The sequence below is a fragment of the Epinephelus fuscoguttatus genome, linkage group LG18 (genome assembly GCF_011397635.1).
Source record: "Epinephelus fuscoguttatus linkage group LG18, E.fuscoguttatus.final_Chr_v1".
NCBI classification, from domain to species: domain Eukaryota; kingdom Metazoa; phylum Chordata; class Actinopteri; order Perciformes; family Serranidae; genus Epinephelus; species Epinephelus fuscoguttatus.
Window position 1 is genome coordinate 21,314,157 of NC_064769.1, and position 108,683 is coordinate 21,422,839.

Consider the following 108,683-nt stretch of genomic DNA (forward strand, 5'->3'; position numbering starts at 1 on the left):
CTGAGGACTCGAAAACTGCATTGAAAAGCTGAGACTCTTTGAGACACTCTCATTGGACTCGACACTTGTCTCGAGTGACTTGGGACCTGACTTGGACTTGCCTCCACGGACTGTGTGAGCATCGTGTCATTAGGTAATGCCAACGCTTCCCCTCCCTCATCACAGACGAGAGGGGCACTGACAGGCGCATGCGCAGTGTGGGTGTCAGCGGGTTGGTTGGGCTTGTGTTTACAGCTCGGCTGGATGCTGTTGGCTGCTGATGTTATTGGGAAAGTGCAATGTTGTGCCAACCGCCATTGGAATAAACACAACAGTGGGAATAAAGGTAAGCTATTTGGCACCTGCACACACTTCTACCGTCAACGTTTAACGCCGCTGTCCCTTCAGTTACGAACAAAATACCTGTTTGTTGGTTGTAACTGCCAGGGTAGCATGGCTAGCAGGCGTTAGCTAGCCTTGCTACATACAGTAATGGCCTGTTTCAAGGCTTCAGCGAGGGCCAGTTATTGGGGTAATTCACCAAATTACTGCCAACACCTTTACATAGCAGTTTGCTTTATGGCGAGGTAACAGTTTCGCCAGTTGGTCACTGTGCAGTCAAACATTTTTGTCGGACTTTGAATCGATGACTGCTGAGAAGCTATCTTTGCTAACGTAAGGCATGTTTGTAAGGGCTAACTGGGGTATAAGTTGAGCTTGCTACATTAAGCTAGCCCATCGTTATTGAGCTAAACAACATTACGTTAACCGATAATTAAGTTATATATTAAAGAGCTGTAGGCTTTGAAATGTACTGAGGCCTCATGAGGCTTAACTGGCTGCATTGACATGTAGCAGGTTTGCTTGTATCCAGATTAAGTGGTGCACCGGTGAGACCAGAAAGCCAATTAAACCAGTAACGTTACAGTACATCTCGTGATTAAATGGGGGACAACCATACTGTGAGACTACTGTAAATTCTCAAGCAACATGCATTGATTTCCATTATATATTTGCCACTGTTAAGCTGGGTGTGCATTATTTTTGTTCCTACATAAAGAAGGCTTGTAGTGTGGTTTATGGCAACTGTACTGCGATTTTCTGTGGCATATTAACTTTTTCAGTATTACATTACAATGCACTGATTATCACATCACCCAGTCTGTTTCAGGAGCTTACTACATACAGTCAAGTTCATTTTGTAAGAACACTGATAGCTGAATAGCTTAGTTCAAGCTACTTAAACTCACTTAGTATAATGAGTTTTTGTTGATTGTTATAACAACACAGGATAGAACCATTCATTGTGTAGCCTATATGTAGTTTTTGACAAGTGAATCTTTGTTTGGGAATTTATCTTTTGACTTAAATCTTTCTCGAGTCACACACCCTGGCACCGTGTTGATTGTGACATTGATTGCGTAACATTTAGTAAACGCTATGTTTTTGTTAGCTGAAGTTCTGTTATTGTCACATGATGAGGGAGGGACCAGCAGGGATTGTTTTGAGAAGTCTGTGGTGGCGTGCGTGGGTGTCTAACATGTCTGATATGTCTACCGTGAAGCATTGCCTGAATGAACTTGAATTTGTATGCTGAATGACCCCATTGACACTTTTTACCAGTGGCACTAGCTGGGCACGAAAACCCTCATTACAGTAGCAAAATCAATGCTTTGTTACATTTACAAACTAGCTGTATAAAATACTTTTTTAAATTAACTTCTCTGACCCTGGTTTCAACATTTCAAATGGGTGTACCATACAGCATCCTTCCTAAAAAAGCTAACTCAGATCTTTGCTTTAACATTGCACAGCTGTCTATCAGTTAATGTGTACTGCAAGATGTGTTGACACAAACTGAGTTATTGTCCATATTTCTCTTGTTTTGCACTGTTAGTATCAGGAACAGCAAACTAGCTGTTGTTAGCCTAATGTTTACTGTTCACAAAGAATAGGATTGTTGACACCAGTAGCTCCTGTTTCTGTGCGAGTATAAATACTTCCTTGCAGTAGATATGCACAGTTAACAGTGTGCAATACGTGCCAACTGTCACTTCACTTGACTCCGCTCGTGTTCCTGTTCTGTTTCCTGAAACTCAGGTATTACAGTAATACAGGTGACACACACAGAAAGGACCCATAACCCAGCTTTGTGTGTACATGCAAATATTTACTGCACAACAACAATCGTAGTGTGCACTGTTTGAGGGAAGGAGGTTAGTGCTTTATGGGATGCAGTTTCATTTTGTTAAGCTAATATAAGTATGATATATTCTTCTACACATTTGGGCAAATGCCAGTACTATACAGACACATGCATTTTTAATATTGATCTTTGTACAACAGTGCTTTTTTTTCTGGCATGCCTGTTTGTAAGCAATTAAAAGTAGACCACACTGATCCTAATCCTAAGGGCCAAAGAGTGTAGCTTGTCATTTACGTTCAGCATCCACATGTCAGCTTCTTCTTTAAAGTCAGCCATCATAAAATGCGTAACTTATGAATGTGATAAACATAATTATATACAATAACCCAGCCTCCTCAGAAGCAAATATGTCACATCTAATGCCTGATGCACTTTCTTGAGATTCCACACATCCCTCCTCTCAGTGCATCCCCTTGTATCCCTCCTATTATAGCTCTATCTGTAATTGAGTTTGCACTGAGCCCTGAATGCTCCGAAGTCCCAACAACGCCCCTCAGATGCACCTGTCATATGGGGCGCTGGTGGAGACTGAATGGCTGGTAGGGGGGCTGCAGTGGATTCGTGTTTCCTTGCAGTTGCTGTGGATGAAAGGAGACCATGTGGGGTTGAAAGCATGAACATGTATTTCACGGCTAGGGGAGGAAGAAGTGTAAAGAATTTGTTTAGAAAATGTCTTCCTCGCTTGTTGTTGACTCAGCAATAGTCACAGTTTTAAGACAACAATTAGCCTGACGTAAATATTTTTGGTGACATCAGGCAATGTCTGCATTAGTAGCTGTGTGGAGTCTTGCCATGTTCAACTTGAAAATTAAATGTCCTGATTCAGCTTGTGATTGCAACTGCTGGATGTTTCAAGCTAGAGGGTTATCTTTCAATTAAATGTAGCAGTAGATAAAACTATTTGGGGAGTTCTCCGTCCACAGCTGTCTGCTGAGCGTTATGGATATGTTTTGGGCTTGACGCAGTAAAGCATCAGTAATATAAAGTTCACCCAGTGACCTACCTGCTCTCACCACACACCCTGCATCTAAAATCAATGCTTGTTTCCTTTGTAGGTGCTCTCTTTCTCAGTGTGTAGTCCTGTTGATAGTCTTTTAAAAACAAACCGCTAATAATTCAGATCAGAAAAGTCAATGTTTGCTTTAATGATATTTAACGACTTACCCTGAGACACAGTTAATTTAGCCTGTGTTTAAAATTAATGAATTCCCTTCAAATTATTCAGACTTGCAGTCATCACCCCAGGAAGGCTAGAACTTTAATCAGTGTTATGAATCACTGATTGCTTATTAATTATTTTACCATTTGAATTTATGATTCGTAGGAAGGGAAGATTATCTTTGGGCTGGTTTTTAGACTTTATGAGGTGACAGATCAGTGATGTTTTTAGTGCTTGATTTAGATACTTCCTGACCAACTGTGGTGACAAGCAGTTTATTTGTGAATATAACTGTGTGCAGATGAACAACACAAGACTGTGCAACACCCACAAATGTGTTCTCAGTGTTTTCAGTTCCTTTCACAATCACATTGCAACCATGCTACACCTTGAACACACAAGCAGTCCTTTGGATTGTAATGTAGTATGAAGTGAAAACACAAAGTTCATGGTCAAGAAATAAAACAAACTCAGAACGCACTGTTGTTGGCTAAATTTTGTTAATTTAAAACAAGATAGACCTTTATATGTGTAATAAAATCACATTGTATTTTGAATTTTGTATTTATTTTGCAGATTGCACACAAAAAAACCTGCATAATACACCAACTCTTTCCTTAAAACCACATATTAACCTAGTATCAGTGACACTTGCAGTTCAGTTCCCATTTCCAAAGACTCTTAACAACTGTTTGTTGTAGGAGCGCATACCGACTTAAACATATAGGTGTCACATTTCCTTTATACGCCATAGTTATGTTCTTTATGAACCAGCAGAGATACACCACTGCTAAATAAATCTCCATGAATAGCCACACAGTGTGCAGCTCAGTATCTCACAGTGGAGGGGTTTGTTGCAGCCAGCGCTCCATTTCAGAAGTTAAAGGCAGGCCTGCACTGAGTGATTCTCATGTCATGTGAGATTGTTTTGTTGTCGAGGGTGAGACACGCAGAGGTTTCATCCCGGAACTGGGAGTCAGTGCTCTGCTGTGGATGTGGATTGAGATGAGTATTAGATGCTCACACAGAACAAATAAGATGTAGATTAGGGTTTCCTTGATTTGTACAATTAATGACTTGCTCCATTCCTGTTTTTTCTCTTGCCTTTTGCACCGTACCTTGTGACTCACCTTGTGTTAGTTCTGCCCTTCTTTCTCCTCTTCCTCTCTGCCTCTCTCTTTCTCCCTGCTATCTCTGCCTGGCTGAAATCACTGCTGTGAGGCGAGTCGAAAGGGACTGTGTTGCAAGCCTGAATGCTCTCTGGCTGTGTCTGGCTGTGTCTTCCTCTCCCTTGTGAGGTGCACGCAGGGCCCAGCTGGCAGCCCAGAACAGCCTGTTCAGCTGGAGAGTGGTAGGGAGGAATCAAAAAAAAAGAAAAAGAAAAGACAGGCATAGGTTTCCAGCGTTCACATTTTTACACACGGATTGACGTAAGATATACTTGTTACAGATTCAGATACTTAACACCTGTTTTCATCTGTGACAAACCCCTGAGAGAGGTCACTCTTGTCAGTCATTTGGTCCCAAAATTAAAGTGTACTCTGCAGGACACACCTAGACTACATCAGCCTAAGTGCTGTTATGACTCTGTGTGTCAAAAGGGACTGTCAGCTAAATTGGTGACGTTCAGCCCTAACACACCAGACAACTTGCAGTCCTGAAAAGTACAGTTTGGTGCCTGATTGCATCTTGTCACTAAATATGTGCTTGCTTAAACAATCTGTGATAGATGCTATTTATTTTAAAACCTGGCATGGTCAAAAAATATCACGTACTAAGTTCTACAGTGTAAAGCAGCTAATGCAATTCAATGTGCATATGATGAACCTATGAAACAAAGCTACATATAATAAATTAAATGTTTTTGGCATCATTCAGGCAAAAATTGCCAAACTTTCTCTGGAGCTGCTTCTCAGATGTGAAGATTTGCAGGTTTTCTTTGCTATGAATGCTAGTAAATTGAGCAACTTTTGGTTTTACAAAAAATAAGCAACTTGAGTACATCATAGGGACATTAGGACATTTTATAAAGTAGGGCTGCAACTAACAATTAGGCTTATTTTCATTGTTGATTAATCTGCTGATTATTTTTTCGTTTATTCGTTAAGTTGTTTGGTTTATAAAATGTCAGAAAATGGTGTAAAATGTTGCCCAGTGTTTCCCAAAAGCCCAAAATGATGTCGTCAAAAGTCTTGTTTTGTCCACAACCCAAAGATATTCAATTTACTTTTATAGAGAAGTAAAGAAACCAGAAAATATTCACATGTAAAAAGCTGGCATCATAAACTTTTGTCTTTTTTTTTCCTTTAAAAAAGTTACTACACCGATAAATCAATTATTGCCAATTAGTTGGCGATTAATTTAATAGTAGACAACTTATCAATTGATTATTGCAGCTATATATAGTACATTATGGTAAGTTTAAATATTTTAATTGAAATTTTTTACATTTTACTTCCTTTAACTGAACATAGAAACTGAAAGAGCATTTGATAATATAAAACTATTAAGTAAAAAAAAAAGGTAACTAGATAATAATGACAAGAATCCTTAGTTACAGCTCTACCATGAAATTTCAAAATTGACTAACATTTAAAGTGTAGCCTATGTCTTCTACTAACTCTTAGCCACCTCTTAGGCGCCTTATGCGTGTCTAAAAACTGTCTCTTGGGGGAAGTGCATATTGATATAGAGTGATAGTATTTTATTGAGGAAGTAATACACTGAAAACGACCATCTGAGAACCAGAATTAACTCTCAGAAGCCTATGCTGAAGTGCCTTAAACCTGTTTATCACCAGCTATACTACCTCAGTTAACATTTTCCTAATGATTTTATGGTCTCTAAATTGCTAGTTCCATTTTTTTCAGATACAGCATGATGATTGTTTTGTAAATTATGGTCAAATTAAGAATAAAATAGACAGTAAAGCAGGGTATGCTTTAGGGCATGGCTACCTCATTAATGACAAGGCACTATATACAGGTGTACTAGGTTCTCAGGTGGATCCACCCCTCACTACTCCAGAGCTCCATCCTCTTGTCCAAATATGGTCACTTGTGGCACCAAAAAAACAAGATGCCAAATTCTATATTTCAGAAAGGTCACCCGCAAATCAATGGGTGCACCACAGTGGCTACATCCCCTTCTTTTACACAGTTTATGGTATCAACACCTTTGCTAAAGGTAGTTTGCACCCAATCAACCACTGGAGATGGCGAAGATCTTGTTGTCATGGTGATACACACAACAGTGTTCCATTAGAGGAAACTTGCTTCCTGCTTCTTTTCTATTCTCATCTCTTCTTATCTGCTTTCTAACATGGGGAATTATCAGAGGACAGTCAAAGAAAAGGGGAAAAGATTTACAAAGAATTTGCCAAAATTTACAACACTGAATAAATGAAACAGAATCTAGTGGGGGGAAAGAAAGGGTGTGGCTGGAGAGAAAAAGGTGAGATGGAATGAAGAAAGGGTCTGCAGCTCTGGTTTTCTGCACTCCAAAACAAGCTGGTGTCGTCGAGCACAGTGCAGCGAATGTGATGTGCAAAAAATTGAAAAGTATGACTTTGTTGAAGCTCAAGAAAGTTCTCTCACAAGTGAGAAATGTCCGCCAATTTAAGACATTTAGGAACCTTTTAAGCCTTAGGTAGGACATTCTGCAGCTAATTCTGTAACATCAGTAGCGTGATAGGCAATGGATTGTGTGTCTCGCTGGAAACGTACCAAGGCACTGAAAAGGTTGATAACGAACAGTGTAGCTTGGCAGGAGCAGGCAGAGGGCTGTTGCTGAGGCTCCGGAGGAAAGAAGGGTGACAAGGCGACCATTATAAGCCTGTCTGAGCCGCCAGCTAGTCAAAGACACAGAGTATGAGGTCTGCATGTGCATGCACATGTGTGCCTGTGGGTGAAGGCCTATTTGTGTTCATAATACAGCTGCTTGTGCGTATGTCCGTGAAACAGTACTTTCTTTTCTGTCGATGCATGCATATGTGCGTCTCTGCACGACTGCATAGGCTGATAGAGTTTTCAGTGTTTGCTGCTAGGAACATGAATGAAATAGTGAGGCTGATTGTCATCTCTCTTAGATAACACCACATGTTGTAAAGTCTCAGCATTTACATTGCTCTCTAGGGAAATGGTTGACTCAAGGGTTACAAAGTAGTGATCTACTTTAAGTACGGTTTATCGTGGCCAGAAAAGGGATTGGCCTCTGTCTCATTTTTTTTCTAAACACAGTATTTTACTGAGATATTCATGTTTCTCTTGGGGTGGGTAAGTTAATAACTCATAATTTAAGCATGTGGACTATCTAAGCATGTAGAAAGGCGCTAGAAACTCAAAGTTCATCAACACTGAATCTGAGGAAGAAGAACTACACTAATAACTCAGAGGACAAGTGTGCTAAAAATGGAAAGCAGCTGCCTTTGAGCCAAAAGTAGAGTAAACATCTGCATGTCTCCTCAAGATTAAAAGCCTGAGAAGATCAGAAGGAGGATGAGGAGTGATGCAAATTTCTCTCTTGGATTTGATTACTTACTCAGATGCTTTTTCTTTTGGACTGGTGGGTTTACTATTGTCTATCGGCTTTACACTGAAATTTGTATTTCATACGTATGAAGAAATTTGTGACAGTTGCTAGACTGAACATTCGAGCAGGTAATAGGGTGGGCCCAACATGAAACGGGCTGTCAGTCAGTCCCAGTCTGTACACAACTAACAGTCCTGAAAAGAGGTTTCATCAGGAGCTTCAAGATGAGTTGTCAATGCTCACTGAAAGCATTGTTTTAAAAGGGCAAATGTTGAATCACTGCAGTGCTCGGCCTATATATAAAAGCTTAAGTAACCATGCTATCCAAGTGATATAACCAAATGTTCTGTTCTGCATTAAAGGCCATGCTGAAAGTCATTATGACAAACAAAGCAATCGCCTGTTCCTTTTCAGATGTTTATATTTATGCAACGGCATTTGGTAACCACGGTAACGCCGATGAACATGAGTGCCGGTATTTTCTGATGATGTAAGGAAGTGACGAGGTAAACAGTGGTGTGTCAGCTTGTGTGTTATGTGTGTTTAAGCAGCTCCATGTTAAACAGGGTTCCCACGGGTGCCTGATATCCTTCAAAGTGTGTCGATTGGAGGAAGAAGAAAAAATCAAGGTCTTGAAAGTTTTTAAACACATACATGAATAGACATGGGTCATTGAAAGTGCTTGAATATATTTGGGTAAGAATAGAAACTGATGTTCTCTTAAAACAGTGATGTCAGTAAAAATGATCTTTTTAATGGTTGTCTGTGAGCTTCTGTAAAGTCTGCTAGTTCTCTATAAAAAGTCTCAGTGTTGTAATAGTAATAAACCTTGATCCATTTATGACATGTTGGGCCCTTGTGTTTGAGGAAATTGGGCCTGGAAAGTCCTTTAAAAGTCATTGAATTTGATGTTGAACAAGGTGTGGAAACCCTGATTGAAAAGTGAGTAGTGAGTTTCTGTCAACTGTAGACAGGACGCTCATAATCAGTTATTTCCTTATGGGCTCCTTGTGATACTAGAGAAGTACAGTCAGGTTCTGTCCCTTACTGGTCTTTTATTTCCCCCCAGGGGTCTATGTAGAGCCAATGATGCAGGGTGACAGTCACCAAAACATGAATGAATCCAAGTGCTGGGTGATATGGACAAAAATTCATATCTCGGTATTTACAGGCTGAATGGCAATACACGATATCTTGGTATTTTCTATGAAATGGGCAACATGTTTTCAGTTGCAAGTCAAAGCCACATTTGAGATGTCACAAGCAGTTTTATAAAATCAGACTGTGATCAAAATAAAATGCAAAGACAGGGATTTTATTCCCATGTTTGAAAATATGCAGCTGCACAACAGTTATACCTCCAAAACACTAGTCGGTGACGGAAGTGTTGTAAAGTTTAGTTGATTCAAAACACACATATAACATGCTAACTTTAATAGCACAAGCCTGTAGCAATATATCGTACATAGTCGTTATATGGCCCAGCCCTTGCTGAATTCTGTCAGTCCATATGACTTCTTGATTACTCCTCTTGGGTCATTTGTAATAACTCAGTATGAACACAAAGTAGACGACGACTGAAAGGCAACTTCTTGTTTTTTAGGTCTTGAACCAAACCCCTTAAGTTATAGGACTCCACTGAGTTGTGTAGTTTTAGGGTGCTTTTACACCTGTAGTTCAGGATATGGGGGAAAAAGGTGTATATATACAATGTTGTGTTCCTGTTCACACTGACATCTTACAAATGGACCAAGAGGAATAAACATGACATCTTACAGACTGATAGGAACACGTTTATTGGACAGTTCTGGCAATTGTCATTCTGTATCATCAGGACCCACTTTGGGAAATCAAATTCTAGTGACTTTCATGCTTCTGATGTGTATGTTTATGTTCTTTGGTTTCATAAAGAGCTCACGAAAAACTAACCGACTACAAGCATTATTATCACTAGACTGCAAATTAACTGCATGTAATGGATAATGACAAACAGGTCGAGACAGGACGTAAAGGAGATGTCTTATACAGTAATGTTTCGGGGCTTATTAGTGTGGGATCACTATCAAAGACTTTTTAATGGAATTAATGAACTGACAAAGTACTTAAAGTCAGATACATGCACAGTTGTTTTAACAGCTTTTGACATTATTAATCAGGGAATATACTCACGTTGATGTTGCGTTACTATGGTTACCAATCCTTATCAGTTACAAGATTGCTTCCTGAACAGTTTTTATGATTGGTTAGGTGTAAAGCATGCTTAGAGTCTATATTGGCATTGTTAAACACGAGCGTTAGGGGGTCAAAGGGTGACTGTTTTCTGCTTGACCTAACACTATAGCATGTTTCACAGTAAAAGAGGCTATGACAAATCGTTGTGTGCTATGACCCTGTTTCTGAACTTCAGTTTTGCAATACAAGTGAAAAACAACACCCAGGACTGTTTGAGGAATAATACCAGTCGCTCATTTCCTGAGTTTGCTTTGAAAAGATAAAGAGAACAAGCCTAAGCTGTCAGTTTATGTAACTCCATTTGTGTTTGGTAGCCTCATAATAACATTCATATCAGCACAAGATGTTGTAAAACCTTGTAGTCACACGGAGATAGCTACTTACATTGGGGTATACTGGGTCAGTATAACAATGTTATCATAAGTAATGCACATTATTAACTGCTTTGACCTTTCTGCTGTAGACCTTTTTTTCCTATTACTTTTCCATTGTTGGGCCTGCTTTGAATAGGAAGGGCGTGCGTTTGACAGGAGAGCAAAGTGGAAGAAACAGCAACAGAAACCTTTAGAAGACTGTAGGAGTGCAAGGGCAGCCCTTATTTGAGAGCAATGAGGGCTGAGGAAATAGAAGATTGCAGGGGGATAGATAAGGAGGGTATGAAGAAGAAAAGAGTGGAGAGAGAGATGGGAGAGAATGAAAAGGGAGTGGAGAGGGGGAACGGCCAGAAATAGCTTGTTATGGTCTCTTGTTGAACCTCTGCCAGATCCTTCTGTTGCGCCTTTCTTCCTGTGTTACACACAATGCCACCTCCCTTTTACCTCATTACCTAACTGTAGAACTTTACCTTATTTTGTTTGAAAAACTAGTTCTTACCTTAATTTTTCCCCCTAATGTCAAACCTAAACTCACTCAATATGCTACTTTTGATGCTGAGGTGATTTTTGACTTTGCTCCTAGAGGTAAAAGTGAAAATATTTTCTTTTATCTTTCTTTTTCTTGCTTTCCTTGCTCACTTGCTCCTTGAACCTTACTTCCTCTTACTAAGTCTTCTCTCCCAGCCCAGTCACCAGAGGAAAATGTTGGAATTGTATGTTTCTGCAAACTATAATTATGTTATATTTGCATGTTTCATATGTACCATATCAGTGTTTCTTAAGTGACGTTGTAATGAGCTGACTTTGTCATCAGGTGATGTAGGGCACCTGCCAAGCTGCAGACCACTGTTCTAGACCAACAAACAAAAAAACGGTCTCTGTCTTTTACAGAGACAGTGATGCATTTCCTGCTGGGATAGTGCCATGAGAAGTGGTTGTTTCCTCTTTTTTTTTTTTTTTTTACCGTGGGGATTGTGCCATCAAAAACGGGGATTTAAAGCCAAAACATGATCTTTCCTAACCATAACCAAGTGGTTTTTGTATCTAAATCTAACCACATGTTAATCACAGTGTTGTTAAAACATAAGCCCCATTTCCACCAAACACTTTCGGTATGGTACCTTTGGAACCAAAAGTAACCCTTCAGACATGGGACCTAGACCCAAGTGTTTCCACAGCAAATAATGCTCTTAAATGTGGGCGGGGTTGTTGTCACTCACTGCTCCATCCAGCACTCACAGTATTTCCTCATTACTGGTGACACAGAGGGAAGTCTGCACCTCGGCGCCATTGATACCATCCACAACTTTTCACAGTGGAAATGGAGTGCAGTACGGTTCCGAACCATACTGTACTCCTTGGTGGAAATGGGGCTATTAGGAACAAAAAACTTTATTAAACGGGGCATCGGTGGCTTAGTAGATAGAGCAGGCGCCTGGGTTGGAGTCCAGCCTGTGGCCCTTTGCTGCGTGTCATCCCCTCTCTCTCTCCCCTTTCACACTTGGCTGTCCTGTCCATTAAAGGCAAAATGCCCAAAGAATATCTTAGAAAAAAAAATTCTGGGTTGTTTCTCCTGTCATTACCTGTCCTCACAAATAAAGGTATAATTTTTTTAGAATTTATACTTAGGTCAGTTTTGCTAACTTTCTTTGATTAGTCACACAATGTCATATTTAATAGCTCATTGTAAGCTTTTATCTTCTGCCAAAGTGTGATGTTATGCTGAAATTTCGTTGATGGATTGATGGAGGGAGCTGGAATGAAATGCAGAGTGAAGGATGAGCTGGCAATGTAGTGTTTCCCACAGGATCCAGGTTATTTGTGGTTGTGGTAACCATGCACTGAGAGGTGCATACAATGCAATTAGCACATTCAGTGCATCACTTTTGTGTGTTTAGGTGATATATTTCCAGTGTATGTGGTGGTGGGGGGACCACAATTTAATCTTTATCAGGAGAAATACTGACATGAAGTAGATGGATGTTTGTGGCAAGCTGGCTCGTTCCTAATTCCTCACTTCCATGTGCATGTTTCTTTTTCAAAATGACACTTGCATCACCATGGCTTTGCATTGATCAGACTATTTTGCAAATACCTCTCCTTTATTCTGCTGAGATAGACAGATTTGCAACACATGACCCACAGATCCTCTTTTGCTCTTTTCTGTGTCTGTACTTCTGTAGTTCACTCTCTTGTTTATCACTTTCACTTGAACTAAGCCTTTTTGCTTAACCTTTCCTTCCACTCTCGATTTTCTCGTAACCCTCCCTCCCCCAGCTTCCTCAAAGTTTCCTAAAGGTGTTAAGAAATCCTCCAAAGCAATAATTGTGACTGGTTTCATTTTGTGAGAGGGTTAGTTTCTAAGTAGCCAAGTTTCCAGTTGCCTTTTAAAAGATGCCTTTCATGGATTTCATCACATCATGACTGTTTTCTGCTTCTTTTCTTTATTTATTTTTTTCTTTTTCTAGGTGATTTTGCTCATCATCTCCCACCACTCTCTCCTCCCGTCTTCCATTCATGAGCAGCGTGGCTGAGTTTAACAGCGGCAGCCATGGATGACAAGGGCTCGGTGGGGAAGATTAGCGTGTCCTCGGACTCAGTGTCCACTCTCAACAGTGAGGACTTTGTCCTTGTGTCCCGGCTGGGGGACGAGACACCCTCCTCCACTAATAATGGTAGTGATGACGAAAAGACAGGACTGAAGGTAAGGATGGTTGGGTGTAGGTATGGACGGAGGTGCGAAGGAGAGAAGGGAGACTTCAGAGCTGTACTGCTCAGAGTCAAAATGACGAGTATAGAGGTCTGTTGACATTTACTGTGGTAACACCCTCAAGGGCATAAATAATTTCCTAAAATGCTGCTGACTGTGAATTTCATGACTATGCTCAAAACTTATAATGGTTACAATCTGGTCCTGATTACATAAGAAAAATTACAGCCTCTGTAAAGCAATAGTTATTTTCAAAGTTCTAGTAGGAGGCCAGAGTGCACTGCCAACTAAATGTCGTCATATGAGCACTCTTTTTTTGTAATATCTCAGGACCCTCAGCGTGCTTTACCAAAACATCTTGATATCTATTTAATCTTCACCAATTTGTCATCAGTGTAACTTATTAAAATTGCAGGTCAGGGGTCACAGTCCATACATATCCCATCGTTAACAGGTTGTGTTCATGACAGCTCTCGTCCATCTTTTTAAACATGCACTCTCACACTCTAACCACAAGGCTAACCATTTCTTGTTTTGCTTTTCCCCCACATTTCCACTCTACCTTCTTCTCATAGTCAGTCTTAGATGTGTGTGTTTCAAGTGTGATTGTCCGTCTCCATTTTGCTTCTGATTATAAGGAAGCCCTTAATCGTTGCACATCACCAGAAATCGAGAGCACGTTATCACAGGCTTTGGTTGTAGTGAAGAATTTGTTGTCTTCCACTGAAAGGTGTCATCTTTGCAAGTCTGGAGAAAACACTTTTTTTGTGTGTGAGCTGAAAGTGTAAGACAAGTCAGCTGATATTTTACCAGTTTGTCATTCAGTGTCTGAAAAGCTGACTACTTAACTTCGGGAGAACATCTGCAGTCGATCAGCTGCTTCTGTTAGTATACAGCTTGTGCTATTGTACCACGGTATGTTTGACATACAGTATGCCCTCTGCGCTTCAGTTAGCACTCACTCAGCAGATATTAGTTTACAAACAGTTTGTCGATGCAGCTGCGAGTGCTTTGAACTCATTGTCTGGGAAAATAATGGCGTTTCGTGACCGGGGCGTGTCCTAAGACTTTCTGAGGAAATGTAGCTACCAGCCACCATCCTGTGTGTGTCCCTAATGGTTTCAGGTTTCTCTCCTCTCCTCTCCTCTCCTCTCCTCTCCTCTCATATTTCACTTTCACTTTACTAGTTATAACACCTCCTTTTATTGAATTTACCTAAGTAGCTGGCTTGCATGTTCATACTGTGTCCATTATGTTGTTACTGTACTCTACCTGTTTCTTTGTAATGTGATTGACTTGATGTTGCAATGATACCACAAGATGGCGCCAGCAGAGCACGGATATTGCAAAGTCGGTTGATAGGAAGACGTCACACATTTTTCCTGTTATGTGCTGTGCTTGAAGATGAGAGAATTTGGTTTTGTATACAGCTTGAGTACAGATTGCACTTATTTTAATGGCAAACTGAGATGAGGTGTCCGTTTTAGCGGCAGCTGTCTGTCCGCTGTCTGAGGGAGCAGAAGCAGTACCCCACGCACATCCACTGTTCTCAATATGTAGTGGTAAAATCACTCCATTCACTGACACTTTGTCATCCAGACATCATGTATTGGTTCTCGCCGACACACTCTTGTGCACATTTCCCTCCCAGTCAGCCCATCCAGTCAGAGAGGGGTCAGTGTGTCTAAACTTGTTGTTTGTTATGCAGGTGATTTCTGAGGAAGGGGTCAGCTTTAAGGTCAGTCTCTTCTCTCGCTATCTTTCCCCTTTTTCTCTCTTCGTTTCTCTCTCTTGCTTGTATCTATCTATTTTCCGCTCTTTCTGTGATGTGATTCCGTGGTGATTCTGTCTGTGATTATTTGTGCTCTCTGTATTTTTGCCAGCTGTTGAGTGATGGCCCTAGCCAGTGTTTTTTATCACTCAGGTTTTGATGATGGTAGTGATAGATATTCTCATGTGTAGGGCTGTGGTTGTATCTGACAGTTTCCCAGGCTTTTAGTACTACCTGTAAATCACAAGGCCCACCACAGTTGCATAGTGATGCAGTTATGTCAGACGTGTGCACCTAAATATAGTCAGTCTTCAAATGATACTCTTTTTCCCCCCCCTTAGATGGCACTAGAACTCTTAACATAGACACTGTAGCTGTAGTATCCATTCTGCATTAGATAATTCCTTAAGTCTAACAGCATTGAACAAATAACCATATAGCCCTGAGTCACTGATATTATGTATGGCTGTCTATACATGGAAAGCCTACTTGGAAAATTAAACCTGAATATTTAACCATGCAGTAATAACACATATCACGAAGGCTGAGAAATATCTATTTGTAAAGCTTCAACTCCCCAAATGGTCATTTGTATAACAATTACTCACCCTGTGTTACAATGAATTTGTGAAGAAAACTTTGTTGCTCTTGCATGCCTCCCTGGTGAATAAAGAATCCAAAATAGGAGAAATTTCATGATGAATTGAAGTCGTAGGGGTCCACGTTTAGCAACAGCAAAACTATATGAAGTATTCTGTTTAAAAAGTCTTACACAACTCATGCAGTATAATTCAAGTCTCATTTATGCAGGTGCATGCTCAGTACTTCCCAAGCACATGCTTTTTTGCTAAAACCTTAGTATTTAAAACTGAACTAAAAGTGAAACTTGTCTAAGCTTCTTCAAAGCCAGTTTTAATTTTACCTCACTCAATACGGGAGCTGCTGGTCTACCACTTGCATCTTAGCTTGTTTGTTTTACTGTGTGACTTTGGTGTTTTAAGGGTAAGTTTGGATTCACCAAGGTCACACAATAACACAAACAAACTAACTGATTGAGGCAGCGATAGACCAGCAGCTCCCAAGTTCAGCACGGTAAAATTGCTGTTTTTGTTAATGGAGTTTGGCTTTGAAGAGAGCACAGATAAGCTTCACTTTCAGTTTAGTTTTAAATGCTAAGGTAGTGAAAATGCATGTGTTTGGAAAGTACTGGGTGTACAACTGGATAAACAAGACTTTGATAATACTGCACAAACAATGTAAGAGGCGGTACACATGCTGCGTCTTTAACCGCTTGGAAAAGGTGAGGTCACGCACTGGGCATTGTGCCTTTTTTGAGCCAGCTTTCAGGAGTGCGGCGGTAGGTTGCGTCTGAGGTTGTTAAGCAACCTTAACAAGTAGTGTATCATAGCTTATTTACCTGAAATCCTGAGTGCAGAGCTGATCTTCTTCTAGGCGCTGTTTAAAAGTGTGTGAGCATATCGCCCATGGCACACCAAAATGACCAACTTTTCCATATTTACGAAAGAAGAGAAAGATATATGTCGACTGTTATTGGTTGTTCCTCTTCACATGACATTCGGTGTGTGCTGCTGCGTTCCAAAAGTTGAACTTGGTTTATCTCAAAGCGCAGCCGTTGCGCCCTGAAAAACAGGCACTCGGGAGTGCGTGAGTGCTGTGATGCGTTGTTCTGGTGTTTGAGCACGGCTGCCGTGCATCTTCATTGAAAATGTTGTTCAGTGTGGACACTGTGGAGGCATGCGAGAAAAACAAATTCAGTGTAACACTGGGTAAGGAATTTAAATACAAATGGTAATTTGGGGTGGGTGAAGTATTTCTTTAATTCTCCGTTCCTTTTTAATATTGTTCAGCACAGCAGTGTCCTCTGCAGCTTAGATCTGCTCTCCATTTCTTACCTAACATCCGGCCGCTGCCAGCAGGTAGAGAAAATGGGGCCTTGCCTCCTTTTGTGGCACCTCATGATTTGTCTGGCCTTAAGTTTGGTCTTTGATCACTATCTCTTACCTTAAAATAAGCTCCACAGTTAGTGTTGGCATGGCTCATCTAATGTCTTGATACAGGTGTTTCACAACTCAAACTCACATGTCTACTAATCACTAATATTGAATGAAATGTAATGAAGATGTTCAGGACCTCTCTCCCCTTTAAACAGTCACATCAAGTGAATTACAAATCACTATAAAGGGTACAGCCACTACTGGAAGAGAAAATTGTAATGTAGTTGAAGATTCGTTTAAATTCAGTGTGTTAGGGTGATAACTACAATGATTTTTTTTCAGCATCTGTTCTTGTGTGTTATTGGTTTCTTATACTCAATGTTTTTATTTTCATGCCTCTTTTTTTCCCTGCTCCTTGGTGTGATTGGGTTCATGTCTGTTTCTGTGTGCGTGTGTTTCTCCTCCTCCCTGTGTGCGTATCAGATTGTGGGGAATGGAAGCGAGCAGCAGCTCCAGAGGGAGTTAGAGGATGTCCTCATGGACCCATCAGTAGCTGACGCCGGGCTCAGATCAGAAGCAGCAATGGACAGCCTCGGTGGGGGAGACCATGGCCCACTTCCCACTACAGCGTCACCTGTACCGCCAGGCGCTGACCCTCTGAGCGCAGTGCCACCACCCAAGTTGGAGATGGTGCTTCCTGTTCAGACGGCTCAGGAGAGTGAGCTGAATGAGAGGTCGTACAGAGGTGAGCCGTGGTGCCACTTTTCTTATCCTCTTTTCTTGCGACTGCCTAATCTCACACAATGGCTCTTATCATCTGCTTATAGATGTGTTTCTAAGTCATTCAGAGTAAAATCACAGAAACACCCAGGTCTCTTAATCATACAGCACACTCAAAGTCTTTCCGCTTCCCTCGATGCCTCTTTATCTTCGTAGTAGATGACTTGCCATTTTCTTTTCATTTACTTGTCACCCTTATTCAGTTGTGGCATTAATTTTACAGACTGATATGGCTGTTGAGCTTCTCACTATCTCCTCTCCTACTAGACATAAAATCATAGCAGGAGTTTTAAAATAATCAAATCGTTTCTTCTGCTCTCTTTGCACCCCTCTCCCAATCTGTTACCCCTCTGCAGCAGACGAATCATCATCAGATGGCAGTCCTAGCAGTCCCATCCCAGATGAGGACAGTGTTGTGTTCAGCCAGCTGACATATCTGGGGTGTGCCTCTGTCAACGCCCCCCGCAGTGAGGTAGAGGCCCTCCGTATGATGAGTATCCTCAGAGGGCAGTGCCAAGTCCCCCTGGATGTCACACTGTCCGTGCCAGGCGTGTCCGAGGGCACTGTCAGGTAGGGGGAACATATGGATTATTGGTTACAATTCGACAGTGTACTGTAACATACATGAGTGTACATAAAACATGCATACTTGGAGAACACAAACACACATGACAGATCTCATCCTGCAGCAGCAACTTTGAAGATATCTTACGGCCACATTTTTATTGATATTGTAACAGGTTGCTGGACCCCAACGCCAGTACAGAGATCGCCAACTACCCTATCTACAAGATTCTGTTCTGTGTGCGAGGCCATGATGGCACACCAGAGAGCGACTGTTTTGCTTTCACTGAGAGCCACTTCAATGCTGAGATCTTCAGGATCCATGTGTTCCGCTGCCAAATCCAAGAAGCGGTGAGGAGTCAGTCATTAACTGATTGTTGGTTGTTTAATTTATGTGCAACTGCAGTATGTTTACTGAAGATTCATTTAGTGGATAGGTTCAAATTTTTCATGCCTCTGCGCTGGCGACAGTCTTGGCCAGAGGCATTACGTTTTTGGTGGTCAAAGGTCAAGACCCCATTTGAAGCATTGTCTACTGTCATGGCTACCACTCAGTCTCCTATCCTGTGTCTCTGGTAGTCCACCACAAACCGTTTCATTTTGCTGATATTAAGCTGCAGGTGATATTTGTTGTACCATGTGATAAGCTCACTCTCAGTCCTCTGTACTCTTCTGTAAAAATAGCCTCCAAGTAAAGACAGCATGTTTCTCACTGGAAAATATTCCCTGGAATCACCCATGTCAATATAGTTAACTTATATTTCAGCAAAAAAAATACACTAGATACCTTTTATTAAATTCCCCAGAGATCTTCACTACATGTATTATGTAAATCTGGACCTGTACATAACTGTATATAACACCAGATGACATCTTGATCACCCCCTGGTGGCTGGCTGCAGCACAGGTCATAAAGTCTGCCCTTTCCATGTAAGTGGATGGAACATGGGCCAGCCTGAAAACTCAAATTACCCATCAAATACATTTTTCTCCAAGAAGGTTTCTGTCATACAAAGTAGTTTTTATCAGGCTGCTATATGTTCAAGAATTTGTTTTTCTGATAAGTTTGGTTTTAATTAGTTATTTAATGTCATATTACAGAGATTTTACAACATGATTGACAACTGTGAGCCAGTTGGTGGGTTTACATTCAGTGGTGCTGCTCGTTATTGATCAGATGGGTATAAGGGTGGGAAACTCGATACTGCAAAGATTGCTAATATGTAGGCTGTGGCTCCGAATGACTTCACCAGAGCAAGATGGCAGCAGCTGTATCTAGGATATTTTAGCTTAACTTCTGTACAGTGAGGGGATGTGGAGACGTATCGTCCATCTTTATATACAGTGTATGGTCCAGACAGACATGGATGTAAACTGCATGTAAACTGATCGGTGGAGGCACACAACCACAAGGCAGTACTACTAGTTTAAGTATTAAGTAGAAAGTTTGTCTCTCATCACATCCATTGGGAGCACATCAGTAAGGAGTATTTAAAGGCCATTTACTCCGAGCACTTTCCTTTTATTTACTTCAAGCAAAACCTGTATCAATGTTAAATGTTCAAATAGGACTTCTGGAAGTGTCTATACAGGTGTGGCAGCACGCCCATCAGATCTGACACCAGGAAGTATTCTTCCATGGCTTTCCTGACATGTGTTTTAAGTCAGACGTGAATAATTGCAAACCTATCATTTAACCCAAACTCACATGATCATTACCATCATCAACCCTTGTGTTTTCACAGGGAAAATTGACTGAGGATTAAAGTATTATGGCACTGCACTGAATATCCATTCATACGGGCATAAGAATATATGATACATGACCACAGCTAGGGATGCACGACGATAGCGGCATGTCATCGGTATATTGGTATATATCGGTATATATCGGTATATTACCGATATTGGCTTTAAAATGAATTATCATAATCGGCCAACATGCTTTTTCTTATTTTGCACAATAAATTAATATTACATGCAAAAGTATCGTATTTCATGACTCCATCTGCGGGTGGGCTGTCACGCTAAGAGTATGAACATATAATATGATATTAATTCCAATACAAAAGAGACTTGATGATCACTAAAATTAGGTGGGGAAAAAAGTGGATATATAAACATTGGTATCGGTTATCGGCAAAATAAGTTGTTATAAATTGGCATATTGGATACTGGCAAAAAAATCCAGTATCGTGCATCCCTAAAAACAACCACAATGAAGAGATGAAAAAGTCAAATAATAAATAACTAGCAAAGGTGTGGGACAAGAATGATAAACAACAATAAAAACAGTAAAATGACAAAAAGTAAACATAAATAAACAAGTCTCCTAGGGAGGAAGGATGCACAACAACAACAAAAACAACAACAGCAATAACACAATAAAATGTAAAAATGTTGAATAAAAACAAAAAATAACAACCATGTCTGTGAATTAACCAAAGCAGGAACACTGAACAGTAACCATAGCATACAGTTAAAATGATCTACTGACACACAGCTGTCTAATTTCAATACATCTTGTAATTTGTTCCATTTATTTGATGAGATTAAACTAAAAGCTAAAAGGTTTTGAACGATGGATGAGTTTTAAAAAAGAAGTGAGGTAGAAGCGTAGATTGCCTACCAATGCCCTTTAAACAAAAAGCAGACAGTTTCTTTCCATTTTTTTCACGAGAGAAGACCATCCTACACTCTGGTGTAGTTCACACATACAGAAAGAAAAACAGCAAGCAGTGTTCATGCTATTCAGATGGTGAACCAAGGGGGGAGCAAAAGCTCCTCTTATAAATGCTCTGCTCTGCATTTCACATGACACTCTCTTCTCTGTTTTTTCTGTCTCTTCCACCCATGTACATATACATGTATACACACTAGTGTCAGCAGTATTCTGGTTGACCTTGTCTTAAAATGTCGATCTCCCTGTAGCCTGTTCCTCCGGGTTTAGCAACAGCGTGGGAGCTTCGTCAGTGGTCCCAAAGGGATTATGTCATGCACTGCAGGCTGCGCCGCTATGCACATATACATCATACACAAACACAATGTACACACAATCCCCCGAGCTAACTTATATGGTAGAGGAAGTGTCATTGCTCATATAGAGTGGGTTCAGCAGAAATATAAAGGAAGAGAATAGGGAATCCACTCACGAAACTGGGTTAAAGTGCTGCTTCAGTGTTCAGTGACCTGATTCCACTCTCATGGAAGCACTCTCCTTCAATGTCACTTAGAGCCCCCAGACAGATGCTACTTTATCAGACCCACATCATCCTACTTTCCAGTTTCCCAGGCACCCACCCGAAACACACATGCTCCCACTAAAACACTAATGCATTCACACATACACACACACAAATCCACACATAGATAATCCCCAGAAGTACTTCACTTTCTTTTTTGCTTAGCAACCAGACATCACTGTCTTCGGCTCTCTCTTACCTCTCTTCTTCTCCACACTCTTCCTCTTGCACCCGCCTTTCTCTTCCTTCCAAACCCCCAGCAACAAACCAATCTAAAATGCCTCCATCCTTTTTTTTGGCCTCTTATTTGCACTGTTAGACTGAAGTGAGTCAGCCCATCGGTTCCTACTTCTTCAGGAAAAAGCTGCTCCAGTCATATGTCTCACATCAGCCTCAAACCCAGTGTTAAGAACTCCCAAGTTATCTGAAAGCACTGTACTTTGTCATTAATTTGATCTTGTTAGAGGTAATGTTTTGATTGCATACCCGCTAGGCTTGGGCATTAGGACGAGATTATCATTCAACACGATGTTGGTTGGTCACAATAATGGTCCTTACGTGTCCACAGTGTCAGAAAGATGTTCAGTTATGCAATGACTGTTATGAATTTTGTGCTATATTCAGTCTCTTTCTCTCTCTTTCTTGCTTTCTTTACACTTCACAGTGTTGTTGTGGCTTGACGTATCATAAAAAAAGTAACAACACGCTAGCATACAACTAATGCAAAGTGTCATTACCCATGTAGCTCTAACTCCAGCAGGAAATATGTTCACTCACGTTACCAGAAAGAATGCAAATGTACCTGTTTCGTGGTTCTTTGGTTTTAAACTAAACAATAAAGGGAAGCCAGAGAACAAAGTGATTGTAAGCTACACAATAAAGAAGTTGGGACTTAACATGGAAACACTACAAATCTCTCTTCCCATCTTAAAACTCACCATCCAAAGAAATATGCAAGTCTTCCGCCGACCCCGTCCACAAAAAGCAGCCGAACCAAAACTCCTACCAAAGCCTTCAATCACTGGGGCTTCTGCAAAGGCAACAAAATATAAACACAACAGTCAATGGTGGTGAGACCGTACAAGAGCAGTTAAGAATTTTATTGAATAGAAATAACCTCACCAGGTCAATCTAATTTGTTGACCTTATCATGCCCTTGTGTTATACAGCACTTACTGCCTATACATGGTGGCTATTTATGGGTATTGCAACATATGCATCACCAGGCCATAGATATTTAAATCTATGTGTGGCTCTCTTTTCAGCATTTTTTGGACAATAACTTTATATATTTTGTGTTTCTTTAAGCAATACTGTCAGTAGGGGAATTACAATATCTCTTAACCCAAATGCCCACACAAACTTTCTGATCTGAGAAAACCTCGTGGCGGGCCATCACAGCTGGCCTAAAACTATCTTCTTCCTTATTTGACTCAGCTGTCTTATTTGCTTTAGGCAACTGACCCAATTATTTAATCAAATTGTTAAGAGCATCTGAAGCATTCTTTACTTATAATTTCAGAAATCTGATCATTTGGAAAGAGAAATAAGAAACTTGAGGCAAATTCATTTCTGTCTTTTATGGAAGTTATCACTGTAAGTACTTTCAAGTTTTATAATCATGCTTTTTTTTTTGGAGATTCTGTGTAATTTCATTTTCTAAACAGTTTTGTGGATTTTGGAGCTGAACTGTGCATACATAAAGCAAACCACCTCCTCAGTCCTACTCCACCTCCTGTGTGCCAGACCTCCTAGTCAGGCCCCAAGGGTAGTAGCTAACAATTCCCAGTTTTCTGGTGTTGATGATGCTGCAGAGCTCAGCTGACTCTCATACCCACACTCCCTTTGCGTGCCCTTAAACTTGCTGCTCCTGTCCAGAGATGTATATCTAGTGCTTATCAACTCAGTATGGCTTTAAGAGATTTGTTTCACTCAACAGATTTGGGTTCCTAACACAAATTAAATCACATAGTCATAGAGACTAACATTGGTCACTGACAAACGGATACAGACTGTTGGTCTGACATCAGTTAAAAATGTCCCAAAGCTTCATATTTGTGTCAAATGACACATATCCACTTGGACTCAAGAATGAAGTGATTAGAATTTGGTTGTCCAAGTTCAAAGGTCAAAGTCACTGTGACCTCACAAAACATGTTGTTATGCCCAGTTCATTGGAGAGCTTAACAAAAAAGGGAGGTTACAGGGAGGTTTACATTTTTGGCCATATGCTAATTATGAGAAAATTTTACACAAATGTCTATCAGAGTAAAATGATGAAGTGATGATATTACATATCCAAAAGGTCAAAGGTCAACTTCACCATGACAATATAATGTTCTGCAAGAACATTTTTCTGGCCATTACTCAAGTGTCATAACCTGGTGGTGGTGACACTAGTTTTGGGTGCCCACCTTGAAACTGTGCTGATTTTATAGATCTTCTGTGCTACATGATTGAAGATGTGTGTGAAGCGTTACTGTTTTCACAGACGTAGATGTAAACTGTAACCGCAACTTGAATGGTTCACAGAGGCACACAACCGCGAGGCAGTAATTCTAGTTCAATTCAATTCAGTTCAATTCAATTCAATTCAATTCAATTTTATTTATAAAGCCCAATATCACAAATTACAATTTGCCTCACAGGGCTTTACAGCATTACTTATGTTGGGTATTTTACAATTTGCCTAAAAAATACTACATTTCAAAGACAGAGTGGCAGAATGTTTCCCTTTTTACAAGAGAAGCACCCAATATCTGCCTAAAATACATGTCAGGATTAGGGCTGCACGGTATATGCGGTAGACGGTAGAAATGATATAAATTTGGTCCACGGTAGAGGTTTGCGCTCTACCGTCCTATCGTCGATGACGTCATCACACCTGCCTCAGTGTGAAAATGGCTGCGAGCACAGAGACAGCGGAGCAAGAGGAGCTGGTTCACGTCCGTGATTTAGCGTAGCACGTGCAACATGTGTTGCTGGAGAACTTGTGAGTCAGTGAGTTAATGTTTTATGAACAGCCCCGGACTTCTCAGACTCTTTTAGCGACTTACCGCTCAGAGGGAACTCATTCAGTGTCTCCTCTGGCGGCAGCACAGCGTCTCTCCTTCTCTCTCGCCATGCGCACACGGGAGTTGGTTTTCAGCAAGAGAGTCTGTCATAAACCTTTAGTAATGTAAACCTATGTGATGCTAGGGGCTCCACAAAAAACTCCATATGTGAATGTGTGATAGTTGTGGTATCATAACAGCCTGTCACAGGTTACAGCGTGATGATTAGAGGAGAAATGGCAGAGCATAAAGGTCCAGGTGGAAAAAACACAACTCAGTCATTTAGGATTTTGCTAAAAGAAGGAAATTACCTTTTGATATAGATCCCAGGGGACATTTTGCACCATAGAGTACTGGGTTTTAATTTTGAGCTTTGAGATCTGCATTCTTCACAATAAATGCTCTAAAAAATACATTATATCTTTGCTTTTGTTGTTGTTGTTGTTTTTTTAATCAATTTAGCTTTGCTAAGGGACTACAAAACCCATTCAGAAACACTTCTATTATAACTTTTACACCTAAATTTATACCGCGATATATACCGTTACCGTGAAGGGATTCGATTTATACCGTGATATGAATTTTAGGTCATACCGCCCAGCCCTAGTCAGGATTAATATTTTTGCAGTACAACTGTCCACGTCCTGATAAAGGTTCTTCACAGTGTACACAAAGAATAAAAAGGCCATTTGCATACAGTTGATAACGGTCAGTTTTGACTCTAGCATTGATTGGAACAGTACAAAACAGCAATTCTCTTGTGCCATTTGTCATAATTTCATCCATACAGGGGGTCACCCCCATCTAACTCCACTTATTTTCCATCTCTTACATCCAGTCCCCCCAGCGTTTCTCAATAAACAAACCCCCTGCGATGCCCTATCATCCTTTTACTGCACTGAGAACATAACAAAGGCTTTTTGTAGGAGAGGTTAGGAGCTGCTTTATACTCTGGCCTCGAAAAAAACCAAAAGAGTGTTGTTATTTATTGATAACAGCAGTTTCCCCACACCAACGCTCAGTCACTAACCCCCAAGCTCTGCTGTTTACCAGAATTAGAGATCATCCAAAACCACTGTGCTGTGGGCCCCTAGTTGGGGGAACGCTCTGTTTGTTATCACACACACATGTCTGTGTAGTTACGATCAGAAATAAAATCAAATACCACGTCCTAAATGCAAAGCTCACAAATCTAAACTCTTGTGAGTGGAAAAGTACATTTAGTGAATATAAATAAATCATTACCACCCAGTTTCCCACACTTGGCAGTCTTCAGCTGACCTCCCCGAGCTCTGCTCCTCTTTGGAGTTGGAGATTTAGCAGAATTGTGCAGTCTCTGGTAGGGCTGAGTTGTCTCTGCTTAATGCTAATAGGAACAATACCTCCACTCCACACAGGCAAAAGTGAATCAGTATGTTGATTAAAACTCAAAATGGTTAATAGGTTGGAGGATCTGCAGTCAGTAGAGTAGTGGGTCATTAGGTAAGCTTTTTAGTGCCCCATATTACAAAATGGCATAACAGATCTGCAGAGGTTTGGTACAGTTTTTAATCGATACTAATGACTTAGTGATTACTTCGCCGAGTGTGGATAAATTTGGCTTCCAGAACTCCATTTTATGGTCTGCACGACATCTTAGCTACAGAAGCTGCCAAGGCCAAAGAAGCACACTACAGTATTTTGCCTTGTCATATTGTTTATCTCCTCTGTGAATGTTTTCTATTAGATTTCAGTTTTAATGGGCTAACTAACTTGTCTGTTGCTCGTGTTTTTAGGAGGGGGTGGGGTGGTGATTGGTATAGAAGAGTTGTGTTCATTTTACCAACACTGTTACAGTTTCTACTGTCTATAAATGATGTTAGTAACTGTCATAAATGCCTCTTGAAACAGAAAACATTTAACTGTAGGTCTATATTTTTTGGCCCTTCCCATTATAGTTGATTGTAAAGTGTTTTGTGTGTTTCTACCTTTCTCCTGCAGGTGAGTAGGATACTGTACAGCTTCGCCACAGCGTTTCGGCGGTCAGCTAAGAAGGCAATACTGTCATCTCAGCAGCCTGCTCCGCTCACCCCTGACAGTGACTTGTTTACCTTCACCGTCAGCCTGGAAATCAAGGAGGATGATGGCAAGGGTACTTTCAGGTGAGACATACATTGTACTCATTATGTATTTCAGTGTTGAGAGCATGAAGTCAACATTTATGATGCTTACAAATTGGTGTGAATTGTGAAAATGTGTTGAAACCTTAAATCTAGTGTTGTACCCAACTCGATATTTGACTACTCGCTCCTTCTTTTTCCCTCTTCAGCTTGAGAGAACAGGATTTGGCAGGACTTTAAGACTGACAGTGACGTTCATGTAATACACTAAACAAGCCAAGCTAGCCCTCTGAGCTAATGCATGCTAACTACACATTTTTTGCCGACACTAGATATCAAACAAAAGCCAGAGACCATGTTGTATGAAGTTGCTGTGAGCTGCAATTTCTCCGCTTCTAAGCAGAAGGCAGAAAATATTGTGATCTCGGAGCCTGAGTGGGCAAAGCCTCTCTTCCTCTAGGCAGCTGCCTCTGTCTCACTCAGGGTGTTTTCACATATGGTCCTCTTTAAACAAACTGATCTCAGTCCTTTTAAAGTGCACCAAAAAGTGGACCAACAGAAAAGAGTACCCAGAGAAAACCCACACTGACACGTGGAGAACATGCAAACTCCGCACAGAAGGGCTCCCTCCGGGGATCGAACCAGGAACCCTCTTGCTGTGATGCGACAGTGCTAACCAGCTCTATCTAAATCATCATCATCATTACAAATGCGACTTTTGGTGGCAACACCATTTTAATGAAATACATAGAGCTTTGGATGAGATCAGCCACCAGATTACCCCCCCTTCTCACCAAAAGAAAACACACTTATAAACACAAGGTCACACAGCCGTGCTTTTGGGGATTAAGTGTTCAAAGTTGGCACACCTTCACAGGGTAGATGGCATGTGGGGTATGAACTACCCATCAGGGAAGCATCATTGTATTGGTTTATGTACAAAAATAACATGTCAGTAAATTAAGCATGAAAATCACGAAAAGAACTGTAAAATGATAATGGGACTGAGGAGTCCCCTCTGTGTTACAGTAGATGAATATTTTGACAACTTCTGTTGATCACACTCTTTTTCACACATCGATAAAAGAACACAACAGAAAGTTCCTGTCTGCGCCATCCGTCCCATCGTCCCTGACCTTTTTTTATTTAGTTTCCACATACTACTGAGTCAGTTCCGTGTGTTCACAAACAGCCCTGGATACTCATCTTATTTGGAAAACAAAACAAAAAAATATGCCTGTGGTTATTTTTAGCCGGCACATATTTCCTCCTCATTAGCTCTATGTTGATTATTTTTAGTATGCTCACTTCCAAGCAAACAACTCTCACATGCAAGCACACTTGGACTGTTTTGTGTGGAAGCGTTTCTTCCATGTGGAAATAAGATACGAGAGAGTGGGCTCTATAGCAACTGTGTATAATATAATATCTGTAAAATAAAATAAAAGTATATTTAAAACATTTTAATCTTTAATACGGTTTAAACAGGTCTGTTTATCTGAAATCAGAGGACATATGTACAGTGTAAAATCATGACTCAGTCTGATAGTATAGTTGACTAAGCAGTATCTGGTACATTAAGTCCTTACTCACAAAAGCCCAGTTTCCACCAACCACTTTTGGTATGGTACCTTTGGAATCAAAAATAACCCCTCAGACATGGTACCAAGACTCTAGGTCAGTTTAGCGTTTCCACCACAAACATTACTCTTAAATGTGGGCGGGGTTGTTGTCACTCACTGCTCCGTCCAGCACTCACTGTATCTCCTCATAGATGGAACGTCTGCACCTCGTTTATTGTCCGCAGAATGGGTTTGCACGCGACATTTTCAGGACAAAATAGAACAGAATGGAGTCTCCGTCGATGGGATATTTAAAAATAGCGGGTTTGTGCATGTCGACCTTCTCAGGCAAGCACATCCGGCCGGAGCCCACAGGAACGACACTCCACAATGCTTTTTTCTCTCCAAGTGAGGATTGGAATATATGCAGTTTACATAATCCGGTCGAAATTAATATATATATATATATATATATATATATATATATTTTTTTTTTTTTAAACATTGGAAGATCCACTCATTACTTTAAGTCCGTGTCATCCAGTAGAGACAAAAAAATAGTAATGGTCAAAGTTGTCACATTGAAATTTAAGGTGTGCTGATTGATTCATGTCGTCAGCTCATGCATTGAGTAACATTACAAGTAAATGTTCCACCTTAAAAGTTGCTGGCAGTCGGCCCAGTGATTTGAGTTTTTTTCTCAGACTATAGCTGCTGCGAGAGGCAGCAAAACATCCTTTATTTTATAGTTATAGTTTGCTAATGTAAAACTTGCCACAGTATGAACAGTGGTTACAAAACCAGCCACAGCTCAGCCCTGAGCAGAGTGACCGTCTGCTATTGACCAATCATCGGGCTGCAGTGTTCACAGCTCCACCTTTTAGTACTGGATCTGTGTGCTAGGTACTCCAACAGAGGGGGGACCAAAAATGGGGACAGTACGACACAGTTCCATTGGTACCATCCACAACTTTTGGCAGTGAAAACAGAAAGAATGTGTACTGAACTGAACTGAACTTTACTGCACTGCTCGGTAGAAATGGGACTGTAGAGACAAGTTTCTGTGATCTGAGCTCTGCTTGAAGTCATTTCAGGCTCCAACTGTTTACAGTAGATTTCATTTTGATTAATGGATTTTTCTTACTCAAGAATCTTTGCACTTTCTTCAGTGTTTCCTCAGGAATTTGTTTCTGCGAAGGTTCGGAAAATGTTGATTACTGTTCCTGTCTCAAACTTTCTTCTCTTTCCTGCTCTCAGAGCAGAGCAGGAAAAGAACCAGGGCCAAAGTATGTTTGAAAGTGGCTCTTATGCTTGATTTTATTACGAAAAATTGGTCTACTCTGAACATGATGCATGGGCTTTGATTTTTTTCAGTCTGACTGGCTGATTTACTGATTAGTGATAAACTTCATTAGTCTAGTTGTCTAGCAGAAAAAACACTGGTTGCTTTAATTTTATGTTTAAGTTTGTATCAAAGGTAGAAACAGAGGGATTATTATTTTCCTTTCCAGTCCAGACATAATTAAACAACCTGTCTAGTCAGTCTGTGGACAAATGTGATCTAAAATGCCCCTAATGTCTTTGGATTATTTTCTAATACAAAAGTTCAAATGAGTAAATCTTCATTACTGTGTCACTGACAAACATTTCACTGTGTCGGCTACAAAATGTAACTGTGCTTTTGTCACATTCATCTCTGTTTTTTTGTTGAAGTCTTGCTGCTGTTAAACGTGTGGGTTTTGTTTTTTCTTTTCACATACTCAGTGCTGTGGCAAAAGACAAGGACAAGCAGAGCTTCAAGCTTCGCGCAGGAATGGACAAGAAAATTGTCATCTATGTCCAGCAGACCTCCAATAAGGAGCTGGCTATCGAGAGGTAAAATGGAGCACACACACAAGACGTCTTCAGAATAGCTTCATCCTCAAAGGCAACAGTTAAATACACAGCACCACTGAATGTTGATTTGTTATTTTGTGCTTCATGTGTTATTCATTTAAGTTGTAACAACCAGTCAGTGATGAGACTACATTTAGACAGATGGGAAACATATGGGGAAATATTGGGAAAATATTTATCGCTCTGCTCATGCTACATTTTTATGTGAATGCTGTAATCAATAGCCTTACAGCAATAGCTTGTTACAGGCTGCAATGTGGTATAGCTGGACTTAATGATCATCTGTTGCTACCAGAGGCAGTGGCCTGCATACAAGATGTTGTAGTCTGCATATGAGATGTTTAGGGGACTTCTGTAAATTGTAGCGACAGACAATAACCTGGGTTAAGGCCTTTGCACACTGGGTTCGTTTTTTATCCATCTTCCGAAAAATAATCATTACGCACAGAAACCTTGCACACTGATTCCCGACATGTTTAATTGTTCAATTCATTGTGAAAATTGGCAATACGTGACGAAATGAAAAGACACATTTTCTCCTTTGCCTCTCTCCACTGGAGTTACATATCTGGCTGTCAACTATTCCTTCCTGTCTTACATTTGACACTGGAGCTGTCCTCCCTCTCTGTCCTTCATGTTCTGTGCGCGGTCTTCCTCCTCCTCCTCATCATCATTCACCTGAGTACTACTATCTGACCTGTTGAAAGTGAGCTGTCTGAGTTATGAAATGACTCTGTACACCCTGTTCCTCTGTCTTGTCGCGGACATGTCCTGCCGCCACATTTTCGTCACAGATTCTTGGTCAGTCGTCTTAAAAGGCTCTGGCAAATGGGAAAGATGCAGAAAATTGAACCTGTTCTGAAAATTGTAATAACAAATGAAGGTTTTGGATTCAGTGTGCAAACGTGATTGACACAACGTAAAGACATATTTATTTTTAGACGTGCAACAATTTTGGACTCAGTGTGCAAAGGCCTTAACTACTAAATTGTATTAACAGGCGAAATGACTTCTTCTCCTTTTGTATTTTTCATATTGAATAAATTTAATTTTCTTTATAAGGTTGGAAAACACTTCCTCCTCTTTCATATTGCTAGCAGATTAAATGCTGCACAGCTCTTCAAGTGCAAAAATGTATATTTTGATAAAATGCTTTAGCGCATATAAACCCACATCTTATCAGATCACTCTATTTAGTGTCCGTGTAAACAGTTAAATTGGAAGATCTATTCAGAGTGATTTCAGTCTGGTTAAGGAATTATTGTCCATGCAACTCAGTGTTCAGTGCTCTTTTTAGGTTTCTTCTCATATACCAGGAGAACCTTCTGGTATGCAGACAGCACTACTTTCTTAAGCTTTATTTCGTAATACAACAGAGATAACATATCTCTGAAAGTGACCATGGCATGCAGAAATAATCTTGATTGATGTAAACAACCAAGGGAGTGGAGGACTTTTGTCACTCTGGAATTGTCCTCGAAGGAAACTATTTAAGGAGGGAATCTGTCGTGCATCTGTCAGACTGACTGAGGTTTCTCCATTTGTTCCAGCTGAGACATATCTGCTTAAAACATTCAGACACAAGAAAGGAATCACTCATCTATAATTGATAAACACACACCGGTGAACATCTTTACATCCGCGGGTCGGCTCGCGTCAGGTTTTAAGTGTTCCGGCGCAGTTTTAAGATGATTGATGTGAATCTGTCTGCGAGGCTCTTCGTTTTTCATGCTTTGATAAATCTGTCGAAATGTAAACATTCCATCACCTTTTCGCCGACTTCCATTTTCACAGCGCTTTGTTATTGTTTGATGAACCCAGACAAGGTGAGGATTGAAGGGCTGTGTTTAATATTCTCCATGTTCTGGTCTGTGTTAGAGGATCAGACCAGGAAGCTATTTGCGGTAACATGTGATGCTTAACAACTGTTTTTACTCTATAGGGAGATTTATTGTTCTGTGTCTGGTTCCCGCTCCTGCTCTCTTCTTTTTTTCCCCTCCCTTTATTATGTAATGCTATTCATTTCTCTTCCCTCTCTCTTGCATTGGTGTGTGTGTGTGCCTGTGTGTGCATGTTTGCGTGTGTGTTGCGTGCTTTCATGTGCATCTCCTCTGCAGGTGTTTTGGTCTCCTGCTCAGCCCGGGGAAAAATGTGAAGAACAGCGACATGCACCTGCTAGATCTGGTGGGTGACTTGTTTTATGTGTGTATGTGTGTGTGTCACTGTGTGTTTGCGTGCGTTTGCTGACTTCCCTCCAACTTGTGCCCCTTCAGGAGTCAATGGGAAAGAGCTCCGACGGGAAGTCTTACATCATCACAGGAAGTTGGAACCCCAACACGCCTCAGTTCCAGGCTGTAAATGAGGAAACGCCCAAAGGTAGCAGCCAAAAATGTGTCAAAAAATCACATTAAACAGAATGATTTTCAACAGCTATTATTTCCTTGGTTTATGCTTCTTTGGCTAGTTGGTTGTTTATTCACACATATTTTCACACTAATATTTGACACATTTCCAAGCGTGAAAATCACTTTCGGCTGGTTGCACAAATCCCTAAATCAAGCTGTGAAGGAACAAATTACTGTAAAATTACAGCCACACTAAATAGTTATAAACACTGTACTTTACTGATTGCTGTCCCTGTCAAAAATAATGTGGCATACAATGCAAAAGGTACAATATTTGGACGATCTCATATAGCTGAACAATGCATAACGGAAAAACTAAATGACCCAGGCACTTACTGTGTTCCATGCCTTGTGACACACGCATGCATCACCAGTTCACCTTGAAAAACAATAAGGCAAAGTCATTGTTTTCATGAATCACACAGTCACAGGTAGGCATGGGAAAATGTGAAGATTTCGGGGTGTCGCTGGCTTAGTGGATAGAGCAGGAGCCCTTTGCTGCATGTCATTCCCTCTCTCTTTCTCCCCCCTTAACGCTTAGCTGTCCTATCAATTAAAGGCAAAAATGCCCCAAAAAAATCTAAAAAAAGAAAAGAAAAGATTATCCTGGCCAAAATATGTGTGATGTCAGTGTTACCCTTATAATCATCAAAATATGCTTAATACTCTTTTTTAACAATCTCTTTATTAAGTTTCCAACATGATACAGAAAGAAGAGAACATATAGAATACAATATGTATGAATGTTTACTCAAGTGTTACACGTTCTTTAAAATAAATACATACATGGTGACAAGCTGTATTAAAACAATATTGGGGGTTTTGTACGACAGACACTGTCACAAGTCCTTCATTGCAAACTGTGAATTACATTTACTTTGTATACAACCAGTTTAAGTAAGTTTTATTGCAGAGGTTGTAATTATGCTTCCTCCATTATGCGCAACATACAAGATAAATCTTTACCCCTAAGATATCTTATAAATGAGCCCCAGATACATTGAAACCATTCTTGTTTATCTTTGATTGTGTTTGTAATTTTATTCTAAAAGAAAACACACAGACATTTCTTTAAGCCAGTGCCCAATGCTTGGTCTCTGGGTGCTTTTCCTTGTTAATGCTTTACATCTTTTGGCATGTAGAGGGCGCGTGTCTATAAAAACATGTTCACTGTGTTTTATTTTATGTCCCTTTGGATAAATGCCAAGAACAAAGAATTTAGGATCTCCAGTTAATTGAGTTGATAAATTCTCCCGCACCACCTGTCGAACATCTGTCCAAAATTCCATAATCTTTGGGCACCTCCATATACAATGGAAAAATGTCCCTTTCTCCTTACCACAAGGAAATTAATATTTTTATGGCGTCACAGATTGGGCATTTAAGTTTTAGTGAACAAACAATCTTAAAAGCCAGGTATCATGTCTGACAGTGTGAACTATGCCAATGATTGAGTAAGCTCTTTTGTGCTTTTTGTGGTCGTTGCGTATGCAGCCTGATTCAGCAGTCTCTAGTGTTGGTTGTCTCATTTGTTGCTGCTGGACAATATTCACAATTATCTCCCATAATGGAAATTCACCACAACCTACTTATTGATTTTTTTCTTTTATCATGATCTCAGTTACAATAGTATATCGTCCCATCCCTAGTTACAGGTTTAAGTCTAAATGTATAACAGTTATAGGTGGTGAACAGAAGGGAATCACTGTTTGGGAATGACATTTAAACTGTTGTTTTAACCGTCCTTGTTTTTCCAGATAAATTCATGTACATGACGACAGCAGTTGACTTAGTGATCACAGAGGTGGAGGAGCCGGTCCGTTTTCTGCTGGAGACGAGGGTCAGGGTCTGCTCCCCAAATGACAGGCTGTTCTGGCCCTTCAGCAAGCGTAACTACACTGAAACCTTCTACCTTAAACTACGACAGGTATGTCAAGTCATGTCACAAATCTCTATCTGAGATTAAATCAATTAAAGCGCTGGTGTCTGTGTACTGCGCCAGAATGTAATTGATGTTTTAACAGCCCGTAATTTATCTGACGTCCGCTCAATGCATCTCTCATCAGATGGAGCGTAAGGAGCGTAAGAGTCCAGCCTCTGACACACTTTATGAGGTGGTGAGTTTGGAAAGTGAGACAGAGAGGGAGAAACGAAAGACAACAGCCAGTCCCGGCATCCTGCCCACAGGGGCTGGTACGACCGTCCCCTCACCGCCTGAGGATGATGAAGAAGAAGGTGACTGGATGCTGTCTTACTTTTTTGCTTAGTCACTTCTTATGGGATTTTTATTTTATTAAAGGCACACAATACAGAGGGATGGCAAATATGTTATTAAAATCAAATTCCTGATATAGCGAAGGGTATAATTTCTTTATATAAGCCATATGAAATGATTCTTTGCAAACATGACCACATAGAACCACAGAGGAAGCCTGCTGAGCAGAACCATATGAAGATGGTTTTAACTTTTTCAACCACTTATTGTGCTTGATCGTGTCAGACACATAAATAGCCTCAAAGACGACACATAACTGGCTTGATTATATGAAATTTTGTTTACTCTGGAACACTGAACATTGGTGTTGTCCTTGGAGTTATGCTGCATACGCTCAGATATTTGATATTTACATTTATACCCTGACTCAACGACTGATAAAAAACAAAACTCTACCCTACGGGGCTGTACCAGATATAGACTTGTGGTCCACAGGAGTCAAAATCCCATGGGAGATCAGACGCTGTGTTACGGAACTGTTCGTACTTCTCACAGAGTACTTAGCCAGCAGTCATGTGTTTATGTGTGTTTTGTTTTTTTTGTGTGAGTGTGTATATGAGAGGTAGCAAAGAGACTAAAAGGCAGAGAACATAATCGAGGTATTTTGGTATCCATCTGTGTGTTAGTCTTGGTTTGCTGTCCCTTTGGTACAGTTTGATCTCACTCTTTCGACTGCATGTCCGTTGCTCCGCGCCGGTTGTTAGACACCACAGGGTACAAAATTAGCACCAGCTCACATAGATGGTGCAGTTTATCAGCTGATGACCATGAAAAGACGAAGTAAAAGACCCAATAATTTGTTTAGACCATAAAAAGCCACATCTAGGGGTGCATTTGGTGTATAAAATTAGAAAACATCTGTGAGAGAGATGTTGTCCAAGTTCTGTATTATCCTGTCTACAGCTCAAATGCAAAAGCACAAACAACATAGAGTAAAGAACATCACTAAACATCAAACCAGAGGATCACAGTCTGTGATGTAGACATTTCATTATACACCTTAAAATAAAGTAAGTGGAGGTGGTACATTTGGGCTCCATCTTCAGGGTTCGACATTAACCATGGCTTGATGGCACATGACCACAAAAAGTTACTCTGTGGCCACCAAGTATCGCCTGCATGTGGCCATTAAGTTTTATCAGGTCTCTTTTTAGAAAAAGGCTTCATGTCTCAATGAAATTACCGGTCTACATAAAGGTTAAATAAAAAAATCCCCATCCTGCAAGGTGTCAGCAATGCACTGTTACAGTTCCACAAACTTCCCAATTCATTACGTTGAACACTCTACGAAAACAGCAAACAGTACTTGTCGCCAGCTAGCTACCAGTATGCCAGGGCTGTTGAGGTTGGGTTTTAGTCTACTCAAATTACAAACATGATCTTTATAGAAGAACCAGAAACACAAATGGTGGACTGTGAAAAACCAAAATTGAATTGAAACATCATCTCTTTGAATGAGGAAACACCTCCATCTTAAGTCGTCACAATTATTTAAATCATTTCATTTCACTTGCATGATTTCTGTTGACCTAACTTCTTCTCACTCTGTGTCTTTGTACTCCTGTGTGTCCAGATAATGACGAGCCGTTACTCAGCGGGTCAGGTGATGTTTCCAAGGAGTGTGCGGAGAAGATCCTGGAGACCTGGGGGGACTTGTTATCCAAGTGGTAAGGCTTTGTTCCTTGGTTAACTTTGTCCTTACAGATCTCTGCACACACACACACACACACACACACACACACACACACACACACACACACACACACACAAATACAAATGATTCACTTCTGTGGAGGGTTTAGCGGCTGTACTGGATGTGAAAGAAAGAGCAGCAGGCAGGAGTTCTTGATAAGCAGCTTATTAAGATGACTCCCCTCTTCCATTACTGCATTTGTTTTTAATCAAAAGCTTGTGATGAACTGAATTGAAACTGCCTGGACTTTAATTAGCTGTAAGTTAAGCTCCGTAGACACACACACAGACACACACAGGCACACACACTACATGCCATATACTGTTCTCTTTCTCCCTGTCTGTTGTCATAGTTTTTTAGAGAGCAGTATATTTTTAGGATTTGTACCATACATGTGTACTGTTTATGATCTCCTTTACCTTAAATATGTTCAGCGTAATAAATCAAATTTTCCTTCTTCTGTACTGTCTATATTTGGGTGTTTGCAGTGTTTTTTGACAATGCCAAATGTTCTTGTGACCATAAAAACATCCAATATTTGGGGGGGTACTTCACTCTCTGATAAAAATAATGCCAAAACTAGAAGGGCCAGTCCTAGAGCGCACATCTCTGCCGAGGCCAAGTGCTCTGTCTTGCAATGTTGAAGGTGCAATATATGACATTAACCCTACTATTCCCCCCAGGGCACCCCATTGACTGTGAGCTAACTCCCATTAACAATGTTAGCTTCGTTAGTACTTTTGCTGCTAGCCGCCAACATTTATGCTCAGCCACCTTCATGTTTGCTTGTGAGGTCAGAGGTTAGAGGTGTGTGCAGGCAATCCAGGTGCAGTCTATGAATGTTGTGTATCTGCCACGTGATTTGGATCCGAAATTTAAGGGGTTCCTCTTGGTCCATGTGACACTCAATAGTCTTTTTTCGTGATCCTGCTGACAAACAAACAGCCAAAGCACAAAACGAGCCGAATACATGACCTCCTTGGCGTAGGTAATAAAGAAAGGAATCATAAGACTAGCCTGTCATAATACTAGGCTTTGTGTGAATGATTGGTGATTTTGTGTGTGAGCAAGAAAGTGTGTGCTGCGGCATTGTGGGATGCAGCGCTCAGGGAGCAAAGAGAGGCAAATCACAGAAAGCCCTTTACAATCTCATGCCCCTGAGGACCAGGCCTGGCTTTACTTATGTCACATGCACTCACACACACACGTACACAGTACACTTTTGTTCCTTTTCTTAGTCTCAACAGAAAATGCCACATATTGCATAACCTGACTGTCGGAACAAACAAACCAAACAGACTCAGAAAATAGAGGGGGATGAATTAAGAAAGGGGGGAAAAAGTGAGAGAATCATCATGGATTCAGGGATATTCAGTGGGCTCCAGTCAGGCGATAGTCATTAGGTAGATACAGCTGTGCCTCCAAGTTCACCTTCTTCTTCTCCCTGTATCTCTAATTCTGTCTCTGTCACTCACTAGCTGGCAGATGCCTGAGTTCATTTTACGCTGCATGCGGTGTAAATCACTCTCTGAGTCAGAGTGTTTCGCCAACAGCTTCAACATTTAAATGTGAAGATGAGGAAGGAAGGAAGACACTAAAACTTGCCTCTGTGTATTGTTGCTGTAATGTTTTATTGGCTTATTGTCTTTTATTGTTTATTGTTTTCCCATCCTGCTAAAAATAGTGCAGGGGTGAAATAAAGCAAAACTAATGTACAAATGTCAGAGAAAAAAAAGTGGAGTAATAAAGTTGAGAATGAATTTGAGTGTTTGAAAGACTGCTGTGCACATAAATCCTTGTACTTGTGGTAGAAGGTGATATAACTCCTCTTCACTGTCATGATCTTCGCCCAGCAGACCATCTGTAGAGATGATGATGGTCCTTTTTAGACACAGTACAGAGCCAATAAAAACATTGTTTTAGGTAGATATGGAAGACAGGTGTGCAACAAAACACTGCAACTCAGGACTCTAAAATTAGTGTCTCCCTCTCTCCTCTCTGCTCCTCTCCTCTCTCAGGCATTTGAACTTATCGGTGCGACCCCGGCAGCTGCCCGCTTTGGTGCGGAGTGGTATTCCCGAGGCTCTCCGCGGGGAGGTGTGGCAGCTCCTGGCAGGCTGCCATAACAATGACCACCAGGTAGAAGAGTACCGCACTCTGATTACAAAGGTAAGACCACACAAAAGTATTGTTTTTGTTAAGATGGCCAGGACATCCTAAAGTCCCATGATCCCCTAATTTTGGTGGTGTACTGTTGGTTTCCTTCAACAAGATGAATCATACACGAGCTCCCCTAATTACAGGATGCATCAGCAAGCTGTGCACTTCACCTCTGATTATTTCCAAATCTTTGTCCAACTTGTATCCCATCACTGAGACAGACTTTTTTCCTGTAACAAGTTTGTCTTGTTTGTTTTTACTAGAGATGCATGATATGGATTTTTTCAGCTGATACTGATATTTTCCTGCTTCTCATGGCCAATACCGATAAGATCATTGATAATTTCACTTTTTTTATTTTAAAAAGAAGTTCCTATTCTGTAGTTTATGCATACCTGAGGGTAAGGAAAATCAAGATGTAGTGAGCATGTAAAAAAACTGTTGTTCTTAGTTTATTTTTCTTGTAATTTTGTAAAGTACACCAAACATACTTTGGGTTTTATAGAGTATTTTCCCTAAAGATGCAAATTAAATGCTTCGACATAATCTAATTGTAATTGAGACAAAAGTAAAATACATCCTTTAATACAAAAATGAGAAAGTTTGCTGATCTGGTGTTTTTTCCAGCAGTCCGGGGTCAGACCCCTGGCGCAATTGTGTTGTCTTCCTTTTAAAATTGTAAAAACACACACACATCGACAATGTATGTTTGGCTTTCTAGTCAGCATGCTGCGCTTGTTGTGATAGTTCTTCTCTGTTTTTTATTGGCTGATCGCAAACCATCTTTAAAAGTGCATACTTCCATCTACTGTGTCGGAGTGATGTTGCACTTGTTAAGTTAATGAAAGCAGTTTTGCTTTGTGTTATCGGCTCTATTTGTTGGTTATAATTTCATTATTGCAATAACACATTATAATACAGGTTTCCCATTATTGGTTGATAACTTATCGGCCTGATAGATATCCCTAGTTTTTATACTTGGTTACATTTTGATCCCTTTAACCGAAACACATTTAATTCAAACAGACTGAATTCCTTGTTTGTTTTTTGTTTTGTGCTGGCAAGAGCACATGTTGCTGTTATTGTCCTTGGCAATGGTTCTTTGAAAGTACACCTCAGGGGCAACTGATGGCCCTGTTTCATAAGTTTCTCTCTCATGTGCTTTGAACGGAACATGTGATGGTAACCACCTGATTACTTTTGGTGTTACGCAAGTGAAAAGTTTATTCACTTTCCTACAACAACAAAGTTGTCATGTGTCAATTGTTCTGTTGCAGCTAATGATCCTTAACTTCTTATAATAACACTTATAATGTAAGTGGTCAGTGGTTAGCATAGCTGCCTCGGGGCATGAGGGTTCCTGCTTTGAACCCAGGGTGGGGATTCGAACCCCAGGGTGGGGGGGGCCCTTCTATGTGGAGTTTGCATGTTCTCTCGGTATCAACTTGGTTTTCTCCGGGTACTCCGGCTTCCTCCCACAGTCCGAAGACATGCAGGTTAATTGGTGACCCTTAATTGTCCGTAGGTGTGAATGTGAGTGTGAATGGTTGTCTGTCTCTATGTGTCAGCCCTGTGATAGTCTGGTGACCTGTCCAGGGTGTACTCCACCTCTCGCCCAATGTCAGCTGGGATAGGCTCCAGCCTCCCCATGACCCCCCACAAGAGAAGCAATTATGGAAAATGAATGAGCAAATGAAATGTTTATGAACCTCTGAAAGTAAAGAATCATATTTCTTGTGGTACTGCCTGTGTGCCTCTTCTCTTCAGATGTATGTCTGTATGTTCAGAAATGACAGCAAGCTTTTCAGTTGGTAATTTTTGTTGTGCATGTTTAGGTCTGTCTGTGTGGCCATGTGTGTAGGATCGGAGGTGACTTAGCACTGTTATAGATGGATAGCCCCCCTGCACACTAAACAGTGTGTTAGTCTCTGTAAAAAATGTTTTTTTTTCTTGGCTGCAGCTCTGTCCACTGCTCTTATATAAAGGCAACATCCCCAGGCAGCAAGCTGGGTCCCAGGTGGTGACAAGATGTTGGTCTTGCCCTTTCCTCCCCTCTGCTCCCCTCTCCCACTCTCATTTTCTTCGCCCTCCCTGACCACATTTCCCTCCTTCCTCCCTTTCTCTTTTGCTCTTTTCCTATCACTGTCTTTGCACTTTTCCTTTATTGTGCCTTACATCTCTGGCATGTGATGATGGAAACAGTTTAAAAAAAGATAAACTGAAATAGAAGTTTTACGCCAAATTCCTGCAGGGGCCACGCTGTTTTCTGTTGACATGAAAGGTATGAATGGAATCTCAAAGTTCACTCAGACAACAAAAACAACAGATCACAATGCCACTGTACTGATAACCAGAAAGTTGGAAAGGAATTTATTGCAGAAGCACTAAAGCATTCCAGGTTTGTACGTCAGCCAACAAACACACAGAGGAAAGTGCGGAGAACACGTGCAGCTGTATCTGACTCTGACAGATGATTTGGGTGTTTTATTTAGTCTCCTTAGAGCAAGACGGGAGAGGTAGCCAAGAACAGTTAAAGGACAGAGAGATGATAAATCTTGTTCTACACAACAAGGTGTGCAAGTTGTATTGATTTTCCAAATCAACCTAGAACTAGGACACGAAAGGTCTTGTTAATAGAGTAGCTCTAACATGATGAAAAGACCATTGAAATGTATTGCGTAATTGTACTCTGAATATTATAACATTAATTAGGAAAGAATTTCACTACATTGATGTTGGTATTGTCACTGCTGCTAATTAAAGCTTTTCTTTTCATGTTCTAATTCCTTCTTTCCCTTTTCAGCTCCTGTTTTAAAATTTTGTACATACCATACTCATGTGCCAGCTCCTAATTTGTTTTGTGTGCCTTCTGTGTTCAGCTTGTATCTCTTTGTGCTGACTTGCGCTGCATGCACATTATGTCCTAGCTAGTGCCCTCTTTTGTACCCTAACTCTGTCTGAACTTGGTGTTCATCCACATATCTGAATGCAGGGCATTGATGGAAGTGGAACAGGTCATAGAAATCTAACATATTCTTTCCCTCTTTAGCCCTGATAAATCACGTGATACGAGGGTCCCTGCTGTGTAATATCAGAAGTACCAGTCTAACTTTGAATGTTGACTTCACTCCCCCGGTAATCAATGAATTCATTCGGATGGAGCCATGGCCCACCTTTTGGATTATGTTCATAAGTAGTGGGCAGAAGCCAGTCACTGACAATTACTGTCTAGCAAATTAATAATTGGTTATGAAAGAAGTGACATAATGAAAGTCAACATTTGTCATTGTGCTGAGGGGCAGTAACACTGTGACCACATTACAGTATAAGTATATAACACATTTTCATTGTTATGTACTATGTAAAGTGTTGCTTAAGAATTTGACATCGTTTCTTTCATGTTACAAGTTGTAGTGTGGTGGTAATAATTTGATAAATACTGAATGGATATTATAGCGTGCAAAATCATGTTCACACATTGGTCCAAACCTTTTTTTTGCACCACAGATCATTTTTATATTGACAGTGTTTGATGTGGATGCGCCAGAGTAATAGGAATGCAGCACAAGCAGACCAAGAAGTTATGAGGGTGATGATTGACTGATTACCTTGTGTGCTGATAACCTACTTTAGTTCATAATCATGTTGTCGTAACCCAGTAGCAAATGTTAAGAGGCCTGACAGTTGGGAACCATTGTGCTGGAATATGTGGTCATGCACAGTGTAGGCACACTTATTGTCAGTTTCTATAGGAGGGATAAACTGTTGACAGTATTAATGTCACATTCACTGAAGTACCAGTGTATTAACTGTGCAGTCGTGTGACACAGTATTGGAGAGCAGTGAATTCATCTCTATCGTGAATTTTGAGGTTCTTGTTAGCTTGTGCGTTTGTGGTTTATGGTGGTTTTTAGGCCTCTCAAAATAATGATGTTATCTACCTATTGTACGATAAATGGACATGACTGTAAACATTTTGCTGACCTTGATATTGCCCTTTTCGTTTACATGTGTGCATGTTTGCATCAACATTTTAGCCACATGATGCTAGAATAAACAGCAGGGTTTTCACGACCATTACAAGACTTTAGCACAGCGATTCTCCCTTTTTCCCTTACGCCTACTTGCGTGAGTCCACAGAAAAATTAAACAATACTTCAAAGGTGACACAGCGTAGCTCACTGATGTGCACTTTTGTAGTGGAAGAGGCACAGTCCTAAAAGTTGTCAACTTGCCAACCCCTGGCAACAAGCCAAAAAGTCCATTGTTAGTGGTTTTACTCTCCAATGACTTCATCCTTCACTCTGTAAATCCACCAGCAAACTGCTCGGCTCCCAGGGATGTACGGCAGCACACTGGCCAGTTCATGGATGTTACTGCTGTGTTGCTTGAGTTTTGCTAAGTGTGTCTAATAGTATCAAGGAGCAACACTTGGTTTTGTTTTTGTCGGCCAAATGGTACAATAATTTCCTAAAGACTTTCTCGTCTTTATTCAGTTCAGTTCAATTCAATTTTATTTATAAAGCCCAATATCACAAATCACAATTTGCCTCACAGGGCTTTACAGCATCCAACATCCCTCTGTCCTTTGAACCCTTACAGCGGATGAAGAAAAACTCCCCCCCAAAAAAAACCTTTAATGGGGGGGGGGGGATGGTAGAAACCTCAGCAAATGCAACTGAGGAGGGATCCCTCTTCTAGGATGGACAGATGTGCAATAGATGTAGTAATAGCTAGAACTCCTGAGAAGAAGCCGAGTTAGTGACATGCAGTAGAGCCGAGTTAGTGAGATGCAGTAATAGGACATGAATGTTAGCAAAGGAGAGAGAGAGATGGAGAGAAGGTGCTCGATGTATTATAGGAGGTCCCCTGGCTGACTTGGCCTGTGTCAGCCTAACTAGGGGCTGGTCCAAAACAAGCCTGAGCCAGCCCTAACTACAGTATAAGCTTATTGACAGGTGTTAATTACTTTCTTTAAAAATGTTAAATATTTTTATTATATTCCTATTCCAATGTCTGTATATTCTTAAGAATTAAAAGTACATTGCTCTTCGAAAGGATGTACTTACAGTATTGTGTTGTTATAATATTTTGTTAGTGACATAACATGGTCTCTAAATGACAATAATATTGTTTGTTACAATTATCTCTGGGACAGTACATTGTCCAGCAAAAGTAGTTGTTGTGACAGCCCTAGTTGTGTGGTGTAATATTTTGTTACTACGTGATATTCAAAGGTGTTTAAGCCACCTTTCACCTACATGAGGGGGTCAGAATGTTAGAAATGTCTCCTATGGTGTATGAGCAATGAGCATACACACATGCGGATATGTGTAGTGTGGACACAATGTGATCAGATAAACACAGGCCTGGTCCCCAGACCTGCTGCGCCAGCCTCCTGTGGAGAGCAAAAAACAAGTGCTCATATCTGTCTGTCTGCCTGCCTGTCTAAGTCTGACCCACATAATGACCTGTATGCCTGTCTGTCTTTATAACCGTTTGTATTTGTGTACGCCTGACTTCTACCTAGACCTGTTTGTGCTCCTGTCAACTCGCGTGTCTTCCTGCCTCTCTCTGTCTACCTGCTCATTTGTGTTTGTCACACTGTCTGCTTGCCTCTTTTCTCGCTCCTCTCCCGCTGCCTTGGCGGCCTGGCGTGTCTGCTTCTTTCTTTTTCTCTGTGACTGGAGGCCCGCCTGTTTCCCTGTCCCATAGGTTTATGTGTGCATTGCCGTTCTGACTTCAGCTGAAATGGAAATACTTTTAGATGTTTTCGTATCCTGCTTTGAAGCTAGTTTCCCACATTATAAAACACACAGTGGATGCCTGAAGGTTCAGACAGTCAGATGAAAGAATTTGGAAATATTTTCTGCAGTTGAATGTGAACAGGCTTTTGTGTATCTTATTATAATAATGTTTTTGTCTGTGACTATGTAACAACTCTCACCGCCCTCGCCTGATGTTGGTATTACTTTTATGTACTAGCTCCAGGCTCACCGTGGAGACCACAAAGATAAACATCATTAATTCTCAGATATTAATGAGGGTGTGTTAGCTGTCCAGTTCTTTGAAATTCTTTCCATTTCTATTCCTACCAGATGTTTCCTGTTTTAGTAAAAACCTTTGATAGGGCATCAGCTGATCAGTCCTTTTTTTCTCTGTCATATCACGCTGATACAAAACTTGGCATGGTGTGACTGCTTATTTTTATATTTATATTAAAACAGAGCAGACTTATCAGGATTATGAGCCACCAGCTGAATCGTGCTGGATGGTGGTTGTTAATAATAATCAGATGGAAGTCAACCAGAAAGGCAGTTGCAAGTTAATGATTTTTTTTCTTTTAATGGTTGATTAACTCAGCTTGTCAACAGAAAATGTATTCCCTTTTTCGGAATGAATTATTTTTTGTTAGTTAAAGAAGTATCTCACTGCTGGAAAAACCATCCTTTCATAAAACTGGGCTTTCTATGTAGTAGAAAGATGCAAATACTTTTGAAATTGGTGCTACATGATGACAGAAAACAGAGGTAAAGGAGCTATGGCATACGCTTTTGCTCAAGAGATGGAAAACCTACATCTACCAGAATGCACCGCACCACACGTGATCAATAGGCACTCCTGCTGGTGGTTGACAGTGCACGCTTGTCTGTTTTGACACAGCAAACAATATGGTGGCCAGCTGATAATAAATAATCTCAAATTACATTCAGACTTTGAGACAAAATATGTTTCTGAAAGCCTTTTTAAGCAGATAAAGGCAACGCAGTCACAGAATCTTGGCTCAGGTTTAATCAGCAAAGCCTAGTTTTACTGTTTAATTTCAGTTTTCTCAGTTTTTACAATAAAGGAAAAGCGCCCACTTCCTGTTTATAATTTCTCATGGCTAAACAGTACACTAAAACATGTTTCTAAAGATCTTTTAGGTGAGAAATAAACAATCCAGTAACAGAATCTTGGCACACATTTGATCAGCGCTGCCTAGTTTTACTGTTTGATCTCAGTTTCCTCAGTTTTTACAATACAGGAAACAGTTTGGCGCCCACTTCCAGTTCACAAATTCTCATATTACAGCTAAACAGTGCAGTAAAATATGTTTCTGAAGATATTTGAGGTGAGAAATAGGCAATCCAGTAACAGAATCTTGGTTTATATTTGATCGGCACTGCCTAGTTTTACAGTTTGATCGGAGTTTGGTCTGAGTTTGAGAGAGGGGCAGGTCTCTTTCCTGATCTGCTTCTATACTCTTTGTATCTGTGGTGGTGGGCATACGAAAATGGGAAAGGGCAATGTGTAGTCTGAGCAACAGCCCTAAAGCCAGCAAAAATCTGATCTGGGTGCTGGTGAGATGCAGGGAATTCTACCACAGTTCATTTACACATACCACCCACATAGTTATGATGCTGGTTGAAAATCTGCAAAGTATTCCTTAAAGTAAAAATGAAAGACATTTGCTGGCATTTTGCAGATGAATCACCACTGATATTAAGCATTAATTAAATCCCACCCTTACAGTAGTTACAGCAATGTCAGTAAAGACCAATCACGTTATTAACCAACAATATTATTTGACATGAGAACATGAAAAGTATTTAGCACAGTATTTTTAACACATGCTTTACAGGACTTTACGGCCACTGTATTGTTGCCAGGCTTGTGGTCAAGCTGCTGGACGCCTGTCCTTCAGAGATTAACAAGCTGTGAGGAAACATTAGTTACGTAGCTGACAGGACTAAGTTGTGCTCAGCCTGGCAACCAGGTGACAGTACATCACGCTCTTCCTTCTTCCCCGTTCTCACAGCTCGCTTTTCTTCGTGCTGATTTGTTTGTGCAACATTGTATGTCTTTCTCTCCTCCACCTCTTCCTTCTCTCGTCTTTGATGAGCTCTGTGTTTTCTTTGAGTCCCTTCCTCATCCTTTCCTCCCATCCCTCCTCTTGCTCCAACCCTTTTCGTTGTACTGTCATCTATTTTTAGCTCCTCGTGTGGTGGGCAGAGGAGATGCGTGAAAGCATGGGAGTGTGTCTGGATTGCGGGGGAGAAAGGTGCAGGCTGGTGTGTGTGTGTGTGTGTGTGTGTGTGTGTGCGCGTGTGTGAGAGTGGCTGTGTGGGTATGTTTGGGTCTCCATCACGCTACACCAAATTGCCCTGCACGAGACTCACTCTGCAGTCTTCAGAAATCCATTAGGAAGAGGATGTAGACCATGCAGCACTAAACCTGACAGTGATTACTACCCACTGAAGTTTCTAATTTTAGCACAGGATCCTGAGTAATTAAATGTAATCAGCACATCATATGATCTAAAAATAACTCAGCTGGTTATTAATCTAACACAGATTAAGTAGGCGCTTTGCAGAAGGGCTGACAGGGACTTGCAAGGCTAACCTGCTTTTAAAGAAAAGTAAAACAGAGTGTTCAGCTGAGTCCTTCAGAGTCTTGCAATAAAACACCTTCTCTGTTAATGTTGCCTGGAGGCAGATTAAAAGATGTCTGGTGAGGTCGTGCTACCTGGGTATAGCTGACTGTGTCAAAGCAACTCTCGTGTTAAATGGAGGTGCAGCATCTGATGATGCATGCAAAATCAGGAGCAGGTGCATATCTGTGTAGGGCTCTCTGGCCAAGTAGACAGGAGGACATGCACACTCAGACGTACATGGACAAAGTTACTGGTCATATGCAAACACTCTGTTACATGAAACATGAATATAATCTGAAAAAGTTTGGATCTTGTTTGTACTGTGTTTTCAGGCTGCAATCTATTTATGTGTGAGTTAGTTTCTTGATTGACTGCTAAGTTTTTGGTCTATAAAACATCAGAAAATGGTGAAAAATCAGTCAGTCAGTGTTTCCTAAAGCACAAGATGACGTCCTCAAATTTCTTGTTTTGTCCACAACCCAAAGATACTGTCACATTTAAGAAGCTGGCATCAGAGAATTTTGTTCAATGTTCAATTAATCGTTGCAGCTCTACTCACTTACAACATTAAGACTACTTTCATAAGAAATTAAGTAGTTGCCACTTAATACTGACTATTTCTACATGTCCACATGTAGTTTCTGTCTCTTTCCTGCTCTTTCAGAGACACGTGCACACATAAAGTTGCAAAGTTCAACAGCAGACAAAAAGCAAACACTTATATATCTGTTCAGACCATAAAGTAGGCCGTTTGTGTAATTATATATTACACAAGTACCCTTGTAAAAGGCACAAGTACTGAGAACTATGTGAGCATGTGCTTATTTTTTAATGGGATGCTATTTCAGTGTGTTCATTTTATATAAATGGTATGTTTCATTACTGGGAACTTTGCCAGCATGACCTCTAATATGATTTTTTGTAATGCTTTATGTTGAGACATTCCCACATGACACTCCAGCAAGTTTCAGTACAAATACCTGAAGAAGAACATCGCAGTTCAACCTAGTCATAGAATTCTTTTTTAAGTGTCCAGGTTTGATTAAGGCTATTATAGCTATTGTATGTAATGTCAGCAAAGCAAGTAAAATATACAGTTTTACAGTATAGTAAACCGTCTTAGTTGAGTTTATTAGTTTATTAAACCTGAGCTAGACTAGAACTAGACACAGCTAGACCAGTGGCATGTGTTTTTTTTTTTTTTTTGTTTTGTTTTTTTTTGTTTTGTCAATAGTCTTATGCACAACTTTTTATACCGTTTTCTGCTACATTAGTCTATTTTTTTAGATATGTTTTAAACCTGTGAATTTCTCCAGTACACTTTAAGTGGCCCTAGGAAATGTTATTTTTAGCAACATTTTTATTTGAACATGCTGAACTGCCAACACTGAATTGCGGCTTTCAATGTCTCCTTCACTTGCAGTTTGCGCCTAGAAGGCAGAGGCAGTTACTAATTGCATAATTACTTGCTGCGTTAGTGAATCGGCATCTAATTACACACTGTGCTGTGAGCGCAAATTAAATTATTTGCGCTGTGCTTTCATGTATTCAAATTCGTCTCGCAGCCTCTTAAGCTTTTCTGTTGCTGTTGTTTATTATTAGTCGATTACAAATCTGAAAATGACTAGATTATTATAAATTGATTTATCGCGTTAAGTTTAATTCATTTTACAGTAGAGTACCAGAATAAAAGAAATCCCAGAGCCAGTTAAAATGCAGTCAAGGCTCCCTTCATAAATACATTTAAAAAAAATGTAACACATTGACCTTAATGGATGCTTTCAAAAGAAATGAAAGACTATCATTTATGTGGCAGCACTTTTCTCACAGTTTGTCCCTGTGCTTTTTATTCACGGAATGTGATTTTAAAACCCACACACATAAAGAGCTGATTTACCCTTTGTACGATAATAAGCACGTACTGTATAGTATACTTATATGCACAAAGCTAAATGGGGACCCGCTGTCCTGGACTGTGTGTCCTTAGTTAACAATCAGATTAGGAAAAGAAATATTTCCTGTAAACTGCACCCAGGCACATAGTTATTGTTTTCCTTTAGACAAATACAATAACTTTTCTGCAGTGAAGGAGGACAATGTCCATTCTTACAGCTCAAAATGTCCTGTCTTTTGGGAATTAGGTGAGAGGCTGTGAACACTCCAATGTCAATTTTGAACTATGTTAACACTGAATGTTTCTAATTTGACAGTGTGAAACCGAGTTTGAGTCTCCGGGTTGATTATGAGAAACACTGGCACCAAAAAAAAAAAAAAAAAAAGGCAACAAAAAAGCAAAACAAAACAGGGAGGGTTGAGAGGGTGGGGGAAGGAGGCAAGCCTCGTGCCCTTGCAGTTGATCATTGGTTGGAGCCACGGGGAAGGGGAGGGGCCTCGGTGCCACTGTTTCTGTAGAGAGAGAGGCAGAGGGAGTGAGAGAGACAGAGCAAAGAAGGATAAATGAACACGGGGGGTTCTCCCAGCATCGGTATGCCTGCCTACCTCATTTCCAGTCCAGACAGAGTTGCTGCTCCTCTAGATAGAAATAACAGCTGAGGTGTGTTTGTATGTGTGTGCGCGTGTTTTAAATATCAGTCACCCCCGCGCACCGCCTTCATCCCTTCAGCTCATGGCAGTCTGCTGTGATCTTACTGCGAAGGACCAGACAGAAACTGAGACAAGAGCAAGCGGACACGGAGGAGTGGTGAAAAGAGGGTGAAGGAGAGGCAAGGAACAAGAGGAAAAAGAAGAGGAAGAAGGAGGACAGAAGGAAAAGGAGAAATTACCCTTAATGCCACCTTTCCTCAATTTATGCACGCAGCACATTACACAATAATGTCTTTTCACTGGAAGCTGTGTCTGTGACTCTGTGGACTACAGACAGATAAGAGAGCTTCAGTCAGTGCTTTCTGCAGCTGCAGCAGATGTTGAAGACATCTTTGACTTTATAGGGAGCGGAGGCATTTCAAGCATAGATCGGACTGGAATTCCTTTAAACAAAGTCACATTTCTGTCTGTTTTTTTTCCCCTTTTTGTGCCTTCAGCTGGGTTTGCTTTATCTGGAAAAAAAAGAAGACAAGGAATACACACGTCTCTTTTTGTGTGTTAATCTGTTTCTACCCCGGTGGTTTTGTATTCTGAAAAAAACATAACTGCCCGCACCGAGGACAAACCCAGGGGGCTTCCTCACCTTTCTCTGTCCTTTCCATCCCTCCTGCATTAAAAATGGCAGATGGCAGCAGTCTCATCATGGAACCGCAGCATGGAGCTTTTCGTTTGGACTGAAACCATACGGCTACATTCAGAACCAGCCAGCTACCTGTCAAAATAGCAGGTTCTTTGGTTCATCGTACCCTTGAAGGGCCCCTCGGACACGTATTCCTGCCCAAGATGATGAATTCCTCCCTGGATCCACTGAACCAGAGCCTAGCTGACCCGTCAAACTTATCTGCTCCCTTCTGCCTGCTTGAGATAGGCTATTCCCAGATTTTCAGCACCTGCCTCCTTGAAGTCTCTATTATACTTCTCCTCACTGTTCTCATTATTTCTGGTAACTTGGTGGTGATTTTTGTGTTTCACTGTGCCCCCCTGCTCAGCCAGCACACCACCAGCACTTTCATCCAGACTATGGCGTACGCTGATCTGCTGGTGGGCGTGAGCTGCCTGTTCCCCTCCCTGTCCCTCCTCCATCACCTCCAGGGCCTCGATCCCAAACTCACCTGCCAGGTGTTCGGGTACATGGTGTCTGTTTTGAAATCAGTTTCAATGGTGTCGTTAGCATGTGTGAGTGTAGACCGCTACATCGCCATCACACGACCTCTGACTTATGCGTCCCTAGTGACACCCTGTCGAGTGCGCTGCTGCATTGTTCTGATATGGTTGTACTCTGCTTTGGTGTTTCTCCCATCTTTTCTTGGGTGGGGGAAACCTGGTTACCACGGGGATGTGGTGGAGTGGTGCGCAGTTGAGTGGAGGACTCGTCCGGCTTTCACAACTTTTATTGTTGCACTGCTCTACGCCCCTGCTGCTCTCACTGTCTGCTTCACTTACGCCAACATCTTCAAGATCTGTCGACAACACACCCGGGAGATCAGCGAGCGCCACGCGCGCTACCGACCCCAACAGCTGCAGGGTACAGGATTGACAGCGGGATCTGCGGTCAAGGACAGCAGTGCAGTAGAGCAAGGACAGTTGCCCCACTTGTCCCAACCACAGTATCAGCAGCCCACATCAACATACCCGGACAAGCGATACGCTATGGTACTGTTCCGCATTACGAGTGTGTTTTATATCCTGTGGTTGCCCTACATCCTCTATTTTCTGTTGGAGAGCGGGGGGATCTACCACCACCCTGCAGCCTCATTCCTAACCACATGGCTGGCCATCAGCAACAGCTTCTGTAACTGTCTCATCTACAGCCTCTCCAATTCTGCCTTCAGGAAGGGCCTCAAACGCCTTTGCTCCTTCTGCTTACAGCGCAGCGGCAGTGGCTTTGGGGTTAGGAACACCAAAAAGGCTTTCGTTGGCTCCGTTGAAAAAGGATGTGCAGGGCCAGGGTATGGATACGGTCACGGAGAAATAACAATTGGCACAACATGTCATGTGTAGAGCAGGCACAGCGGAAACTCTTGTGCCAAATTGGCATTTGAACTTTTTTAAAATATGCCTGGTGTGCTTGCTGTAAAATGTCTCCTCTTTAAAGCTTAAATGTGCTGTAAAGAGATGGAAGGAGGCATCAATCTGCCACTGCTGTTTCTGTCGCATTTGGAGGTTACACAGGCGTCCTCTCTGCACACGCCACAGCGGGCAAAGACAGAGAAAGGGAGTCAAGAGCAGAGCACTGAAGGAGGCCTAAATAGCCCTGCAAGGTGTTTTTAAATGCTCAAGGAAACCCAGCGTACTGTACTGTATGGACAGGGGTGATAGATGGAAGAGGGGAAGAAGGTGTCTGAAAATCTCTGGAGAAGTGAACATTTTCATCAGTTTCCTTAAATAGGAAGTGAATCTTTAACTTATTTTGCCAAAACATTACAAGAAAAGTGTTCTGAAAAGCTGTATGTGAAACAGTGCGACCTTTGTTGCCAGATCATCAGCACAGTATGAGCTGAATGCAAAGAAGAAGAAATGAATGCAAAACACAACAACAGTTGACTGCTGTGTTTTAGTAATGTGGTGCCGAGGTGAACTGCCAACAGCAAGCTCTTTAAATGTTTTCACTTGCTCTTACCCGCCCTCAGTACCTGAATACTAAAAGTGATGCAACTGTGTGTTTGTGTATTTGTTGTGTCTCTTGTTGACTGATTGAGAAGTGGAAAGAAGTGGGCACCTTTGTTGTTTGATTATGTAACTACACTTTTTCATAACTGTGTCAAAGACAAAGCAAGACCAAGAAAGGATGTATTTTTACACTTACTTTTCACTGATTGTTGGTACATCATTGGGCTGATTTAAAGGCTTTTAATCAAAGGTTAAAACGAAATGTCCTTAGATGAATGACCCTTGAACTGTGATCCTTACCGCTTGTCTTTGGGATTTGCTGAGAAGAATAGTCTAATGAGAAGTCTTGGATATGTGATTGTGGAAATTTCAAATTTACATCATTATTTTGCCCATATCTGGGGACTAGTGCATGCACACACAAACACACACACACTCTAACACAAGAGGATCACATACAGAACAGACAAATAGCTCATTCAGTCTGCCTGCAGGCTGACCTCTCACCTCTGTGCAGCACCTTGAAGACTTCCTGTTATCCTCAGTTGTGTGTGTGTATGTGCGCCAATATGTGCATGCACATGTTGCATTCCGTCCTTTTGTCCCCATGTGTAGTTTTGAGGGTTCATTTCATTCAATTTTGATTTTAAATACAAATCTATCAAGACTAATTTAAAGCCCAAATGAATCCAAGTGTGCATAATGTCTCATAAATTCAAAAATTGTGAAAAACAATCTCTTTTTTCAACAATAGAGACTCATGTCATGGTTTGTTTAGGTGCAGATAATCTAGCTTTATATATTTAATCTACCAAAGAAAGTTCAACAGATCTTCTTGGATTATGATATTGTTTTTCTAAATATCTAAAATAGGAAGATTTAGTAAAATGTAAGTGGGTTGTACACAAAGTTTGTGTAGGTCCACTGCACTGTGTTGGCTCAGTGATGCCTTGTGGGCATGAATACGACTCTTTCTCAGTATATAGTGACATATTGTTGCCTTGATGTGAAAATAAACTGTTGAGAAAGTGTTTTCCATACAGTTAGGGAGGGCTTAATTTATAGACATGTGACTGTTTTTAGAAGGAAGGCACAGACTGGAAATTGACATGAAAATGTACATTAGCTAGCCTTGATTTCACACACTTTTCACACAAACCTAAACCCCTATTGTTGTTGAGTAATTAAAGAATCTCACTGTTAATTCACAAGTCAACTCGTGTAAAACTGAAAATAACCAGGAGCAAACACAAGGCTCAGAACTGTTCATTTAATATTGTGTATTTTAATTTATTTGTTCACGTGTGTATAGGTGTGTATGAGTGTGTGTATGCAGGAATGTTAGGAGGCGACCATTGGCTGAATTGGACTGTTAACGGTGTTCTAGCAGGGGTGCTAAACCGAGTTTCATTGCTTTACTAGCTGCATATCACTCCCCTCGAGTATACTGTATCTTGTGAGTGTATGTGAGTATGATGTACAGTGGTGGTAGATAGATTCACATGTTGTCTTTAAATATTTTGGCTGTCATCTGTGAAGCATTGCCAAATATTGTAATCTTTCCTATTTGTACAGTCTTTTGTTCGGAAATGGCATGTACAGAAATGGTGTGTACAGAAATGGCGTATTGAATGTCTGATCTGATTGTCAAACCACAGAAGTTTATTTTTGTAAAATTACTTAGCTTCTGTCTATTCTCTTGTGAAGTGTTGCGGGCGCTAAGTAGATTTAGCATGCTTACCTATTGAAATGATTAAAGCGTTGTCTTCATGAAGATACATTTTATTTTACTTGGTCAATTTCTATCTTCTGTGATTGGGAAAAAAAAGATTTCACTGAATTTGAAGACAGAAGTTCAGCACTAAAAATGTGTAAATTTTGCAGCAGTTAATGGTACAGTTCCTCAGAAATGTGTAAGATTCAGGACAAAGTGTCTTGGGAAATTATTGTGCCAAAACATACTCACATTAGCACACACACACACACACACACACACACACACACACACACACACTTTTTCTTTTTCTTGTGGGAAAACGAACGACTCTCATCTTCTCAAGGAGCAACACTATAGTGGTGGCTGTCTCGAGGGGCGGTGCCATGTTAGGTAGGATTTGAGATAACAAGAAGCAATATAAACACTGTGGCTGGTTCAGGAAGCCATTTGTGGTTTAATTGCAGGCCTCAAAATAATTGTTGATGGGGCAGAGTAGCAAAATTGGAAGACCATCTTCTTGTTTTTTTAGGTATGAAAAGAATACATAAAATTGGTGCAAATAAGGACAATTACAACACTTCCTACCTTCCATAGCTGTTTCCAGAGTTCTTATATCTTTGTGTGTCTTTTTAATTTATTTTAAGCCCTTTACAAGTAATCCAGAGCCATTAGAGAGTGACTGCGGCTTCTTCACCTTCCTCTTCTGGCATCTTGTGTGGTTAGCAGACAGCTTTAGGTGCATTGCCATTTTGAAGAGTTGGGCTACCCAGATGTGTATCTGTCTTGGGAACAAGCATAGTCCTCATGTAGCATATTGTATTTGTGGATCAATGTAAATAAAATTGTAGAAACTGTGTCTTTGATTTAATCCAGACATAAAACACATGACATTGAAAGGTGCAATTGAAGCCTTTTTCAAAACACCCTATGAAATCAATCTTGAGGCACAAAAGTTTATCTGTACCATATTGTCCTGTCAGTTCAGAGAACTTTATACTTTCAGTTAATTTGGTAATTAACAACAAAAGTATTTTACACCAACTGAACGCTGGTTGGCTTTTGTGTCTTAGAGTAGACAGTACCCGAACAGGCAACAGCCTCACCCTTTAAGTGCACTTTAACACACACATTCCCACACAACGGTATTCTCTTATCCGTCTCTTAATCTGTATTGGATTTTCTTCTCTGTGTTTTCATAAGGCTCTAAATAGGCCACACTAGACCCCCATTAATGGCTGACTCATGACCCAGCTGTTCTGCTCAAGAGATTATTATCAGATCAAGACGAGGGTGACCACTGTAACAAAACCTCGGTCTGGAAATGTCCCAAAAGATGCAGGAATTTCACTCTGCATGTGCTTTTGTCCACAATGAAAGTTGGAAGTTGCTCACAGTCAACAAAGGGCCATTTGTAAATTTCAGATTGAGATAATCCAGCCATTACTGTATTAGATCCTGGCAAACCATGTGACGTTTCGTACGTCAGGGCAGTTTAATTTGTGATAAGGTTTTTGGAAGGCATATGCTTTTATAGTTGGAGAATATTTGGATAATGCAAATGATCAAACATGTTTAATTTTGCTGTTGTGAAAGTGAGTCTCTGTGACAAATAAGATATTTTTCATTCCATAATGCTTTGTAGGTGACAAGCCTATATGGCATTATAAGATGTACATGTTGTGTATCTGTACTGAGCAAATAAATGTAATGTTATCTCAATGTATTCAAACGTCCTTGTTCTCATTACTTTGCTATGGCACAATTTTCAGTTTCTCTACCCTCCCACAGGTTAAGTAGTGATCACCACTCAAGTACATAACACAGATGCTGCTTTATTGTTGACAAATATCACAAAACAGACCCTTTTGCACAGTTATAGTCAGTGAGGTGGAAAGCTTGGCTGAACACTGCTGGCTGGAAATCAAGTAGTGTAGTTGATAAGGAAAGTAATAGCATTGCATTCACACAGAATTTGCCATCATTTGCCAAATTGTGCACGCTTTAGCCTAGATCTCTACAGATTAAAATAAATTGTTGCTGTGTTAACATGCTGTAAATGGACTGTAATACAGCAGCACCATATTTGTGCAAACAGTTGGTCTGCTGAATTTGAATGCCTGCAAGGCTGCAGTGGGAAACATCAGTGCAGTCAATTGGAAAGTAATACCATAGGAGAATGCAGGCCATTGTAGTTTTGGCTGTGTATGTGGTGAGTATGTGGTGTTGTTATTGTGATTTATATTGCTTCTTCCTCTGTCTGTCATCTCTGCTCTGATCAGATATGCATTTTGCTTGCTCCCCTTGTGCTGAAGCAGCATACCAGCGCACAAATGGCACAAAAAGTAGGGCATGAGACAGACGATTAAGATTTAATGATAGATGACGCTAAGGTGAGGAAACAGCTCTATGGGTAGCTTGAGCATGTGCTCTGCCCATTACAGGTTATTGTAAAGGAAAGACTGAAGGAATCACTGGGTTTAACCAGCTATTTGTTGTATTAAAATTAAAAAGTGCAGTTGTTTGTGATGAAAGCATTTGTCAAGGCTCTACAAATTATTTACAGAGCATTAAAATGAAAACAGACACCTTCAACTTTTCCGCCTAGACCGCTTCCATGTCCTATTATTGTTGGCATCGCTGTTGCAAAGACAACCGGATCACTTTCGAGTTTTCTCAGAGCCTAGCAACGGGGCTCTTTTACTTTTGCCAGGTAGCATTTCCACAATTACTTTTGTTGTTCCACCATCTGCCATTTTCGCTACTGGGGATAGCATCTGCAAAGAACTTACATTGATACTCTTTGGTAACTGAGGGTAGCTACCGATAGCTACTGTGGGAAACAAAAGCACTGTCCTCTTCCTGTTTTGGTTGTGCAATGGTTTACACACTTCCTTTGAGCTGTAACTCAAGCCTTCATTTTCCAGGGAGATCCTACCTGGTGGCAGACAGAATTGCATAATGAAAGCAAAGCTTATACTGTAGGGAACCCATCTAAACGCAGATGATGTCATTATTCTGTAGCCATTACATTGTGCAATCAACATTTACCTCATAATGATTCGTTAAAGTAAAAAGCTTGTCTCATTACACTTTAAAGGTACTGTCACATTCTCTACGAGTTTGAATCCAGTGACATAATTTAAGTGAAGCACTCTGGCTTGTTTTGTGGGGGAGAAAGGCTTGTATTGAGCTTGATGAATATTACCTCGTGTTCTCTTGGCATCTCAGCAGGGTCCTTCAGGAGCAGAGAAAGAATAACAGAATGACATGTCAGCCATTGTGTTGAGTCAGAGAAAATCAGGGACATAAACAATAGAGGGCCAGTTACTCAGCCTTCCCACGGAAGCCCTACTCCGGTACTTTATTCCTAGCTTTAGACGCACTCACAAACACACACAGATACAGACACAGTGGCTTTGGCATTTTGGTCTTACCCCCAGTGAAGAGTTTTTATTTTACGCCTGCCAGAAGAACATGATTTGTTCCTTCACTTCCATTCAGTTTTCTTTGATTTCTGTACATTACTACTATGATAATAAACAAAGAAAATCTTGCTTGACTAAAATTCAACCAATTGATTCGTCAATAGGAAAAAAAAATCTGCATATTATCTTTGAATAAACTAAATCGGTCACAGTTCACTGAGTGCATTCTCCCTGTTAGCATTGTGTGCACCGAAGTGTTTTTTTCCTGAGGCCTGCATATGTTTTTAATTCTTCGCAATGAGAACGCTAAGTATTTACACTGTGCAACAGTCACCGGTAGTGTGACAACCGAGTGCTGCACATTTTACGTCTTTGGGTAAAATCGCTGCAGCCACTCTGTCACTTTATACCCAGCTATCAAGTCACAGTCTGAGAGGAGTGGGACAAATACCAGAATGACCAACTGTCACATCCTACATGTACAAGAGCTGGACACAGTGGAAGGAAAATTTAACACTGCTGGCCTCATAGACCGATGGCTTTGTCGTCTTTCTCTACGTATTTCAGCCTTACTTTCATCCAGAGCAAGGGCTGACTCAGCAAGTAGCCTACTCTACCTTGTTCCAACATTTTTATTTCTTAAGATATTCTGTATCATAGCAATCAGATGCAACCAAAGCAGAAAAAAATGCTATGCCCCCAAAATGCCTTCAAGCACTCCTAGCTGGGCATTTTTAGAAGAGCACTTGGTGGTTTCAGCTGGGAAAGAAAGTGCCAAGGTGGCCTTATTCAAGTAGTTGGTGAAGATTCTCAGTCATCCAGGTCACGGTAATCATAAGTGCTATATCGTATCCAGTTGCTTACGATAAAGCACTTATGCTGATTCAAGTAACACCAGCGTTTGTTCGACCAATGAGAATTTGGTCGAATAGGATCATATTGACCAACCAATCAATTGACCGACAAGAAGGTGTCTGCCCTACTGGAAACAGTGCTCCGACGCATCCACTGGATTTGTTTGGTCAGTTAAACAGAAACTGAGTGTGAGAAGTTGTAGCTGTTGCAGGTGTCTTTGATTGTCATACCTGCCACAATATTTGCTGTTGATTCTCAAGAATGGGGAAACTGTTGATTGGGGCTTAGACTGTTGGCTTCAAAGAGATCTGTGGCAAAACAAATTTGTCACCTTTGCAATAGCAACATTCTTATTACAGCTTTCAACTGACACGGTGTGTCATTAAACAAGTTTGTGCAATAGGACGATGTTGGAGAAACATCCAAAAAAATAAAACATATATAGTTTCTGGCACACAAGATAAGTAATGATTAATATACCATAGCGATTATGATGAAAGTAGGGGATACATGTTTTAGAGATATTTTTATTAAATATCTTTTTAAGGGCAAATGTCGATTATGCCGCAAAAGAGATTTCAGAGTGTGTTGTAACTAGGGCTGCCCCCGACTAAGTATTTTCCTAGTTGACCAATAGTCGTCATTTAGGGCCACTAGTTGACTAGTCACCCGCATATTTATGATATTAATTTAGCCCCCTGTTAATGACGCTGTTGACAAAGCAGTAATGATTGTGCTAAATGGCTAATGGGCATGTAGCTACTTCCATGTTTCAGATGATACGTCATGTTTGTAGTCGACCAATGAAGATGAGTTTACATATCACCTTGAGTTTGTCCTTCATCTTCTCAAAATGATCCCACACTTTGGATTTCCTGCCCGACATGTTATTAACTAGCCTGTGGAATAACCACAGGTACCAGCTCTGGAAATTAATGTGACTTCTGTCTGACTGCTGAGCGTGGCCACTTCCTGTGTCTGTCCTTTCAAATTAAATTCCCACATGATCTAGTCATATAGACTTTGATCTATTTTGACAAGGCGCAGCTCCTCATAGAGTTTCATGTTTGTTTGTTGATTTTTTTTTTGTTTGTTTGTTTTTTCTGTGACTAAGCGACCACTGAAATCTTGCTGACGAATGACCTTTCTGGTCGACTAACGTTTGGTTGACTATTAGGGGGCAGCCCTAGTTGTAACCGACTCAGTCCAAGGTGACCAGCTATAGCCTACCCTTTATAGCCACATTCAAAGCCTACATGGGTTGAGTTTTTAAGTATCTCTCAAAGCCATAATATTGAATTCATATTTAAATACATTTTGTCCTTTACTGTCTTTTTATACATACATTTCCATAGAGATACAGTATCCTTAGCATTATCTCTCTTTTCTATTTGTCTTTCTCTGAATGGCTTGAACTCGCTCGCACACTTCCGTTCACTACCATGAGACACTGGATATGTTTTCTCTCCCCTCTCACGCTACCCTCATTCCAAACCTCGCTTTAACTGAATAGACACACAGACAGAGAGGAAGCTAATTGGCCATTATGTCAGAGGTCTTTGTACATGCTCTCAGCACTTCAGATAAGTATGGCTAAGTGGTGCTTGTATAAACATGGATCCTTATCATTCACTGAGAGACTGTAGCCCAGTGTAATGGGCTCTTCACACTGGTCACACTAATGCCACCCCTGCGCTCTGAAATGCATCAATACCAATTTCTAGATCAAGCCTTCTGGAGCACCTGTGTGCACCTTATCAGAGCCTTAAGTTCACCCCGGTTGAACTTTACTGATATTCTTTGTGATGAGCCCCTAATCTTCCAATGGGTTTTTGATTAATCGATTAATCATTTGATCTATAAAATGTCAAAGAATAATGGAAAAAATGCAAATTACAACTTCCCGAAGTCCAAACCCAAAGGTTCTCAGATTACAATAATAAATGACCAAGAGAAGCAGCAAATCCTTCAATTTGAGAAGCTGGAACCAGAATAATTGCAGCAATTTTCAATGTTTTGGTTAGATTAATAGTTCTGATTATTTTTCTGTTGATTGACCAATAGATTAATGCACCATTTGTATAATACTGTGTAAACACCAACTGTATAACAACCGAGAGATGGGTCATCCTCCAACCAAAATTACTCTTAACAGTGAACATTACTCAAACTTCCTTAAGCATCCATGACTTACAGGGTGTGGTGGAAGTTTTGGAATGGACTTAAAAAAAAAATGGCCCCCTGGTGTTGGCCTCTGATCCCCATTAGCTCACTTTGTTTTAGTACTCCTTTCTTCCTGCATTTCTTCTTTTACTCGCATTATTTTTGTTTCACTGTCTTCCTCTGTGGGAGCTGGAGCAGAAACCTTGAATAAAGGAGTGGGAGGGACTTGATGGGTACAGTAACAGAGAGACCAAGAGGGTATAATTAGCTACAAAGAGAACAAGAGACTTAAAAAAATATTGGTGATTTAAATTCAAGGACTTCTGCTTTAACTTACATGCACTTTGGTTTTCTTAGTAGGGATTTTAAGCCCTCCAAGAACTGGTGGTAAGCTTTAGTCCTGCTAAAGTGCCTTTGAACAAGGCACAGGATGCTGAAAAACTAAAGGAGTGCTCTCTGACATGTAGTGGAAAATGTTACTACAGGGATCAATGGAGGATCACATTAACTCGCTCATTTAACACAAACTTTGTGAGGCATTATTATTACTAGCTGTTGATTGAATGGAAACCCTCCTTTGCTCTTGCCGACTTTCTCATTATTCACTGATAATATAAAAGCAGGGTTGCAGCACCGGTCTACAAAGATTGCCAAAACGGATTTCTGCCTGCGAAATCAAATACATGCCCCATTTTCATACTACATCACATGACATGCAGTCCAAACTTCAGAGCCACTTCACCTACAAACACTATATGAAGATGTTTTTAAATGTGTGTTTGATTTGTCATGTAATGGCCGGGGTGTCTTGGAGTAGCATTACTTATTTACAAGCTGTTTGTTCCAAATACACTGAACATCAATAATGAAATGAGGGGTGATTAATCTTTGTTAGTAGAGTAGTTACTGATCTGTGGCTGTGTGTGTGGGTGTGTGGTATTTCCACTGTGTTGTGCTTTGTCATCACAGTGGAGGGATATCCCAGAGACGTATGTTGCCCCGGGCTTGTGTATATATTGTATGCAGTTGGGAATATGGACATGCCTCTGTACTTGTATCGGTGTTTCTTTACTGTAAACAATCTCTTCTGATCTTGTGTCGACACATTATCTTTTTTTTTTTATGCCTCCGCACTGATGATAGCTGTAACCAGAGGCATTATATTTCGGGTTCTCCGAACCTGAAAACATAATATTCGATGTACATGCGTCCCATTTTTGTGAAGTCGATATCTCAAGAATGCCTTGAGGGATTTTTTTCTCATTTGGTGCATGTGGCCCCTCGGAATCAACAATGAATGGACTAGTTTTTGGTGGTCAAGGTTCAAGGTCAGTGTGACCTTTCATTCGTCTCGTTCTCGTCAAGGTCAGTGTAACACAAAAAAAACATGTTTTTGGCCATAACTCAAGAACTTTTATGGTAATTATAACAAAACTTCACACAAATGTCTCAAAAGATATAATGATGTAGTAATTACATTTTATATCCAAAAGATCAAAGGTCAACTTCACTCTGACATTATAATATTCTGCATAAATTCTGGCCATTAGTTAACGTCATACTTCAGTAACAGAAGAGATATTTAGTCAGATACTGAAATGGTGACACTAATCTTTGGTGTCCACCTTGAAACTGTGCTGGCTGTATAGATCTTCTGTGCTGCCAGTGGGAAGATGTGTGGACAAACCATGTAACTACAACTTCTAAGTCTGTCACGTGACGCCAGGACTTTCTCCAATAGACTTACATTGGGAAAGAGACATCTGTAAATCAGTCGTCACAACCCCTACAAAAAAACCAACTTGTTTCACCATTGGGATTTGATCCTTTCAGTCAGATAACATTTCAAAGGTCTAGAAGAGCCGCACGACTGAACAATTTTATCCCCGTTTAAGTCAGAGGAGGGCTAAACTGGAAAATAGCAGCAGAGTCTATAGGGCACTTACTGTATGGGCTCAACAATGCACTAGATGCGGGTAATTTTATACAGAGGAAGATGAACTTTGTTGGCTTCCTGCACCGCTGAGGAACTTTCATAGGAATAAACAGGGCCCTGTATCCAGTTCTCATTATAGATTCGTGTATCACTCAGCCCAAATAGGATCATATCAGTTTGTGCTTTTAAGAAAAAGTACACATGCACAGCAAAACAACACCCTTGATCCCTCATGTTATGTTGCTGATAGCTCTTTTCCCGTGTGATTTTTTTTTTTTTTTCCTGGTGCATACATTTTCATTCTCACCTCCAAACAACTCTGTCCTTATCATCCATCCATTACACTCTCCAGGCAAAATGTCTTGTTGATTCATTCTGTTACAGTTCAGATTGCTGTTGGTAGAAGGTGTGACGATGAAAGCCAAGCACCCTCTTATCAGCCTGCTGTTATACAATACAGTATTTCGGTCTCTGGTTATTTTTCTTCTAAACGACCTCCTTGTTGATATTCCTCTCAAGTAGAGCAATGTGTCAGCGATTTTCTTAGTACCGAGCGCAAAGAGTTATGTGCAGTATGTCATAAGTAAATTATATTTCCCAAACTGTCTCCATTTTAGGCAATGCTTGACTTTTTTAGTCCCACGACCGGTGGTGGGAGAATTGTCAGTATGTTATTTGTGTCAGTGAAAACTTTGTGATAGATAATATGAATCTCTCTTTGTGTTACATGATTTCTTTGTCGTTGTCAGTTTTCCTTTTTCACCGTTTGTCAGATCTTTTTTATTAGTAACTATTGTTAGTTCTCTTTATCTAAGCTTAAGTGACATAATAATTACCTGTCAGGTTTTAAATTCATTACCGTTAGAGCTAAAATTGACAGATTAGGACTAATAGAGATACAGGGAGAGATGCACAGCCTGTACTGTGGAAGAGAACACTCTGTGCCACCCGTAATTCATCCTGACCTGCACTGTAAATCTCAACAGCGTGTTGGCACCGCACACTGAGAAACACTGACCGCTGCTGGACCCCGGGGGATTTTTTTCCCAGCAGCTGTCTAATAAAACTTCTTGTGGATTCTTTACTGGATGAATCTCCCTCTCTGTGACACACCATCCACACTTCTTTTATTCACCTTGATCTTTTTGTCTGCCCTCCTTTGTTTCATTATTAGGAGTCCCCTCAGGACAGTGCCATCACCAGGGACATTAACAGGACATTCCCAGCTCATGACTACTTCAAAGACACTGGAGGAGATGGACAAGACTCCCTCTACAAGATCTGCAAGGTGGGACACACACACACACACACACACACACACACACACACACACACACACACACCGATGATAGAGGATGTTTAAATTTAATTTTCAAAGTCAACACAGGGCATTATGGAGCCAGTCAAACATGACAAATTAAAAGGAATCAGTGCAGTGGACAAAGCTTCACAAACAGCTACAGCTGTTTATAAGCCACAGAAAGAAGCAACTGCAGAAACAAGCATGTATTGTCTTTATCTGGGCCCAGTTGTTGAGAAGCAAACTGATCGACATTCGGGTATTAGATTAAATCGGATCTTGAAAATGGGTTGTCCAGAAGAAAAATAAGAAAGAGAAATCTGAGTAGATCACAATATTCAGTCTTGGTTGTGATCTGGATCCAACTGTTAGTATGTGTTGTTAAAAACTTTTTAGTAGGATTTGGATATCTCTGTATCCCAAAATCAGGACTATCCTGATCCCAGCAGAAGGGTGGATTCAGGATGGATTTCAGGAGCAAAAAACTTTAAAATTTAAAATTGGATCAAATGTATTTATCGGTTACATTTATGTTTTGTGCTGTGGTTAGCATTGGCACCTCACAGCAAGAGGTTTCTCTGCAGAGTTTGCATGTTCTCCTCATGTCAGCGTGGGTTTTCTCCAGGTACTCCAGCTTCCTCCCACAGTCCAAAGACATACAGGTTAATTGGTGACTCTAAATTGGCTGTAGGTGTGAATGTGAGCGTGAATGGTTGTCTGTCTCTATGACGCATTCACATTGGCGCTATTTCATCCGCTTTAAACTAACCCTTGTCTGCTTCCACGGATATTTTGGTTTGTTGGAAGTGGTGTGAATGCTCATTCGAACTCTGGTGTGGACCAAACGAGTGAACCCTGGTCTGCTTGAAAACTGGGGATCTTGGTTCACTTGCAATTGAACCCTGGTGTGGTTCGCTTACAGTAGGAATTGCAAACGGACTATCCAGCAAACTAAATTGATGAAGTGACGTAGAGCGCAGTGCACTTTTTAGTGTGGTGTTTTTGTGGTGACCAAGCCGGCTGAAGTGGATGGATTTCCGTTTTCGGTCCTGGCCGGTCGATGAGCCAGGTTTTCTTCTTCCTCTTGCTTTTTTCTGTTTCTGTTTCTGTTCTGCTGTTGTAACTGCGTGACATTGTCCAGGTGGTTAGGCACACTTTAAAACGTGCAGTGTGAAAGTGAACCGAACCAAATGAAGGTGTGAAATTTTTCAGCATACCCAGCCCAATCGAACTGAGTTCCCCGGTTATTCCTGGTGTGATATAAATGTAAATTGTCCGTAGGTGTGAATGTGAGCATGAATGGTTGTCTGTCTCCATGTGTCAGCCCTGTGATAGTCTGGAGACCTGTCCAGGGTGCACATCACCTCTCGCCCAATGACAGCTAGGATAGGCCCTTTAATTTGGAGTTGCAACAAATGCACCTGAAAATACATCTGTAAAATATTGATAAACATGGAAACAAACAACAAATAAAAACTAAACTTGGTGGAATTTCTACAACCCGTCCGCCATGGATTAGTTTATAACATTCAGCCTCTGTCACGAGTGTTTTTTGGGAGGAATTTGTTATGAATACTGCGGCCCTGACACACATTAATAATCACATCATTTCTGTGGATGATTTCGTCTTATAAAACTGTAATTGGAGACAAACAATTAGTCTTTTTGGAAGCTCTGATGTTCATCGCTAGACCCTATCAAAGCGATATGCATGTGAAATGGAATCACATGTTTCTCTCTGATACAGTGTCATCATTGTATAAATGACCTGCTTTACAGTAGGTCTGATGACAAAGTTTGTAGAGCAGTAGTGAGAGTTGTTGGCGCTAAAGGCAGCAGTTCATTAATTACCTGAACAGCCACTCTGTTTCTGGGTGGTTCAGCGAGTTCAGTGCCTGTCAAGAAAAGCAACATAAGTTTCCAATCGAACAAACTCACACACACTAGACTCTGCTATAATCAGTCCTGCTGCACAGCTGACCCTCACACAGCGGCACAGCACACACACACACACGCATGTACGCAAACCTGGCAACTTGTCACAAAATATGTATTGATCTTGAAGTGCCACATTCCTTTCTCATGAGAATGAACACGTGCACATACAGTAGAGGCACATTTCAGCCCATGTAGTTCTGTAATCCCACACGAGTGGCCTGGCTGCAGTTTGTTCGCTGTTTTCGTGTCATTCATTATGTATAACTCAGGTGAGGGCATCCATCTCTCTCCCAGACAAGCACCTCCTCAGGTGTGTTTGAATAATTCAGTGGGCCCACCCTCTCCTCTGTGTGTGGATTGATCCACACTCTGTCCATTTGACTTGTTCTCATTATTTGTGTTTGTAGCTCAGTAGGCCATGACTCTCTCTTGCTCCCTCCCCTCACATTTGCGCCATTTCCTCAATGCCAGCATCTCTCTCCGACCCTTCACGTCCCCTCTCTTTGTCTTTTCCTCTATGTTTGACTTTTATACAGTCTAATGGTCATTTTTACTTCTTTTGTGCCTCACTTCAGACACTTAACTCATCTATGTCCTCTTATAGTGCTATTTTAAACCCCGTAATGAGGCCCTTCACAAAACAGCCAAGTATGTTTGATAGAATACAGAATACAAACTTCAACAACTTTAGATTTCTAAAAAGGGAATAAAAATGACCAGATACTACTCTGAGCGACTTGTGCAATATCACTCAAGTGCTATGTAGCCAAACAAGTCTGCTCTGAGTTCATGACCTAAATATTTATACAAGTTATATTTGACTGATATGACGTGTGGTTTGCAACGTCAGTCTGTATTTGTGTGTGTGTAATTACTCTACTTCTCTGTATTCTGTTTGATTTAAAGCAGCGTAAAGCTTCCAGTGTAGCTTGAGCCATCTTTTTCACTACCTGTCAAATACAAGTTCAGTATTTACGGACACTAAACTTGCCCCGGGCCGGTTTGCCAGCTCCTGAGAGAAAAATATTTTGGTGTTTTTGTTGAAATTACCCTCAACGTTTTGACTTTGGCTCTTCTTCTCTCTTTCATATTAAATTGCATCATTTGATTCTGTGTTGAAATCATAAATGGGTCATTCTTCAACGATGGTCCATTTATGTCTGGAACATTTTAGAGAAACTAACACATCTTCAGAGAAATGTATTGATGCAATATTTTAAGTTATAAAACACTGAGATTGTAATTTCCATTACCATATGTCTTTTCCATCACAATAAACGGAGATGGGATCGACTGTTGTATGAATGATAGTTTGTCACATTTTTAAAAATCATATATTGGCCTGCTGTTGTCAGTTTTAGTGTTAGCATTAAATATACAAGAAATGCACTACGTCAGAAGTGTTTTTCTTAATAATTGTACATTCAAAGGAAATATGAGCAGTTCGGAAGTGACAGCCAATAAACACATTATTGATTTTACAAAGAATTTACCTCAATTTCTTCCTATTTCAGTTCCCTTCATGGAGCTAACTTTCCCTTAGTGATGTCCTGTCACAGGACTATTGCTGTGGTCACAAAGTATTCAAACTCTCAAAAAGAAACAACCTCCTTGACTTTTGTTTTGGCATTTTGTGGCGTGAGGTGGAAATGACAGTAACCCAGAGGGACAGGTGTGCTTTTCATGGAAAAGAGGAAGGTAATATTACATGAAAAATGTCTGAATTAAACAGGCTCTGATTCATGAAAACAGATGATGAGGAACTGGTTAAAACCCTCTCAATCATCATTTAATAAGTGGAAGATAAATGTAAACAGCATTTCAGAAATGGAAAGAATAACCTGTAGAATCAGAAATCAAGAGCAAGAATTTTTAAAATAGTGGAATAAATGGAGTACATGTGTGGATCATATGTAAACAGTGATGAAGGACTCTGCCCTAAAGGGTTTTAAAGAGTAATTTCTTTCTTTTTTTTTCTACATTTGTGTACAGGTGAAAATATGGACAGATATGTAGGTTTATCCATGCATGTGTGTTTATGCATTATCATACTAGCTTACTTTATATTTCCCCCTCTATTTATTTACTATTAATCCTTTCTCTGTTTGATTCTCAACCGTTACTTTATCACCTTTTTATCCTTTCTTTAAAAAGAGGGTTCCTTATTTGAACCTGTGGTGGGGGAGCCCTTCTATGTGGAGTTTGTTCTCCCCGTGTCAATGTGGGTTTTCTCCAGGTACTCCGGCTTCCTCCCACAGTCCAAAGATATGCAGGTTAATTGGTGATTCTAAATTGTCCGTAGGTGTGAATGTGAGCGTGAATGGTTGTCTGTCTAAAATTTCAAATCAAGTAGGGTTGAATGTCCACAATCTGGCTCAGGAACTAAAGAAATATAGCGAAAACCCACATGAACACATAAAAGGCACCTTTTTATATGATAAAAATGATGACACATTAATCACTTAATTTGTCTGTTCCTTTTGGTGTTGTCTCGTCTAAGTGTGACAAAAATAAAAACTAAGAGGTGTAGTTTGTTTTTCTTGTTTCTGTCAGGGACACAAAAATCACAGAAGTTGAAGAATCACCTGAATACTGTTGAATGTACCTGTAAAAATATTGGTTTGAATCAGCTGCAGGCTTCACTTGCAAAGGATCATATCATCATTTATTCCCCCCTCCATCAATTTCTGAATTGACTGTGAAAGTTATTTATTAACCGTGTGTCCGTTTGCCTTTGTGCTCTCCTTCAGGCTTACTCTGTTTATGACGAGGAGATTGGCTACTGCCAGGGACAATCCTTCTTGGCTGCTGTGCTGCTGCTGCACGTGAGTTCAACAACAATCCTACCCTATCCTTTTTTAATCCACTTTCAAGAGCTGAGAGGGACTGTTTTGTTTTTATGTGACATCTATCTTTTTTCTGACATTCTGCAGTGCTGAAGGACTGGCCTGGCTTACTTTGAATGTCTTGTCTTTAGTATATTCAGTGTAAGATATGATAGGCATGATGTACTGTTACTGCACAAGAACAGTCTGAGAAATATTTTGGATGTGAGGTAGGCAGTGGTGGTATGTAACTAAATGTTTTTACTTAAGCAAAAAGTCAAGGTACTTCCATTTCATGCAATTTCATATTTCTGCTCTACAGTATCTTACATGTAAATATTGTACTCTTAAATCTACTACATTTATTTTACAGCTTCAGTTACTTTTCAAAATACAGTTTCTATTTCTGTGCAGGGAAATCCATTTATCTCCAGATGTGTTGATCTGGAATGTTCTGATAAACTAAAGGATGACATGTTCATTTTTGTGCTGGGAAAATTCTCTTACTTCTGAAGCTAAATATTTAAAAACCCTCTTGGAGCAGCTGGAAAATGCTGCATGATGAAGCTGAGAATGAGGCTGTTCTTCTGACACCATGAAAAGTTAAATCTTTAGAGATACGTGGTTCTCACAGGACAGCGATGCAACAAACATATTCTTTAAATATCTGAAAGAATATGATGCATTGCTGTAGATGAATCTACGCAAGAGTATATGAGCGAGTTAAAACCAACACACAACACACGTCTACAGCTGTAAAATGCAACACACATTAATGCAGCAGTAATATCAATTCAAAACATCATAACATCATATATGATAATAAACTACTAACCATACTCAAATATTTTTTACTTAAGTAGGTTAGAGACAGTTTAGAAAGCAGGACCTTTACTTGTGGTTGAGCATCTTTAGAGTGTGGTGTTGGTGCTTTAACTTAAGTAAAAGGTCTGGATTCTTCCTCCATCAGTTGAGGTGGGACACCCACATTTTATTTTTATAAATAATACATAATGTGTCTGTCACGGTACACTGGCTTTCCATTAAGCACTCCTGCAGTTCAGGAATGTATCAACACTGCCACCTAGTGGACAAATAGTGTCAAGGGAGGGGTGTGCAAAGTGTAACAACAATATAAGGACCTATTCAATAGGTTCATGTAGTTTTATAAATGGGAAAGCTTTTAAGTAAGGGAATCTGAATCCTGTGTTATTAGGATTTTAGGTGGAGTGATACTTGTTACTAAATCTCTTGGTTGTCTTCTTCAGATGCCGGAGGAGCAAGCTTTCAGCGTGCTGGTCAAGATCATGTTTGATTACGGGCTCAGGGACCTTTTCAAGCAGAACTTTGAAGATCTGCACTGCAAATTCTTCCAACTTGAGAGACTCATGCAGGTATATGTGTGGGGAAATTTGCAGATCTTAACTACTTCTTCTGATGGTACATCACAGCAGTGGTTGACTTCACCGTGTTCATGCATAATCACACTAAAAAGATGTGTGTGTACAACTGGTCTAATAACTGAGTTGACTGGTGCTACTTCCTGTCTTTCTGTGTTTAAAGGTGTCCTATGCAGGAATTAATGGTTACTGTTTGTAAAAACAACATTTAGAGCTACTATTGTAGTAATGTTACATTTGTTGTAACTAAGCTAACCACTAGAACCTACCTGTCCATCAGACAATAGGCCCATTCCTCATTGCTCTTCATCAGCCTTCCTCTCCTTCAGAGCTCACAAGTAAAAGTAAAAAAACAACCCCAGATTCACTCTTGTTTTGGAAGGAGTCTTGTCCAGTTGGTGTTTCACCTTGCTATATTTGTGTTCTTTTTGGGCCTGTTTGTACACAGTTTTGTAGCATCCTTTTGGATGCATACTGCTCACAGTCTGGCACATGGTTGCTACCTTTTTATAAAATCCCGACATCACCTGTGCGCTGTGCCCAGGACCATCCCATACACAGCAAAATCAGAAGAAAATAAGACAATACAGGCAGAGGGTAGGATCTCTGCAGATAAATAGATGGCCACACACTTATAGTGGGTCATAAGTGATGATTGAGAGAGATATCCTGCATCATATACATTTAACTTTTTGATTCAGTACCTCTATTAATTTATCTCACCTTTTTCTTTTCCATCTACTTGTCTACCTCTCTTTGCTCCTGTCTCTGTATTAATTTTGTCCATCCATCATTTGCTTTCTCTCTGTCTCAAACAGGAATATATACCAGACCTGTACACCCATTTCCTGAATGTGGGTCTGGAGGCACACATGTACGCCTCCCAGTGGTTCCTCACCCTCTTCACAGCCAAGTTCCCTCTTTACATGGTCTTCCATATCATTGACCTGCTACTGTGTGAGGTTGGTAACAAAAGACACAATGCAACTTTACTGTCTGCAATTTACACATACTTATTAAAATATGAACAAATGCACTTTTAGTCATGTTGAATATGTAATCACAGTCTCCCATACTATTAGACATGTACTGATGGTTGCGTTTCCATCCACCTGTTTCAATGTGCATAAAAACCCTGAAGGGACACGCCAGAAACAAACAAAAAAAATCTCCAATCCTAGGGAAGGTGGAAAAGTTGTATCAATAAAAGTTAAATGCATCTAAGTGCAATGGAAACAGATTCAGTGAATGAATAGATGATGTACAGTCACCATGTACTGTCATTGCATATTCCACTGCAAGCTGTCTTTGTTGTCTGTGGATGGCTTTGAACATGATTATGCGCATACAGGGTTGTCATCACTGCTGTTCTAAGAGCACAGAGCTGTAATATTAATTGTTAAAAACACTCTATATCCATTGTCCAGTGTGTGCCCCATAATTATACATCTATTGTTGTCCTTCATTTGAGGTTTGACTGGCAATCTTTTAATTAAGTCATCTTGTTGTGAAGAATTAGTACTACTTGCTGCTTATTTTGATGAACCAACTCCCAATACTCACATAACAGTAGTGGATACACAAGCACATACATTTCTGTTTTGTTTTTCTGAAAACTCTTTTAAATGTGTGCTACATTTGGGTGGAAATACAACTAATGAAAAGTAATGAAACTGAAATACATAAGTATTCCAAGGAACCCGTTGCTGTGACACTTTAAACTGAGCTCACACATGCATCCTGTTTGTATTGATTTTCTCTGTGTTACTGACCAAGTTGTTGACTGTGGCAAATTCAAGCACTCAAGCACAGTGAAAATAATTACGTTTGAAGTGAGAAGTATGTAATAAAAACATTTGGAACAATGAACACTCTTCCAAGAGCTGGCAGTTAGGAGAAAGTCTGTGAAAAGTTTATCCACCTGACGGCCTCAGAGAGTAGTTAGTATGATGAGACGAAGATAGTTTTCTGGCCTGAACGTTGAGCTCTACATCTCGTAAAAACCATGCCCCATTCATCACCTGAGTAATGCAGGGCACAATGATGCTGTGATGATGCATCGGTGCAGTGGCAGGAACTGGGAGACTGTTCAAGATCTAGGATGTGATGGACAGACCCAAGTACAGAGAGAGAAGCCTGCTTCAAATCACATGTAACCTCAGACTGAGGGGAAGATTGACCTTTCTGCAGGGTGGTCCAGGCAAAACAACTGGAGTGTCTCTGGATGTCTTAATGTTGGCCAGCCAAATCCTGAGCCTCTCTGGAGAGATATTAAGAATGTAGTTTTTCAACTTCACATAAAGTCTGACAGTGCTTATAAATAATCTGCAAGGTAGACAAGAAGACACGGTGCTAATTCTGGAAATATATGTGTCTATTGATGGCAAATTATATTCTAAAGTAAGTCAGTTACACGGAAAAAATGTGCAGTTTGTACCGTTTGTGCACACACTGCATACTCAGTGACATGATTCCTCAATCCACCATTAAAAATGTGTCTTTATTTTCAGGGCATCAGTGTGATTTTCAACGTGGCCTTGGCACTCCTGAAGGTAAGCTGGCTCACAAAAATATAAATACACACAATCACATGCACACACAACAACAACCCAAGCATCTAAAGCTCTTAGGAGAAACAGAAAGCCTCAACAAGAGCCAATAGAAAATCAAACCATGAAAAGTTTAAACATGTGAGCAGGTGCAGACACATGCCGCAGTGTGTGACCTCGGTTTGAGTTTGGCCTCGAAAAAGTGATCCATCATTTTGGAAAATTTTTTGGAGAATCTTTCTAGACTTAAAGGGACAGTTCACCCTGAAATCAAAATTACATATTTTCCCTCATACCTGTAGTGCTATTTATTAGTCTAGATTGTTTTGGTGTGAGTGGTGGAGTGTTGGAGATATTGGCCGTAGAGATGTCTGTCTTCTCTATGAGATGGCACTCACAACTCAACAGTAATGTCTCTTTGCAGAGATCATGACCCAGTCACTCAAGATAATCCACAGACCTTGTTGTGCTTTATATAGGAACTACTTTCTTTCTGCTGAACTACACTCGTCACCCATATCATAATGCAGAAAGAAGTGCACATGTACTGCTAGCTCTCCTAGCACTACTGAGCTGGTTAACATTACAGCTTAACCGAAGAGGATGCATTCATTTTACATCTTGCGCTGTCACAAGCCTCTTATCCGTGAGTAGATGCACACTTCCTTCTGCGCAGTGACACGGTTGGCAGTTGTCATTTAGTAGAAAGAAAATAGTTCCTTCATGAAACTGCTCTCAACAAGATCTGTGGATTAACTTGAGTAACCAGGTCATGATTTCTGGAAAGAGACATTGCTGTTGAGTTTTTCAAATGTATATTTTTGGTGCTTTGAGCATCACAAGCTGAGTGCCATCTAGTTCCATTATATTGGAGAGAAGGCAGACATCTCTACGGCTGATATCTCCAACACTCTGCACCTCACACCAAAACAGTCTAGACTGATAAATAGCTCTATAGGTGAGAGGCAAAATATGTATTTTTGATTTTGGGATGACCTGTCCCTTTAAGTTAGTTTGTCACAAACTTGCAATGTATCATAAATAGTTCAGAAAATTGTTTCAGTCGCTGAGGATCGTGCTGCTTCATATTACAATAATGAAAATACATGTCCACCCAGCAGGCTCCTCCTGATTGTGTAAACGCGTTCCTCATGTTCTCCCATCCGTCTCTCTTTAGACATCAAAAGACGATCTGATCCAAACAGACTTCGAGGGTGCACTCAAGTTCTTTCGTGTCCCGGTTCCAAAGAGGTATCGCTCTGAGGAAAACGCAAAGAAACTGATGGAGCTGGCCTGCAGCATGAAGGTGAGTTTAGAGCAGGGACACTCAGCGTGCTTGGCTCAGGGGCCACTTTTGTAAAATGACAGGAAGCGGGGGCCAGTTGCAGCCGCCCCAAACAGGTCAGGTGTACACAACAGTGTTTCTAGTATTTGAGGGCAGTCGGGGATGAGCCTGGACCTCTGTTTTGAAGCTTTTTTGTGCACTTTGACATATTATTTACTTTTAGAGTCCAAAAAAATCCCAGTGCGAATAACTTTAATTTTATTGTAAATTAGAAAATGGTTGGAGGGGTACCTGGTGACCTATCACAGGCCAGATTTCGTCCTTTGGTTGTAAGTTAAAAACTGGTTCAGAGTAAAAATGAATAGAGTCTCGGCTCACTATTTACACACTGTAGCTACACCTGCTCATCCCCTATACAAACCTCTGAGACTTCAGGTTAGGCTCTGTATTTATTTAGCAACCTAATTTTCATTTTGAGTGAAAATACAATTTAAACAAGTCCCTTATATGTTAAAGCTAATGGTCTTTAAGGTATTGAGACAGTTGTAATGGATTTGGAATATTTAAAACATAAAACACAGAGTGTCTACTCATCAGTTGATCCAGATAAAATGTAATGGGTTGAATAAATCCTCTTTGTAGTCCAGCAGTGCTGCTTAATACCGGCAGGGGCCACTTTTGAACTTTAAATCAAGTTTACCAGGTGCAGTGAACACACCTCTCTCTTTCTGTCTCACACACACACACACACACACACACACACACACACACACACACACACACACACACCTGTGTCCTGACCTGTTTTGAACAGCCTAGTTTAGAGGGCCTGACTTTGATGGTAACTTTGGGCACAGATATTTATAAGCTAAGTTAAGGCGCCGGCGTGGAGAAGAATCCTGCAGAGAGAAAACCTAGTGGAACAAAAACAGAGGCGATTGGATTTGGAGTGCGGTCTTGAAGATGTTTTAGTACTCATCTTTGCGGCCTCAGTTCTGAACAACTGGGCTGATGAGGCCTCTCAGACGGGAAGCAAAGCACTATAAAAGCACATTTCTCCCCATGTAGGCTTCTTGTAATTATTTACCTTAGCTAATACTTATATGTAAGGGGCTCTTTGTACCCATTTCAACAACATACCTGCATGTAGTTACACAGATAGAAGTATACAGACCCTCCATTTACTGCAAACTGCTTTGAGAAGCTACTTCCAGGACATTATGTGGAAAGAGAAAATAATTCCAAGAACTCGTTTGACCTCGGTGAGAACGGCAGTGTTGGAGCTGGGAATTAAATCTGAATCAAGGTAGGCTAATCTGAAGCTTGGATGTCACTATAGAGGGATTACCTGGCTAGATTACTGGTGCCCTCATTGACTGCAGATACTGCCTTCTGATTGGAGCATAAATCTCTCCGTGCTGCCAGGTGCTCTAACTTTATTGTCTGTTTGAGCTCAGATTTGCCAGGTTTACAGTCAGTATCTCACAGTGCTGTATTAAACACGATTTAAAGTTTTGACTGTTACCTCTGAACGACCTCCCTCTGGATATTTCCATGTATATTTTAAAGCTAAAAAAGGCTCGAAGTGATGGATAACTATATTGGCTTTACTTAGATATCAAGAGTTAAGGCCAAACCTCCTGGTTCTTATGGAGGACAATAAATAACTTAACTATCAATTAATCAATCAATCAATCAGGGCGTTGGTGGCTTAGTGGTTAGAGCATGTATAGAGGCTGCATCCTTGTTGCAGCAGCCCAGGTTCGACTCCAGCTTGCGGCCCTTTGCTGCTTGTCAGTCCCTCTCTCTCCCCCTTAACACACTAAACTATCAAATCCATTAAAGGCAAGAGCCAGAGAAAAGTAATCTTTGATATATATATATATATTTTTTTTATCAATCAATCAATCTTTTTGAACAATCCTTTTTACTGAGTTTTTAAACATTAAACATTAATAGCAACATTTCAACAAAGAAAATAAGTATATCCACAACCCTGGTAAGAAAGAAAAGAATAAATAGAATAAAATAAAAGTAAAATAAAATAAATAATTTAAATAATAAAAATTATTATGATAAAAGTACATAAACAAAATTGTATAAATTACATAAAATTATATGAAATTAAATTAAATTAAATACAGCAGTACATAATTTGCGAAAAGCTTCACATTATTCAAAATCATGCGTTTCCAAAAAGTTCATGTAAGGGCTCATCAATCAATCAGTAAGTGTGTATTTAAACAGAGAAATGAAAAATAAATAACTTAACTAAATAAATAAATAAATAAATGTATGAATAAATAAAATAATAAATAAATACAGAAATAAATACATGCTAGTATAAATAAATAAATAAATAAATAGATTAAAAAAAAAAAGATAATTAAGCCAGACATAAATAAATATCTTAATCTGATTTCTACATTTTTGTACAATTACATTTATTGTTGTATTCCTGTGTCTGTATGTTAGTGAGGGAGGAGGTCCTAACCTCTGCATTTCTGTCTTTATTTATTTTATTTTGGTATTTATTCTTTTATTTATTTCTGCATTCATTTATACACTTATTTATGGAGGAATTAGCAAGAAGATTATGGTGATCTCAGGAGGAAAGACAAACTAAGTGTAACTAAGCATACAGTTAAAGGAATCGATAAATGGGGTACCTATATTTCAACTATAGGACAGTAATCGTAGTGCTGAGTGTTTGACTGTGAGTTCTAGTACAATGGTGCTCAAACCTTTTGAACGAGTATCACCTCAGAAAATATCATGCTTTCCAAGTACCACCGTATGACCAATGTTAAAGTACAGTAGACCACCCTTATCGGCTACTAACAGTTCATGCAGGTGGCAGGTTTATTCCTAATCAGAAGATAATTTATTGTTGACTGGTGTCTGCCACGCTGTACAAAGGTGTAGCACAAGAACTGGCACTTAAAGTCTTCCACACAACTCTCAGTCACCGCAAGGTCCAGCCCCTCCTAGCCACTGGCTAGTAGCCCCTAGAGCTTACACTTGGATTCTCGTCCACTTCAGTTTCAACAGGGCTGCTTGAAATATTCTGGTGCTGATCTGCATTTCTCTTCTTAATCCTCCCAGTTTGGAGCCACAGTTGCAGAGTTTTTAAACCCTAATTTTACCTTCACTCACTATCTTGCTGTCACAGTTTAGCTCGTAACTTATGGACGTAGGCGCACACTGCTTTCATGAACGTGACAACGTAGCAGCCTGATATGTAAACAACAGTATTACAGGAAGGACAAAACTTGATTAAAATTGCATATTAGTGATCTCGTAGATTAAGTATTTTTATTCAGGACAAAGTATTTTGATAGCTTTATATATTTGATTAATCAAAAAATATATGTCCACTAGAGGGAGCTCACGTACAACCAGTGGTACAAGCACCATAGTTTGACAACCAGTGTTTTAGGAGATGTATTAGGAGGAAAAAGTTTCAACTGTTGTGGTCAAAGGTCCTGAGAGTTTGAATAATTTTGAAGTGAATATGTGACAAATATATTTTAAATCTACAGTCAGGTCACACAATTTATTCAGCAGACAATCTCGGGGTCAAACTCGGGTCATTTTGTCTTGGGCTGTAGTTGTTACACCTACTTTATCCTATTGTCTGCCAACCTTTTGACTTCTAAAGCTAATATATGCAAATTGCCCAGGGGATTTAAATGGAAATCATGACTGCTTGAAGTTGAACTTTGTTTACCTGTCTTGTTTTTTTTCATGTCACAGCCCCCTTCCTTCTCTCTGGTACAAACTGTGTGAGCATGCATGCAGTGGTACATTTATACAGCTGCAGCTCTCCACATGACGAAAGCTTTAAATAGGTTTTTAGGTTCAGAAGAGCAGAGAATGATGAGCAAATCACCCAAGAGAGAGCAGGTGGTTTTACTACATGCCTATTCTAGTTGCTAGGGTACTTTCAGCAAACAGTACTGATGGTACTGCACAGGTAATTTCCTAATATATAATTGATCCAGGACTTGTAAGATGAGAAATATTTCATGTCTATAAATTATGGCTGTACTTGAGAGAGCCGTGGTTGCTCCGTGTTCCTAATTGCTTTTCTAAGCAGTAACTTCTGGAGACCCAGCTGTCTGTCAGGGCTGCGAGAGAAATGAGGAAAAAACACCTCGTGTACTTTTCCTTCCTTCCTTCTGTATGTCCCCCATGTACAAGTACACACACACACACACACACACACACATGCAGAGACACACTTAGAGCAGGACAACATGTGGGCCACACTGTCCCAGTTCTGCCAACATCATTAGGTGAAGAGCGCTGGGAGTACTTGGATCTTCTGTAGTGTAATATTAAACCTGAGGTTGTGACATGAACATCAATACAAAGACCAGCTGTGCACTGATGTTGCAGCCGTAACTAGCTGCATTAAGGAAATAATAAATGTAGAAATAAATTATTCAGATTTTTTGAAGTGGGGTTGTATGAGGCGCTTGTCTGTAGTCAGTGTGTCACCTGCAGTCGATGGTGGTCGGTTCGCCCCCAGTTTGGAGAAGCAGTTAGGAGTACCCACGCAAGATAGGCAATGTACTGCTGAGGACAGGGGCAGCAGCAAAACGTCTTTAAGCTGCCTTGACAAATGCCCTAAATTGAAAAAAAATCTGTATCAGTTTAAGTGTCAGCTTCTATGTCAGTACTCCTGTCTGCTTCTCCACACTGGGGGCATGCCAATCGCCATCTACTGGTTTTAGAGTACAGTCACACATGAGAGAATGCAGGGGAGTGACCACTGCCTGCTGAGGCGATATTCAAGGTAATTGTGGGCAGTGACAAACACGGAAAGCTAGCTTGCTAATAAATACCGCAACATATGATATTATTGGTACATTTTCTTACGTCCTATGTCTGTCTCCCGACTCACTGTGAGCCAGGTAGCATCTCTCATGTGGGCCAGTTTGTAGTTTTCATGGCCAGTATCATACAGTATCAGCTGGTCAAACACTTCAACAATTAATGTGTCCTCAACACGTACTGTTTTTGCCGTTGGTTGAGGCTGTGACATCACTAATTGAAATTCACCAAAGTTTGATTTCACATCATGCAAATTTGCTTTGCTAATGAGAGCAAATGTTTTACTCTCCCCTTCGCTTGCACTGAATGGAAGTGAAGGGGAGGCGAATATTTGCCAATATTAATTACGCTCATGTGTGACTGTGCCTATACACTCATTATTGATAAGTTCCTCATACAGCCCCACTTTAAAAAAAATTTGAACTATCCCATTAGTGTTCATTGTATGGAAGCTGTCTCGTTTAAAAAGCCCAATGTAAGGCAGCAGCTGGGCAGTGAAAGGCCAGTTGATGAGATGGCCTAAATGCAGTGTGTGTGTGTGTGTGTGTGTGTGTGCAAGCTGCATCTGTAGGAAATGTGACTATAAGCCTGTGTGTGTTTAAATGAGACACTGTTTGGCTGGTTGGGCCAGTATGAGGTGTACCACTGAACATGAACTGTGAACATCAGTTTTACAACGAGATGATGAACCGAGTGTGCTGAAGTTGTGTTTCACCTGCCTGTAGAAACTAGTTCACAGGCCCTTAGACTGCTCTTTTTCAGACATGAAATGCTGTAATCTTTGATTTCTGTGTATTTTAGAAGCTTTATGATTTTAATGTGTGCACAAATCTAGGAACTTTTTAAAAAACTCAACAAAACAGTGAGGTGGCGTGAGTTACTCTGGACTGTGTGGACAGCGATATCTCAATGTATTGCCTTGTTAGAAATGAACAGTAGCAAACTGAGCCTGTAATCTCTTTACATAATCCACTGCATCCTATTCAAACACTGGATTGAACCAACGAACGCCACAGTCCAGCAAAGATGATCAATCTTGTGTGTTTGTTTACAAAAGATGGGAAAGATTCTTCTCTGGCAGCCACCTTTGCTGCGCGAGCCAAAGACTAGTGGGCTAGTTTATGTTCATATGTTTCATCATGTCTGTAATTGCAACTAATTGTATCATTTTTCATGTGTGTGTGTGTGTGTGTGAAAGTTGATGAATACCAAACATTTTTTTCTGTTCTAACTGTCCAACAGATCAGCCAGAAGAAGCTAAAGAAATTTGAGAAGGAGTACCACACCATGAGGGAGCAGCAGGAGCAACAGGAGGCTCCAATCGAGAGATACGAGGTAGACATGAGCCCAAAATATTCACCTACGTGTATGAAGCATAAAAATTTCAACAACTTCATTACTGCAACATCTTCTGTCTTAAAAGGACAGTCACCCCAAAATCAAAAACATATATTTTATCTCTTACCTGTAGTGCTGTTTATCACTCTAGATCAGGGGTCTTAAACATTTTTCAGACCCCTTGGCCCAAAGACAAACAGCAGGGATCCCTACTACTTATATTAAAAAAAAGAAGAAGAAAAAAGAATTGCACTTGAGATAGTAATTAATATTTTTTGGGTCTTCTCTTGTTTGCCTAGCTGCTAACTAAGCAGCAGTTGTAGTGTTGCTAGGTGCATTAGCCTCACCCTCTGCACTTTCAGTGATAGTTTCTGCGGTGGACAGTGTGTCAGAGTTTGTTTAAAAGTTATGAAATAATACATTGTGGCACACAACAATGTCTATACACTTGACATAGTAATACAGCTAACTGGCTAATATGCAAAAATAATTAAAGGTGCTGCACAGTGATGTAGCATTAGCTAGCTCACATGATCGCATAACGATTCTTGGGTAACAATCAGCCTATCAAAAATGTTGTGTACTGTTAACTAATAGGTTTTATGAATAGGCTAATTTTATCTTGGCTAATATGTTAGATTCACGTTAATGTGGATTTTCAGACACATTTTACTTACTTAAACTTTCATCAGTTAATTCGATTATTTAGAGATCATTTGGTGGCCCCCTATAGTAACTCTGAGGATCCCCTAGGGGTCACGGACCCTCTGTTGAAGACCCAGGCTCTAGATTGTTTTGGTGTGAGTTGCTGAGTGTTGGAGATATCTGCCTTCTCTCTAATATATTGGAAAACTACACAGCAATGTCTCTTTCCAAAAATGATATCCCAGTTACTCAAGGAAGCGTGCATCTACTCATGGACAAGAGGCTCATGCTCATGCTCATGACAGCGCGATATGTAAACATTAATGGCGTTCTCCTCAGCTGAGCTGTAACGTTAGCTAGCTTAGTGATGCTAGGTGAGCTAGCAGTTGAGTGTTATAGAGTGTGCCAGTAAACCCGGAACTCCGTTAGCGCTTTTAGCACTTCCGGTTCTCTCGTCTAAAAGTCAATATGTGTTTTTGAATGGGATTTTAGTAAAATGCCTCAAATAAGGTCTGTAGTTAACAAAAGCTTAGGCGAGTTTCAGGTTTTCTTCTACGATATAAAACATGTCAGTAAATACCCTACTTGTGAATTTTGAAGCTTTAACGCGTCGTAAAAAAGGCGGTTGCTAACAAGTTGCTCAATACGACTACAAATCCTGTCGGGGACATTAAACGTCATCACCCCCGAACAGGCGAGAGTGCTGGCAGTCTGACATTACAGCTTCTTATTTAGCTTAAACAGTCCGATTTCCCCATTATACAATGTTTTTAAAATAAAGCGTCCGAAATCAGTTGAAAGCTTAGTGGCGGTGACGTCAAGAGTCATGCGACCATGGAGTAGTCATGTAGTCCGTTAAAGCCTAACGTTCTGGCGATCACATTTAAGCTTCAAATGCGGTATGAAAGGTGTTCATATGTGAAGATTATCTCACTGAACAAAACCTGTAAGTATCATAAACTTGTGTTAGCCACAGAGCTTATTTTCTGACATAATCCAAAACGCAATGCAAAAATCACATTCACTTTCTCTTCCGGGAACCAGCGCGATGCTAAACTTCCTGGTTTTGACGTCAACGGTGGCACACTCTATGAGCATCCAGGTCATGATTTGTGGAAAGATACATAGTTGAGTTTTTCTAGATGTGTCTTTTTGATACTTTGAGCACCACAAGCCGAGTGCCATCTAGTTCCATTATATTCAAGATGAGGCTGATATCTAAAGCCAGTATCTCCAACACTTGGCAACTCACACCAAAACAATCTAGATTGATAGATAGCACTAAAGGCAAGATAAAATATATGTATTTTTGATTTTGAGGTGAACTGTCCCTTTAATTTCTATTCATTTATATATTATAATTTAACTATTTTAGTATTGACGTTGATCTCAAAACCCTGTAGCTGGTGTAGATAACTACTGCTACATAGTGTTAAAATAAGCACCATGTTCTGACAGACTTTTCACTGAGCAGAATACATCTTTTTTTTTTTTTTTTTTTCCCTCCCGCTGTAGACCTTGACAGTCCTTGTTTGGGAAAGAAAAACTACATGGCACCAAAAAAGCCATTAATTGTACATGCCATAAGTCATCTCAAGGGTAGCGAGTTGGCTGTACACAGTACACGATCATCAATTACACTCACTGAACTTCTGCTTTGTTTGCTTTTAAAAGAATGCTTCCACCAAACCATATAGCGATACTATTTTTTAATGTCAAACAAGGAACTTTGAGATGTTTGTATTATCGCTATTCATGAGGGTTTTCATACAGTCAAACATGAGGCCACAGTTTGATAAAGGTGACTGCAGTCAGGTTGGTTCAGTCAAGTTATCAGAGATTCATCATTTTAAGATGCTCAGGCTTATTTCAGATGATCATAATTCATAAATATAATTTCTTTGGAAGCAGGAACACTCATAATTTTGTAATATTTATACTTAATCCTTTCCAACTGTATGCTTGTCATCTCTGGGAACAGACTTGTCATGTGTCAGTTGTTAATGCTGTCTGTCTCAGTTAATGATGAACAAACAGGTTATGCCCTGTTAAACATTACAGACAACTTACTGTGTAATCCTGCTCTCACCTGATCACAGTTAACTTTTACACTCACACAGTCTCATTCTGTATTTTGTTGCACCACTCTCTAAACTCCTGAGCCAAGAGGAGCTGCTTACTCATTCATTTGCAACTCATTTTCCCTGCTCTATCTCTACACTTTCCTTCCTCTTTCATGCTCTCTAACTTCTCTCTGTTGATCTGCTCTTCTGTTTTCTCGTCCCACTCTTTGTCTTGTTTCTTTTTTTTGTGTGTGTGTGTTCCTCTGACTCTCACGCTCTCTTCCTCCTTTTCTCCTTCTCTCCATGTCCAGCGGGAGAATCGTCGTTTGCAGGAGGCGAACATGCGTTTGGAGCAGGAGAACGACGACCTGGCACATGAGCTTGTCAGCAGCAAGATAGCCCTGCGCAAAGACCTCGACAACGTAAGCCACAGAGAAAGAAATATCTGTTTCGTGTGTGTGTGTGTGTGTGTGTGTGTGTGTGTGTGTGTACACATTTATTAAAATGTGAGTTGTCACTTCTGTAAGGACACTTAACGAACACAAGTATGCGGTCTATGTGGCAACAACTGAGCAATAACTGAAATAACGTAAGAGAAATTGAAACCATGTTTATGAAACAAAACCCACATACAGTATACATGTAGCAAAACCTTTATTTACACACAACTTTGATTTACACAGCCTCAAAATGTCAGAGTGTGTGCATGTTCAGCAGGAATGCACGTTTGACTTACCTTGAAAAGAGAGCCGGTAAAGAGAAAACTAAGAAGAAAGTAGGCCAAGTGTAACTTTCAATAACCTCATCAACAATGGGTTATTTTGTTGTGTGTGTGTGTGTGTGTGTGTGTGTTTGTGTGTCAGGCTGAGGAGAAGGCAGACGCCCTGAATAAAGAGTTGCTGCTGACCAAACAGAAACTGGTGGACTCTGAGGACGAAAAGAGACGGCTGGAGGAAGAATCTGCACAGGTCAGAGCCAACGACGAGGCACCTCTCAGCCTCAAGTCTATATTTTAGACATTAGCTGAATGTATGATTTTCCTCAACTCTCATGAGGCTCACAGGGTTACAGATGGTGGGGAAAGCGTCAGCACTATTGCAAGACAGATTCTCAGGTGAAGGAATAATCAGAATTATTGTGAAAAGACAGTGCTTAAATCTCCTGTCCCCGGGTCAAGAAGGAGACTAGCAGGAAGTATGCAATATTAATGTGACAGGCTGTGACTGAGCAGTCTATCTTCTGGACCGAGCCAAGAGTCTGCAGGTTTCTCTTCCAGCTGAACACTGCAATGGCTGATATTACTGATAAAGTCTCTTTCTAGGGATGAAGGTGTGTTAATCACTATAATCACCTGCTGTCTTATTTTTATTAAGTGAGAATAAAAACTTGCAGACTCATGCCATGTTGGCATGTCTTTAGTTTATACTTTTGATATCGTCTTGAGACCCTGCCTCCTCATATGAGGACATCAGGTTTTGGGTTTCCTGCACATTATACTTAAGTCTGCATGACTTAGACATGTTGTCCTTGTTTGTGGACACTTTTATGCTCAGTCTGCAGCCGATCCCGACACAAAAGTGGACAAGGTACAAAACCTGATCAAATGTTGTGGTTGATACTTGTATATTTTTGCTAAATAACTTCTGTAGTTTGATATGGCAACAAATTTGACCAATTTTAACAACAGTAAGAAGCTAAAATGCTTTTAATTAGGAAGTACTTGTTTGAGGATATTGGGACTTAATTATTGTATTGTCCCAGTATTTCACACAGGCCAATTAGGGGTGACAAACTGTTCCTACAGAAAAAAAGGACATTCATGGACAGGAGTATGGTGCAAGAAATAGAGAGTCACAAGGCTTTTAGATATGTTGCATTATTTGCAATTTTGTTTTTGCACAACAGTGTTCAGGCATTGAAATTAACAATTTTATAATTTATTACACACTTGTGACTATTAAAAATAAACCCACTGTCCCCAAAAACTACTTCTTGGTCAAAGACAATGCTTAATTTTTTAAACTTATCAGGTCCTACTTTCCCAAATAGCTTGGAGAAATTGAAAAATGCCTACCAAACAAAAGCTGGGGTCTCAGGAGGATGTAGTGTAGACTGATTAATGGTCTACGAAAGGAGTTAACAGGAGTCCCAGTGTAGCTACCTACAGTGTAGCTACTGTATGGCTGAATTCAAATGTCAGGACTTCACGCACTTGCAGACTTTATGGGCACCCTCCTGGAAAGTCTGCAAGTGCTGAAGGCTGTCGGAATCTACAATTCATTCAGTCCACAGGGGGCCTCAAGCAGACTTTCTGCTTCGGGTGCAGACTTCACCAGACGTAATCACCCACAACCCATTACAATACAGATGTGACTGAATTATTTCAGGTTTTGACTGAAAAAGCAAAACAAACTTACTATGAATGTGTAAAATAATTACTGTATTTAAAGGCTACTTGAATCTTGTAGGCTAGAAATAATTTTCAGCCACATCATATTTGCAGAAATGCGTATAATTATAGGCTATGGACGTCATAAAAATCCATTATATTACTGCAGCCTACACTATAGGCTTAAAGCTGCATTTGGATTCAGTCGATCTACCTCTACCAGAGCTTCCTCAATATCTGTGTTATATCTACAAATACACACACTCTCACAGTCAAACCTCCAGTGTCAAAGGTTGTCAACTCTTCTTTGATGTTGATTTTCTCGAGTTCAATGACAAATCCCTCTGAGGTGAAAGAAAGCTGCTGGCCTCTGTTCCCATGTGTGTTCAGCACTGTCCACCGAATGTGTCCTGTCTTCTTCAATGTGTAGGTGTAACTGTGAATGATTTATGTGCTCGCGCAGAGGTTGTGTTGAGGGTGTGACTTTGCCCCGAGCTTCAAGTCTGCCAATACCTTTCTCTGTCTTCTTCACGTCATGGCAGTCACACGGTCTCTGGGGCCTCTGACTCTGCCTCTCTGTCCTTGGTCTCTGCCCTCCAACAGTATGTGTGTTTGTGTGTTTCCACAGCTGAAGGAGATGTGCAGGCGAGAGCTCGATAAGTCTGAATCAGAGATAAAGAAGAATGGCTCCATTATCGGAGAGTACAAGCAGGTATGTGTGTCCAGTTTGCAAAGACAGTATTATCAGCCCTGCTGTTTACATCATATTATTGGAGTGTGTCTCTTGTCACAAAAGTACATTTTAGAGAAATGAAACTGTAAACTGTGGCAGACCCACCCCAGTTTCCCTCAAACTTTTTTGAACTTTGTGATTTTAAGTGTAGATTTCACATCACAACCTCTTTTACAGTCAACTTAACCTCCCGCCACCTAAGGCCAAGACAAATTCCTAAGGCTCTTTAACATGGTGATCCACCAATCTAAACATTAGACTATACAATTATACCAGCGTATATATTAAATCTATACATCCTACAATATCATAATCACGTGGAGTTGGTCCTCATTGTCAGAGCATTGTGCACTGCACACATTAGCACGTCTTTATGTTAAATCTGTCATATTTTTAAGTCTTTTTTGTGTCTATTCGTATCCTGTAAAATACAATATGTTCTCCAGTATTAAAATACCTCAAGTCCCTGTTGTTAGAGCAGCAAAAGGTTTCTAATAATAATCCTCATTTGTAGAGCAAATGTAAGAGTGCTTCTCAAAGGACAATGCATTAAAACCAAAACCAAAATTGACCTAAATAAAACTAAAACTAAAATCTAAAAAAACCCCCGAATGGATAAAAGATAAAATAATAGATGAAAGAAAGGTAAAAATGATTCAACCAGTCTTTCTGTATGTCATCGGACCTGTCATTCGACAGTCTTGGGACACTCAAGCTCTATCTCCTTTAGTTTCATGCCTGGACGCCTGGAGAGTCCCGAGCCACAGGTCCATATGGAGTTAAAAGGTCTAAAATACAGCAGGAAGCCAGGGCAATAAGAGCCTTAAAGGCAATCAATAAAATCTTTAAATCCATCCTAAACCACCGGGGGCAGATGTAAAGAGACAAATATATGTGTCAATAACTCACACCTCTTGGCTTTGGTTTAAAGCTTAGCAGCTGACTTCTGTACAGCTGCTGTTTTCCTGCAGCATGAAGGTTACTGGTCACTAATTATTTTAAGAGAATTTAATCTAATGTGTGGTTTATATTTAGTTTTATTAGAAGCTTTAAAATCTGATGTAAATGAGGAGAAAGCTGCTCATTGATGTGGAAGACTCACAGGACATAGTGGAGCTTTGCTAATTAATGAAGCAAGTGCATAAAACACGGGGTGAGACAGCAATAGAAGCTCACAATTCATGATCACATACAAACAGCCAGAATAGAAAAATTTAGAGACATTTAGGTCGCTCAATTAAAGACTAACTAACCCATAAATAACAACTTATAATGTTACACAAGCTACAGTAGGTAGGACAGTTCATTTTTATACCTGTTGCTATATCCTGACAGTAGTGCATGGGGTAGATAAATCATGCTCCTCTGCCTCTTCTAAGGCATTTGTGAGAATCATAAAAACAACCAATCACAGACGAGGCATCTCTAATGCGGCTTTCAATAATGTCAGTCAGTGTGCATGAATGCACTCAAACTGTCAAACTCAAACTGATATAACATGAATCAAGATTCTGTCACTGCATTGCTTTTTACGTGCCTCAAATGTTTCCAGAAACATATTTTAGTGTACTGTTTAGCTGTAAAATGAGAAAGCTTGTGACCCTGCTGCCATATTGAAAACAATCGAGGGAAAACGAAGCACCACCCACCGCCCAGAGCAAACTTTCTCATCTTTCGGGTGGGTGGTGCTTCGTTTCAGCTCAGCTGTTTACAACATGGCAACTGGGTCACAAACTTTCTCATTTCACAGCTAAACCGTACACTACAATATGTTTCTGAAAATATCTGAGGAGAGAAATAGGCAATGAAATAACAGAATCTTGATTCATATCTGATCAACGCTGCCTAGTTTGACCTCAGTTCATGAGCAGTGAGTGACAGCTGATTTTTGCTGGAAATAGTCTGTGACTGGCGAAAGTCTCCTTTCACGGTCATTTTCTTAAGCCTGAAAAGCTGCTAAGTGGATGTGCAGAAGGCTTGTGTTCTCTCAGACCACTTGAATTACAATATGCTCTAAGTTTATAATGGGATTTTTGCCCAATGATGCCAAAATTATACTGCCTACCCAAGCTTTAATAAAAATTTAAAGAACGCCAGTGACAACGTGAAGTTACTTGGTAGTTTATTTAAATCTCAAACACAAGATAAATGAAAAAAGTGAAGATAGTTTTTTTCTGCACATCTCTTTTTGATCCTTTCTTATTGTAAGTAGGCCAAGTAGTCATTAAGATATTACTCATACTCTGATGAAGCACCAACATAGTGACAAGACTGGTTTTGAATTTCATCATGAGTATAGATTTTACGTATTTGCATTCCTGTGGCATATAGTTTTGTTAACTTTGTGTTTCTTATGAGGTAGTTTTGTCTCTTTTGGCATGTTTAACATGCCTCATCCTGAACTCTGGATGTTTGCAGAGCCTTTGAGCACCTCTTCTCCACTTATCTTTCCTTTTTTGGCTTGTCTTTTCAGATCTAAGCTCTGATCACGCCATTACCGTGGCAAGACTGGTCATAAATATTTAAAAATAATATAAGAGCGATCTGTTTTCATTCGTTCATCTAGTTTGTGAAGCAGAAACATCTAATTTTACGAACTGTCCCCAAGATGAACCCGGAGCCTTTGATGAGTGAGCCTATGAGCATATTTTGAGTTCCTGTCTCTGCAAATTCCTCTTACGGTGATTTTCATCCTCTCAGATCTTGTCCTGTCACTTAATGCTTAAATATAAACCTACTCAGATCAAGTACTATTACCATCAGCACAGAGACATTATGCAACAATCCAGCTCCTATCGCTCCCCGTGGAGGCAGCCAGAAATAGCATGAGGACTAATTTAGAAGCAGACCTTAACTTCACCTGAGTCTAAAAATATTGGCAGCAGATTAGAATTGACAGCAGATCTGAAAACTGATGAAGAGCTATCAAGCTTTTGATGGTTGTGTGCGTTTGCGTGCGTATTATAGGTGAAAGCAGCCTTCAGATTGCATGCAGCTGAGAACTGTGCAGAGCAGAGTGAAATGTGAAAATGGAGCTTTGTCAAAAATAGTTATTTTTGTGACAGAGAATAAGGGGGTGATAGATGGAGAGAGGGAAAAAATGAACAGAAGTCTGTGAAGGAGAGAGCAGAGGGAGGACAGCAGCATTCAATCCTCTGGGATTGACAAGTTGAGGAATGCCCCAAAATAGCCTGCATTGTTTTCCAACCCAGATAACTCACATTATTCTTCAAATAGCCCTTTCCTATTTCAGTGGCTGTGAATGCCAAGTTTCTTTTTGTGGGATTAGAGCCCAAAAAGCTTTGTGTGCTAATTGCTCCTCCAGTCCATGAGGACAGAGAAACGTCTGTTAATGGTGAAGCTAAAAACAGTGTCGAGTGGTGTATTGTAATCCCCGTTGTAGGAGTGGAGCCTGTGTAGATACACTCAGGCCTCCTGGGTACCTAACAGGGACAGCAGCTTGTGCCAATTCTGCTGTCTCTGAGGCCCTGTTAGCATTATATTTATTTTATTTCTCACACTTTTAAAATATTTGGACACCAAAATGTTCAGAACATTTTTTGATTGAGCATCCTAATGTTCTGCTCCTAGTTCTCAGATTTATACATGATGTTGTAAATGTGATAGAATAATTAAAATAGCCCATGCTCACAGTAGAGGCTGACACTTCTACCAAAAATCAAGATCAAACAAATTTGAAATGACACACAATAAATTCAAATGACCCTCCCACCTCTACAAAAAATAAGTTAATCTAAAAAATGGTGACATTTTGACAGTTGTTCATTAAAGGAACAGTGTTTAGGATTTAGTAATATCTAGTGATGAGAATTGCACACTGCAACATGCTGAAACTTCTCCCTATGTTCCAAGTGTGAACTCCTGGTCAGTATTCCTTCAGTGTTGTAGTTCAGGAAGTTTTTATCGGAAGTTGAATCATCTGCAGAGGTCTCTTCCTCTCCAAAACAAACGGACCAGGGGGATGAAAACCAGTAAGAACACTGAAAGAAGCAGTTTCACATTACAATTCAGTGTCTCTCTGATGCTGTTCAGTCGCACATGAGCTGCTAGCCCAGCCCTTGCTAATGTCTGCTCACCTTTTGTCTCTGATAACTTAGGATCAGATGTTCAGGAGGTTTTTACTAAGAGCTGAATTATCAGCAGAAGTCTCCTCCTCTTCAAAACAAATGCACCTAGTGATTTAAACCGGTAAAAACACTGAATAAAGTAGTATCACGACACTGTTTAGCTCGTCTCTGCTAACTACGGTCGCGAATCTGAAAACTTACAAACGTGCATGGCCCTGTCTAGAGCCAGGGTTTGGTTTGTCTGTTTTGGGCGTTTGTAGAGACATGGCAGGGCAACATGACGGTCTCCGTGGACGAAGACCAGCTCCCTATGTAGCTATAAGGTAACAAAAACACAGTGATTTTATTTTTAGGTGAATAAACACTAATGGAAACACTTATATCATATTCTATTCTTGCCAATACACCCCCCTAAATCCTACACACTGCACCTTCAACTTGACATTATCAGCTATTTAAATAACTTAACATTACATTAACTAAAAAGCAAAGCCACAGAGATGGTTTGCAAGGTGCTCAGAGAGCCACAGAAATGCTCTGTGCACCTCCTGAAAAATGTGACTATGCACCGGGCACTGCAGACTCCTCAGAAGTTTGATTGGACATCAAAGCTAGGAGTGGGATTTCTGGTCAGTTCTGGTCCCCAACACGCATGCTACGTGCTATCTGCTGTAGTACTATATATGCCTGGTGCGTACAAGAGGTGCCCTCATCAGCCTGCACTGAAGAAGTATAAATTAGACATAAAAGAGCAAGGGGGCAGCTGCAAGATCAAGACAGATAAGTGATCAGTAGTGATGAAGGGAAGGTAGAGAGATGGGTTCAGTAATGGCAGTTGAGAGCAAATGAAGGAGAGGACGACAGGAGAGAAAGATAAAAGACATGTAGGAGGAGAGAGATGGATATCTGCTTGGCTAAAGATACACAGATGTATAGAGCGATCTCTAACGGAGGATGAAGAGAGATCCAGTATATGCCACAGGGAAGCAGAGAGACATGCAGAGAGCAGGAACAGATAGAGAGATCGTCTGTCGACAGAGAGGTGGGATGACCCCGTTAGGATGACTCATGTCACATCGATCTTTCTGTTCGTCGGCAAGCTGGAGCACAAGTGTGTGGGTGTGTGTGTTTGTATGTCTGTCAGCGTGCTTGTAGCTGTGGGTTATAGGTATAGATAGAGGAGAAAAAGAGACTGAGCATATGTGAGGATGGACATGCATACTCATTCGTGTACATTCGATGAGCTCTGCAGGACATGACCTCACGGCACCACTAATGAACTTAACTGTAAGAGGATGAAGACTCGGCCAGAGAGACTGATTAACCAAGAAACACAATCAAGGGAGAAACACAGTTGTGCGCAGTGGTAAGGTCAGGAGAGGCAAACATCAAAAAAGCAAATAAATAATAAGTTTATGGTCTTTCTCAGTGGAACAATTCACCTTGCTAGTTGGATTTGGCTAGATCTGATACATATTAGTACTCCCTCGTCCCATTACGTCCTGGCTCTACTGGACTACAAGCATTTGAGGTGGAAGGAAACGATGGGTGACAGAATTTGCAGATAGTGTATATGAAGAGTATTAGAAAAAAGTTCTGAATGCTTTTTCCTGGCATCTGACCTCTTATTCATGTAATACTTTTAGTTCATTTAACACACACACACACACACACACACACACATCTGTATTATGTGTTTCTGTTTGAAAGTGCTGTAAATGAACACACTTTCTGAACAACTGTCTCTGCCTCATGCAGATCTGCTCCCAGCTGAGTGAACGACTGGAGAAACAACAGACAGCCAACCGAGGAGAACTGGAGAAAATCCGGGTAAATCTCACACACAAACGCGCACAACTCAAAACACTGCTGTGTGCCCTAAGACACATGCTGTAGATTAGCAGCCCGGTCTATAAATGGAGCATAATAACAGAGCTGTGCTGTTGGAGACAAACGTACGTGTACTATTATGTGTCTTTGTCACATGCAGGTTGATTTACACCTACAGCTGGGTTAGAGCTCAGATGAAGCTGGGTAACAATGAATACGTTTACATGCACATTAATATTCCACTACTATCTCAAATATGACAATATTAGATTTGACACTGGTCATGTAAAGAGCATATTCTGTTTGGATATTCCAAATTAGGAATATTCCCAATGCAGCATTTATTGATTAAGACGTGTCCTATGTGCCTGTGTATCAGGTTTTTAGAAGTACTCTTTAGACTCAGAGGTCCCCTTTACACCTGTCATCAACATGCTTTTTTTTTGCGATCGGATTGCAGTCGGATAGCGCTTGACCACATACATTTATACCTGGTATTAATATGCGTCTCTGGTGTCCACATCCAGATCCGTTTGCTATCCGATCATGCTCCATCACGCTGACGTCACATCCTCCTCTTCTTCCTCTGCAAACATATCCAGCAGCAGACTACAATGTCATAACCTGTGCGCCACAGCAATAACAACAACAACAACAACAACAACAACATACTAGCCGCCTTTAAAGTCGTGTTATTGTATGGACAATTTTGTCGGACCAAATGGAGAGCGGACACTTTGTGACTCCATCCTCGCCTTTAATCCGCGTTTTCTTTTTCTTGGCAGTCGCTACCTGGTGAAGGTTGTTGTCTTCTGCCTTCTTCCTGTGTCCAGCCGGTGCGCCCCACTTACGTTTTTTCGCCCACAGAGTTGTTGCATGTGGATTGGAGACACATTTGCATTTACACTTGTGTTCGATGTGGTCACAATGCGTCCCTGACCACCTTCAGAAGTGGTTTGGCAGATCAGATGTGAACAGTGTTTCGAGTGTATTAACACCTGTGCTTTCGTGTGGTCAAGAGCAATATGATTGCAGTCTGATCACAAAAAAAAAAAAAAAATGCATGTTAATGCAAGGTGTAAAGGGGGTAATGTATACAGCACATTTGTAATATACATTTCAATTGGGATTTTTACCTCAGTTTGCAACACACGGCCTCTTGCCCGTCTACAATCAGCTCTGTGCGTTTTCAAGGATACACTGTACAAACCAACTCTCCAACAGTTTGCAAGGCTGTGGGGTAGAGATGAATGCCCTAAAGAAAAGCCTAGATCTCTGGTCGGAAGGAGAAACATGCCTTCTTTTAAACATAATGAAAGACTTAGATATAAGCAGGTTTTTGGATATGTGCATATATCGCAACGCTGAGAAGGTGGTTGAAGGCATGAAAGAGGGAAGCTGTGTTTGCATGGTCGAACAGGCCAGCCACCAGTAAGAAAACTTCAAATATAATTCTGCTTTTAGACAAAGAGAGAAATGGCACAACAACAGCCATCCCACTCTTCATATTTTGATGTGATAAATGACATGCTAAGGCCCATTAATTGGATTATGCATGGCTGCACGTAAACAGGAATATTAGTGGAATATTCTTTTTCATTAGCTATGTAAACAGCTTAGTAGCAATATTGTATTTTTTGGAATAAGGCCAAAAGCAGAATATTTTGTGCATGTAAACGTAGTCAGTGATGTCCGTCTATATTAACCACTATCATGATGAGGTTGCTCACTTCTCATAGAACTTCAGGTGAATTTGTCACTCTGTTTTCACTATTATTGCCAATTTTGCCACAGATAAGCAGATAAGCAAGATCACAAGGAATAGATTATGAGCAAAATGTCTCATGTGTAGACTTAGAGTGGAAATGCCCAACAGATATATTCTACAGAGCTTCATTCATGTATGTATTCTATATTTACATGTATCAAAGATGATGTAAGGTCAGTTTTAGAAGCAGTGTCACTACGCTCAATCATAAATAAATACAGCTGTTAGGTCCATATAGACCTCCAGAGCTTGAAACGCACACTGCAGTTAAGATCTCTCAGTTTGCAGGTATGCTGGGGACTATGTTGCTATCTCATTGTCCTGCCTGGCAGTGAAATCAAAGCTTTGGGGGGAAGAATGAGGAGTTAGGCCAAGGAGCCGGGGCCAGGCATCTTACTTCCAGCTCTTGCACACTTGGCTGGTGAACTGTTTGTTTAGACTGTAGCTGGGAGAAAGGCCAGTTTGGCAGGGAGCTCTGTCGGGGCTGCTCAAGGACTCACAAAAGGACAGACAAACAGGTTTATTGCACCAAGGACAAGTCCTGTAAAGGATGGAGCAGGGCTGCTTTGTGTGTGTGTGTTAGAGGTAAATGTCTGCAAGTCTGTCATCTTGTTTATGACAGTACTATTTTCCCTTTTATTATTTACTAATAATAGTGCAGCAAATGTAATATAACTGTCAGGAATCACAATTATAAGTGATGTAGGGGAACAGTGATGTGCATTGAATAATATATATAACTGTAAGTTACAACAGTGTTAATTAAAAATGTTTAAATAATATACTGGCATACTTATTCACTAAAACTCTATTTAAAGTGACGACAGAAACAATTTCAGCTCGGGCACTCTGCTGCTTCATTAATGCACTCATTCACTTCTCCAGTGATGAGCCTGGAAACATGATGTATAATCACTATTCAGCTTTAAACTCAGTTGACATTTTAATCCAAATTACGTGTAATAGTGTTATGAAATATTAATTCTGAGGGAATATCTCAACTAAGGGAGTCAATTGTTGCTAAGGAACACAGCCTTGACTTTCAGCTGAGGTGCTGTTGCTTGTTATTGCAAGCGAAGGCACTAATCTATCTGCAGTGGCCTCAGAGGAGTCAACCTACTAAACAGTACCCAGCCTGCACTGCCGTTAGGACGTTTGGCAGCCATGAGCCAAACTTAGAAAGAGCAGGTAAAGCAGAACACTTAAACTATCATTTGCCCGTATGTATCTGAGCTGCAGTTGTATTATCTTGGATTAGTTTGGGGCTCAGTATTTTTACACCTTCAAACACCTCCAGAATAGCTTGGCTCATCTGGCAAAAATAACGTCACATTCCCTCGGTGATAGGTACTTAAATGAGTTAACACTGGAAAACGAACAAGTAGAAGCACCTTAATTGGGTGTTGTATTGCGGCACAGACAGTATAGCTGTGTTTGCAGTGATTTTCTGTTGCTGCTTGCACAAAATGCTCTGCACCCAATAATAGCTCATCACATACAAGGGCACCCAAAAAGAGCTCTTTGACAAAAGGGCAGGGTGGAGTGCAACCCTGACAGAAGAGAGAAAGCATAGTTGGTTTGTACTGCTCCTGCACTAATGAGCTGCCATGCTTCAGTAACTAAGCAGAGCACTGTGTCTTTTCAAATTATATAAATATCTCTACTGCAAAAAGACAGACAAGGCACCTCACAGGATTACATCCTCTGCTGGTCTAAGCTTTAAAAAAACAGTCACAATATGGTATGGTCAGTAAAATATGATATAATACAGTATATTATTTTAAAAAAAATCATGTTATAAAAAATGTCATAGTATAGTTTGCCCAAAAAATGTCACAAAAATGTCATTAAAAATTCAGTGTAGTAATCAATAAAATGTGATAGTAAATGCCAAAAAAAATAAATAAATAAAATAAAAATTGTACTGTATTTTGTCATTAAAATTATTATTATTGTGTGGCTAATTATTTTATAATATATATCATAGTCCAGTTTGCCAAATAATTTCATTGTCATAAAAATATGGCATTAAAAAGTCATAGTATCATTTGCCAGATTTTTCCTATATGTCATAAAAATATTAAAAAGTTGTAGCATAGCGTGGCTTAAATGAAAAAAACAAACAAACAAACAAAAAAGTATGTGATTGTAAAAAGTCAGTGCAGTATGCAACAGTATGGCAAAAAAATGTTTGTAATGTAGTTTGTCATTGTAAAATATTACAGTGTGCCCATTTTTTAAAAATAACATATATAATAAATATATCAAAAAAGTCATGGCATAGTAAACAATAAAATGTCAGCTGCTAAAAAAATTATTGGGTGATAAAAAAGATTTATACTTTTGCATATTCTCAAAAAACGTATTCTTTTTCTTCCACAAAGTTTGCATTGTCCCAAGAAAGGTGATAGACCATGGTCCAATCAGAGGGCAGCTGCTATCTACAGTAGGGCTATACACTTCTGAGCCAAGCAAAGGTCCTGACAGATACACATTTGCATTTTCTTTCTGTGTTATTTTATGAACATAACACTAGTATCGTTATACTTGGATTATCAGATGAATCTGAATGATTGCTGTTTCCTCTGAGCAGAGGTCCTGAAAGATACATACATGCTTTTTCTTAATATGTTCTTTCTGTGTTCTTCTATGAACATACGTGCCAACATCATAATAATGATGAAAATAGATATACAGTTGAAAATAAATACAAAATGTGCAATACACACATGCCCCCATACTCATTAATATTTCTCAGGAAAATGCAAAATTATCCCCCCTATTAAGTCATAGTGAAGTATGCCATAAAAACGTCCTGCTCTTGGAGCTTGGTTACAAGTATAATGAGTGTTTTTTGTAACAGTGTCGGCTGCTGGCCCATATTCTTAGCTAACCTGTAATCTCTCTTACATTGTTCCTGTACCCCCCACATCATTCTGCCCTTCTCTCTCATGGCTTTTACTCTACTCAAGCTGTAAGGTGTAAAGACTGGGATCAAGATGTCACTTAATGCCTTTTCTCCAACCTTTTCTTTCTTTTTGATCCTTCTCTAGTCCAAAGTGGAAGGCTGTGAGAAGTGCAGTAGTCTCTTTAACAAAGAAGGTCGAGTGCGGGCCGCTGTGACCACAGCACCTGCTGGGGGGACTGAGGAGACAGATGAGGAGAAGGAGGGATTGAAGAACCAGCTGAGAGAGATGGAGCTGGAACTAGCCCAGACCAAACTGCAGCTGGTGGAAGCTGAGTGCAAAATCCAGGTACACTTGACACACAGTTTTAGCCCAAATAAAACTACAGATGCATAAGAATGTTTATGAATACAAGGGATTTCCTCATCACGTTGTTTTACCCCATTGATGCTGGAGGAGCGTGCGAGTTACAACTGAACTACTGAGTTGCATTATCACTTGAAGTATACGAGCTCTTGTCCCATCATGACTTGCATACTTTGAGTCACGGTGACAGACTCATCACTATTTTGACAACCTTTAAAAACATATCCAGGTCAATTTAATTTGGAAAGTACTGCTGGCTTTATTATTCTAGATCAGTTCCAGTCAGTCCAGTCAATTCGATAGGGGAAGTTTTTAATATCTAGGCTACCTGTTTTTATGTTAATAAGTGTGTCACCTGCACAGCTATTAAAGGGGAGGTCATATTTCTACACTCAATGACTATATCAATGCTTGATGAGTGCCACAGGACAGAATTACCAAGACAGCAGAGGCTCCACAAATCAGAAAAGCAGAAAATTAGCTTGTTATAAGATATGGTTAAAGAAATTGGGAGTGTTATTTTTAAGTTTGATTTAATTGAATTTTATAAACGATGGATGACATTACTGTAATCAACAGTGTCTCAAGCAGCATTGAGCATTAAACAGAATTAGAAGAGAGCAGTCTTATTAAAGCGGGGAGCTTTGGAATATTTCAAAAGTCTATGTGAGCACAGTTGCTGTAATTAAACAGTGTGGAAATAATTGGTGCGATTAGGAATAACAAGAGATTTGTCTTCTTAAAAAGAGACTAAAGTGTAGCAAGTTATTTACAATGAAAGTTTCTGACCAACTGCAACAAGGATCTCAGTGAGGAGTTTATTGGGATTAATGTCAAAAAAGAAAGATGAGGATTTCGTATGATGAATGGTGGCTAGGAGTGGGATGGGAATTGGGATCAAAGTTGTTGACTGAGGAAAGGCAAAGTGGTTAAATAGATACTAGATTAGAGGCCTGACTCTTGGAAAGTAGCAGAGCCGAAATCTGTTTACATTATTATTTCCGGATTCCTGCAGATCCCTAAAAAGTCTTAAAGGCACTGAATTAATTAATCGAAAAATAAGGTCTTAATTGACCTTTCGCTAAGTCCTGTCCCTTTGTGATGGTCCAACAAGCTGTTGGAGTAAGCATGGAGCCCACACTGTAACTAACTGCACTCCCTGAAGAAATATTATCATATTTTTGGAAAACTTGAAACAGTGATTTCAGAGGGAAGCAGACAGAGGGGTCTACAGTCTGTGTTAGAAGGATATATCCAGGATGTCAAACTGACTCAGCAGCAACAACAGGTTAAAAAGACAAAGATAGTTAGAAGCTAAAGCTAAAGCTGAACTATAGGCTACACATCACAGTGTAAAAGTGAACCACCACCGCAGTGTGTGCAGATGAACCGTGTTTGGCTTTGTCCCCATGCTGCTGCCAGCACCCAGACCTCTGCTGCCGGACAGGCAGGGGATCCAGTGTCTGCTAGCTAGTTGTCACTGCACCCTGGACGACCCTGGGGTAGTGCAAATTTAATGAACATTGGCTATTTAAAAAATATTTGGCTGCATGGCTGAAACAGATACAAGACAATGTATACGAGGCTCGGGGTTTTTTACGCTAGAAGTTTTTCAAACTCGTCACTGCGAATCAGGGCAGTGGATTCCCACATGCTGAGTGAGAAACACAAAATTACCATAAAAAAAAAAGGTCTTAAATCTAACTTGCCTTAAGCTGTAGGAACCCTGTGTTTATTGGCAGACCAGTTTCGACTGTTGTGTTTTGTGATAGTAATCATGACAGTTCTGTTTCCTCTTCGATCAGGACCTGGAGCACCATCTGGGTCTGGCCCTCAACGAAGTGCAGGCTGCCAAGAAGACCTGGTTCAACCGAACGCTCAGCTCTATCAAGACCGTCACTGGGACCCAGGGCAAGGAGACCACCTAACCTGATAACACCGTCATCCGGTTTTACCCAGACCATGTCTGGAGCTCAGTGCTACTCACCACGTTGAAACCTCTGGGCGCCTAACTTAACCCACCGGGCCATAACTTGAACACTGACCGTTAAATCCCAGGATGACCATTACTACAGACTATGTTACTTGTTCCTCTAATCAAGAATGTCCTCATGTTTCCCTGTTCCCACCAACCCCGATCTAATTACCCCCATCCATTTATTCTCCTCTTCACCCCGAATGACTACAGCCAAGCGTGCTGATGAGAAGGGGTCGACAAACGTAAGATGAAGTACAACGGTACCACTTTCCCCCAGAGACACAATGTGCTTCCACCGGTCACAGAAAAAAAAAAGCATTAAAAAAAAAAAAAAAAAAGAAAGAAATGCTTCATTAATTTCTGTCTTTGTACTGCTGATATTAAAGACCCGCAGAGGGAAGGTAGGACATCTGAACTGCTGCTGTCCTGACGGGATAGAGAAGAAAACACTCCGTCCTTCCTGACTGCTCTGCGTGCTCCCCTCTAAACTACTGGCACAAACCAACCAGTCCCTGTAAAACTTTTGTTTTAGGTACGAGAGCTAATAGACGCCTTTTCAAAACTGAGCTTTTTCTAATTTACGTTGAACAATACATTTCTTTTTCTATGTATGTACATGAATGTGCTTATGTAATGAGCATATGTGTGTGTGTGTGAGGATGCATGTTTTTTTTTTTTGTTTTGTGTTGACTGTGAGGTGTATGTGTTTGTGTGTGTGAGACTGAAAAAAATGTGTTTGAATGCTTAAATAATTGACTGAAATAAGATGTGTGTATAATAGAAAGAGCGAGACAGCGTGTGGAAGTCCAAGGGAAGGATAAAGCACTAAGGTTATGAGTGTGTGCATGCATGTAAGAGGGGAAAAAAATTCCCTGGTTGTCTAGTTTCCTTTAATGTTCAAATGTGTATATGAATGATGCTAAAGAAAAGTTTGCTGACAAAGCCTTGATCTGAAGGTCGATAAAGATGATACTAGTGGATATGAATATATAATTTACAGCAAGGACAGAAGCATTAAAGCTGTTGTGATCACCGACAGCAACATAACTTTCCTTACATCCAATTTCAGACTTAAATCATGCCTGAGGTTTGTTTGGTTTGGATGTCCCAGCACAAAGAAACTAAAAATGCTCCAAATCATGCAAACCTCTGCATGTGCTATACAGTATGTGTATGTATGTTACAACACTGTTAAACCCCAGAGTGGTGCAATGCTTGTTACAAACCATAAACATCACTTAGAGGAAGTGTAAAGTCAAATGGAAACCGCACACACATGCACAGACGTCGTAATTCCTGCTGCACTTTAACACATCTTTAAACCCCCGTCCAAACTCTGCGGCGCCAACTGATCTGTGACCTTTGACTGTGACTGGCAGGGTCATGGTTGATAATTTGTTGAGCAGGGTGGCCGGAATTTTCAACACTCAGTGGCCACTTTATTAGGGACCCCTGCTTGTTAAAGTGGTCATGCAGTCCTCCAAATATGCAGACAAGGCAAGAAAGGGCAAGATGTTGGATCTGAGCGATAGTGTGGTTATTGGTGCTCGTTGATGACGCAGGATGTAGGGGAAAACAGAAGCAATGCAGTCAGCAGCAAAGACAAAAAGCACGCCTCATCTGTGAGAGAAGATGTTTAAAACTAACAGGAAGGCCACAAGGACAGAGATAAGTTCAGCGTCTGCACGACTTGTTGAATGTTGGCTGTCTTTCCTGTTCCCTGCCGACAGCTAAGACCAAGAAGATGAGGCAACAGACGGTGATTGATGATTGGAAAATGCTACATGATGCAGCAAATGATGTGAGGGTCAGACTTGGCATGAAAAGCATATACGCAGTGTTAAGTCAAAGGTAGACTGTGCTGTAATGACGAGGAGAGTGTTTTCTTGGCTCCTGCGGCGGGGTTCCTTAATGCCACAGTGTCCAAGAGCATTGTTACTGTCCAGATGCATCTCCTCTTGGCTGTGTGACAAAGCATCATCTCGAGATAGATCCAGCAACATGACAGAAACTTGTGTTTATTCCGGCTGCCTGTGCTTGGTTCAGTAAGAGCACCTCTGGGATGAGGTGGAACAGGATAACCACGGCACAAGCATCTTGCGGCTTCCAAAAAATCTGCAGGAATTGATCGACTTTATCGAACCGGTGTGGAGCAAAATCCCTGTGAAACAGTTTCATGAATTCAAGCCTCAAAGAATTCGAGGAGTGAGTCGAGGAGGCGAAAGCAGATGTTCCCCAGTGCTGAGAGGGTTGAAATATTGAAGTGGTTATTGAGTTTGTACACTCACACTGTTGTGAATGTGGAGGCAGGAAAGTCACACACATACATATATATACACACACAGTCAACTGCCAGAAGTGAAACTCTGCACTTACAGCGTGGATCAGTATCACAGCAGTTACACTGTCAGATGCAGGACTGCAGACGTCATCAGAGGTCAAAGCAGAGGTCAAACTGACTCTAAATCAGTCCAGAGGGGATGGGGGTTTTAAAAAAGTGCTTGGTTGTGTATGTGTGTTTTCATATTTAGCTGACTAGAAAGATGGTTCAACAATATTCCAATTTCTATTCATACTACTGATCATATTAGACTGCAGAAAGCTTATTTCTTTCACCAGCCTAACATGAACAGTTAATGTAAATTGCATCTAACTTGAAGGGTGGAATTTGATAGGCTGAAATCTATTGGTGATGTCAGAGGAAAGGTCGAGATGAAGTAAAGGGCCGTTCCTCTAAAGGCACTGGGTTGTACATAACAAACATTAAAAAATGAATATTGAGTTTTTGTTTATGATTTTCTACTCTGTAACTTTAACTAATGTTGCCTACTTGTACCTACCAACCTGCTGCCGTGCTACAGTTTAATCCACAACGATGTTTTATGTTTGTAATGTTTATTTTGCTCCAAGCTTCTCAGTCAGACTGCTGTTTGGTTAAATAAATGCCAAAACGTAGCTTTATCATCCAACAACAAAAACATTATCAAAGTGTGGAAATTGTAATAGTGTAGGATGCATTGTGTATACTTCATGAATTTCAATATAAAGATATCAACACAAAATCTGTCTGCCTCTTTTTTTTGCATCTTCAATAACAGAATCAAACCCTCTGACAGCTCGACTGACAGTTGATAAATTAGATGATGAAATAAAATGAAACTCAGAAGAGTTAGGCTCAAACTATCCAGTGTATTCAGTACATATGCACCTAATGTGAAGAGCTTAAACCAGTCACTGATCATAGAGATGCCACAGAATGATGATGTTTACTTGTCATGCTACACAAAAATGTAGTTAAACAGTCACGTTTTCACAGTGTGCCATTAAAATTTACAACATACTATACTATGACTTTTTTCATGTTTCGAGATGACATACTATACTATCACATTTTTTTCATGCTTTGAGACCAAATACTATACTATGACATTTTTCAAGGTTTTGGACAACATACTATACTATGACTTTGTTTCATGATTTTGGACAACATACTATACTATGACTTTGTTTCACGATTTTGGACAACATACTATACTATGACTTTTTTCATGTTTTGAGACGACATACTATACTATGACTTTTTTCATGATTTTGGACGACATACTATACTATGACTTTTTTCATGATTTTGGACGACATACTATACTATGACTTTTTTCATGTTTTGAGACGACATACTATACTATGACTTTTTTCATGATTTTGGACGACATACTATACTATGACTTTTTTTCACGATTTTGGACAACATACTATACTATGACTTTTTTCATGATTTTGGACGACATACTATACTATGACTTTTTTCATGTTTTGAGACGACATACTATACTATGACTTTTTTCATGTTTTGAGACGAAATACTATACTATAAAATTTTTCACGGTTTTGAGACGACATACTATACTATGACTTTTTTCATGATTTTGGACGACATACTATACTATGACTTTTTTCATGATTTTGGACGACATACTATACTATGACTTTTTTTCATGATTTTGGACAACATACTATACTATGACTTTTTTCATGTTTTGAGACGACATACTATACTATGACTTTTTTCATGTTTCGAGACGACATACTATAACATTTTTCATGGTTTTGGAAGACATACTATACTATGACTTTGTTTCATGATTCTGGATGACATACTATAGTATGACTTTGTTTCATATTTCGAGACGACATACTATGACTTTTTCATGTTTTGACACGACATACTATACTATGACTTTGTTTCATGATTTTGGACGACATACTATACTATGACTTTTTTCATGTTTTGAGACAAAATACTATACTATAAAATTTTTCACGGTTTTGGACGACATACTATACTATGACATTTTTTCATGGTTTTGGACGACATACTATACTATGACATTTTTTCATGGTTTTGGATGACATACTATACTATGACTTTTTTCATGTTTTGAGACGAAATACTCTACTATGACTTTTTTTCATGGTTTTGGACGACATACTATACTATGACTTTATTTCATGATTTTGGACGACATACTATACTTTGACTTTTTTCATGTTTTGAGACGACATACTATACTATGACTTTTTTCACATTTTGAGACGACATACTATACTATGACTTTGTTTCGTGATTTTGGAAGACATACTATACTATGACTTTTTTCATGTTTTGACACGACATACTATACTATGACTTTGTTTCATGATTTTGGACGACATACTATACTATGACTTTTTTCATGTTTCGAGACGACATACTATACTATGACATTTTTCATGTTTCGAGACGACATACTATAACATTTTTCATGATTTTGGACAACATACTATACTATGACTTTTTTCATGTTTTGAGACGACATACTATACTATGACTTTTTTCATGTTTCGAGACGACATACTATAACATTTTTCATGGTTTTGGAAGACATACTATACTATGACTTTGTTTCATGATTCTGGATGACATACTATAGTATGACTTTGTTTCATATTTCGAGACGACATACTATGACTTTTTCATGTTTTGACACGACATACTATACTATGACTTTGTTTCATGATTTTGGACGACATACTATACTATGACTTTTTTCATGTTTTGAGACAAAATACTATACTATAAAATTTTTCACGGTTTTGGACGACATACTATACTATGACATTTTTTCATGGTTTTGGATGACATACTATACTATGACTTTTTTCATGTTTTGAGACGAAATACTCTACTATGACTTTTTTTCATGGTTTTGGACGACATACTATACTATGACTTTATTTCATGATTTTGGACGACATACTATACTTTGACTTTTTTCATGTTTTGAGACGACATACTATACTATGACTTTTTTCATGTTTTGACACGACATACTATACTATGACTTTGTTTCATGATTTTGGACGACATACTATACTATGACTTTGTTTCATGATTCTAGATGATGTACTATACTGTGATTTTTTTTCTTATTTCGAGACGACATACTTTACTGACTTTATTTCATGATTTTGGACGACATACTATACTAACGAAACTAACGAAACATCAAACTATCAAAATATACACGGACCGTCTGTGACCCCGCGTTCAACCGACAACCGGCAGGATTCACCTTTAGTTTCTGCTGCGGCTTGGCTGCTCCCTGGTTTATCCAACCAGCATTAGCTTCTGTTCCTCATCTCCATCGGTCAAGCTGGCGCTGATGTTTACATCCATTATCGTTGTCAGTAATGCTTGCTACGGAGCATGCCGCCGGCTCTCGCATTGTTTTTGAGATGCAAACTGTTAAAGTCAGTCAACCGATTGCTAGTCTCGCAATACCTGAATCCATGACTCTACGATCGATTCATCTAAGGATTCGTGGCTGATTCGTATCGATTGAGGAGGCAAACAAAAGTCAAGTATAGTTTGTCATCCAAAACCATGAAAAAAGTCATAGTATAGTATGTCGTCTCGAAACAAAAAAAGTCATAGTATAGTAAGATGTTTTAAATCATGAAAAAATGTCACAGAATAGGATGCCTTCCAAAACCATGAAAAAAAGTCATAGTATAGTATTTCATCTCAAAACATGAAAAAAGTCATAGTATAGTATGTCGTCTCGAAACGAAAAAAATCATAGTATAGTATGTTGTTTCAAATCATGAAAAAATGTCAGTATAGTATGTCGTCTCAAAACATGAAAAAAAGTCAGTATAGCATGTCTTCCAAAACCATGAAAAAATGTCACATAAAGTATGTTGTACTAAATCATAAAAAAAGTCATAGTATAGTATGTCGTCCAAAACCATGAAAAAAAGTCATAGCGTAGTATTTTGCTTCAAATCATGAAAAAATGTCACAGTATAGTATGTTGTCTCGAAACATGAAAAAAGTCGTAGTATAGTATGTTGTTTCAAATCATGAAAAAATGTTATAATATTGTATGTCGTCTGAAAACATGAAAAAAAGTTAGGGATGCACCGAAATGAAAATTTGTGGCCGAAGCCGAAGCTGAATATTATTAAACGCTTGGCCGAATACTGAGTACCGAACACCGAATATCATTGTTTAGTTTTTCATTAGTTTTTGCAGATGAACCCCCTCCAGATTAGTGTTGTCACAGTATCAAAATTGGGACCCACTGTGCGATACCAATGAAAATATCATGGTTCTGAGTAGTATCACAATACCACAGTGAAAATGAGGCAGATGTGCCTTTTGTCATTTACAAAAAGATAAATCACTTTTCTATAATACATCAATGGTATTTCAATGGAATAAATTACTTATTGACTTATTCATACTTCAAAAACAGCATCAATAAGTGATGAACATAGGGGGGATTAAAATAAAATAAATAAATAAAATAAGAATCAACCAGCCCCCCTCCTCCCCTGACAAGTCCCTTCATAAGCAATGAACAGTCCCTAAAGTGTGGTGAGGTTTGTGGGCCGTTACTGCCAGAAAGAGAGAAATGTGAAAGGCTTGTTTCTCCTCTGACACGTCACATACCTGTGTTCGGCTGGCTCGGCCATTCAGGTACTTCTGGGCAGTCATGACACCAAGAAGAGGATATTATTGGAACCGACTTCTCTGTCGCCGGGTAAGCCGATGGCCGCCGTATTTGACAGGAATACATTAACGTTCCTGTCTATGTCTGTGACCCCCGTTCAACTCACAACCGATGGGATTCGCCTTTTGTTTCTGCTGCTGGTTGAAATCTGTAGGCTGCTCGCACAGCGTGTTGAATGATTTAAGCCTATTTTGCTTGCTCAAAACTATTTTTAGTCGCAAATGTGAGTGCCGTGACGGACGGATCGCCACACTGCCGACATTTTACTCTGCCGGTCATGGCACGCTGTTTGATTGCGTTATCAAAATGCCGCTATTATTTGGCCTTGCTTTTAACTTATTCCACCGAATACCGAATGTGTGGTTTTTTGCAATATTCGGCCGAATATATTCGGTTACCGAATATTCGGTGCATCCCTAAAAAAAGTCATAGTATAATATATCGTCCAAAACCATGAAAAAAGTCATCATATAGTATGTCGTCTCAAAACGAAAAAAAAAAATCACAGTATGGTATGTCATTTCAAATCATGAAAAAATGTCATAGTATAGTATGTTGTCTCAAAACATAAAAGTCAGTAGAGCATGTCTTCCAAAACCATGAAAAAAAGTCATAGTATAGTATGTCGTCCAAAACCATGAAAAAAGTCATAGTATAGTATGTCATCAAAAACCATGAAATAAAGTCTATATATATTATGTCATCAAAAATCACGAAAAAAAAGTCATTGTATAGTATGTCATCCAAAACCATGAAAAAAAGTCACAGTATAGTATGTTGTCATAAAACACAAAAAAGGTCACAGTATAGTATGCCATGTCATTTATCATCAAGTCTGTCATAAAAAATGTCTCTGACAATATGTTTACAAACAGTAACCAACAATTCAGGCTGAGTATACCATTAAGTGTTCATACTAGCAAGTTGATGGTCTTCAAAATTTTACAGACGTCTCTTTCAAAATGTAAATCTTTGGGAATCAGTCTTTGGGCCCAATAGCATCACATCAAGGACCCAGAAGTTGTAATTACACAGTTTGGCCACTGTGTCAAGAATGGAGATTACACTTCAAGATCATGTGAGAGCACACCATGGGAACACATACAGTAAGGCCCGTTTCCACCAAACACTTCTGGTACATTATCTTTGGAACCAAAAGTAACCCTTCAGATGTGGTACCAAGACTCCTAATGTGGATGGGGTTGTTATAACTTACTGCTCCGTCCAGCACTCGCTGTATTTTCTCATCAGCGGTGACACAGATGGAAGTCTGCACCTCATTTATCGGCCACAGAAGGAGGTGTTTGCCAACATTTCAGAACAAAATAAAACAGGCTGCAGTGAGAGTCTCTATTGACAGGATATTTAAAAATAGCAAGTTTGTGCATGTAGTTCTCCTCAGGCAAGTGCAGGGGTTTTGTGTTGCCATAGTCCACAGGAACGTCGTTACGCAACTCTTTTTCTTCCTCCAAGTGAGGAATAGAATACATGCTGTTCACATAATCCCGTCAAAATATATATAAGCCTATTTTTAAACAGCTGAAGATCCACTCATTACTGAAACTGTATGTCATCTAGGGCTGCACGGTACATGCGATAGACAGTAGAAATGATATAAATTTGGCCCACGGTAGAGATTTGCGCTCTACCATCCTATCTGCGATGACGTCATCGCACCTGCCTCAGTGTGAAAATGGCTGCGAGCACAGAGACAGCGGAGCAAGAGGAGCTGGTTCACGTCCGTGATTTAGCGTGGCACGTGGAGAACTTGTGAGTGAGTGAGTTAATGTTTTATGAACAGCCCCGGACTTCTCAGACTCTTTGTTCAGTGTCATTCAGTGTCTCCTCTGGCGGCAGCACAGCGTCTCTCCCTCTCCTCTCGCCGTGCGCACACAGGAGTTGGTTTTCGGCAAGAGAGTCTGTCATAAACCTTTAGTAATGTAAACCTATGTGACGCTAGGGGCTCCACAAAAAACTCCATATGTGAATGTGTGATAGTTGTGGTATCATAACAGCCTGTCACAGGTTACAGCGTGATGATTAGAGGAGAAATAGCAGAGCATAAAGGTCCAGGTGGAAAAAACACAACTCAGTCATTTAGGATTTTGCTAAAAGAAGGAAATTACCTTTTGATATAGATCCCAGGGGACATTTTGCACCATAGAGTACTGGGTTTTAATTTTGAGTTTTGAGATCTGCATTCTGCACAATAAATGCTCTAAAAAATACATTATATCTTTGCTTTTGTTGTTGTTGTTTCTTTTTTTTATTTAGCTTTGCTAAGGGACTACAAAACCCATTCAGAAACACTTCTATTATAACTTTTACACCTAAATTTATACCGCGATATATACCCTTACCGTGAAGGGATTCGATTTATACCGTGATATGAATTTTAGGTCATACCACCCAGCCCTAATGTCATCCAAGAGAGACGATAAAAACTAATGGAAGGGTCAAAGTTGTCACAGTGAAATTTAAGGTGTGCTGATGGATTCAACTGATGTAAAGTTGTTGGCAGTCAGCCCAGTGAATTCAGCTTTTTTCCCCTCAAACTACAGCTGCTGTGAGAGGCAACAAAACATCATTTGACATGAATGCATGTGAGGCATTCATTTGGAAATCGTGTGGTTCTGGCCTAAACTGAATAAACCACCTGGTGCCGTGACATTTAAACTGTCATTCTCTATGGTTTATGTAGATCTGCTTTCAGCTGAAAGAACAAAACACTGAATTGGTCCTGAGTAATACATTGTTATACGAATGTTGCTCTGAGCGCCGTGAAATATAAATGAATAGCAAAGCCTTTCTACAAGTTAAATGCATACAGTTGAGAAGGATTTACTCTAAATCTTCAATTTAACTGTGAGTATTTAAACACAAATAATATTTTAACTTTTTCTATGCTTCAGTTTTAGGTTGTACTCTCTTCCAGCATCCAGCTGAATTAACATATTATGATGCCTAGCTGTCAGAAATGGAACAATTTTCACCTTAACTAGCTGCTGGAAATGAAA

General features: G+C 40.1%; 2 protein-coding genes across 4 annotated transcripts; both read left to right on the forward strand.

Moving 5' to 3' along the window:
• Nucleotides 1-203: 203 nt before the first annotated feature.
• LOC125905492 (rab GTPase-activating protein 1) lies at nt 204-99,298 on the forward strand. 3 transcript variants are annotated; one of them, XM_049603453.1, is made up of 27 exons: nt 204-325; nt 12,949-13,184; nt 14,899-14,928; nt 17,400-17,661; nt 18,053-18,266; nt 18,437-18,611; nt 26,536-26,696; nt 29,981-30,091; nt 32,230-32,296; nt 32,386-32,488; nt 34,275-34,444; nt 34,584-34,752; nt 36,366-36,459; nt 38,504-38,654; nt 63,546-63,659; nt 68,360-68,434; nt 69,703-69,828; nt 70,653-70,796; nt 72,345-72,386; nt 73,561-73,689; nt 79,750-79,842; nt 82,865-82,975; nt 83,417-83,521; nt 85,571-85,654; nt 91,522-91,593; nt 96,415-96,615; nt 98,439-99,298. In XM_049603453.1, exons 2-27 carry the CDS (start codon nt 13,032-13,034, stop codon nt 98,559-98,561), a joined length of 3,279 nt encoding a protein of 1,092 aa, XP_049459410.1. In that variant the 5' UTR covers nt 204-325; nt 12,949-13,031; the 3' UTR covers nt 98,562-99,298. The 3 variants fall into 3 exon arrangements, with proteins under 3 accessions (XP_049459410.1, XP_049459412.1, XP_049459413.1); XM_049603455.1 differs by having other exon boundaries at nt 18,056-18,266; XM_049603456.1 differs by lacking the exon at nt 14,899-14,928.
• On the forward strand, nt 49,505-55,617 carry LOC125905493 (probable G-protein coupled receptor 21). Its single transcript, XM_049603457.1, has one exon. The coding sequence runs from the start codon at nt 50,449-50,451 to the stop codon at nt 51,664-51,666; it is 1,218 nt and encodes a 405-aa protein (XP_049459414.1). The 5' UTR covers nt 49,505-50,448; the 3' UTR covers nt 51,667-55,617.
• Nucleotides 99,299-108,683: the final 9,385 nt, after the last annotated feature.

Bases quoted from the DNA above. Each gene is read 5' to 3' on its own strand.
- LOC125905492 (XM_049603453.1), top strand. From the start codon at position 13,032: ATGGATGACAAGGGCTCGGTGGGGAAGATTAGCGTGTCCTCGGACTCA. The intron at 17,662-18,052 runs GTGAGCCGTGGT...ACCCCTCTGCAG, and splicing joins GAATGAGAGGTCGTACAGAG to CAGACGAATCATCATCAGAT. The intron at 32,297-32,385 runs GTGGGTGACTTG...GTGCCCCTTCAG, and splicing joins ACATGCACCTGCTAGATCTG to GAGTCAATGGGAAAGAGCTC.
- LOC125905493 (XM_049603457.1), top strand. From the start codon at position 50,449: ATGATGAATTCCTCCCTGGATCCACTGAACCAGAGCCTAGCTGACCCG.